Source organism: Gossypium hirsutum, chromosome A08, assembly GCF_007990345.1.
Source record: "Gossypium hirsutum isolate 1008001.06 chromosome A08, Gossypium_hirsutum_v2.1, whole genome shotgun sequence".
NCBI classification, from domain to species: Eukaryota; Viridiplantae; Streptophyta; class Magnoliopsida; order Malvales; family Malvaceae; genus Gossypium; species Gossypium hirsutum.
Window position 1 is genome coordinate 121,312,656 of NC_053431.1, and position 114,133 is coordinate 121,426,788.

Consider the following 114,133-nt stretch of genomic DNA (forward strand, 5'->3'; position numbering starts at 1 on the left):
TGAAAGCGCAATTAGCCCCTCCACTTAAAAACACGCGGATCCTGAGTGGGTATGGTCGGGTCGACCCGATCCAGCGGCCTAAACGGCGCCGTTTCGTTTAGTAAAAGGGGGGACCAAAACGGTGCGTTTTGGTCCCCTATATAAGTTAAAAACTTTGTAAAAATTTCATTTGGCAACAGCAGATAGAAAAAAAAAAGAAAGAGAAAGGAGAAAAGAGAGAAGGGAGGAAGGAGAGGGGGAGAAGAGGGAGCTCCGGCCATGGGCTGGTCACCGGACGGCCACCGGAGCCTCGCCGGCGCCGGCGCCGGCCACCGCACGCGGTGCCGAAAAGGTAAAAAATTTTTTTTTTTATATTTTTATATGTTTTATATTTTTGCACTATATATGTGTATAAATATGAGTAGAAAATGACAAAGAAAAGAAAATAGAAAAATATGAAGCCGATTCAATAAAAATTTAAAGTCACCTTCTTTTTTTGATTTTGATTTTCGATCTTGTAGTTCCTCTATTATTTTATCACTGCTTGTGTATTGAAGTTATTTCTCTCTTTTTTTTACTTAAAAATTCCCCCCCTTTACATCTGTTTTTCTTTGGGCTTTTATAGCCTTTATAAAATTTATTTAATATTGTTGTCCATCTTCTTTCTGGTCTTGTAGGGAATGGGCAAACGGCGGTGGCAAAGGCATGATGGTACAGAGGGGCAGGTGGCCGACATGGTGGCATGGAGAGCTGGGCGTGGCAGACGAGGAGGCCACGCGAGGCATACGGCGCTAGGGTTAGTGGGATTAGGGTTTCTGAATGCTAGTCTTGGGCTAGGGATTTGGTATTGGTTTGGGCTTGTTTTGTTTAATGGGCTTATTGGGTTAGGGGTTTTTGGATTAGGGCAGGTTAGTTTAGGGTATTGGGCTAATAGTATTTGGGTTTGTAAAAGTGTGAATGGGTTTGGGTTTTAAGGGGTTTAGTGTTTTGTAAATGGAGTTTTAATTTGTAAATGAGATTGGGCCGAAATTGGCCTAGTACATACATGTTTCATAGGAAGATTGATTGCAATTGATATAGTATGTTAGCAAGTCTCAATTTCTTGATATAGTATGTTAGCAAGTCTCAATTTCTTGTAAATTGAGAAGACTTGTATAGGTGATGTACTCGACAGAGAGCACTTATTCTTATTCAATGAGGAACGTTTCTTTTGAGTGCATTGAGTAAAAAATCAAGTGTGTTACTTGACTAGTGTCCTAAATTTTCAAGAGAGAAACTTGAGAATAATTGTCTAGATCTTAGGAACAAAAGTGAGGAATTTAATTTGGTGAGGAACAAAAGTGAGGAATTATCTCTCTAGGCAAGACGTTACCAACATAGAGAAATCGAACTGCATAAACATATCAAGTGTTTATTGTTTCTCTACCTTGTTCATACTCAGTATCAGAAACACTTGGCACTAGCCGCTAGCCCTGCTTGATTTCTGCTTGCAGATATTGATTTGAAACTAACAAATACCTAATAGGTCTTTTGATTAGAAGCCGAAGGGACGGAGATTGAAAACAAAAGTTGAGCTAACAAATCTAACGCATACAAAATAGTTTTAGTTGTATCAATACACTTGGTAACTTGCTAATTACACCACCTAAAACTAATTTAAGTGTTCATCATATTCTTGTCACGTTAGATTTTGAATCACTGCATGATTTTGTAATAAAAATGAAACGCTAATTTGGTGTCATGTTATATATCCATTGTTGTTTGTCGACCTTTAACATATATGAAAGGACAGGATTGCTCATTATTTATGGTTCAATAATTATTGCTTTTGCGGCCAAACGTCTAATCAGAATGAAATGCGTGCATTTCATGGCTACTGACATTTGAAATTTACACTGTGAGAATCCTGTAAAGATGGAATTTTTATTTAGACAGCTTATTGCAAACAACTGGTTTTGTTCTATTTAACTGCTGAATATTGTAATAGAAGAAGACAAAAAGCATGGAAGAAAAGAAAATCTTTGCATTCTCACAAGCTTTAGATTTTGCTCCTGTCTGGGCCAGCTGGGAACCATGGTAACGCCAGTTGAGGGAAGGGAGAGGACCCCAATATATGAGATCTTTATACTCATTTGTTTGTTTCCCAGTGAATTGGATTTGCCATTTGATTTTAAAACTTTGATGTTGATTTGCTCTTGCACGTGTGTACTTAAAGCATTTCATTAATTATTTATACATAAAAATATTTATTCTCGAATTCAATAATTATTAGCAAATTAATTACATGGATTTTTAATCTCTCAGAATGAGTTACAATGATAGTTTTTCAATATAAGATTTTAGACTTTTCAACCCTTAAATAAAAAGATAATGTGTTTAATCGCACTCGAACCCACGTCCACTTGTCAATACCAATTAAGTTAAGACTCTATCGACTAAAAGGTTGTTAATGTACCTCCTATGATACATCATCTCTATATAAAATAATATATAATACACATGATTAAAGTATCAAATATAAATCCAATTATTCTTCTTCTTTTTTTTTTTGTAACCAGCCGTTAAATTACTAATCAGAGATAACTTGGTAGCTTTTTAAATTGGCATAAGAGTAATTTTAACCTTCATAATTTACACATTGTATCAATTTAGTATTGATTCTAAAAATTTTAACCCTAAACATTTACATATCATGTAATTTGGCCTTTTCTAGAGTTTCACTTTTACTTGTGCCACTTTAACCTAAAAAGCTAAAAAGGATATCAGCTAATTATAGATATATATAGAAATTCCAAAAAATTCAAGATAATAATTTTCATCTTTTCTCATTCTTTTAAAATTAACCTTCAATAACATGAAGAAAAATAAAACTATAAAAAAGACCAAATTACACAATGTTGAGGATTAATTTTTTTAGAATCAAGACTAAATTGACAAAATATATACATTTTGAGGATTAAAATTACTATTAAGTGACCAAATTTTTTTTTTACTTATAATTGAATAACTAGCAATGTAGTTTACAATTAATTAATTTTAAGTATGATATCTAAAAGGGATCTCCCATCCATGGTTGGTGGCTTATTAGCCCACATAGAAATAGTGGGCTTTGGATTTTTCTTTGTCCATTTCTCTATGGAAGAATAAGTTTGACATTTGGAAAGAAATCATCCCATTATGAACTATGAATGGAAGTTGAACCAACCCCATATCCCAAATGCAATTAGTGAACGACAATTTATCAAATCTATCTTTTTAGATTTTATAACATCATCAAACAAGTTTTATATATATACCACTAATGATATATCGAATAAAAAGGAATGTATTATCAATTCAACTAGTTTGATAAAATTTATATTCTAATCTACATTTAACATTAATTTCGAGTTTAATTTTTAAATAATTTATACCTTCTATCTCTTAGAGAAAGAAAATAAAAAGGTTTGTATTTAGCACACTAACACTAAATTCATTAAAATACTAAATAATTAAATTAATAAAAAAATTCATGTTTTCTCTAATTTTCTACTATAAAGAATTAAGATGTTTGAGAAATTTGCATAAAAAGATTCAAAGAAAAAAAGGGAAAACAAGACATCCCAAAGCAAAATGCTTTTTGAAAAATGGTACTACTTGCACTACTAAAATTATTCCTAAGCAGGGACACTTAGTGGGCAGTTACCAAAATTTTGAAACAAGTCAAACAACACAGTCCTCTATGAACTTTTGATTACCAAATTCTTCCTTACAACTAAAACTTCTTACAATTATCACAAAACCGTGTGGGACAACCCTTTCTTAATCCCATCAACAACTAATTATAGGGTAAACTATATTATTAGTCATTAAATTATGGGTAAGTTTTCGTTTTGGTTATTTAACTATTTTAAAGTTTTCATTTAATTCACTAAGCTGTTAAAAATGATGCTATATGACTTTCTCTATTTGCACTGTCTGCACCAATTGAAAGCTCCATTTTTCCTTCTCTTCTATAGTTCAATTATTTTCTCATGAAACAGCTTTTGACATTACTAATCTGTGAATCAAAATTCATATAGTTTTTTTTCTTCAATCTTTGACATTAATCATCAAATCAACTTGGATCTAAGATATGTTTTTCTACTCATCGATGGGTACTAATCTATTATACCGATCATCAAATTGTCGTTTGGAACTTGCAGGCAGAACTTAAAAAAAAATTTAACAGCCCAGTTACTTAAATAAAAACTTTTGAATAGTTCAATGACTTAAATGAAAACTTTCGAATAATTTAGTAATCAAATTGTAACATTTTTAATTAAGTGATAAAAATAAAAATTTACCTATAATTTAATAACTAATGATATAATTTACCTTTAATTGTATAATATGCAATGAAAATTCTATTTTAGGAATGAAAAAAATTAAGTTTTGTTGAAGATTTATGTCCGCTCTTAATAATAATTGTAGTTAAATTATTTATTTTTATAAAAGATGGGATTGTCTAAAATTCAAATCATAAATTGTTAACTTATATTCAATTTTAAAATTATTGATTGTACGAACTAACTTATTTAAGATTATAAACCTGAATTCTTATACTACACATATATATAGATAATGAAATGGAACTTTAATCTTTAGATTAATGGCCAAATGTGTCCATTAAAAAGATATCAACAAAATAAATAATAATAATTGGATTTTAAGTCTCCCTCGTGAACTTTAACACATGAGTCAGCCTGCCCCATACATTGTTTTGGATGCTAGTTTCACTTTTCACTGTAAATCAATTTGTGAAAGTATAACCAATAATACAATGTGTTGAAAAAACTTATCAAGAATTTATTGATGAATGGAAAAAATTAACAGTACATTTAGTAAGATTAGTCTATCTTTAGTTATAAATTCATTAGTTTTATAGATTATCTACTAACTGACTAACAAACTAACTTATATTAACTGAGTCTAACTGCTCAGCTAACTGTTTACTTTATTCTCAACACTCCTCCTCAAGTTGAGGGGTGATACAAATCTTTAACCCCAACTTGGACACCAAATATTAATGCTGCTTGATTCCAAGAGCTTTAGTCATCAAATCTGCAAGCTGTTCAGTTGTCCCAATGTGCTGCATTTGAATCAAGCCTTCTCCAATTTTATCTCGTCAAAATGACAATCAATTTCTATATGTTTGGTGTGTTCATGAAAAACAGGGTTTGCTGCAATCTGTAGTGCTGCCCAGCTATCTGAAAAAAGTAAAGACTTGTCAAGCTGACTAAGATAGACCTCTTTCAACAAGCCATCTAACCAAATAATCTCTGCTACTACTATTGCCATGCTTCTATATTCAGCCTTTGCTGACGATCGAGAAACAATAGTTTGTTTTTTTTTTCCATGAAACGAGAGAATCTCCAAGCTTAACACAAAAACCAGTGACGGATCGTCTGGACATGGGACATGAAGCCCAACCGGAATTACAAAATGTAATAAGTTGTGGTTTACTAGATGCAGCCAACAGGATACCTTAACCAGGATTTTTTTTATATATCGAACCACTCGAAAAGCAGCCTCCAAATGAGATTTTTTCGGTTTGTGAATGAATTGGCTTAAGTGTTGGACTGCAAACATTATGTCTGGTCGTGTATTGGTCAAGTATAGCAACCTTTCCAGAAGTCATTGATATACTGCAACATCAGTAATCAATTCATTGCCATCAGCCCTCATTTGTACAGATTCATCATACTCAATCGAAGTGAGTTTCTGATTTTGTTTAAGAGACGTAGTCACTAGTTTTGCTTCTCCTAACCTCACATCAGTTATCAACTCCAACGCATACTTCCTTCAATTCAACACAATTCCTTCACTTGATCTCATAACCTCTATTCCAAGAAAATACTTCAATGCACCCAAGTCTTTTATCTTAAAATTTTGGTGCAGGACCTTTTTAAGCTCATTTATCAAACCAATGTCACTTTCTGTTATTAGAAAATCATCAACATAAACAAGTAGGATGATTATGTTACCCCATTGTCTTTTGGAAATCAAGGAATAGTCATATTTGCTTTGTGTGTAACCTCCTTGCAACAATGCATCAGTAAGCTTTAAATTCCATTGTCGAGAAGCTTGTTTCAAACCATACAATGATTTGAGCAGACGACACACCTTGTGCTCCCCCTGTGTGCGAAACCCATCTGGAATGTCCATATAAACCTTTTCACACAAATCTCATTGCAGGAAGGCATTGTAAACATCCATTTGGAAAAGGGGCCAGTCATGTATGGCAGCCATACTAACAACAGTCTGAACAGTGACATGCTTAACCACAGGGGAAAAAGTCACCTGAAAATCAATACCAGCCTGCTGATTGTACCCTTTCCCTACCACTGAGGCTTTAAACCGTTCAACAGAGCCATTAGAGTTATACTTGATCTTATAGACCCATTTGCACCCAATAGGAATAGCACCAGTAGGTAAAGAAACAACCTCCCACGTACCATTGTCTTCCAAAGCTCAAATTTCTTGTTGCATAGCATCGACCCATCTTGGATCCGAGATGGCCTCAACATATATTTGGGGTTCAGTTAATGAAGAAATATGGGCTGCAAACAACTGAATGTGAATAGGTAAATGCAACGAGGAATAAACATGAGAAATAGGATATGAACCTGTAATAAGGGAAGCGGAAGATTGGTTGGAACATACGTAATTTCTCATCCTGGCAGGTGGCTTGACAGACAGTGTGGTGCGTTGTAAGGGGTTTAACGGGAGAGAAATTGGTCCAGTATCAGTTGGTAAGGTTTGGGAAAAAGAAGGTGCTAGCAAAATAGGTGATGGGGAAAGAATAGGAATGGAAGATAAATGCTCTAGATTAAGAAAAGTAGAGCTATCAGTTATAGGAAAAAAGAGAAAAATATTTTGTAGAAAAAGTAAAATGAATCACGGTATCATGAAATACAACATCACGATTAAAAAAGAAATTTTTGGTTTCAAGATTGAATAACAAATAACCTTTCTGAACAGTAGAATATCCCATAAACACAGAAGGAATAGCCTTAGGAGAAAATTTTATTATGATAATTGGGTGTAGTAGCATAACAAAGACATCCAAACACTTTTAAACAAGAAAGATCAGGAGGTTTACGATATAAAAAAGTTCAAAAGGAATTTTCCAATGCAAGAGAGGAGTAGGTAGTCAATTTTTCAAAAAACATGCAGTTAATACACACTCACCCCAAAATTTACTAGGCATATGAGACTGAAATTTGAGAGACCTAGCAACGTCAAACAAATGTTTATGTTTACGCTTAGCAACTCTATTTTGCTGAGGAGTGTGAACACACGAGCTTTGATGTACAACGCCTAACATAGTAAAAAATTTGTTGCACTCAGTCTTAAAAAATTCATACCCATTATCACTACGAACAAATTTGATGCTAGTGGAAATTTGATTCTTAACCAAGGCAAAGAACTACTTGAGATTTACAAAAGCATCACTTTTATATCGTAACAAATACACCCATGTCATTCTTGAATAATCATCAACAATGGATAAAAAATACCTATGACCACTATGAGTATAAACTCGATAGGGCCCCCACAAATCTATATGATTAAGAGAAAAAATAGTATCGACACGATATGTACTTATAGGAAATGGAAGTTTAGTTTGTTTAGCAAGAGGACACACAAAACATTGTTGTATGCTATCATTATTCGAAAATGTGCAGGGAAGATTAAGTACCTTATTCAATCTTGAAACAGAAGCATGACCAAGTCTATGCCAAAGAAATGATGGTTCAACGGATGTAATAGATGCAACAGACGGAGTGACAACCACACTAATCTATCGAAAAGGTTCTAGGATGTAAAGACCACCTAGCTCCTTACCATTCCGCCTCATCTTTCCACTTGAGAGATCTAGTATGAGGCAAAAATGAGGATAAAACGAAACAACATTTTTGATATCATTAATAAGTTTAGAAATGGAAAGAATGTTATAATGGAAATTTGGAATATAGAGAACTTTGGTAAGCTGAAGATCAGGTTGAATAGTACATGTGCCAACATGAGTAATTGAAACAGAAGAGCCATTTGAGAGTCGAACATAGGGTGAATGCGATGCACATGAAATAGGAGATTCTAATAATTGAAAATCAGAAAGCATGTGGTCAGTAGCTCCAGTATCTATAATCCAATCTTGACCTACATCAACCATACTTGTTAGGTTTGCAACAGCTTCAACTACAGCTTCCTTGTTCAACAAACTCAAGAGTTGTTGATACTGTGCCTGAGTAAACACAGATGCTTGTAGGCTAGACATGCCAACATCATTAGTCAATTCACTGCCACTAGCAGGATCATTAACTGAAATATTGTTCAGTACGGATCCAGAAACATTGGTTGCCTTCTTCTTAATGAACTTAAAATCTGCAGTGTAACCAATTATCCTATAGCAACTTTCCCTTTTATGCCCTTTAATCTTGCAATGATCATATGTTACAGTAAAACATTTCTTTTGTACCATATGTGCTGAGTGAAAAGAGACTGGATCAAACCCAACAACACTAGAGCTATGTTGCCTCTATGATTCCTCTTGCACGATCATAGAGTACGCTTGATTGACAGATGGCAATGGTTTCATTAACAAAATTTGACTATGCACCGTATTATATGTTTCATTCAATCCCATTAGAAATTGGAATAGACGTTGTTGTAAAACATGCTCAACATTCTGTCTTGACTGAACACATCCACATGAAGAAAATGGCACAAAAGCATCATATTCATCCCAGGACAGTCGCAACTTAGTGAAATACACAGAGATAGAAGCAGTATCTTGAAGATGCGAGGTGATTTCACGATGCAAAAAATAAATTCTAGAACCATCAACTTTGTGGAACCGTTCACCAAGATCGTTCCACACCGCTGCTGCGCTAAATGCAAAAACATTCCCTTCCGAGAGCTCTCTGCTAACTATATTCAAAATCCAAGACAAGATAATGGCATTACACCACTTCCATTGATAGCCCATCTTATTTGGTAATGAATCATTAGAACAAGTACCGTCTACAAACCCTAATTTGTTTTTGGCCAACAACGTAATTTTCATGGTCCGGCTCCAAACTTTATAATTCTCAACTCTAAGCAACTGGTGAGACACCAACAAGGTACCTGAAGTATCAGATGGATGCAGGTAAAGGGGATTATTAAAATCAATAACCGATTCAGAAGGAGTCACCATGATTCAAAAAAACTCCAATGTTGAAAACAAAAAAACGTCGACGAGCAAGGACAGGAATAAACACGACAAATGAAAAGAACCCTAGATTAACAACCAGACTTTGCTCAACAATCGTATTTGGGCCAGTAGAAACCAACAGAAAATGGGCTTGTTTATCAACCAACCTATAGAACCCAAAACAAAATAAGACCAACCAGCAATACTGAGCAAACTGGAATGACCGAAAGTAGTACTGAACAATCGTGAACAACTGAAAAGACAACGATCACCAGAGCTTTGATATCATGTTGAAAAAACTAATCAAGAATTTATTGATGAATGGAAAAAACTAACAGTACATTTAATAAGAAAAACTATTAGTCTATCTTTAATTATAAACTCATTAGTTTTATAGATTATCTTGTAATTGACTAACAAACTAACTTATACTAATTGAGTTTAACTACCCAGCTAACTGTCTACTTTCTTCTCAACAATATGAATATATTTTCATATCCAAATCCATTTCCACTTCTAAAGTCAAAACTAACGTTATATAAAGAAAACACATTTGAAAATACTTTGTAATATAATTGTAAGTTTAGATTAGAAGTGTATATGGGTAAAGTCGGATTCACGCCGGGCCATATAAAATTTGAGATCTGTTTGTTAGGTTCGAGTCCGGTCCAGTTTGAAAAATTGGCCTAAAATTTGTTTAAGTTTATTTTTCGGGCCTATATTTTTACTCAAGTTCTCTTACATTTTGATCAGATTTTCACGTCGGGCCATGGATAGTCTAATTTAAATATAGCACACAAATAAAAATATGTAACCATGAAATTAAGCAAAAGGGTTAAAAGCATATTCTATAAAATATATAACCACATAAAGAGAAAAAAGGAACATATTTCTAAATTCAAAGGTAATGAGAAACTAAGAATATAAAATAGCAATGTTAAAGGAATGTTAGGAATAAAGAATCTGTTAGTTGTTAGGCAGTTGTTATTCGGTTATTCTGTTAATAACCACTGCTAGCTGATATATTACTGCTAACGTACTGCCTATAAATATCCTTGTATATTTTCTTGTTGATGAATGGAAATGAGTTTACACTCAACATGGTATCAAGAGCCATAGTGTTTCTGGTATAAATTTTTTTCTCTTCTACGTTGTTTGTATGCATGGCTACAGATGGTAATCCTGCAGATGGTACGCCGCATCATTCCAGCAACTATGGTGCAGAAATTCATCCGTCAGATTCTGGAGGTTCAAGTTTAACTTCTGTTCAGTACTTTGCCAAGCATGACACCATTAAACTCAGCAGTCAGAACTTCTTGCTATGGAAACATCAATTGTTATTGATCCTCGAAGGGTATGGCCTGGAAGGGTTTGTGCTAGGCACCACGATCCCTCCATCTGCGCTAATTTCGGATTCTGATGGTCAGCTTGTTGCAAATCCAGCGTTCATTGTTCATCACAAACAAGATAAGTTCTTGGCATCATGGCTTTTATCCACAGTTTCTGATGATATTTTAATACACTTAACCAAAGCTAAAACCAGTTTTGATATTTGGGCTACCATTGAAAGACGATTTGGTGCTAAGTCCAACATCAAGTTATCTAGTATGAGGCATGCCTTATATTCGATCAAGAAAGCCAGTCTTTCAGTCAAAGACTATCTTTCCAAAGTCAAGACTCTAAGTGATGATCTAACTACTGCTGGGATTCCAGTCTCTGAACAGGAACAGATCAGTGTTATCCTGGCCGGCCTTCCCGTTGAGTTTGAGTCTATTCGGGTTCTTGCTACTGCTACTTCCTTGAATCTTGATCTTGTCACTGAAATGCTACTCGATTGCGAAGAACGTCAGTTAAGTCAGTTATCTGATGCATCACTACAAGCAAATCTGGTATCCAGTAAGCAACAAAGTAATTTTGAAACTTTGAAACCAAGTTCAGATTCCAATCGTGACACCAAACGTGGACAAAGGGGTCCAGGCCGTGGGAGGTCTCGTGGTCGTGCTCGTGGTTCGGGTCGAGGGTGGTCTCAGTCTAAACCACAATGCCAGTTGTGTGGTAAAATAGGACATTTGGTGCAAACGTGTTACCATCGGTTTGATGAGAACTTTGCTGGTTCTGATTCAAGTTCGGTGATGGCTGTTAACTATCATCAATTTCATGGTGATCCTACAAACTGTTGTTCCTCTTAGAGTTGTTGTCATGCATGCCCCGTCTCCTCACCATCTTCAGTACCTGATCAGATGTGGTACCCAGATTCTGGCGCAACCAACCATATTACTCCAAATGTAAATGGTCTTCAGAATGTTTCGACTTATACAGGTACCAACAAAGTGTCCATGGGCAATGGTGAGTTAGTATCCATTGCTAATACTGGTTCTTCAACTTTTGTAGCTGGTTCTCGATTGTTGCATCTAAAGAACGTACTGCATGTTCCGTCTGTCTGTAAAAATTTACTTTCTGTAGGACAATTTGCAAGAGATAATGCAGTCTACTTTGAGTTTCATCCTTTTCTATGCTTTGTGAAGGACATACAGACAGGAATGATCTTACTGGAGGGCCACATGCATAATGGCTTGTATAGATTTGATGTTTCTCCTTCCAGTTCACAACGTCTCCTCTCTACCAAAAGAATCGAGTCTCCTAGTGTCTGCAATGTTCAGATGGCCTCATCTGTTGAAGTCTGGCATGACAGGCTTGGACATCCATGTCCCAGCACTCTTGCACGTGTTCTAAAGTCTTGCGATGTTCCATTCAAGCACGACAAGCTACATTCTGCCTGTACACCTTGTCAGATGGGCAAGGCTCACAAACTGCCGTTTAGCACCTCTCCAACAGTTTATTCAGCTCCGTTTGAGTTAGTAGTATCGGATGTATGGGGACCTTCCCATGTTACTTCGAATGGTTGTGCTTACTATGTGTCCTTTATAGATATGTACAGTAGATTTACTTGGTTGTACTTTCTCAAATCAAAGAATGAAGTTTTCCACTGTTTTCTTAATTTTCATAAAATGGTTCAAGTGCAATTTGGGGCAACCATCAAAATGTTGCAGACAGATGGAGGGGGTGAGTATCGATCCTTGACCAACACTCTGACTACTTTTGGAATTCAACATCGGGTAATATGCCCGCACACGTCAGAACAGAACGGAGTAGCTGAACGCAGGCACCGTCACATAGCTGATATGGGACTAGCGTTGCTAGCTCGTGCTTCAATGCCGTTAGAATATTGGTTGTCTGCCTTCTCGCATGCAGTCCATCTTATCAACAGGTTACCAACACCTATCTTGGAGCACAAAACTCCCTATGAAAGATTGTTTAAAGCTAGACCAGACTACTCTCAGCTGAAGGTTTTCGGGAGCGCTTGTTTTCCATACCTCCAACCTTTTCAGCAACATAAGCTCCAGTTTCGGTCACAACAGTGCGTATTTCTTGGATTAAGTTCTAACCAGAAGGGGTACAGATGTCTGGCTCCAGATGGCCGAATTTATGTCTCAAGACATGTGGTGTTTAATGAGACACTATTTCCGTTTCAGAATGGGTTTGTCTCGTCAAGGATTGACACGAGTGCCAGGTTCTGTCGTCACCAATCTGTTATCCCGATAGTTCGCTCGAGTGACCCGTTGGTCTCAATACCAGTGCATGCACCTGAAGCTCCCACACAGTCTTTACGGTGTCATCAGTCCCCCAGTTCTAGGTCTGTCCACAAGGGTTCAGATAATGTGGTCGACTCAACCATGTCTCCATCTGCTGTACAGGTATTCCCTACTACCAACAGACACCCCATGTGCACTCGGTCAAAGAATGGAATCTTCAAGCCCAAAGTCTTTTCCACTATTGTTGAAGAGAATGAACCAATCAGGACTGATGAGGCGTTCAAAAGCACTGCTTGGACTGCAGCAGCACATGCTGAGTATCAAGCATTGCTGGCAAACAAAACGTGGGACCTTGTCACGTTACCTGAAGGGCGTCAAGCAGTAGGGTGCAAATGGATCTTCAGAGTTAAACGTCATGCTGATGGGACAGTCGCTCGCTACAAAGGTCGGTTGGTGGTCAAAGGTTATTTACAGGAAGCAGGCGTTGATTTTTTCGAGACCTTCAGTCCAGTGATCAAGCCAACGACGATCAGAGTGATCTTGTCTCTCGCAGTATCTCGAGGGTGGCATCTCAGACAAATCGATGTGAACAATGCGTTTCTGAATGGAGACCTGGATGAAGAAATATATATGACTCAACCACCAGGGTTTGAGCAACACTCGGCTGATGGGAGACCTCTTGTTTGCAGGTTGCGAAAGGCACTCTATGGGTTAAAACAGGCCCCTCGTGCGTGGTTTCAGAAGCTACGAGACTTCCTGGTAGCTACTAATTTTATTGCATCTAAGGCTGATAGTTCCTTTTTCATTCGACAAGAAGGATCTCAAGTGCTTTATGTCCTCATATATGTTGATGATATAATAATTACAGGCACTAACTCTTCTGCTATAGACGAGTTTGTAAAAAGTCTTGATGTTCAATTTTCCTTGAAAGATTTGGGTCCTTTAAATTACTTTCTTGGGATCGAAGTAACATACACTTCGAGTGGCATTTTTCTCAGCCAGAAGAAGTACATTCTGGAGCTACTTCGACGAGCTTCCATGGACACATCCAATCCCTCTCCTACGCCAATGGTAACTACATGTAAATTGACGGTTAATGAAGGGGATCCAATAGAAAATGAGAGTATGTTCAGGAGTATTGTGGGAGCCCTACAGTATGTGGTCATAACAAGACCAGATATTGCGTTTTCAGTCAACAAGGTATGTCAATACATGCACAAGCCTCTCGATACACACTTCAAAGCTATAAAACGGATTCTGAGATACCTACGAGGGACACTAGATTATGGACTACAGTTCACTCGCAACTCCAAACTTCTTCTTGAGGGCTACTCTGATGCAAGTTAGGGTTCAGACATTGATGACAGACGATCAACATCGGGGTTTTGTGTTTTCTTCGGTGGGAATCCAATCTCTTGGAGCTCCAGGAAGCAAAAAGTAGTATCGAGATCCACAGCAGAGGCCGAATATCGCAGCTTAGCTCATGTTACTGCAGAAATAGCATGGATTCGATCGTTGCTGACAGAACTTGGTATTGAGGTTCGTAGCAAGACATTGGTTTGGTGTGACAGTTCTGTTGCCATTGCTGTAGCAAACAATCCGGTCATGCATTCTAAGTTCAAACACGTAGAGCTAGACTTATTTTTTGTAAGGGAAAAGGTGGTGAATGGCTTGCTGCAAGTTGGTCACGTCTCTGGCCAAGAGCAAGTGGCTGATGTTTTGACCAAACCATTATCAGCAGGGCAGTTTGAAAAATTCAGAAAGAAACTTCGAGTAATTCCCATGAAAAGTCGTGATATATAGCAGCAAGAACAAATCTCATACAGGAACGAAGGAAGTCAAGATGCATGGGCCATGTTAGGAATAAAGAATCTGTTAGTTGTTAGGCAGTTGTTATTCTGTTATTCTGTTAATAACCACTGCTAGCTGATATATTACTGCTAACGTACTGCCTATAAATATCCTTGTATATTTTCTTGTTGATGAATGGAAATGAGGTTACACTCAACAAGGAAGAATAGAAAATGGAAAGCACATTGATTACATTAGGCATAATAATTATATAACCCAAACTTAGGTTAGACTTGGAGGGGGCTTTAGCTTTTGCATAACGACCGCTTGGGATTCCAAAGATCCAAAAACAATATGATATGATTTGACGACCCACCTAAAGACTAAAGTTGTTAAATCCCTATTTTATTTTATTTTTAGTTTTTGTGATTGGACCCAATAAAAAAAGGGGTTGGCAACCATGATTTTCCCAACCGACAGGTATTAGCCATTGGGACCCCACTTTGGTACAACTTTGAACTTGGTTCTTCCATTACAAAAACTCAAATATCTAGGTATTTATAGGTATATTTCATCCTTTTGATGTAACCCTAAAGGAAAAAAGATTTGTTTGGGAAATTTTGTTTCGGTGCAAAATAATATTTTACGTAATTTTATATAGTAATGATATTATAAAATTATGTATTTCAAATGATATATAGAGTTGATTTGATAGTAAAAAATTCTATAGGTGATATGTTAAATCGGAGCTTTGCCGTCATATCTTCAAAAATTTTGTTTTCGTGTATATTTTTTAGGCAGGAACAAAATCTAGTGTCACATGCAGACAGCATAGTATCAACAAAGATACAGCAAAATGGATTTGGTAGTTGAAACCCTAACAGTTGGCATACATTAGTAGTACTTTAGTCTACTCACTTCATTAGTACCATTTTCATAAATCTAAAACCGCTTTATTAAAAAACTAATAATTAGGAAATATATTTTTAAAATATTAATATTTTTACTAATACGATATTCATAACCTTACTTATAAAATAAATTTTGAAGCTTAATCTATTTTGTTCGTACAATCAACTGTAAAATATGGTATATATTGTACTGTTGTCAAAATTGGTCCGATGGAAAAAAATTGATTCCATTACCATAAAAATCTAGGTTAGCATAGTAAAACTATAAGTACCACATTGTGGTTGTGGATGATGTGTAGTTGAGCAGTTACGCCACTCTCTTGAGTTTAGAGTTTTATCATTTCTAATTTTTAGAGTTTGTAGAGATTTGAATCTCATTACTTATTGAAGGAATAAAAACAGTAATGAAATAAGGGGATTTATAGGGACGAGAGGCTAAGAGCCGTAGAACTACACTTCTTCTATTTAATTTTGATTAGAACAGGGTTTTTTAACTTTTAAACAGATATAGTCGAAACTCCACTTATATCATTTGTTTTTTAACATTAGTGAATTTTTTTTCCTCTGCCTGTAATTTTTTTCTCGAAAGAATTTCTAAGTAAAATCTATATATTTTTATTTTTTTTTAATTTTGCAATTATTCTATTACCATGTAAAACTTACACCCAAAAGTGACAGTGAAAACAACATAAGTAACTTTTTGTTAATAGTCAAAGGAATAACGTATATTAACAAGTTGCTGTCCAACTTTTCATAGGATTGATTCCGTTAACCGTCTCAAAAGAAATTAGTTAACCCCTTTTTTTATTCAATTAAAAATCAATCTACCTTGTGTTAATTATAACTTTGTGGTCATCTTGATTAATTAGTAAAATGCACGTTTTGATTCCAACCAATTTATGTAATATTTAGTTACCACACCACAAATGGCGGTGAAATCACTTCACAAATAATTGCCCATGTCTTCACTAACCATTAACAATTCACCTTTTTCAACATAATTATATATAAATAATATTAGTAATATACAATTTTGTCGGAAGAATATTCGATGTATTATTAGTAAATAAATCTTGTGTACCATAAATTAATTATAAAATGGCACATCATTATTGGTATAAAATAAAAAATTTTAAAAATAAATATAAATAATTTTATTCAAAAAATAAACATTATTTGTATTTATTAAACATAAATAAATAAATAACATTAAATTTGAGATTCAAAACTCAAAATCCAAAGAAAATTCAAAACCCAAAAAAACCAAAATTCAAAACTTAAAACCCGAAAATGAAAGAGAAACAAAATAGTTACAATTACTATTTTATTTTATTTAAATAAAAGTAATTGTATTTATTTTCAAGTTCTTTGATATTTATTATTTTATATCAATAATGATGTATCATATTATTATATAGTTAATGGTGCATGAGACCTTTACATCCGTGGTATATCAAATATTAATCCTTATTTTATCATGATCAATAAACCACACATCACCTAAAAATTTTTAAATTAACCATGCATAAAATTATAATTAACAATAAATCAAATATAAATCATAAAAAAATACAATTGAGTATTACTCTAATTTTTAGCCGACCAAATATTTTGTAAAGCCGAAGCACACTAAATTATTAATTTCGAATGGATAAACCAAGGTTTGTTTTCTTTCCATAGTTTGGATTTAGGCAAGCAAATGGCGATGCCATATAATTTGTAGCCTTGTTTAGGGTCCAGACTCATTTCCTTAACCACTTCTTTCTCATTTAGAATTGTGCTGTGGCCAACCAGATCATGGTTTAGGCACTACAACAAAATACGATAATGTGGGGGGGGGGGGGCATGGTGTAAAAAATATGGGTGATGGGTCCCTCCAAAATTCCATCTATTTGATTATGTATATGTTACCTTTTTTTGGTATGAAAATTATTGGTTTAAAGCATGGTATTTTGTTGGTAAAGGTGATCCTATAATAATAAATCCTGTCTCCTCTTTGTTTAGTTGAGGATGGCCTTTTTCTACATATCCTAGAAGGATCATGTACATAGGGATCTAGGGTTTATATATACAAGGAATCTGCCTTTAAATTATATGTTGGGTTTATTAAAAAGACAATAATTACAATTGTTATGACCATCATGATTATTATTATCTCATAACAAAACACATGCCTTAGGCAAATGATCTTTGGAAGATATTCATTGCAATGGTGGGAGATGAAAGTATGTTTGGAGGCAGGTTTCTTTTCCATAATGAATCATCACAAGATCACCTCCAATTTCAACTCTACTTGATTATATTATCTTAAAAGCTAAATTCATCATCTGAAACCCACTAAACATTGTTGAGGTTCGCATGAAATTATACCAATGAAACCGCTTAGTGATATAAGAATTGACTCCAACACTAAATGTTTTGAATTCCATCACTATTGTACCGGTAGATGTATAATTTCTGTTGGTTTCAGTTTTATCTTTTAGTTACAATGTGAGTTACAATTTGAGGTATAACTGGAAATTACCCAAGCTCTATGAAGCTTTGTTTGATGGATATCGATAAGTGATTATGACCCATTTTTTATGGAGAGACGAATTAGAAAAGAATGAAGCAAGGTCATATTAAAATACTTTTAATATAATCCAGGTTTCCTTTACATAATTAAAAGATCGAATCATGATGAGTGTTTAATATCGAGGAGATCTCAGTTATTATGAAGATAATTGAAGACCTTTATATGTGGCTATTTATGTAGAAAAGCGATTGTAAATTGATTGTAACTTAATAAGTCATACAATTATTGTATATATGCTCAGCTTGTTTAGGTTAGTTTATGCATTGAGAGTGCACTTTATTTGTTCAAATAGGAATTATTATTTTGAGTGCATATTGTAAGTAAGCTAATGCGAGTCATTTAATTTACATCTAAGCTTTAAAGGGGAAAGTCTTATAGGGAGAATGATCTTGTTTAGAGTATAGGATTGAAGTTTCTATTTGGTGAATGAGTGTATTGGGAATTATCCATATTTATGGAAAATCAAAGATATGGGTATCAAATAATAGAAAGTCAAAGATATGGGTATCAAATATTGGAAAGTCAAAGATATGGGTATCGAGATATTGGCATAATAAAATCTGAATATTTGCAATATATGGTCCCTAATTGTAAAGTGACTTTGCAAGTTGATCCCTGAACCTCAACTATAAATAGGCATAACCATCTCTCATTCTGTATCTCAAACTTGCCATTCTCTACTTAAGGCATTGTTTTCTCTCTCTCTCTTTGTAAATTCTCACTTGTATTTTGGAGTGCAATATATTTGGTAGTGTCCGAGGACGTAGGAAAAATTTGCTAAACCTCGTTAAATTCTTGTGTTCTTTATTGTATTATTCTGCATGAATTGTGTGTGTGATTGTAGTGATTTATTGTGCTATTAAATTACGATTGAGGGATATTCTGGCTAGGAAAGACCTGGTACTTAAGCGATCCTTGCGATCCACCTCTCTTTCCTGGGAATTGAACTTAGTGTGATTTTTTAGTACAATAATTTTACTCTTTTACACGCTTCCGCACAACAATTGGTATCAGAGCTAGATTCGTACTTGGGGAATACGATCGTTCACGGCACTGTTCACGTACTGTAGTTGGGATTGAGGAGAAAAAAATGGAAAAGTCATCGTCAAAGACTACTGTGACCAATGCGAAATTTGAAGTAGAGAAATTTGATGGTACAAATAATTTTGGTATGTGGCAATGTGAGATCCTGGATGTCTTATGTCAGTAAGAGCTGGATATAGCCCTTGAAGAAAAACCTGACAAGATGGATGACAAGGAGTGGGCCAAGATCAATAGACAGGCATGTGGAACAATTCGCCTATGTTTGGCCAAAGAGCAGAAGTACTCTGTCATGAGGGAGACATCAGCGAAGAAGTTGTGGGATACACTGGAAGAAAAGTTTCTAACAAAAAGTCTTGAAAATAGGCTTTATATGAAAAAGAAACTTTATCGATTCACGTATGCACCCGGTATGTCGATGAATGACCATGTGAACTCATTCAATAAAATTTTAGCAGACTTGCTAAATTTGGATGAGAAATTTGAAGATGAAGACAAGGCATTACTGTTGTTGAATTCTCTTCCTGATGAATATGATCATCTTACCACCACATTGCTTCATGGGAAGGATACAATCACATTTGATGCAGTCTGTAGTGCGTTGTATAGATCTGAGACTCGAAAGAAAGATAAAAAAGATCACAGAGATACAACTGCAGAAGTCTTAACAGTAAGAAGTCGTTCGCGCAGCAACAAATCTGGTAGAAGGAGTAAGTCCAAAGGGAGACCTGCCAAAGATGAATGTGCTTTTTGTCGTGAGAAAGGGCATTGGAAAAAGAATTGTCCTAAGTTACAAAAGGGTAAAGCTATTTCTGATGCATGTGTAGCGGAGCATGATGAGGAGTCAGACTTTAGCTTGGTTGGCATGGCAATGGCATGTCATACAGATGAGTGGATTTTGGATTCGGGATGTACTTACCATATGTGTCCTAATAAGGACTGGTTTTCTAGTCTTAAAGAACTAGAAGGTGGAGTTGTTTTTATGGGCAATGATAGCGCTTGTAAGACAATGGGAGTAGGTACAATCCAATTGAAGAATCACGACGGCTCAATTCAAGTCTTGACAGATGTTCGCTACATACTTAGCTTGAAGAAAAATCTTATCTCATTAGGGGTCCTAGAATCTAAAGGGCTCACAATCACTTTGAGAGATGGATTACTAAAGGTAGTAGCTGGGGTATTGACGGTGATGAAAGGCACAAGAAGGAATAATCTGTACTATTTAAATGGAAGTACAGTTATTGGATCAACATCAACAGCTTTTACGAAAGATGCAGATTCAGAGGCTACCAGGTTATGGCATATGCGATTGGGACATGCTGGTGAAAAAGCTTTGCAGAGTTTGGCGAAGCAAGGCTTGTTGAAAGGTGAAAATTCTTGCAAATTGGAATTCTGTGAACATTGTGTTCTGGGCAAGCAGACGAGGATAAAATTTGGTTCAGCAATTTACAATACAAAAGAAATTCTGGACTACGTTCACAGTGATGTGTGGGGACCTACTAAAGTGGCTTCTTTGGGAGGTATGCACTATTTTGTTACATTTGTTGATGATTATTCAAGAAAAGTATGGGTGTATCTAATGAAAAGGAAAAATGAAGTTTTGGATGTATTTCTGAAATGGAAGAAGATGGTGGAGACCCAGGCTGGTCGAAAAGTCAAACGACTTCGATCAGACAATGGTACTGAGTACAAGAATGATCCATTTCTACAAGTATGTCACGATGAAGGTATTGTATGACACTTCACTGTTCGAGATACACCACAACAGAATGGGGTGGCAGAACGTATGAATCGGACTATACTGGAGAAAGTTCGATGTATGTTGTCCAATGCTGGATTGGGCAAATAATTTTGGGCTGAGGCAGTTACATATGCGTGCCATCTAATTAATCGGTTGCCATCAGCTGCAATAAATGGAAAAACTCCTATGGAGAGGTGGGCTGGTAAACCTCCTATTGATTATGATTCTTTACATATTTTTGGTTCCACTGCATATTATCATGTAAAAGAATCTAAGTTAGACCCAAGAGCAAAGAAAGCATTATTCATGGGTATAACTGGTGGAGTAAAAGGATACCGTCTCTGGTGTCCTGATACAAGGAAAATAATTTTCAGTAGAGATGTGACTTTTGATGAATCAACCATGATGAAGAACAATGATTCACAAAAGGATAACACAACCAGTGGCACTTTGCAGCAGGTGGAGCTTGAAAAGGTTAATGATGATCCAGCTAATATTGAAGGAACAAATGATGAAGAAGTTTCGACCCAAGAACTTCTACAACAACATGATTCAATTGCATATAGAAGGCCAAGAAGAGAGATTCGTATGCCTGCTCGCTTTGATGATATGGTGGCCTATGCACTTCCAATTGCAGATGTTGATGTTCCTTCTACTTACACAGAAGCAAGAAGTAACTCTGATAGTGTAAAGTGGAAGCAAGCTATGAATGAAGAAATGCAGTCTCTTCATAAAAATAGGACTTGGGAGTTGGTGACACTACCTAAAGGAAAGAAGGCAATTGGATGCAAATGGGTATATGCAAAGAAGGAAGGATTTCCTGATAAAAATGAAGTTCGATACAAGGCTAGATTGGTAGCAAAGGGTTACGCTCAGAAAGAAGGAATAGACTACAATGAAGTATTTTCTCCAGTTGTGAAGCATTCGTCTATTCGGATTTTGCTAGCCTTGGTTGCGCAATATGATCTTGAACTAGTTCAGCTCGATGTGAAGACCGCATTTTTACACGGTGATTTGGAAGAGGAAATCTATATGACTCAGCCAGATGGATTCAAGGTTGCTGATAAAGAAAATTGGGTTTGCAAACTGACAAAGTCGCTTTATGGATTGAAACAATCTCCAAGGCAGTGGTACAAGCGATTTGATCAGTTCATGAAAGGGCAAAGGTATACAAGAAGTAAATTTGATCATTGCGTGTATTTTCAGAAGCTACAAGAAGGATTTTTCGTATACTTGCTCTTATATGTTGATGATATGTTGATAGCATCTAAGAGTAAAGTTGAAATTGAGAGATTGAAGACTCAACTCAACCTTGAGTTTGAGATGAAAGATCTAGGTGAACCTAAGAAGATCCTTGGCATGGAAATATGTAGGGATAGAGCTCATGGCAGAGTTAGTTTATCTCAGAAGCAATATTTAAAGAAGATACTACAGAAGTTTGGCATGAACGAGCAGACTAAAGCTGTAAGTACCCCGTTGGCTTCTCATTTCAAGCTTTCTGCACAACTATCTCCTTCGACAAATACGGAACAAGAATACATGTTACAAGTTCCGTATTCTAATGCAGTAGGTAGCTTGATGTATGCAATGGTGTGTACAAGACCCGACATTTCACAGGCAGTTAGTATAGTGAGCAGGTATATGCATAATCCTGGAAAAGGACATTGGCAAGCTGTGAAATGGATTCTACGGAATATTCATAAGACCATGGATATTGGATTACTGTTCAAGCAGGATACTACACTTGGTAAAGGTGTTGTTGGGTACGTTGATTTTGATTATGCCGATGATTTGGACAAACGAAGATCAACCACTGGTTATGTGTTTACTCTTGCTGGAGGACCAATAAGTTGGAAGTCTACACTGCAGTCTACAGTTGCGTTGTCAACCACAGAAGCTGAATACATGGCTGTAACAGAGGCTGTAAAGGAAGCTATTTGGTTACAAGGTATGGTTAAAACCTTGGGATTGGTCCAGGAGCATATTAATGTGTATTGTGATAGTCAAAGTGCTATTCATTTAGCAAAGAATCAAGTCTATCATGCACGTACAAAGCATATCGATGTACGTTTCCACTTTGTGCGGGAAATTATTGATGAGGGGAAAATTCACCTTCAGAAGATTAAGACTGCAGATAATCCCGCAGATATGATGACCAAGGTGGTAACAACAATCAAGTTCGAACATTGTTTGAACTTGATCAATATTCTGCATGTTTAACAGTTGAAGAAGGCACTATCAAGTGTTGTTGACAAAGGCAGAGAGAATTGTGTGAAGATTAGATTACTCGAATCAAATCTTCAAGGTGGAGATTATTGGGAATTATCCATATTTATGGAAAATCAAAGATATGGGTATCAAATAATAGAAAGTCAAAGATATGGGTATCAAATATTGGAAAGTCAAATATATGAGTATCAAATATTGGAAAGTCAAAGATATGGGTATCGAGATATTGGCATAATAAAATCTGAATATTTGCAATATATGGTCCCTAATTGTAAAGTGACTTTGCAAGTTGATCCCTGAACCTCAACTATAAATAGGCATAACCATCTCTCATTCTGTATCTCAAACTTGCCATTCTCTACTTAAGGCATTGTTTTCTCTCTCTCTCTTTGTAAATTCTCACTTGTATTTTGGAGTGCAATATATTTGGTAGTGCCCGAGGACGTAGGAAAAATTTGCTGAACCTCGTTAAATTCTTGTGTTCTTTATTGTATTATTCTGCATGAATTGTGTGTGTGATTGTAGTGATTTATTGTGCTATTAAATTACGATTGAGGGATATTCTGGCTAGGAAAGACCTGGTACTTAAGCGATCCTTGCGATCCACCTCTCTTTCCTGGGAATTGAACTTAGTGTGATTTTTTAGTACAATAATTTTACTCTTTTACACGCTTCCGCACAACAGAGTGAGACTTAAAGCACAGTTTATACTTGTCAAAATATAGCAAATTAACCCTCTAAGACAAGGTCCAACAAACATAGGAAGTTCAAACTGCATGAACTATATTTTGGTATCTATATCTATTTTTCCTGCAATAGTCACTTAGTCCAATTATAGCTTATATCTTCTAAGCAAAAATCAATACTACCTTTTAATTGGTATCAGAGTTTTACACTTGATGCATAAAGTGATGATCCTACTATTGGTTTTTTCTTGAGATGGAAGGCCTTTTAGTGACTAGATCCCTCATGCTAGACAACTCCAACTATGCTTATTGGAAAGTTAGAATGAGGAGTCTCATTGAGTTCATAAATGAGAAGGCGTGGCACTCAATTTTGACAAGATGGGAACCTCCAACTACATGTGTTGTTGGTGTCAAGACACCTAAATTCCAACTCAACAATATTAATGGAAAAATAAACAAGGTTAGTGATTGGACTAACATTTTCAAAACCAAAAAAATATAGGGTTCAATGTTTCAAAATTAAAGTATAAAGATTGTTAGGATTTTGACCCGATTAAGCAACGAACAAGAAAATAGTGGAATAGATTGAGAAATTGAACACACAAATTTAATGTGAAAAAACCCCTTCAAAAAGGATAAAAAATCACGGGCAAAGATAATTTTACTATAATGGCAAAAGAACGAAGAGTACAGAAGATGGAGATAAAAACTAAACCCCGAAAACCCGAAACCAAAGAACCCACAAAACGTAAACACAAAATTCTTTAAATGTGTTATGAGTTCTAATATCTAATGGGTATATTTTTCTAAGGTTGTAAAAGAGCCTATTTATAGGCTAAATTCATAGGTCAAATAATAATAAAATAATCTAAACTAATCAGTGTTTGATTGAAACAAGTAAACAGAGTTTAACTGAAAGATTATTTCTCAAATTTGACTGAAAATAGAAGTCATATTTAAATTTAACAAAGATTAAATTTCAAATTTTAAAAGAGTACAGAGACATTGACCATATTTAAACTTAAAAGATATGACTGATAAGATTTTCAAAATGGCGTGAGAAAAAACAAGTTGTTTAAATCTTTTAAAAGATAATGAATTTTAATTATATTTTCACTGCCATTTTAATATCTAACATTTTTTTGTCGATAAGGCGTTGACACTATTAATAAAAGCTAAGGCTTCAAATTTTGAAGGCCTAAATTCGAGTCCCATTAACTACAATTATGATGTGTGAATTTTCCTCTCACCTTATAAATATGCTTTATATAAAGTTTATTCGATTCTTTTAAATTTTTATTTTATTCTTCTTCCATTATACATTACACTAATTGAATTATACATTCTTATTAGTCTCATATATATATATATATATATATATCTTACAACCGTATTATCTTTAAAGTAGTCAAACTTTTTTAAAACATAATTCATAATTATTTTAAGATTACCGGGAAATTTTCAAAGTTTAGAAATTGAGGTGGGGAAATTAGGAGGCAGTGGGGGATGAGTGAAATGAGTGAGTGTGACTCGATGCTTGAGATTGCCGTTTCCTAATCTACTAATACATAGGCGGGTTAGTTTTGATAAAAAGCTAAATCAAAGTAATGATTCAATAATGCCCATTCATCAGAATCACTCACCTTTGGATGGGACATAAAGCTTCCCTCAGCCCCCATTTCCCTTATACTCCTGCCTGCATTGGTAAAAAATACTACTACTCTAACCCTCAAAAATTAACCATTTTCTGCTTGCATTATTTTGGACTTTCTACCCAATACGTGTTCTAAATTAAGAGTGGTTTTTGTAACTCATAATTGAATTATTATATCCACTACATTAGTGATTTTTTTTTAAAATTTAACAAAGGTTGCCATAGTTTTGATAAAAATCTAATTATATAATTATTTTTAATATAAATTGAGTATTTAATTTAATTTATTTTTCTTACATTTTGGTGATTAAAATTATCTTAAATTTAAAAACATATTATTAAAAGTAGGCCCGAATATATATTTTATATAAATATCTCAACTCTTTACCAACAAATTTAATTTTGCCTTTTGCTTATAATTTTTAAACCTCTTTAGTGGAGTCAAAACTATTAGTGTACTAAACCCCTAATAACAATTAAATTCATTAAGCTTTGTTTTCAAGCAAAGGGTCTTAATTTAGTCTAATTGAAGCCTTTAACTTTCCTACATTGAGGACTTTATTTTTTATGTTTTTTCAAAATTGGGTCCATTAGCTTTCTTTGGGAAAAATATTGGTGGGAAAGTTTGGTTACCAGCTCCTTTTTTAGACCAATGAAACAATGAACCATTGACCCTCCCCCAACATATGAACATGATTGAGAGACAAAGACACACAAAGAAAACAGAGGGTTTTGGTGTGGGAATTGTTTACATTGTAGGGTTCTAAAATATTATAATCTATTCCCATGAAGAAATAATATTAATTTTGCACATGCAAACATTCCTTAAGTCAACAACGAGTTCCATTCAGTTGTAAATTTGATTGTGTTTGTTTCCGACAATTTTTTTTCTTTTGTTTGTCAAAAATGGCATGCTGGTTTTTCTTTCCTAAATTCAGAAAAAAAAATATTAAAAGAAAATCTTAAGACAAAAAAAAAAGTTTGTAGGACAAAGTAAAAACCAAACAAAATGCTTCAAGATAGTATTAAAAAGGGTTAATATCTAGTTGCCTGTTGAACTTATTTAAAAATATTTAATTGGTACTTGAATTTGTACTTTATCATTCAGGTTAATGTCTTCACATTAACACCGCTAATTTGTGCTGACATAATATTGATATTCAATCCTATAGTGACGTGACATTGAAGAGATAATTACAAATAAAGTTGATTGTATTTATATATGTAATGTATTACTATATTTTAAATTAAGAGTAATGTATTAAAAGTAAAAATAAATTCCTAAAATTATAATAAAATAATTCTTAGCTTATATTTTTTTTTACTTGTAACTATAAATATCAATCAATGGGATTCTTAAGAAAATTGTGCTAAAATTTATGATATTTCTTCCATTGAAATTATACTATTTATGTTCTCAATTATATTATTTATATTCATATTTTATTTATTATTGATTTAGGGAATAATTGGAGAAAAAAGAATTATTTTTGGCAAGTTTTTGCGTATTGGACTTTTAAGATAGTGCAACTTCAACATTTCGGTAACTTAAGCTACAGACTTCGATTTTGGGGCCATAATATATTGATTCGGAGGAAACTGAAAGATCTAACTAAAGTTATTTCACAAATCAAGTCCAAAAACATCAAGAAGGCACCCAAAATGGCCTAGAAGTTTGATGCGAAAATTGCCAAAATATATTAAAAATTCTACTTTATATGTAATTAATGGCACTTTTGTATTTTCTCTATTATATTATTTTTGCACTATAAATAGATATTATTAGGTTAATATTAATGGAGGAGACAAAGATATAGCCGCTCTTAGTTTTATTTTGTTTTGCATTTTATTTTCTTTATAAGTTTCTAAACTCCATTTTTTTAGTCAAAGCTTTTATTGAAGTTTGATTTAACAAATTCGTGTGAGACTTATTTATGTTTTAATTCTTCTTTGTTTATTGGTATTCATGCATCTTTAGTTTTAATTATAATTGTTCAAGTTTATTAAATATTCGACTGGTATTTGAAAGTTTAGAATGGTTGCCTTTTCAATTAGAATAATTAAATCTATAATTATTTAATTCATTTGAATGATAGTGATGAACTGTATAACTTATTTATGTTGTAGTTTGCGATTGTGTGGTGTGGATGTATGATCTAACTTAAATGAACCCTGTTAAGATGAGCTTGAGGTCTCTCTAGTTTTTAATGCTGTCAGTAAGTTAAATATTGAGCGTTGAGTTACAAAATTATTTATTGGTTAGGAAAGTAATTTCAAACAAGTTACCTATTGATTATTGAAGAAGGAGAAATTTGTTGTCTAGTGTTGAGTCAATAACTAGAACTAATTTATTAAAGGAATCCAGATTATATTTTTGTTGATTATCAAATCTATGAATCACATGGAGATTTTACTTTTGGTTAGAACTTTTCTTCATCAATTTTCTGACACTTTTAATTGTTGTTTTCTTTATTTTAATTTTTAATTTGAATTTAATTTTTACTTTTAAAAAAAATCTTTTTATTTATAAAATAAATTTATTATTAAAATATGTGGATACAATTCTACTTATTTTTATCTAATAATTAATAGTTTCAAATAAATTTTTATTTTTGTAAGTGTAGATTATTATTATTTTGGTAGCAAGTACCTCCACCTCAAAGGGAGGCCAAGGAATTATTCCACAAACAAAAGACAAGGTAATAAACATATGTAGAAGAGTTAGTGGGATGAAAAGCTAATGTTAGAGCCCCAATAAAACAAAAATTCCTTTCCAATTTCCAAGTGAAAGTTGAAGGATACTTTACATTTACTACGACTTAGGGCTACAATATGTATATAAAAAAACAACATATGATTGAAAACATTGTCTTGTTCGAGATTATTGAGCATTGACTGTTTAGACAGACAGAGCCCTTGCATTTGCTATATGATTGCAAAATATTGTTAAACAAAGGGCCATTGGCATCTTAATTACAATTCTTCTTCATCAGGTTTTTTTTTTTTTTTGGATTGATGCTTTAGCCATGCAGTTGTCTTGGGCTAGCATACAAAGTTGGAAAATCAAACTTTATGGTAAGAGAAAATGAGAGGGGAAAAAAAGACAACACGGTTTCAATTTATTCAGCAAGGCAGCTTAGCCATGGAAAAATATTGCTGATTACTGATGTTTTATGGACAAATTTCAAGAAGAAAATTTTGATTGAAGTGCTTGCTGGTTTGAAACCGCATTTATATTTGGTTGGTTTAATAAACCAGTCTCGAAATTTTATTTATGTTCATTATTTTAACTTGATAAATAAAAACTAAACAATTCTAATTTACAGTTATAAATACCCCAAGTAAAAAAATTGAACAGCAGTGGATAGCGGAAGGAAAACAGAAGTCTTTCACCAGTAAGACAAAACAGTGAATCTGCCATTGGCATGAAACTGATTTGTGAAAATCAAGGTCCAAATGTAACGATAGGTAAATAAACAAGTGTCGTTTTATTTTGCAGAGGTTGCTTTCTTTACATATTTTAAGGAAACATATTCATGTATATAGGTGTCTAAAAGATGCGAAAAGGAACATTACAAATGGCCATAGGACCAAAGAACTAGAAGATCAGTGGTATAAGGTTTCAGTAAAAAAATAAGAGAAAAGGACTGGTTGTTTCTAACTCCCGCTTTTTGCGCTGGTATCTGATTCTTCACACTGCTTGGTGTTGGCCATGGGCTCACTCAATCCAACCCTGGATATTATTAGATGTGCCCAATTGGCTAGGCTTTTGGCCTTTTGTGCTTTTGTCCAACCCCCAGCTTGAAAAAAAAAAAAGAAGGGGAAAATAGTAAGCTTCTGTAGCAGTGGCTGCCCCTTCTTATAAGACTCGGAAGAATCCACTCATAAACCCCACCTTTGTTTATCTTCTCTTTTTCTGTCTCTCATTTTCACATTTTAACAGGAAAAAGAAAAATTCACTTTCAAGTTCAGTTCAGTTTAGTTTAGTTCTTTTGAGTGTTGCAATTCTATGGATACTCAGAGAGGTCCTCTTTTAAGCTTGGCATACTTCTGTCAAGGAAAGGTAACACAACACACATTTTAATTGTTTCGTCTTTTGATTTGGTTTTAGTTTGAACTTTTTTTCTGAATTTTTGAGTGTTCTGATGAAGCAGACAATGGAAGAGTTAAGGCAGCATCTTTTGTATACTACTCTGGAGCTGGAGCAGACAAGAATGGCAGTTGAGGAGGAGCTGAGAAGGAGAGATGACCAATTGATTCAACTCAAATCCTTGCTGAGCAAGGCAATGAAGGAGAGGGATGAAGCACTGGAGAAATGTCAGAAGCTTTTCCTTGAGAAGCTTCTTCTTCACCAACAGCAACAGCAAGTTGCTGCTGCTGCTGCTGCTGCTCCCCTCTCCGGAGTTTCCAGCATTGAAGATGAACCAAGGAGAGGAATCGATTCCAACAATGGCTTCTCATCTTCTGATTGTGAGGAAAGCATCGTTTCATCCCCTATCCTTGACCCAATGCCACCACCACCACCACCAGCAACCATGGAGGTAGTGCCTGAAAAGCCATTACCTGAGAAAGGGAAGCTTTTACAAGCAGTAATGAAAGCTGGTCCACTCTTGCAAACCCTTCTCTTAGCAGGACCGCTGCCTCAATGGAGACACCCACCACCACCATTGGAGCCATTTGAGATCCCACCTGTAACCATCTCTTCAGCAGCACCACCACCACCGCAACTCCTCCACCAGGACTCCTTGATCAACATTAACACCTTAAACAACTGTGGGAAAGTTAACAGGAAAAGGGGTCTGAATGAATATGATGGCTGTGGTTCTCCTACAGAGACCAAGTACCAAAGATTACTTCTCCCCTGACCGCTGCTACTGTAACAAAAGAAGCGTAGCCTAAAAACTAGTATTGATTTTTACAAAACTTACCGGTTTTCAGTATTAAACTTATAGAGTAGTTTAGGGTGAAAATTTAGGATGGGAATCAGCCTATCAGGATATGGAGACTGATCAAGCATTCTTGTACAGGGGTTTGCTAGTGAGAGTAAGAAAGAGAGAGAGGTTTAATTTTGTTGGCATTTTGCCAATGTTTTTCGGTGAAGATTTTTTGTCCTTATTTCACCCTTTTCTTTTTCCTGCTATCTTTCTTTGCTCCATGATGTGAAAGGGGAGGTTTGATTTCTCCAAAATTTTGTTGTGGCTGCCATGCAAAATTAGTATCATCACTTAAGCTTTGTTTTTTTGTATGCAAGTCTTTTAGTTTATTAAGAGTGTTTGAAAAATGAGAAAATTACAATTAAAAAAAAGTAGAAAAAGAAGGGTAGGAAATTAGGAATGGGGGAGGGGGGTTGTTGAAAGGGTCAAGGCCAACAACAACCAACAAGATGGGTGTGTCGGATTAATGGATCCCACAAATCACAGCCAGGATTTGTTACTGAGAGAGAGACTGTGATGTATGATTATATTTTGGTTAAGGGAATTGGAGGGAACTATGATAATTATTAGTAATTTATAATTATTAGTAATTTATATATGTAAGTCGTCTTGTTTAATCTTTTGTGTTTCTGGAAATCAAGCTTTTCCCTCTTCTCAGTTTACTGTTAGTATTAATATCTGCTCCCACTTCAACTACAAAAGTAAACTAAAGCAAAAAGTAATGCTGGGATTTTCTTTCCTTTTACAATACAAGGGGATCTGGGAAAACATTTTCTATTTGCTTTTTATTACTAGACGATGTTAGAAGGGTGTTTTCTGCTGGGCCTTAAATTCAGGATTGGATATGAGCCTCAACCCAACTGAATCTGCAATCAACTTGTTATGATGTATCCTTTCATATTTATTCATAGTTTTTTAAATATTTCTCACATGCAAATATACTTATACACATTTAATTTGTTTGCCCCAAACTGTTTTTTCTGCAGTATAAATAGGGTTAGAGAATTGAGGCCCAACATGTTCCAAGCTAATAGGAACTCAAAGGAAGAATTTATAAGGCTGGCTAATACGTAGGTATGAACATTGTTACAAATTGAAGTCTAAAGCAATGAAAATTTTGACAGCTTTTAGCTTTAAGACAATTGATAACAAATTATACGTCCCCTTCACCCTTGAAAAACAGTCTGATATACGTAGTCGAATTCCTGGATCGTCCTCACAATCATCTTTCTTGGCAATTTCGTTGTTGTTCTGATCATTATACATCTCAGCAATCTGCAAATATTCAAGAAAACCAATTAAGAGAAAGGAAATTAAGCCATATGTGGATAGTTGCTCTTCCTTTTTTGATAATGTGAATAATTTGCATATATTCATTTTTCCGGTTTGCAGACAAATCATGGACGACCTCTAAATAAAACCTAAACAAATTTGCCGCGCATCCACTACGGTAATGTTTCTTCATAAAAATGTGAATGAATGAATTATCAGACAACTCAATTGTTCTTCACCTGCTCAGTTGATGTAGCTTGCTCCGGAGTCTTACCTTCTCGAATACGAACTATACGTGCAAATCGGTACCAAGCATGCAGAGGAATTAGATGAGTCATTTTCAATTTATAGAGAAACAACAGTTGCAGTATCCAAACTAAAGTCACCCATAGAACTGAGTCAGCACGCAATACTTTCGTGGAATAAAAGGGAACTGAAAATGGGAGAATTGAAGGGGAAAACAAAACAAAACAGAAAGAATTCAACATGAAAAAACTTGTCCCAGTGTATCAGGATCCATAACCCCAATTGCTGCATGGTACTTAGGGCTAATGGTCAAGCATGCACCTTTTACCTCCCAGATCTGCAAGAATTAAACAATATGTGTATATTCATAAATATACAAACTCCTGAAAACATTATTAGAAATAGCCTAAAGCTAAACTCATCGCATTATTGAATGCGAAGAGATGAGCTGCCCTAGGGCCTTCTAACCACAGCTATTACAACTCTAAACAGAAATTGGAATTCACAATCCTTTTAAGATCCAACAAATGGCTTATATTTTTTGTAGGATGCAACAACAAGTATATCCATTCAGTCCTAGGAACCATTTAAATGTTTGGTTGTGAGACGAAAACAGCTGATATACTTTATATAAAATTCGGCAACCCAGATTTCAACAAACAGTAGCAAGCACACAGTGAGAAGAGTATATAGACAATCACTATAATTTAGTTAATCCTCAAATGGATAAGGTAAGGGAAAAGGGGCACACTGTGTAAAATCCCATCAGAGTCAGACAGCGGACATAGACAGATAAGATTGTGATTCTGATCAAAAGAACTGAGAATTCATTATCACTTTTTGTATCATATCACCTGTAAAGGAACGGTGCTTTTCCCTATCATGATGGAGAGTAGGGGCGCATACATCCCAGCCCACCTTATTATGGAAGAAGCTCGATAGCCTTCTAACTAGAGTCATGGCAAGCTGACAACCAAACCATTCCTCACTTGATTACATGCACCACAGAAGTTTACTCTTTCAACTAAATAACGTTGTCCGCTTTGGAAACATAGACATCAAGAGACAAGCAATTAAAAAATTCACAATCACCCAAAGATAGATTTCTGAAAGCAGAGTAAAGGTTTTAGAAAGCAGTGTAATTTTACCTCGGCAGCCTCAAACCATACATCTGGCATTTCCCCTGTGTAGTGATAGTATGACTGCTATCAACAAGAACATTAGAATTTGTATGTTATAATGAATTGACCCTATTTGCACACAATTTTCTTTCCTCCTACAGAAGATAATATCAAGAGACAAACCTTTGGTTCAGGAATCACTTTAGACCGGAGACTGGCTGAACATTCTTCGCAAACTGCTTCAGTAAAACCTATACCTATTGAGCATCAAAGAGAGAAGGAAAAGGGACGGGAGGTCAGCAAATAGTAAACAGGAAAGACAAGCAATGTGTCGATCATTAGCAACTCAGATTTAACTAACCTATTTTACAGATACCCTGGTATTCTTCGTTGTTGTCATCATAACAAGCCAAGAGAAAGGAACCACATACTCCTAAGAATGAACATTATTGCAACATTGGCATATTTTAGGCATCAGTTAAGGACAGAATCCTGTAAGCACTAAGTTGAGAACTGGAACAAACAACACATAATAAACTCTACATGAACTCTTGTTATCTGATACGCTAAATAAACAGAAATGGTTCTTACCTGTCCGTTTCCCATGGAAAGCAGCAACAGGTACTAGATCTAATGTATCTTCAATCCGAGTATAACAAGGAACACAAGAAGTTACACATGAGAAAAATAGCAACTGACCGTAATTCGCACAGATAAGTATACATTTCTTAGACATTAACTTTCCAAGTAGTCTTTCTTCAATTTTAGCCAGTTAAGTGATAGCTTTGATGGCTCATATTTAGCATTTCTATCCAATGTCTTGATAATTAAGCCCCCGCAACTGAAAATTTAAGACGTATTATTATCATCACAGAAATCCGAAGCACTTTGTGCAAAGTTTAATTATTTCCCAGAATTTATTTCTGATCCTCTTTCGGCTCATTCTAGCTACCTGCAAAAGATTACTAGAAGAATTACCTTGAAGAAACAGAAGAATTAAGGAATGATTGTATTTCCTCAAGATCATTTGACGTTAAAGCTGTCGCAAACTGAAAAAACCCAGTTTCTTTTTCAAATGAGTCATAAAGCCTCTGCAAAGGCCAAGTCCCTAGTCAATTAAATAGGGCATATCATATGTCGCGCACAAGATAAACACTTACTCTCAACAGAAATAACTCTCCAAATCAATTAATTAACCATGCACACCAACAGCATCTCCTTATAATTAACATAACATAAATTTTCATTTTTTAATTCTATTACTACTGATAATAATTACATTTTGCATTTTACATTAAAAAAATAATGAAGCAAGCTGCATATCCAAGACGTACATTCTCAGACAAAACCACTTAATAATTCCTGATAAAAATAAAATTTATTACTAAAAATTCCAGAACAATGTGTCACAGAATTAGAGATACCTCTTTACGAATTCCCAGTTGTTCCTGAAGAAGTGCTTGCCCATTAAGATACGTCAAAAGCAAATATGCACACATCAACTTTGATGTTACTCAGCAAAACATTTTTTCGAGCTCTTGTACTAAGGATCTGCATAAATCAACTAAGAGAACATGTCATCAACAAGAGCAACTTAAGAAAGCTTGGACTCGTACTACTTCAGAATGAATATTCTCTAAAACCCAAAAAGGAATCAGTCAATTATTAACCATGACAAATATACGACCATTTTCATAATATAAAACAAATGCAAACATTTCAGAAATTTTATAATACTGAAATTCTTGATAGTATTGAATTCCTCTTGGTTTGTACAAGATATTTTTTTATTGTTAAGTGATCAGCCAACTAATACATAAAGAATGGTATTTTCAAAGATGAACAATTTTCTACATGAAATAGAACCTAGCATTGCACCGTAAATTGTAATGTAAAGCTGCAAAACGATACCTGAAAAGATAAAATTTTCTATTGAACCCGATCATAAGCTACAAGCTCACAATCCAAAACAAATGATTTTACAGAGGACTCCTTGAATCCGTATAAGAAAGAAAATTTTAGTAAAAAAATCAACAAATGCAGAAGCAGCAACCTGCCATGTTTAAAGAAATAATGGCTGAAGCTTGTAAAAGGTTGTAAGGGCTAGTTGTCCATAATTGTTACAGTTGAAAAGTGTATTTGGAAAGTGCGGTAAAAAAGTGTTGTGTAAAGGTGTGTTTGTTAGTTTTTAGTGTTCTTTATTACTGCTTAAAATTGTAGTTGGAAGTTAAAATATTTTTTTTTAGACATAATAGTAGAAAGTAAAAAAATTAGTTAAATTATATAATATTTAAATAATTTAAAATATATATATGAAACATAAATTTAAATACCTTTTAAATAATTAATATAAATTATTTGTAAAATTAATAATATAAAAAATATTGTTAAAATTTTAAATATAATAAATAATATTTAAATATTTAATATAATAATATATAAAATATAAATCAATCTAATTTTTTATGTACATTTTAAATAGTTAATATAAATAAGGATATTTTGATCAGTTTCACTTCCAAACACAAGAGCTAAAAGCACTTAAATTCCAACTTTTATATTTGGGTGTAAAAATACTTTTTCGCGCTTTTGACTTCAAAGCTTCAAGTGTTTTTTATTATTTTTGATATGGAAAAGCACTTTTTAACCCCAAAAGTGTTTTTAAACCACGTTTGAGAATGCACCCTAAAAATTTTAGCAACCAACAAATACCCTCAAGAGAGACTTCAAACGACTATAAACGTATGAGTGTTCTAAAATCTCCATTTCAAAGATCCAGCGCCTTAAACAAATACCCTATATATAAGTTTTCACATATAATTCAACACAAGTCATTTAAGTTTTCACGAGGCTTTCTCTAGATAACTAGCAGGCTATGATGTTTTGCAGAAAAGAAGGAATGGGACTTGGACTAGTAGATAACAAGGAAAACGTGAATCAATTAAAAGTTAAAACTAATACATGAATGTCGAAACGCCATCTAGCACTACCTTGACAATAACAGAGGGAACAAATGGCTACAACTTAACCATTACTACAACTTTTGACTTCCAACATGTATTGACCAGTTAAGCCCGGATATAAGATGAGGAAACAAACTTAATGGTGATTGCTACAATATTAAATGGATCTCGATTAACTACAAGTTTATTTGATGTGCATTGTAAGAAAACCCTCTGAAGAGAAAGTTTTACCAACATACTCTATTTGGTGGGGGAGATGAAGAATCGTTTATTCAACACGCACACATAGAATAAATAATTATACAGCACATCAACAAAACAAGTCAACATAGTAATTGAAGCCTACCTAGAAATTGCAGCAACAACATCCAGAAACTTTCCAGTGTTCCGCTCAGCATTTCGACTTTATATCTAGACTGAACCATTCTCCAAATAATGTATCTATATCATGCAAATGGATTTTTTTTGGTTTTGCATAATAAATTGCTAACAACAGGAACAAAAGAAACCAGAAAAAGCATAATATATTCTATAATTACCTGTGCACGCTCGCCATCATATTTATATTCACAAACAAAGTCGGCATCCTGGAATTTATTCACAATTTTGGCAACAGAATTGGTTGATTTTGCTTTCATAGGTTCAACAGGGACACCCACTGTAAAGCTACAAGTCTTTCGAAGATTCCATTTACCACTAGTCAAAAGAGCAGGAACCACTTTATCATAGACTGGAAGGACCGAAAAAACTTGCTTGACAATCTTAGCAGCCTACATGAGAGTTATCAAAAATCAATATCAGTATATTAGCTAAAGGTCAATGTGGGAGAGGAAAAGGTCATTTCTCGACATGCAATCATACAAGATATAAGCTATCAAGCAGCAATTTAAGGTAAAGACCAAAAAGAACAATTTCTGAGCAATGAAAACCCAAATTTCAAAATGTCAACCATTCAAAGGCCATTCTAGATGTTGGCTGTTGATCTCTTCAACATTCACTTTCCCTTGCTCCTTCACCATTATCCATCTACAAAGGTCTCTATTAGATGTTATCTGTAGATCTAGCAAGCCTCAACAAACAACAGCTCACATCCAAACAACAGTGATGAAATATCAGCTCACTACAAGCTGCCAAACTCTAGGTACCAATGGTATGTCATTCCATGCACATCTAAGGCACATGCTTTCAATGTCTTGTGGATTCTTAAAACGTGCTTCTGACGCGTAATCAAACCAGAAATTAAAGGTTAACAAAAATAAAACTACATATCACTAACTGACTCTTAATATGTGGTTCAATCCTCCCATATGCGTCTGCCAGGAACTTGATAATCGAGGCTTCTCCAATTCCCAGGTCTAACCCCTCATGTGTCGGAGCAAGCTTATTTGCTGCTAAGTAAGCCATGGCCAGCAAGTCATCCGGTTTGGTATAAATAACAGTCCTCAACATATTACAACCGATACCGGTTATTAGAATCTGACTTGTCTCGTTTGACAATAAATCAGATGCCAAACGAAGAAACAAAAACGGAACCCTCTCTCCTTTCTCCCAACACGCCACCGTTTTAGGATCAAAATCCGCCGGCTTCTTTTTCAAAAACCCAATTTTCGCCTTCAGTTCAGCAGTTCTCTCAGAGATACCAACCACCTTTGTTTTCTTCGAATCCGGGGGTTTCTGCGTCTCATTCGAATTGGGTTTTGGGGGAATCTTCAATGGAGTTTTCAAGTCCATCAATAGCGTTCCCTTGGTATTTGGCCGGCGGCGGCGAGGAGAGGAGGGACTTGCGTTTCTTGGTGGGAGAAGGAGCGGAAGGGTTGTTCTTGGCGGCTAAGAGGCGTGCATTTGACATGAGAGCATCGAAGGCGGAGGGCCGAGAAGTCATGTTGGACAAAGTTCCCGCCAAAGGATCGCTAGCGGTTGCAGTCGAACAAGTTATTTTTATATGAAAAAAAAATATGGTTAAATTCTACTGCTTTTTTTTTTAACTAAATTCTACTGTTAGTCTTTGTTTAACTTCTTTTTTTTTGTAAATATAATAAATATTGGGAAATTAAAATATTTAAATTAATTAATAAAATATAAATCTTAATTTTTTTAATGTAATTAATATAAATGGTAAATACTTTAACCATATATTCCAGCTTTTATTTTTCCTTTTCAAATTTCATAGTAGCATGATAATGCAACCGCCTTGCGAGTAATTACTAATTAAACGCAGAATCAACTAAGATTTCTAATTTTTCATTAAAGATCCACTATTTGATGGTCTAAGCATTGAAATCCAACACAATTGTACCAAAATAAATTAGATACCAACAATAAAATGAATTTCAAAAAAGGGAATCGAAATAATGCCCAAAACTTTTTTTGTGAAATAGAATTTTACAAAAAGGTCCTTCAATTTTTACAATTTTGTATTTTAGTCCTTAAAGCTCTTCACATGTTGATTAGTTTCAGTGTCACACATCCCCTACCTCTGCCATGGCCACTCCCTCACTGCCACCAGCCATCCTATGCCATCACCATCAACCCTCGTCTCTTTCACACGGCCCTTCCCATGAATCAAAAAACACACATAGGAGAGGTATGTTCTTCTCTTCTATAATTTATTTTTTTTAATGAAATGGGTTTAAACATCACGAATTTACGAATTAAAATATAAATAATTTTCTTCTTTGATCTCTGATATTGACCGTTAAATCAACTTGAATCTAAAATATATTTTTCTACTTGTTAATGGATACTAATTCACTACACTAATCATTGAATTGTTGCTTAGAGATCACTCCCCGGATTTTTTAAGAAAAAATTAATAGCCTAATGTCTTAAATAAAAACTTTCGAATAGTTTAATGATTTGAATTATAATTTTTGAATAGTTCAATAACCATTTTGTAACTTTTTGAAGTTAAGTGACTAAAATGTAAACTTATTAATAGTTTAGTGATCTTTGATGGAATTTACCCTTTTAGTCAATATGTTATAATTTGTAATTTCAATATTAGCGGGGTGCATTTTCGCTCCCTTTTTCTCTGGAACCAATCAGTACATTAGCTTTAGGCATTAATTAGCAGCATTCTCTTGTGTCGCTTTTTACCTCAGAAAAAGTAATAAAAAAAAAAAGAAAGAAAGAAAAAGTTTCCCTGGGTTCATTTTAAGAAAATAAACTCCACCCTTCATTATCCATGAACTCACGTTCTCTTTTCTCTCCGTTTTTCAGTTACCAACCGTTTGTCTTTCTCTCTTCCTTTGTTTTTTCCTTTGGAAGCTTCACAGATCTGATTTACTTCGTAAAAGAACAAACCTCCATGATATTCATTGATTTACGAGTTTTTCAGCTGTTTGGCTAGAGCTTTCAACTGATTTTTGGATCGGAAATGGAGATGAGAATGAAGAAATACAGCCAGGTGAGTCCTGAGAGAGCTAAAGTTTGGATCGAGAAATCTCCCAAGTATCATCAGCATAACCGGAGAGTTCCGGTTGTTTATTATCTCTGTAGAAATCGCCAGCTTGAACATCCTCATTTCATCGAAGTCCCTCTCTCTTCTCCTGATGGTCTCTATTTGAAAGGTATTATTTATTATTAATTACTCTTTATAAATCTTGTTCGATAAATTTTTTTATTGATTTTTTTAAAATTTTTCTTGTTGTGTAGATGTAATTGAGCGGCTTAATATTCTTAGAGGCAGAGGAATGGCTTCCTCGTATTCTTGGTCTTGCAAGAGGTAAAACATTTTCCTCTTTGTTTAATATTATTCTTAAGTGCTGTTTGGTAGCTGAGAAACTAACGGAAATTCGTTTTTTTTTTCCTTTTGTTGGCACCTTACTTTTCGGAGTATTAATTATTGCAGAAGCTATAGGAATGGATTTGTTTGGCATGATCTTTCTGAAGATGATTTAATTCTTCCCGCCCATGGAAATGAATACGTTCTCAAAGGCTCCGAATTATTTGAAGAATCCTCTCCAGGTTAATATTACTATATAATACACCAATAGTTCATTTCACAGGGGGAGAAAAAAAGGAAATATAGTACTAAAGTTTAATGATGGTATCCATTTTTTGTGTTCAGATCGTTTTAGTCCTGTTGGGACTAGCATTAGATTTCAAAATCTGAAGCAGTTACCTGAACCACCATCTTCCTCTAGAAGTCAAGATGATTCTTCTCAATCTTCCAGTTTAAATGGAAATAGAACAAAGCATTCTCAGGATGATGAACTCTCTTCTCCAGCTAATCGTCCGACTCCTGGCTCCTCTGGTGAGTCACCGGAGTCACTTAGTTTGACAGAGTATAAGGTTTATAACGGTGAAGGGTTGGCAGATGCTTCGACACAGACCGAAGAAAACAGAAGCCGACTGAAGACACGGGAAACTTGTACAAGGGGCGTTTCAACAGATGATGGGTCACTAGAACCGGAATGCAATGCTAATTTCCAAAACCAAGTCCCTAATGTGAAAGATTGTTCTGAGATATGCAGGAATTCAGGTTCTCCTCCGTCCACGTCTAGTGCATCATCTTCAGGAGGGAAAACTGAAACGTTGGAATCTCTGATTCGCGCTGATGCAAGTAAAATCAACAGTTTTAGGATTCTTGAAGAGGAAGAAATTCGAACACCAACCAATCCGAGGCTCAAGGCAACAAACATGTTGATGCAATTGATCTCGTGTGGATCAATATCTGTGAAAGGCCATAGTTTTGGCCTTGTTCCATCCTACAAGCCTAGGTTTTCACATTCAAAGAATTCAGTGCCATTGTTCTCTACTTCAATCATGCTGGGTGAGCTTGATTGCTTATCAGAGAATCCAAAACTGATTGGCCTGAGATTGGAAGACAAAGAATGTTTCAGTGGTAGCTTGATTGAGACAAAAATGCTCAAAGAAGGACATGGACATACCACTCTGAAACGTTCTTCTTCTTATAGTGCTGATAGGTAAGTTTGTTTTTTTGGATCTTTTTTCTTATTGGATTATTGGTATGCTCTTTGAATTAAACAAATAAACTGTCTTGATACTGAATAGAAAGGCATTTAACCGTCAAAAGTGCAGATTACACATTATTAGTTGCATAGCAAAGAATTCCAAAATGTGCTCGTATTTTGTTACACTTGTGACCAAACCAGGCGTAGAGTAGGGGAATGTGAACTTAGTTAAAAATAAATATGAGCAAATTCAAGCCATTGCTTCTGGTTAGATCCTTTTTTATATTGGAGAGTCTAGAATGCCCGAGTTTGGCAAAGATTCATTACTATAATTGTTTTTTTCTTTTAGTTATTTGGTGATATTTCTCATGGAAACAAGTTCTTCTTTGTGTTTTATATAGGATTCCTCATATATATAAAGAGCTTCCTTTATGTGATATTTGAAAGCATAAAGAACCTGCACATTCACCAACATCAAAAGCATTTCTTAGTGGAGGTCATAATGATGGCTAGAGTCGAGCCTCTTAGATTGATAGACTTCTTTTCAAAATGAAGCGTGTTATCTTTAGTTTTTAATATTTATCAGAGTAATGTAACTTCTTCAGCTGAATTTGTTTTGTATCTCATGCTAAATCTATGAAACTAAGTGGAATTGCAGGACTTGTAAGGAGCTGGCTTCAACTGAAGAGAAAGAAGAGTTGAATTCAGGACGTACAAAATGCATCCTCCGCTCTGTTAAGGCTTCACTAAGCAAACAACCAAGAAGTGAGTCTATGAGATCCCCTGTTTCTGAAAACCCAAGAAACTCCTCTGATGGGATCAATAACTTGGGCTCTGTATTGAGTAACATATCCAATGGTGATAGTAGAAGAACCACAGAGTCTATTTGTAGTAAAAAGGAATCAAAAACATTGGATTCATTAAGAGAAGACGAGAAGTTGATCAAAATTGAAGAAAGTTGAGTGTAAACTCCTGCATTAGCACTTTCAAGATAGATGGAAAAAATTATTGTTGCTTATGATATAATATTGTTTCATGTTCATTGACGAATTGATGTGGTTTCCCTCTGCAGGCTTGCTTCAGGAGCTCGGGTTATAATCCAATCCAAGGCACCTTGTGATACCATTGTGAGTTGCTCCTAGTTCTAGGGAAGCATGTTAAAGGTAAGCTCAGGCAAATGGATACCTTCTCGGATTCTTTTGGGAAAGTTTGTTCAATGTAAAACTTCTTGTTTTTCAAATCTGGTTTGAATTTCAAATGAATGTTTGGATCTACTGGCGGGTCCAAAGTGATGATTATGTAAATCTGGAAAGCTAAAAAGGGGAACAAAAAGAGAAAGATAGATATCACATTCACTCCTCCTGATGCTTGGAGTTGAGCATTTTTGGTTTCAGCTTTCTTATACATTGACATTCTGCTTTTCATGTAAACTACAGTTGCAATATCATCCTTTTTTGCTTTCTTTTTTATTTTGTACCCCTAAAACAGTTTCATGCTTCCTTGAAAAACAAGTCATCTACAATTGGCAATGTTAGCTAGGATTAGTAGGGCTAACTTAACTTTTTTAATTACTGTAATTAGTTTCAAAATTTTTATAATATGAATATGAGATAGAGATATGGTAAAAATTGTATTTGGATTGATAGTTTTATATGAACAATTAAAAATACAAAAAAAAAGCTGACATATACTATTAAAATTATAAAGTCATTATGTTTAAGCAAAATGTAACAGTTATAACAACATTCGTTGATGAAAATGTGCCACTATTGTAAGTGGGAGGAGACAGGCAAGACCCACATTGACACTAATTGTTCAAAGAAAAAAGAAACACTAGCTGACACTTTTCTTTTTTTACCTTTTTTTTTCTTTAAATTTTAAAATCCGACAGATTGGATTCTGTTTAGAACAAAGTGAGCATGGAAGGGGGGGGGGCCTGCCCCATGAGCACGAAGGTTAACCTCATATCATAGGGAGAGAGACAAGAAAGGAAAATGGGGGGTGGCCATTAATGAGTTGTCTCGAAAGCAAAAAGCTTTTTCCTTTCTTCTTCAGATGTTGTAGCTGTAATTACTTTACTCTTTCTCTTTTCTTTTTTTTTTTTTTTTTGATAGGAGTGAGGGAAAGAAAAAGCATTGGGACTGAGACTGTTGCTTCTTTTGTTTGGATATAATAATGCATGCATGCATTGAAATACAATCTGATTCTTTGTGCTTTACTCAAAGCCCTAAAAGACAAATACATACCTTAGACTACACTATTTCTACGAAGTGTTCTTCATAATGTGGGCATCACATTGTTATCGAGTATGGTACAGCTACTATTAATGGTCCAATTATTGTACTACCACCTGTAAAGTAAGCATTGGACTTTGAATTATTTAGACTTTAGAGGAAGCTGGCACTTAAAATCATAATACCAACATTTACAAACAAATCCCATTGCTAAAGAAATGGTGCTATAGTAAATTAAATTTTTTGACACTATATCTATAGTCATTGCGAGAATCAAGTAATTTTTTATATTTGATTGGATGCAATTTTTTTTAGTTTCATACTAGAGGTGACAAGATTGTTTACGGATAAATAAATAGCATCAACAAGGGTGATTAACAAGGGAAAGACTTTAGAAGCTTAGAAAAGGGAGGTGTCAGAGGTATGAGTTGCCTGATGACTCTAATCATTAATGCTTGTTGGAAAAATCTATCTGACAACATAAATAGTAACAATGTAAAATAAAATAGAAATCTCCAACCCAGAACGAAGACAGAGACACTTGATCGTCAATATTATTTGTAACAAAAGCTGGTCATAGTTTGTTTTGTATTGGTTCAATAATGCAAGAGAATTTGTTTGTTTGTTTGTTTCTTGCTTGCATTGTTTCCTTTGTTTTTGTATACTTTAATGGGTTGGAGTTGGAAGTTGAGTTGAGCAGAGGAGGCATAGGCTAGCGTGCCTTTCTTTTACTAGTTTCAGTAAAAAATAGTGACAAAAAACAGAAGGCAGGTCAAACAATATAAACAAACAAAACAATTCCCTTTGATTCTTCATAAATGGATAATTAATTAGTTAATTATTGAATGTTTAAAAACAAAATTTCTATGAAATCTATAGTCGGGTTGTAATAACATGATACTCGACTCGATTATCGGGTCCGAATTATAAGGTGTTATATTCATTGCTAGAGTAATTACGATTAACCATTAAATGATTAATTTCAACCCAATCATGCATATAATATAATATACAACTGTTTTCAGATTTTATACGAGCTTACGAAAGTTCTAAAGCTAACCCGAGGTCGAAATAGGAATAAATTGTAAAAATTTCAAAACTATCGAATTGATGTCGCGATGTTAGGGGGTTCCTCTGTCGCAATGCAACATATTGAGTAGGCCTCCTCACAACGTTCAATACTCGGGGTCACGTCGCGGCATAGCAACTTGGTCTCGTCACGACAACAAACGTTCAATGTCGCAATGTGACATACTATTTGTGCAAATTTTCTAAGTGAAACATCAACCTGCAATTTCCAATAAACTAATATACATATTTATACCATACTTATAGCCAAATTATGCAAATAATATGAATCATAATACTTTAATCAGCTATACACCAATGTCAAATTACTTATAAGTTCACTAACTAGTCCAATTCACAATATCTCAAACATACATAATTATCCACTAGAACCATAGGTAATTACATCTTTTATACATTTCTAAATTCTATAATAAACATCTATACATTATGCATCCATATGACTAAATCCATTTAGCAAACTTTCAATTCAATGTTCTAAAAAACATAGTATATACCAAAATTGACTTAACCTAGGTACATGTCGTATAACTAATAAATGAAACTATACAAACATTGTTGAGTCTAGATCTTTGTCTGGATGTTGAAGTTGATCTTCAAGACCTCGATATGAACTTAACTTGCACACGAAAAACAAATCGTATATTTTTTTTTGTAAAGATGAAGAAAGAAATAATGTTTCCTATTTACTTCGTTGACGAAGAATCAAATTATCACTATATTTATTCATTTTTCTACTTCTTCTTCCAAGTACAGGATAACCCCAAGGGGTTGTAGGTTTTTTTTTAACCAATTGGAGCCTTCCCTTCACCATCCCTTTCATAAAAATTCTCATCGAATCGAGAGTGAAGTTTTCATTCTGTACATGCCAGATCATGAATTAGTAACTGCATCCAATCTCCCAAAGAAATCCCAATTGTTTCGAACCTTCTATTTTTGGAATGGGAATATTTATAGAATCCCCATGAATAATATCAAACCTTATTCCATGGTTACATGAGATTCCTCTTTCTTATTCTTATGCAAGTCCCCGAGAGGGCTTAATTGATCCATGATTTATGTTTCAGCTTTCATTTTCTTTTTGTTTATTTTGAGCAATATATTGATCAATTCCAATTCTTTCTTTTTCTATTGATTATTTTCCAATTGAGATGTATGGATCCCTGAATCTATGTGTTTATATCGATCCTATTCATGGATTAACAAAAAATTGCAAAAGCTCTATTTGCCTCTGCCATTCTATGAGTCTCTTTCTTTTTGTATATTACATCGCCACTCTCTTTAACAGCATCCACTAATTCGGAACTTAATTTGAAAGTCATATTTCCACCCGGACGTTTTCGGGATGCCCCTAATAACCAATGAATGGCAACTGCCTTTCCTTGTATGGATCTTATTTCAACGGGAACTTGATGAGTCGATCCACCTACACATTTTGCTTTTACTGTTATATCGGGAGTTACTCCACGTATTGCTTGACGTAAAATAGATAGTGGATTTTTTTTTGTCTTTTGTTGAATCTTTTTAAGGCTCGATAGATAATTTGATAAGCCAATGATTTTTTTCCATGTTTTAGAATACGATTAACCAACATGTTAACTAATCGATTACGATAAATTGGATCGGAATTTGTAGTTTTTTCTTCTGCAGTACCTCGGTGTGACATGAGCATGAAAAGGATTCAAGAATCCATTTTCTTTTTATAAGCGCTAAAATCATTTATTTTGGTTTTTTGACCCCATATTGTAGGGTGGATCTCGAAAGATATGAAAGATCTTCCTCCAAGCAGTACATATGACTTTCATCGAATAAAGTTTTCCACAGAATTCTATATGTATCTATGAGATTGAGTATGGAATTCTGTTTACTCACTTTAAATTAAGTATTCATTTTCCTCCCTTTCCTACTAGGATTGGAAATCCTATATTTTACATATCCATACGATTGAGTCCTTGAGTTTTCGAAATAGTGTAAAAAGAAGTGCTTCGAATCATTACTATTTGACTCAGACCTGTTCTAAAAGAGTCAAGGCATTTCGAATTTTTTGTTGACATGGAAAAAGTCAGGGAAAACCTCTGAAATTATTTCAATATTAGACCTTAGACATATAATAGTTTCGAATCGAATCTCTTTAGAAAGAAGAGCTTTTGTCTCATGGTAGCCTGCTCCAGTCCCCTTACGAAACTTTCGTTATTAGGTTAGCCATATACTTCACATGTTTCTAGCTATTCACATGGCATCAGCAAATGATACAAGTCTTGGATAAAAATCTACAACGTACTAGAATGCCCTTGTTGATGATCCTTTACTCCGACAGCATCTAACGTTCCTCGAACAATGTGATATCTCGCACCGAGTAAAAACTCAATGGTACTTCCATTATTCAAATCAATATAAATCAATATAACATATGAAGTAATCAATTGCATGCAATTTCCATGTTTATAATGTCAACCAATACAAATACACCATATATCAAGTCTCATTCAACACATCTATATATGCGTATGTCACCATTATACCAATACTTTAAATGAATTACTTATACATTACTTGAACTGGTTATCTATATGAACATTTTATACCAATATTACAATGCCAATTATTATTTGCATATGTACTCAATTTGTAACATTTGATTCATTGTCAAATCAAACAATTCATTCCTTATCTTACCGAATCAACCTTTCAACTTGTTAATCGATTCGCATGATCTTTCACATGTTCTCGATAATCAAATATTGTATATAAATACATGTAGTACAATTTTGTTATATTTAATCATTTTCAAATATCATCAGTCAATTCACAAATTAGATTACATATTAACATGACTTTGATTTGAAAGGATACACGAATCCCAACCAACAAATCAATTTGGCACCCAGTGCCTCATTGAAACGTTAGCACCCAGTGCTTCACCGAAAAGTTCAAAGTAAATAGATTGTACCCGGCGCTCATTGGAACATCTGAAGGAAAATGCGTCCAACACTCATTGACATATAGCCGAAGTAACCTGTTCTCAATCTATTCTACGGCATGCCAACTATATTCGACTCTTCTCGAACAGTTAATAGAACATTCTATCAATCTCAACTCATCAAGTCATAAAACATATCTTAACATATTACAGGACCATCAATTATCCAATCAAGTGACTATAAAATCACACATTTATTCACCCTTCACCTTGGATATTATCAATTATTTTTTGGCTATGATCAAAATCATGTCCATCATCTAAATAGGTCAAATAGCATTCATATTTCTATTTTCATACTTACGAGATCTTTGATTCATGACTTCAATAATAAAACCGCGAGATTATAGATTATATCTAAGCCATATATGCATAATCGTAAATATGTAGAGTATGATCTCGATTTCAAATATATGATTATCGTATTATATATTCTCACTAGAAGATTTCATGTCAGAATAATGATCTTATTATATAAGCTAACGTTTTCCACTATTTTAGATTAACTAGAAAAATTAACTATTAATATGCATAATAAACCTTATAACATAGAATAAAAAAATGTGCAATCATATATAAAACCCATTTAGCTTATGATTATTTAACAAAAACAACAACCAAAATTATTTATATTATATAATCATCTACAAACTTTCATTTTTAGCAATGAAAATAAAGTTTTATCAATATCATCCAAATGCTAGCTACTAATATCATGATTTAAATAAACAAATAATTTCATATCTCAAATTAAATATATATCATAAAAAAAGAATATTTTTGTACTAAAAATTTCACTCACAAATTAGATGAAATGAACTAAATTTTAATTCTTCGAACTTATTATTTATTTATAATGCACTAATAAGTGACTCTTTAAAATGATTTTAACCCAACCTTTTAAAAGTAACTTAACACAACCTTTTAGCTTAAGAAGGTTTTTCCAAATGGTCAACTTATGTTTGAATCATGCCATTGCCATTCAAAACAAAAATATTGTTTCAATCCATTAATAGATCATTTTTCAACCATGCATTTCATCCATCTTTTTTATTATTGCTTATATAATTAAATATCAATCATAACTATGCATGTAAATATCATGTATATAATCAATTATTATTCGACTTTATCAAAAATTAATCTAGGACACTTATACATTTTGCATAATATAACTAATCTTAACAAAACATAACCATTATATTCAATTCATGTAACAATAATCAACAAAAAAATTGACATACCTCTTATTGTTACAAAGATTTCTTCTAAATCAATAGTTAGATCACTAACATCGATGTTATCCCATTACTAATAGTCATCCTTATATTACCATGATTGTAGTGACATGCGAATGCACGGTGAATAGACACACCTTCTTTAATTTCTCATAAATTGCGAAATTAGAACCTTAAAATTGTTGGTGCATAGGGATAAATTTAAACTTATGAGAAATAAACGAAGGCTTCAAGATGTGTGTCAATGCCATTTTCATTAAGGTTACCTACATTATGGTTTGTAAAAGATTTAGTGACAAATAAAACTTGAGAATACAATGAAACCCAATGACTATTAACATTTTGCACTGACAAAAACAGTTCACTGAACATTGAGCGAAGCATAGCAAGAATATCAATTTCAGTAATTTTTTATAGAATAATTTAGAAATATAAAAACTGGTAGGGGAAGAGAAAGAAACTTTGTTTCTACGGCGTTTTTTTTTTGTGTATCATACAAATAAAATTTCACTCCTATATATAGGAAATTTCATGTCTTTTCATAGGGATATAACTATCAAAATAGATATTCATATCTTTAGCAATAAACTTAATTATTCAATAAATATATCATTGAATAATCATGATTCATTATTAATAATCAATTAATACAACTTTTAATTATTTATAACTTAAACGAAAATGTTACAACATAAATTTCACTCCTTATTTTAACTTATATGAAAATTTCAAGATGAATTATTGGAGGTTAGATTCGATTACATCTTAATAAACAACTCTATTTTAATTCTTTAATCGATTAGTGGCCCAATGGCCAAATGGCCCATTTCCCTACACTTGTCAATCGAATCTGGGCTAGGCGATCAACCCAATAAATAAAAAAATCCATTCCATTGAGGTCAGTTTCGTAATTTCCCCTCCAAGTGTCGCAATTAGGGTTTCAACCCTGCTGCTCTATATATATTTCCATCATAACTTCTTCCTCTCAATCCAACTCACCGCACCCCTGCCTGTAGCCTTTCGATCTTTGGGTACTGTCTTTGTAAAGATTTAGGGTTTCAGATTCATTCAAACAAAAGGCAAAAGCTCTTTATGGTTTTTGATGAGCAAATATGTGTGTGTTTATTGGATAGAGATTGAAGCTTCGCAATCTGGTCAGTGCGGATAGAACCCGTTCCCACATGACTCGTTCCCTTGAAGCGACATTCATTGTGTTGCTTTGGTCTTCTCTCTCCCTAATCATTTTAGCTTTGATTCTTTCGGGAGAACACTTGGGCAACTATATTTTCTTTATTTCTTTCTTTTTTTATGAAGATCTGACTCTTTTTTGAGGAAGAACGGTGATGAGTTATTAACAGACCTGTAATGAATTGCGGATATGATCGCAGTTTATTATGAACATCTAAGGGACTGAGTTCTTCTATCATCCCCTCAATTTCTAGTTTCCATTTGTACTTATTTAAGTAATTCTTGTGGCTTCTTTAATTTATCTTTTTAAAATCCGAAAATTTTAATAAAATATTTTCGTGATGGAAAGAAGCCTAAACAGAATTGTTCTCCTCGCTATCCGGTGCTTCAAATTTTATGTGGCATTTGGACGTCGGGGAACCACATCTTTTCTTTTTCCTCTTAAAATGATTGGTTTTACCAATTTTGAAGGCCTAAATAAAAGAGAATCATGTAGGTGAAAAATCAAATCCTAGATACATTGTAGACTGGATAAGAACAGTCAGTACACTGACTAACAATACCATCTTCCATCTTATTTCAAATTTGAATTTATTTTTATTTTATAATTACTAGTGTTTATGGGTCGGTTTGGGTCTAAAAAATGAGCTCCAAATTTTGTTAATATTTTATCTGGATAAAAATGCTAAAATTTGAGTCCGGCCTGGTTAATCTGTATTAATTTTTTATATTATTTTTAAATATATAATATATTAAAAATATTAAAATAAATATTTTTTAATAAATTAAAAATAAATTTTAAAAAATATGTAGATTTAAATAACACTAAAATAGATGTAATTTAACAAGTAAATACTTTTAAAATAATAAAAAGTTAATAAATACTTTAAAAAACAAAATGAACAATAAAATGATATTTATACAATATTGAAACAATAAAATAATAATAATATAATATTAAAATGGTAATAAAATAGGAAGAAAATAATAAGAAAATAACATTTAAAAATAAAAAAATATAGATTTTTTTGTTTTTTAGTGAATTTAGGCTTGACTCGGCTATGCTTGGGCTAAAAATACCTTATTCAAGGCTCAGCTTATTTTTTTAAATGGGTTTTTTTTGTCCAAGCTTATTTTTTGACTTTATATTTTTGTCCAAACTCTCCCACATTTTGGACACATTCGGGCCGGGTTAGATACCTCAGCCCATAAACACATCTATGTAATCATAATTAATTTTAATTTTAAAAAAGTTTTATTTTTAAAGCTATTATTAACTAAGAGTTATATTCTATTTATTTTATTTATAAAAATCTTTATAAATCAAATTAAAATTTATCAAATTATGTATTAAAATGAGATAAATATTATTTAAATAAAATAAGTTTAAAATTCGTAATTCATACCGATTATGAACAATTTGAATATTTTTCAGAAAGGAAAGGTTGATTTATTTTTTTGATAACATTCATAATGGGTTTTATTAATATTCTTTGCCGTGGTTAAAATTCATATAAAAATTAATTGATTTAGAATTTATATGAAAAAATTTGGAGTTTAAGTTTCATTAGATTACTGTATAAAAAAATACTTAATTTAGAGTTTTAAATTTTAATTTTATAAATAAAATTTTTTATTTGATTAATGTTTTTAAATTATTAATATAATTATTGATATAATATTTATTTTATATGAATATTACATTCACATATAAAATTGTTAGGAGTTAATAGTCAACTAAAAGGATTAATTGATGAGTTTTGCAAGAGCTGAATTAGATACAAAAATATTTAAAGGCCCTAATAGATTTTTTAGGAACATTTTGAGGAATTTCTTATATCATTGAGTTGTATTACAAATTTTAACATTAAAATTTGTATTATGCTATTGTTGTTATATCATAGTATCCACAAGGTTTGTTTATGTAGTTTGATTTTTTTATGTTTGCAGAGCTTAACTCGGTGAATAATTTTATTATCTGTAATTCACAATATAATAAATAAATCACACTTTATTACTCTACAAGTATAGAGACCTTTGTACTTAAAAACTAGAACACTGTCTTCCAAATCCCCCTGAGAACTTGGATAATAGACATTAAATAATGTTTATAATTTAGTTTTATTCTCTCACAAAAGCAGTTACTCAATGAACATATTAGAATGCACCAATAAACTCCAATATATCACATAGATAAGCCTTAAAACATATATCAATTTTAGTTGCTAAGATAGAATCTAATTGAATACAAAGTAACTCGTTGAAAAAAGTTATTACAATCTCAATTATCAAAATACAATCAATCAAATATATGTTCTCCAAAATTAATAACAATATCTCTATAATCTCCACAGTTTAAGGACTTAATTGATCTATACGAATCTAATACAATCTTGAAATGTCAAAAGACTGATTTCCATAGATAGACCAAAGTATCTTCAATAACACAACGCATTAATAGTTATAAAGATTTTCTTCATTTCAGTGGCAATATGTAACAGTGCCGCTTAACAACTCTAAGTTCATCTTGTCTCAATAGTTACAATTATATAAAATCAAAATTAATTATTACATTGGAAATAAAAACATTTAAAATTGATAAAACATTGAAATTATTTAAATTTATCTAAACTCGATTGATCCGAATATGAGAAAATTCAAATTTAAAAAAAAAAAAATTCAAATTCAAGCTAAACCAAACCGAAATAATTCGATTTCGAAGACAAGCTAATTGAAACCCGTTGGAAGGAGCCCGTTTACCACCACTAATTATGATTTTGCTTGCATTTTATTTCTATTCTGTATTAATTAATTAAATTTGCATGTCTGGTTTCAAGTGATTATGATCTGTTTTGTAATTATTAATTGAGCTTATAATGATTTAAATGTTTGTAATTGTGAACAAAAAAATCCGTATGATTGTACGAATAAAGAAAAAAGATATGAATAAAAGTGGATTACAAAGAATAAATTGAGATAACCATGGTGGTAGAGAGCAAACAAAAGAATTAGATATAAAAATAAAAAATAAAAAAAATAAAAAAAGGTAATTTCTAAACCTAATATATGTTTTGATGTTTAATATATTAAAATTTTCTAAAATATCAAGAAGTAGAAGTAGATTTCATCATTGTTACATACAAAATATCCTCTATGCATTACTTTCGACAGGAGAGGAGAATAGTGGTGTTGAAGGAAACAAATCATATTCTCTTTGCCATGTCCTTCAAGGCTGAGGTTCATTCTGTTAAAACCATTCTACCAGGTTTGCTAATTTTGACAAATTGGAGCTTTTCGTCGAAAAAAACTTTTTTAGGACAAAAAAATAATCACAAAAGAACTTTTTTAGTAAAAATACAAAAAAAAAAGTGACCAATGTGAATAACAATAAATAGATCAAGCTAGGTCTCAGTAAGCATCAATCAATGGTTAAATGTCAAATCAAATGCTACATAAGGTTAAATCTGTGTAAGGAAATCAGTTTGAGGCAACCCAATTTTCAGATCTGTGCCAATCCTATTCACGACGAGAACGAGTATACATAATATGATTTTGTACAAGGCTTCGTGAAGGATGGGTCATGGAAGCCTGTGACTAGTTGTGGCCCTTAACACGGAGGACTAGGTGGCTCTGATTCTTTGTAGGCTAATGGAGGAGCCTTGGGATTATATTGTAGCGTTTGTAAAATGTATGGAATGCAAGTGGAGATCACGGAGAGCATGCATCATTCTTTACTTATCATTCCCTCGAACAATAGGGAACCACTCGCCATTGTGGGGCCATGAACAACTACTACTATTAGTGCAGAAACCAACTGATCGACTGTATTGGTTTAGATAGGGATGGAGTATGGTTCACGGATGGGGCGCAACTCCTATTTTGAGTACCTACAAACATCACTTTCTAAGTGGTACCATGATTGCAAGGTAAAGGCTACATATATTAGTTGGTGGTTTCAAAGAATGTTTAGTCTCTCTTTTTTAAGGATGAGATATTAGAAAAAGATATCTTGTTGTGTAATTTGGGATCATAAGCCTAATATTTACAACATTGGCATATTAGTTCTAATTCTTAATTAGCCCATCATTAACTAGAATTTGATTAAAACTCAATTATTAGAATATCTACACATATTTGACTCATATTTTATTTAATAATTAAAGTCAAATAAAATTTTAACCAGATTACTTTTAATTTGGGCTAACCTATCATGATGTGATCTATATTTTCCAACAGCAATTCCTCTGGTTGTTGCAGCTATTAACAAATGGGGAAGGATGTCGGATGTTGCGGAATGTAAGCTCTAAAATCCGCGATGTTTGTTTTGTGAAATCAAGTTGACCGCTTAATGGTGAGGTAAAATTCTTTTCTCTTCCACTAGAGGATTGGATTCCTACTAATTTGCAAACTCCATCGAGAATGTTACGGCATTGTAGATGGAATAAAGCGATGCAATGTTAGATCTGATGGGTGAGTGAGGGATGGGGGCATGGCATGGCAGTTGCTGGCGAGGATGAGGAGAGATGCAACGTGAGGCTTGGGCGATGTTTGAGGGCTTGAACGCATGATGGGATTTGGGATTATAAGAAAGTGGAAGCTGAAAGCCACAACTTGATGCTCATTAAGCTACCGCATAATCAGCATGAGAGAGGAATGCAGCACATTCATATGGTTTGCTCAAAACAATGGGAAGCTAGGTTGTAGCATTTCAATGGAGACCAGAGTCCAACAAACTTGAAGCTTTTATGGCAAGCATTATATTACTTGATACACCTGCTGTTCCACTATTCAAACATCCACCACAATTGATGCGGTTGAACAAGAGACTTTGCGATTCGTGGACAATCTTGTCGCGAAAAGAATAATGAAGGGGAAAAAAATAGAAAGAGGGAAAGTATTAATAAATTATAAATTATAAAAGAATTTATTTTCAAAATAGGAGCCAAGCCTTAAAAGATGAAAATTAAATTGTATTTTTTTACATTAATAAAAATATAATTATATTATTTTAATAATTTATATATTTGTAATTTTTAAAGGATTAAAATAAAATTTTATCATTTTTAAGGAAAGTAATTATACATTTAAATTTAAAGGGTCCTAACGAAAAAATTTTCATTTTAAGGGCGGGGCCCTGCGAGCTTCCCTGAATTTGACACTGTTTAGAAATATTAAATATTAATTTAATTACACCATATATTATGTTAGTTGTAGAAAGATGAGGTGAGCAGTTAGCAGTAGGAGAAGCAACGGTCGTTAGTGGACTGTCAATGCAACGGTAACCTTAGATAGATGGCTCCAAAGCAAAACAAAACGGTCACAGAGGGGGGAGTGGGACCCACCTTTTAATTCCAATCTTATCAACTACTTTTTGATTAAGTGGGAGACAAAGGAGTCAAACATAAACTTGTAGCTGTGCTCTAATAATGTACGTATGGTTACAGCTACTTACGTGTTTGACCTTTTTCTATTAACTTCATTCATAGGGCACTCTTTCCGTCGGCTACTCGGTTCTATATTCTCCACTCCTTTTCCTCCTTTTGCCTACTACCCCTACTTTCTCTTCCTTTCGTTGCAACCTATTAATTTTGCCTTCTTTACTAATCTGTTTCCCATTAATGTTATGTTAATAGATGAGAATGATTCAAACCTTTGAATTTATTTTCATATTTATTAGTATCCCAATCAATAATTCAAGTATGTTAATTCCTTTTTTAACATTTTGCCATTATTTTTTTTAAATTCTAATTTCACAAAATTAACTAAAAAAATAAATACCAATTTTGCGTAGAAGATGAAGATGAGGGGTAACTTTGACATTCCACCACACAAGGAGTGCCCCAAAAGCTAAAAGTCAGTGGTCAACATCTCTAAACTATAACCACTCCGCCATTAACACGCAAAGCAAAGACCAGCTTCCCTTCCGCTTTTATTTATATATATTCTCCTCTCTCTCTCTCTTACCCCAAGGAAGAAAACAAAGCAAACCCTAATTCGAACGTTGATAAAAAGAAAAAAACAAGCGAAGAACTAAAAATCAAGCGAAAATCTCAACAGAAAAATAAAGGAAAGAAGAAAGAGAGCGCGATGTCGTGTTCGGTCGCTGTATGTAACTCCCCTGTGTTTTCTCCGTCGTCGTCTCTTTTCTGTGGCAAAACTTCGATCATCTCTCAGTCGCCGGAAGCGTTGAACTTGTCTTTGACTCACCTCAAGCCTTCCTCTTCTTCTCCTGCTTCTCCGTCTCCTTCCTCGCCGTCTTCGCCTTTTCGGATTCGGCTACAAAAGCCCACGTCTGGGTCTCTTTTGTCAACGCCATCGTCTTCTTCGGTTTCAGGTTCGACTATATTGAAGAGGAAGAGGCCATCCAGGCTGGATATACCGGTGTCTACGTCGGCCTTGTGTTTTGGGGTTTCGGCGACTCCCTGTGAAGTGGCGAGAGAGGTAGAGAGAGAAGGAGATGGTTATTCTGTTTATTGTAAAAGAGGGAGGAGAGAAGCTATGGAAGATAGGTTTTCAGCTTCTGTTGAACTCCAAGGAGATTCAAAGCAGGTAATTATTTTTTCTTCCCTTATGATTGTGTTTGATAGCACGTTAATATAGGATTTTAGAAAGAATAAAAGTATGCTTTTGTAGAACTCTGAAATTCTGCAGAAAACTTAGTCTTCGACTAGAATTAGAGGGAAAAAGGGCATCTTTTGAAGGGGGGGGAATAGTGCTTTAAGAGGAAGAAGGAAAAGATTTGTCATGTTTGTTAATTCTTCTAGGTTCCATTAGAATTAGATGTTATTGAACTGAACAAGTAGTGGAGATAGATAGTTTAATTGATTTTGGATCAAGCAATGATTTGGCCTGGAATCATGAATTTTATGTTGGTGAGGCTCATGGTTTGACGTGATGATTGCAGGCATTTTTTGGGGTTTTTGATGGACATGGAGGTGCTAAAGCTGCAGAGTTTGCAGCACAAAAGTTGGAGAAGAACATCGTAGATGAAGTTGTTAGAAGAGGAGACAGGAGTGGAGTAAAGGAAGCTGTTAAAGATGGTTATTTGAAAACAGATGCTGAGTTTCTTAAGGAAGACGTCTCTGGCGGCACATGTTGTGTGACAGCTTTGATCCAGAATGGGAACCTTATTGTATCCAACGCGGGTGATTGTCGTGCTGTTATGAGCAGAGGTGGTGTTGCTGAACCTCTTACCTCTGATCACCGACCTTCAAGGGAGGATGAAAAGAGCAGAATCGAGACTTCGGTAAGCAGTTTCTCAATAAATCAACAACCTTTGCATTTGTTCACAATCAGTAATTCATGTGTGCATCTCGGAACAAACTTGATCTGATGTGTTGTGTGAAATTTGTTTTCTGCAGGGTGGCTATGTGGACTTATGCCGTGGTGTTTGGAGAATTCAGGGTTCTCTTGCTGTCTCCAAAGGGATTGGAGATCAGCATCTTAAACAGTGGGTAATATCCGAGCCGGAGACAAAGATAATTGGCATCAAACCTGAATGCGAGTTCTTGATATTAGCTTCAAATGGCTTATGGGATAAGGTATGGTATTGAAGATTTATTTATTTTCTTTCAAATTATTTCATATCTTTACTATCTTTACAGCATATGATTTTGCATATTAATCTCCTAGTTTGTTTGTTGTCCAGGTTTCTAACCAAGAAGCAGTTGACATTGCTCGTCCATCATGTCTAGGCATCAATAAAGTGAATCCATTGGGTGCCTGTAAAAAGCTTGTTGAGCTTTCAGTTTCGCGAGGCTCATCGGACGATGTTAGCGTGATGCTGATTCAACTGGGCCGCTATATTTAATTACCTAATTTATAAAAGAAAAAAAAAGTAGGCGGCCAATTAACTCATAGGGGAAGATAGAATCCTTTTACAATAAACCATTTAGAGAGCTAGTTGGTGGAAATTGGTTTGGTTTATTTTGGTAGGCAGCAGGATTTAGTATTTATTGACCATTCTTTGTGGGGAATTTTATACCCACGGCTGAACCAGAGACTCAGTTGTAAACTTGTTTATATATTTGACATTCATTCTTTAACCTTAAGAGCTGTAAATCAGGATATATTCTTTTTAGAGGCCATTTTCGGATCATTCTTTTCAATGAATAAGAACTAGTTCATGCATTAACCAGATTTATGGGAAATTTGAGCGTTTCAAAGAGATTCAAGCATTTATGAATCATGCACTCTGTTCTATATGCATTCCCTGATAAGTCGTGTATTTTGTTCATGCATGCTGTGGGGATACTATGCATATTGAAATTGGATATTCAGTTCAATGTCAAAGAGTTTCAGGAGCAGTGATTTTGGTTCTAAACCTTTGAAAGAGGTTAAAACAAGTACATTTTTTTTTTTTGGAAGTGGTCAAATAAGAACCAATTAGGACCAAGTTTTATTGTAATTATGTTGTATTTTTATCTACAATGGTGTCAAAAAATAAGCATGCCGTATGCATTGAGAACACACAAGCCTATTCAAGTCTGATAGCCGCCTGGCTAGAGACTTACTCCTTTCTAAGAGGCATATCAAAATTTCAAGCTTATAAGAAGATTGATGGTCAAGCTTGCTACCATTAAGGCAAGAAGACCCTACTTCCTAAGCCGGGACTCTACTTCTTGTCCTTGTTCATGCTTGTGATTTCATCTTCAATTATTATTATTATTATTATTATTAAAAGAGTCACATGTAAACACTGGGAGTACGGCGAAGTAGAGGGAACCATTGTCCCCAATGGATGACACGGTTCATCGATCCTTTTTCTTCAGCCCAATGGAAGTTTCAACACTTCGCAAACTCGTGTCGGAATGCCTTCGTAAGTGCTCAACATTTGAGCTATTGATTGCTTGTTTGTGGCGATGTTGAGCCATCGCAATTGAAGCTAATCTTTAGGAAGAGGTACATAGTATATGTATGGTAAACATAAATTTCAGGTTTAATCCTCCATTATCTTTAGCAAGCTCAAATGTTGTTTATAGGCATATAATAATCACTTCTCTATAACAGGTCAAATCTTGATAGATAAATAGAGCTATTATAGAGAGAATTAATTGTATAATGATGGAAATGTTAGCAATTGTAGAGAAATATTGAAAGAGAGAAAAATTTGTAGAGAAAACAAAAAAAGTTGTAAAATGACTTACTAACTTTTAACGCTTAAGTTATTTTACATAAAAATGTTACCATTTTCTATTGACCAACTCAACATTTTATATTGACCAAATTTATTTTCCTCAACCAAACATTAAAAAATAAAAACAAAAACATTTTCCATAGAATAAAAAATGTGAATCAAAATAGTCCCACCATTAAAAATGCACTCATTTAAAATAATAAATTTACTATTATTAGTAAAACCCAAATAAATCAATTTACAAATTAGAATAAATTGTTTAATAATGACGCATGTGATATTTTATATGTTTAAGTTGAAGGTAATATATTTTATATTTTTCTAACATTTGAGAAATTAAGATAATAAAAATCCATTAATTAAATATTAATTAAATATTAAACACTTAAAATCACATGCAACACATCTAATATTAGAAATTAGTATTAATACCTGATTCAATGTCTCAAAATTAAAATACTTATAATATTTTAAATTTCAAAAGAATAATTTTTTGTCTTTATAATGATTTATTTCAAGCCTAAAATTGTGATGTGTGTGCTTACCATCATGGTAATATCAGAGAAGGGTGAGAGATTGTAAAACTTAGTATAATTATAGGAAAGCCCTTTAACATGAAAACTTATCTAGAACATGGTTTGGTTTTAACAGAGAGTAATCGATATCCATGTTGAATAAAATGGAAGGTTCTTAATCAAGTTCAACAGCATAATGAGATTGCCACGACCGTTGACCCGAACACATGTGAAATGAAGTTATCGAGTCGTTTGGTCAGCTCATAATAACGGTGGTTGACAACAATGACCACCCAGTTGATTGTGGTGTGGGACAAGTAGCAGGCGCGCGCCCACAAATAAGCAGTAGAACAATATAAAACGTCATAGCTTACGAAGATTTGCGAGATGAATCTACATGGATATGGGTTCAGTGAACAATACCCTGTTTACCTGATGACAACTATGTATATTCATTTTGACAATTGCTTTTCCCTTCATTAATTAGCATTTAAGATTAAAGATGGAACTTTCAAATACAAACACGACAGCACCCACACTTGGCAAATTCCCCCAAATATTTCAACCACAAAGGCTGTCTTTCTTTGCGAGCCAAGTGGAAATGTTCTCTCCTTTCTCTTTTTCCATAAAAGCATTAAACACAATTTGCTTCCATTCCTTCGTTTTAGCCCATTCAAGGTTTAGTGGACAACAATATGTTTCGTTTCTTTTTCCCATCTTTCCCTTGTAGTAAGGAAATTGTTGTAGCTTATCCAATTCCAAGACCTTGTTAAGGTGATTATAGTGGGAATATTGCTTTGCTGCTCCCTTTGTATTTTAATAAGCAAAAGCATTGCATTCGGGCATATCCTTAGGCCCACTCACTTCCACCATCCTCATCCATGATTTGTAATAGTCTTTCAAATATAAATCAATTCATGCATGGCCTTTCAGTAACGTGGAAAAGTGAGCAAAACAAGATTAACATTTGGAAGGGACAGAAGTTATAATTGTACCATTCAAGTAGGGTGTGAAAGGGGCTATACCCCTGTATTTAGTCCTAAGAGACCATGTGTCTAACCATGATTAGCCTTCAGTTTTTGTTACAAATACTTGAAATTTAATGGGAAATCATAAAATCTTATCCTAATCCAACTTGAAACTTGATCAATCCAAGAAATAAAACCAAGTAGCTACGGTCCAAAAAGCTCTCATCGACTTCAAGGACCCCCTCTTATTAAAATGCTGCAATTTGTAATTTAAGGAAGTTAGGGAGTGTCAAACATCGGTACTCTTTGAGTACATGGAAGGGTGTCAACCAAAATACGTATCTTTCATAAGATTCGAATGGATGTTGCCTCCATACATAAAGTTGTCATTACAATCATTTTTTAAATTTATTTTTATAATTAATTGTTATTTAAAGGGAGGGTGGTGGTGCACGTCAACAAACTTTCAAACTCAAAAACTCTTCACTGCCAAGGCCAGACAAACACAGCACACAAGCAACGTGGAGTGAGAGATTTAGACAGCTGTAGATGGGATCGGATCTGCCTTGCCAAAACACAGCCTTAAGTTCTTCGGTGTTTGAGACGTGGACCTACCATTTCCCGCCAGGTAAGCTAATAATGGTTACGCCCCGGATTGAAACACCAGTCTCAAAACCGAACTCAACCCTCTTGTCCTTTTGTTTGACTCCATCTTAATTTAGTGGACTTTGCCTTTAGGCCACCAACTAGGCACCTCTTCACTATTTTTTAATCACCTACATCACAACCACGTGTTGCTTCATCCATCCTCTTTAATCATTTTGGGAGTAAGGTGATCATGGGATATCGTCAGCTTTGTGCTTACTAAACTATACCTTTTTTTTTTCAGACAATTTTCATTTTGGCTTTTTAATTTTTTTATCGCTTTGGTTTCAATTACTCTTTATTACTTTGGTTACCTACTTTAAATTTTAATCAAATTGGTTTTTTTAATAATTTATCAACATTAATCTAACAAACATTTTATATGTTCTTCATAAAAAAATACATAAAGATAAGATTATAAAAAAGTTTAAAATTTTCATAATTTTTTTTAAAAAAATTCATGTCTAGAGGTGAATCCAACGAGGGCAACACTCTTATATTCTACATTATAAAATTTTCTGTATTAACAATATTGGCAATTTTCTTTTGCCAAAACAATGTCGGCAATTTAATCACGTGAAATAAAATAAAACAAGATATGAATTAACAATGCATCAGATTTTGTATAAATATGAAATAATTCATAACATTATTTACCGTACCTTATTTCATATCATGTGATTAATCAAGTACAAAATTTTTAAACTAAGAAAATCCCTTTTAATTTAAGATACTCAATAACAGATGTCTAAACCTAATATTCTAGAAGTAAAGATAAGAGAGGAGAGGGAGGGAGGGAGGGAACTATTTGGGACACGTTCTAGTGAATGAGTGGTTTTGGAAATATTCTATTTAGCTCATCAAAATTTTTGCTTTTCCACGAACCCTCTACGCTATTACCATGACATGTCAACCACATGTTTCATAACACCAAACTAACATCAACCAATCAATGCCCAGAACAAACCTTGCAAGTAACATACCCTAAATCAACGGCTGCGATCTATTCCACATGGCCTCTCCCATATAAAATCACCCTCCCTCCTGCCTCCACCTTCCCACTCCCTTTTACGTCAATAAAAAAAATAAAAATAAAACTCGTGACATAATTATTAAACTGTTTTCCGTATTATCCATTTCTAAATTCCACGTCATATTAAATATAATTATTAAAATATATACCTTCTTACGCATCTTTAAATACTCATTTGGGCCCTCGAAAAACACACACCTAAAAACATACAGGAAAAAGAAAACAGTTTTTTTTTTTTTTTGTTTTAAGTTTCAGAGATGGAGAAACAGAGCAACTCCAAGAAACCTTCTTGGGTTAGGGGGAAGTGCTTAGGCAAAGGTGCCTTTGGTACTGTCAGCTTGGCGATCCACCAATCAGATGGTGCTGTTTTCGCTGTTAAGTCTGTGGATTTAGCAACGGGTGTTCCCAGCCAATTGGAGTCTTTGGAGAATGAAATTAGAATCCTCCGTTCCCTAACCTCTCCTTACGTTGTTGAGTATCTCGGCGATGATGTGACTAAGAATGAATCCTCGGCGGCGTCTTTTCGGAATCTTCACATGGAGTACATGCAAGGTGGCACCGTTTCTGACGTGGCGATCGTCAAACAACGGTTGGCTGACTTGGACGAGAGGATTTTGCGGTGGCACACGCGGTGCTTGTTATCGGCTCTGAAGTACATGCACGGCCAAGGCATTGTACACTGCGATGTGAAAGGGAAAAATGTTTTGGTTGGACAGGATTTCAGCTCCATAAAGCTCGCGGATTTCGGTTCGGCTATTGAAATTGTAAAGGAAAGCAGGGGTGACAGGTGTGGGACCGTGATCACGCCACGTGGAAGTCCTCTCTGGATGGCTCCGGAGGTTATTCGCGGCGAGTATCAAGGACCGGAGAGTGATGTTTGGTCCCTAGGCTGCACCGTCATCGAGATGGTAACCGGAAAGCCAGCTTGGGAGGATCAGGGTCTCAAGTCATTGACTCGAATCGCCAACTCGGACGAATTGCCTCGGTTACCGGCTGAATTATCTGAACTCGGTCAGGATTTCGTTGAGAAGTGTTTGATAAGGGATCGAACACAAAGATGGAGCTGCGATCAGCTGCTACAACATCCATTTGTAGCATCGGCTTCAGCACCGAGTGAAATCGGAGAATCATCTCCACGTTGCGTGCTCGATTTCAGCAGCTCGGATTTCGAAGAGGATGAAAATACGGGGAATTTCGAAACTTGGGCGAGGGAGAGGATAAGTAAATTAGCTACAGAAGAAGGGGTAGTTTGGGAATCGGATGGATGGGTGGCGGTAAGAAGTTACGCGCGTGAATCAGGCGTGAATTGTGAGGAAGGGACAAGTACGGAATATCCAGAGTTTATGAGAACAATGAAGGAAATGATTGAAGGGACAAATTTGGAAACTGCCGATTGCTCTGATGGCACTCATTCAGTGGAGTGGCAGTGTAGTAATTACAAGCAATCGAAAAGGTCAAAATGGTCGAGTGGTGAGTTACGGTGCGGTGGGTGGAGATGCGAGTGCTCGACTGGTTCGAGCTGTCTGTATGGGTCACAAAAGATGGAGTTAGCAGTGGGGAAAGGACAGTTGAGAATCTACATGTTTTATAATTTATTATTAAAACTAATTTTCTGTAATTTAAGAATATTCAAATATATTTTATTGGTGTTTTTCAATTACTCTTTTTTATTTACTATATTCTTTACCTTTTCTTCTCAGCCTCAAAATTTCCCCAGTCATCACAAGAATATACATGGTTATTAATGAAACATTCTGGAAATTAAAAAAAGTCATTAAGTTCAATTTTTTAACTAAAAATTTGTGTTAAAAAATAAATAAAGTTAAAATATAAGGATTTAGCTGTTTGCCACTAACGAGAATAATGGCACCAACTTTTTGAGCAATTTAAAGGGTGGCGCAAACAGTTGGTTTAATAGGGTGGAAAAATGCGCGGACTGGATAATAGAGTTGAACACACAAATTGCGTTGCGGGATGATCTTTCTATTTATCAAAGTGCAAAATCAGCTTAAATATCATTTCCATTTTACACGCTAAGATTTGGTTCACAGGAAACCATTCTAATAATATATGGTTGAAATTAACAAAAAGCAGAGGAAACAGCCAGAAGTAGTTGGAAATTGAACACGAGGGTGATGATTGTCTCGTAAATTCCAGGTGGATAGCTACCAAGTTATTGCAGCAGTTTCTGGAAGTCAAGATGTTTGGTCTCTTAGAACATCATGCTTTTGTCAACAAATGTAATGGAAAACTTCAAACAAGAAATGCCAACAAATTCATCTGTCTCCATTGTAAAGTACGATGTTAGATTTGGTTCGCTGTCCATTTTTGAAGCTTCCCACGAATTTGCTGCTCTGTGACTTTCCTTCGGCCGCGTGGTCCAGTATTGGAAGCTTCAGTGTGGTTGTAAAGTTAAAAAAGGGGCACATTCACATTACATGTTTGCTTACACGCATTTGGATGAAGAAAAATGGCAATAAGATGCTACAACTGTTTTCCATGTGAAGAAGAAAGTGGTAACATTTTGTGACAAATTAGTGTATGAACTAAGGAACCTTCTTAAATAGACGGATGTGGTTGTCTAAGTTTACCACATTCACGTTTAGACGTACATTACTTCCAATGACTATATGTTCTCCACAAACATTCAATGTGACCTTATTCTAGGGTTGAGTTCTATATTTTATATTTAATGGATGACAATTTGGGGTGGACAAAAGTCTAATCAAATTGACTTATTTGATTCATCAAATTAATTACGATAGTTATGAAATTAAGTCTTAATCATTTATATTGTATATTATTTTTAATTTCTTTAATTATATTTATAATATTTATATATAATATAAAATTAAAATAAAAACTTAAACCAACAAACATAGTCATAACTGAAATGACAAAATTATTATATATTCACAAAAAAGATCAAACGTTTTAAGTCCTAGTGACCCCTTTTTCAAATTTGTAATTGTAAAAAATATATGTATTTGTATTATATTTCTCATATTTAAAAGAAAAAATAAAATCGTATCTAGAAGAAAAAAAGGGATTAATGTAATTTTTTTATCTATAACTAAGAAAATTGTTAAATATATAAGCTCAAACGCCGAAGTATTAACATTGTGACAAGAAGAGAAAGTACATGAAACTAAGATACCAAGTTAGCTTGTATCTTTTACCAATCATTTAATGCCATTTCATCTTTTTTTTTTCATGTCATCGACATATCATTTTATTGAAATTTTTAATACAAAATTTGTATAATTAACAAATATTTTCCCGCCACATCCCTATCCTAATTGAAAATTGTGTATCTTATTCAACACTAATCACCAAGACTACAATTCACTCCAATGTTGGGATTCTCTAAATTTATTTTTCTAAAATTTTATCTTATCGTTAAGGTGTGTTAATGACATGAAAATAAAAAAAGATAAGACGGTATTAATAATTTGCAAGGGATACGGGCTGATTTGGTATCCTAATTTCATATAATCTAAAAAGTTGGTTTGTCACCCTCAACCAATTAGATATTAACACATTTTATATATAATGTGTATTTTTTCCCATATGGAAATATTGAAAATTATATTGCTTTTCTCAAATATCAAATGGATAAATATCAAAACTACACATGAACTTTGATTTGTTGTGTAACACTATATTTGAGTTTTTATTTTATGCAATTTTATACATAAAATTTTATTTTGAATTAATTTTTACAAACCTCTAGCAACATTATCTACGTAGCACTAGTTTATATTTATATATTACACACACAAACAATTATATTAATTTACTATGAAAATAAATAGATATATTTATTTCTTTAAATGTGTACAACTGAATCAAAATCAAAGTTTAATGTGTACATTTGAACCAAAAGTAAAGTTTCATGTGTATAATTACATCAAATCAAAGTTCATATATTGAATTGCACGTTGAAAACAAAATTCATTTGTAATTTTGGTATTCATCCCTCTAAAATATTAGCTTTAAAGATTTAAAAATTCTTCAATCTTTTTCAAAAAAAATCAATTTACCATTTTTTCACCTATTCTACCATTCACTTGGAAAATTACAATCAAATCCCTTTAACTATTAACGATAATAGTTGACTTTTTTGTAGGTTGTTTTTGTCATGTGTTATGTTTAGGTTGCACCACGTGGCATTATAACATTTTTCTCTTTAAATTCCTTGTTAAAAAAAAGTTATTAGAATGTTAAAAAATTATCAAACATTATGAAACATTAATAATTTTTATAACTCTGTAATATTATTTTACAATTCTTATAAAATTTTGTTGTTTTTAAAAAAAATTTAAAAGAAAAAAATATCATATATGTCACGTCGCATAATTCTAACCTAACACATGAAGAAAAAACCAACAAAAAATCAATGAAAAGATTAGTGAGGTGTATTTTCCATAGGTTAAAAAGGTGCAATTAAGCGTAAAATAGAGTAAGGACATAATTGAAATTTCGAAAACGTTTCAATCAAATGAATTATGCTAATTACGTTCCTACTAGAGTTTGTCCTTTCTTCTAATTTAAAAAAAAAAACAACATTTTAAGATGCATGTGTTCTACTAAATCGCTTGTGCGTACCAAAACAAAGAGAGAAATTTTGGTATAAGTTGTAAATGGAACTGTTTACGGGAATTCACAAATGTAGTTGGACCCAATTATTTTAATTCATCAGTCTAAAAATTGGGCTATTTGCAAGCCTTTAGACCCAGAGAAGACTTCATTGATAAGACTAAAAACTTGGGCCATTTGCCTTTGGGTTGAGATTTTCACTTTAAAAATTAGGGCTCCACCTGATTCAACCCAAGCCCAATTTCTCAAAAGAAACTAAAAACTAGCCTACACGTGACAGTTACTACTACTGTAAACCTTGACTCTCTGCTCTGCGTTAACCTCACGCCTCCTCCCTCATTGTATAAGAAAACCCTAAACCCCAACACATCTTCTCCTGCCGAACCATCCAAACGCCTCACTCTCCACAAATCAAATATGGCAAGCAAAGAGCCCGATCACGAGCACAGAGAAGACGATGACGCCCCCGCCGCCGATGATGAAGACACCGGTGCTCAAGTTGCCCCTATCGTCAGGCTTGAGGAAGTCGCCGTTACCACCGGCGAGGAAGAAGAAGATGCCATACTCGATCTGTATGTATACTTTTTATTGTTTATTTTCCCCATTCATTTTATTTTTCTATTTTGGAATAATCTTGGAATTCGAATGGTTTGAATTGTATATTATATTTTTATCAGGAAGTCGAAACTGTACCGATTTGATAAAGACGGGAATCAATGGAAAGAGAGAGGCGCTGGTACTGTGAAGCTGTTGAAGCACAAAAAGACCGGAAAAGTTCGCCTTGTTATGAGGCAATCTAAGACTCTCAAGATCTGCGCCAATCATTATGGTTCGTTATCTTCTTTCTTTTTCTCACCCTCAATTCTTTTTTTTTTTTTAGATTCGTGATTTTACGAAAGTAAACAATATTCTGCAGTGTTGGCAACGATGACGGTGCAGGAGCACGCAGGGAACGACAAATCGTGCCTATGGCACGCTTCTGACTTTGCTGATGATGAACTGAAAGATGAACTTTTCTGCATTCGTTTTGCATCAGTGGACAGTAAGTAAAAAAATTATTAATTAACTTTTCTGTCATGTATCTGCTAAATTGAAATTGGATCAATGTTGTTTCAATTCTTTATTTAGACTAAGATCTGGTCCTGCACATTAGGGTTTAATACTTCAATTAACATAATGGTATAGAGTTGAGCTTTGAGCTTTTCTACTAGCAGTTTCATTGTGACTTCTAATATTTTACCTAATTTTTGTTTTGTTCTTAACTGTGTTAATTCTTGATTGAACACAGTTCAAAGGTTTATGGTTTAATTCTAAGCTATTGGGATCAAAATTGTGATCATTCTACTTGACCTTGTATCGGTTTAAAATAAGCATTTACTGTAAAAAAAAGACTGCATTACGAATTTCTGGTAAGAATTGGCATACTGCTTTCACCTTTTATTAAGACAGTCAAAACATAGGAGGCGGATTGTTGTTGATTTTGCATCTAATAACACCATGCATCTGTGTTAGGAACTTATGATATTTAAAAGAAGCTATTGTATATGGTTTTTTTTGTGCTTATTAATGGCTGCAATAATTTATTGAAATTTACCTTTTGTTTCTTTATGGGCACTTCTCCGTCTTTAGTGGTTAGTGGAAAAAGTGCAGTTGATAGAATGTGCGGAGAAGTAAGAAATATCAGTAATAATAAGATAACTTGACACCTATATGTAGAGTATCTTATAGGTCTGTTTCTTAAAGTTTAAGTGAACTTCAGTTTTTCACCTTTTGCTGAGGTGGCTGAAGTTGACTTGAATTATACCTTAAAAGGAATTTTTGGATTGAGTCAGTAGTATCTGTGTGTGTGTATGGTATTTCTTTACTTGGAAACTAATAAGGTGGTGCGACATTGCATTCTTTTATAATGATTATAAGGTGCCATTTAAATAAGATAGGTTCCCTTGGATTTCCAGTTGATGAACTTCAAAATTAAGTGTTGATGCTTGTGTAAAAGAAATGTGCTCTAAGTATTTGTTGTTTTAATTTCTATTCCTGAATACTTTGTTTATTCATGAATATTTGTTTCCTTGAGCTGATCCGTAAGTAGACAGGTTATAGAAATGGTTACATGTATGATTTGAGATCTGGATATAATAGCCATACTTGAGAGTTTGATATGTGGTGATAAATGATTAGAGAAGCGTAGTTGGCTTTATTTTTTCTTCCCTTTTAGCAACAATAAAAATGTGTTTTACGAGAGTAACAGGAACAGTTAAACTTATAGATTGGTTTGGGTTGTAGTTGGCTGCATTTGTTTGTTATTTCCCTTTATTGACAATTCTTGTGTCTTTGGTAACAAGATCCTTTTGGTCCTTACTGAATGTTTTTGTTTTCATTCTTAAATTAGATTGCAAAAGCTTCATGGAAACGGTCCGAGAAGTTGCTGAATCACAAAAATCAACAGAGGAAAATAAAGAGGCATCTGCTGCAGCTGGTCTACTTGAGAAGTTGAGTGTTGAGGAAAAGGAAGCCAAGGATAAAGTGGAAGAGAAGGATGTTAAAGCAAAGGAAGAAACGGAAACAAAGGAGGATACAAAAAAAGTAGATGATAGTGAGAAGAAAGATGGGGAGCCAGAATCAACTTAAAAAAGGGGGTTGGGTTGTGTTTGTTTTCTGTGCCATATGCTTTTTGGGCTATATGGTGAGATTAGTCACCTCCCATGTCTTGCATATTCATCTCCTGCAGAGGAAACTAGATGGGTCAGTATGTTTATAAGCTGGAATGGTTTGAGGTCCTTTGCGTGTCATTAGGTATGAGTGTTTGTGAGTGTTGAGGTTTGTTCAAACACCGAGTCATGTTTACATACATTGCATGTTGAGAGTTTTTTTTCGCGGTTTTGAGTATTGTGAGGGAGGGTTGTCAACCGGGTTTTTCCCAGTATTATTATTATCTCCAAATTGTCTAAATTACTTATTATTGATAGACAAGTTTTTCTTTATTTTTTAAATTTAGATTTCTTTATATGAAATTCGTAACCTTGTTTGTGCGCAAGAAATTTGGATTGCCTGACCCAGAAAGAATTGGCTAAATGTCGGATGTAAGTTTAGGTGACCCGTATACTACGATGGGATCTTTTAAGCTGAGTGTGATCCTTCTGGCTCTATATCATGTCTACTGGGTGGTAGTAAGTATTAAGGCATAAATATTTTACATATGGACGGAGTGACAATAGATTATTCACTAGTTTTGAGTTCACCCTTCGGTTAATACTTTCTAACCCCACATCTAACGTATTTTGTGTAAATTGTAGATTTAATATTTATATTTTAATTTGATCCTTTTGTCTTTGTACTTTTCATATTTTAAAATTTTAGTGTTGACCTAATTCTAAAACTTAAATCATTTGATTAAATTATGTCATTAGTTATATATTATGCGTAAAGTTATAGATTTAGTCTAGAATCATTTTTAGTGGTTATATTTTTTTAATTTCAAAATTTTAGTCTTAATGTGAACGATAGTTGTTAAATTCATTAGTTGATTTTTTGTAAATAATATTTGAATAACAAATAGACATAGCATTACAGATGTGATAATATATTGACATATTAAATTTTCAATATCTAAAAATACAGGATTGAAAATAAACAAATCAAAGTATAGATACTAAATCCATTAACTTTATGAAAATTACATGGTCTAATACAAGAATTTGACCATATATATATGCCATCTGCCTTGTTTAGCACTTGAAGTTTGATTGTACAGGATTTTTGGTATGGGCATTGGCAATGGTCAGACCTAAACCCAATTTTTTTTATGGCAAAAAAAAAGGGTCCAAACCCATAATCATATTGGAAATTGGAAATGGCTTTGGAGTTCTCTTAAAGAAATGGTGGGGGGGGGGGACAAAAAATGAAAGAGCTAGGTCACATTAAATGAGTGATATGGATGTCAGACCTAACACATCTATTTCTATCCTCTCTCCCTCACATACCAACATCTCCTGCTATTCTACCTTATAAAATTCCAATTTCTCCTCCCCTCGTGCAATGTACTAAAACTGAACTTGACAATCATTCATTGTACGGCGGGTGCTGGACTTGGTCTTGGATAATATAATTTTATATTCTGTGCTGGATATGTAGCAATAGAATCGAAGGGTAGAATGATTTGGTTGTTAAGGTTGATAAACCATACATACAATATCTATCTTAGTCCTTTAATCATCCAATTTTCTAATTTTTCTTGTCTTTGTGCCTCAGTTACTATTTTCAAAACCAATCATTTTAATGTTTTAGTGTAAGCTAATGATTTTCATGAGAATGGACAGATGGGGGATTTGGTTGTTGTGATGGATGTATCTAATTTCTTAGTTCCTAACTAATAATGCAGCTGTTAGTGTGAATCATTATCCAATTATTTCGCCCATCATGGAAATGGAAACTTCAACAAAGCTATGACCTTTGGCTTTGGCACGAAAGAAAGAGAAAAATAAGTGTTATGATAAGTCCTATACATGGTCATCTTGTACTCAATCAGCAGCCTATGGTCTTATCAGTTTGCAACTTGTTTGAAACTTGCTCTCTCATAAAATCATAATTGAACCACCAAAACAGGGAGGTCGGCCATTGAATTCCCTCCTCCAACTCACCAACTTTTATACCATTTTCTCTTCAATCAACCCATGTGTTTTTTCTCTTCACATACAAAAAACACTCCACTTCGGGTTCACTCCCATCCCATTAGTTGATAAAGAATGTTTAAAATTAGTGGTGTTTTGGCATCTTGCAGAAAATGCAAAGGCTGCCCAAATAGCTTTTGTGTCAGTTTCAGATGGCTTTTCAATTTCTAATTACTAAATGAAGAAACTAAAGGAAAGAAAAAAAAAAGAAGACAAATTATCTAAGTTTTGAAGGGGAAAGGAAACATCGTGTTTGTGTCTAGAAAGATTCAAAGTAACCCAAGGGGAAGAGGGGACCCCATAAGCTAAAGCAAACAAACAAATACTCCAAATAGTCCTTTAACATTCGCTACACTTGATCAATTTAATAGATAGCAGCTCATATTTCCTCACCTACTTGATTACTTTTTTTTTAATGTTATCTTGTATCTGATAATTACATTAGGTCTTGATTAAATTCAGAGTTAAATCAAGTTAAATTTCTAAACAAAAGATAAAGTTACATTATTATTATTTTCTTTATCTACAATTTTGAACTTGAAACTTCAATAAAAGGATAACCAAATTTCTTACTATTTCACCTAATATTTGATTATCTCTTGAATACCCTGAATTTATTGAAAAAAATATCGCCTGCCCTGCTAGTCTGAATCAAATCAGCTGGCTATTTTGTCAATAAACATAGCCATAGGGGACAGTTTTGATGGTTACTTCACCATGTTTATAATCTTTGGATTCTGACATCTGATTAGCATTTGCACCTGCAATTCAGGTGCCCCTTTATTTTAATTACTATGTAAAACAAACAAAAAATTTCCCATTGGTCTATCTATTATTTTATTTATATGTACTTTTTTTGTCATTGGCCAAGTTGAGAAGACTGAAAAACAGTGTTATGGATAATAGGAATCAGCATTTTTTTCTGATCATGACACAATCAAGTTCTTTCCTTAGCCAACTTTTCCACTGTTGTGCAGTTTTCAGATTTTTGAACTTAAAATAATATTTGTTAAAATATTCACAAGTTTCTTAAGGTTTGACTTGAGTGACCTTTTAGTTTTAACATTTTTAACCTATTCTTAACCAAAATTAAATCCAGTAGCAAGCAATATGTTTGAGTCCATCGTTTTAGTTTAACTGGAGGCTAATATTTGATACATGAAAATTTCATGACAACTTGACTAGGTACTTTTTTAAGGTGTGTTCTCAATTGCTTTTGGGATGAATTTTTTTTTAAAAAGTACTTTTCTCTTAAAAGTAATGAATAACATATATCATTGGGGCAACTTTTTTACCTTTTGGGATGAACTTTTTTAGAGATGAAAAAGCAGTAAATTTTAGCTTTTTCAGCTAAAAAGTACTTTTGGCTGTTATTTTACCTTTTTAACCTTACTTTTTGACTTAAAATGTGTTTGATGCTATTATTTTGTGTTCTCTTTCTTGATTATTTAATATAATTTTTACAAATGTGTTAAAAGCATTAATTAAAAATAAAAAATATTTTTTAAAATAATATAATTGTGTCAATATCTAATTACAAATATTTAATTATTATATTTAAATATTTAAATATAGTTTATATATTCTAATTAAATTTAATAAATAATTAATATTAATTACTTAGAAATATTTAAAATTAATATTATATATTAAAATATTAACACTAAGTTATAATAAATTAATTTTTTATATTTTTACTAAAATATTATAATATTAACTAATTTGAACATTATTTAAATACATATTTGTTACTTTATAATATCATGTCTAAAATGGACATTTTACTTTTCAAAAACACTTTTTCACCGCACTTTTCAAAAGCAATGAAGAACTGGCCCTAAGATTTATGCTTATCTAAGGGTAATGCTATTCCAAAAAGATGCTGAAACTAAACATGTGAAAAAAAAAACAGATAAAAAAAGAATATCATGATTTTTTTTCCCTGGGAATTTGATTACTTAGTTTAAGCAATATATTATATCCCCATGAGCAAAGAGATGGTGTTAAACATGCTATTTAAGGTCTAATTATATTCTATCATTTATTGGTGGACCACAAAATTTAAAACCAAATTTGAGAGCAGTAAATTTTCACTTTTTTTCTCTCTAATGTTTCCTTTTAATTATGATTGGTTGGTGTTGGAGACAGCTTTGAAATAAATGAAGCCAGTTATCAGCATGAACAAAGAATCTTGTACTAAAAAAAATATTAGTTGTTTATTCTATAAATTTCATGTTGGGGGGTCATTTCTTGATTGTTTAAAAAGTTAAAACTATGCCAAAAAGAATTTAGCCAAACAGTAAATTGATGAGATAGTAAGGAAAAAACAATTGCAGGAAACTGTCAATGATTCCCTGTAAAAGATATAGGGAGTGTGATATTATATCTTAAGATTCTGGTATATAATTGTATATATTATATATTATTTTTTGTGATTATTATTAGTACAAATTTCAAAGCTTAGACTGCAACTAGTAGTCCTATAAAATAGTAAGTGAGATAAAAGAGCATTGAATGCATTTTGCAACTTCTTTGGACGCACACAGCACTTGCCTCTTTCATTACTTACTGCTTACTTCCTACATTCTCTCTAATTCTCTTCCCCTTTAAATTCTCTCTTTCTCAAAGGATTTGCTTGTCTTCCAATTCCCATTTTCTTCTCCTCTTCATTCACTTAATCTTACCATAGTCATGAATCCTTCAGAAGAGTTTTTAGAACAAGGAATATCTCAACAGGTAGAACCTTCTTTCTGTACACCATGGCTTACTGCCATTCATAGTTCACCCATAAGTCTTTTTTCTTATCCAAAATTGGATAAGAAAATGTGATGCAGTCATTTTCTATTCAGTTTCTTGTGCCTCTCTCCCTGTGTTCTGCTGTTAATTTCTAATGGATGAGATTTTTTAAAATTTCTTTTTATTGATGAGTAAAATGTTTATTATAAGATAAGTGTGGGTTTTGAAATTAGGACATGTAATGGAAGAGCAACAGTTATTTATCCATTAACAGGCTCTTTGAAATTAGGACATGTAATGGAAGAACAACAGTTATTTATCCATTAACAGGCTCTTTAATGGTTTCTGGTTAAAATTTGTCCCTAAGCTTTGAGTGAAATTTTGGTTTTCAAGCAGAGACTTGAGTAGCTCTCTGGGATGTTTTATGTCAGCCTTCCAATCAAATGAGAACAGGGAAGAGTGAACCTTGTCCTGAAATTTATGCATTTAGCATTCAGCTTCATAGATTGCATATGGCGGATACAAGGTAGAGAAACTTAACCTCAAAAAAGACTGCTATTGATTATTAAACTAAGCTGCGTAGGTAGAATAAAGTTTTGAACTTTATAGAGTCCCCCAGTTTCAATAACCCTGCTTATCTCACTTTATCTTTCCTACTCATTTTGGTGCGTTATTATCACACCATTGAATATGTTGAAACATTGATATATAGTTTTGGTTTTGTGGGTCAGAACTTGAGGAAGGCATCTTGCATGACGGTTGCAACTTTAGCTTATCAAAGTCTTGGGGTTGTATATGGTGACCTCAGCACCTCTCCTCTCTATGTTTACAAGACCACCTTCTCAGGGAAGCTGAGCCTTCATGAGAATGATGAAGAGATTTATGGCGTCTTTTCCTTCATCTTCTGGACTTTTACTCTCATTGCTCTCTTTAAATATACTTTGATTGTCATGTCTGCTGATGATAATGGTGAAGGTCAGCTTTCTTCTTTCTTACAATTTGAATAATTGATTACCAATGGAAATGATTGAGTTTTGTCCCTCAAGTTTCGCAAGTGATAATATAGATTCCATGTAGATTTTAATGCTACCTATAGAATGCTACAGATAAATTTTACTCCATTAGAAACAACAAAAGTAAGGCTGCTATCATATTTTCAAGGTTTCATTTGCTACTTAGGTGGTACATTTGCGTTGTATTCTCTGCTGTGCCGACATGCGAGGCTAAGCATTCTACCTAATCAACAAGCCACAGATGAAAAGTTGTCTGCATATGCAACACATGGATCCATGGAGACATGGCAGAGCTCTGCTCTCAAGTCGTTCTTTGAGAAACACCCTAGATTTCGTACTGGCTTGTTCATTTTGGTTCTTCTTGGGACCTGTATGGCAATAGGCGATGGAGTACTTACACCTACAATATCAGGTAGCCGAGGTGTTGTTTAGCCACTTTATCTCAACTATAAATCTACTTCATCAGTCTTGCACCTTCTAAAACCTGAATCTGTGATTCCAACTTCTGCAGCAGCATACTGTATTCTACCAAATTATTTGAATTTTCACTCTTATCATTTCTGACTTCTTATATGGATACTCTTACATGGATTTGTTTGCATTCCTTCTTTCAGTTCTTTCAGCAGTTTCAGGAGTCAGACTTAAGATCACAGCACTGCATGAGAGTACGTCCTGCCTCTTACTTTGTTTAAAAGTTTTTTATTTTGTAAAAACGATTACAATCTCTTAATGTTCATGTTATTCGCTTTTCTTCCAGATTATGTTGTTTTGATCTCATGCGTCATCATTGTGGGGCTGTTCTCACTTCAGCATCACGGAACGAACAGAGTTGCTTTCATGTTTGCTCCGATTGTCGCAGCATGGCTTCTGTGCATTAGCAGTATTGGTATATATAACATATTTAGATGGAATCCACACATATTTCGTGCACTTTCTCCAGTTTACATGTTGAAGTTCCTTAAGAGGACAGGCATAGAAGGATGGATCTCATTAGGAGGAGTGGTTCTCTCAATCACAGGTAATTACTATGGTTTACTTACTTCAAAACCGAATCCTTGAAAGCTGTAACAAACATCTATTCGAATTGGCTCAGGTGTGGAGACAATGTTTGCTGATTTGGGCCATTTCTCTTCACTGTCAATAAGGGTAAACTCTAAACTTTTAGTTGATAAACCAGGCTCTAACTGTTAGTTAATCAGCATGCCTTGTTCTAGCTTCCTTCAAAATTAATCTAATGAGATCTAGCACCTATATAATTAACATCCCAGGTAGCTTTCTCTTTTTTGGTATATCCCTGCCTGGTTCTTGCATATATGGGAGAGGCTGCTTTCCTCTCTAAACACCATGAAGATATCCAGAGAAGCTTTTATAAAGCCATACCAGGCAAGAGCTAAGACAAGTATGCAATTGAGACCATCATGCTTTGCTTGCCATAATAATGTCTTTTAATTCTATTTTCCATGCAGAAGCTGTTTTTTGGCCAGTGTTCATTGTGGCAACTTTTGCTGCTGTTGTTGGAAGTCAAGCTGTAATATCAGCTACGTTCTCCATTATAAACCAGTGTTGTGCATTGAATTGCTTCCCCTTTGTGAAAATCATTCATACTTCGAGTAAAATATATGGGCAGATTTATATCCCAGAGGTCAATTGGATATTAATGTGTCTTTGTTTAGCTGTGACAATAGGATTGAGAGACACCAACATGATGGGTCATGCATATGGTATTCACAGATTATATGCATACAATATTGTTCATTCATCTTAGATCATTGTGCACAAATGAACTTGGATTGTTTTGATCGGTGTGTAGGTCTGGCAGTCACTACAGTTATGTTTGTGACAACCTGCTTAATGGCATTGGTGATATTAATCGTTTGGAAGCAAAGGATAGCTATTGCAGTTGCATTCTTAGTGATTTTTGGATCGATGGAACTGCTTTACATCTCGGCATCTGTTTACAAGATCCCGGAAGGGGGTTGGATTCCTCTAGCACTTTCTTTCATTTTTATGGCTATAATGTATATATGGAACTATGGAACGACTAAGAAGCACGAATTTGATGTGGAGAACAAGGTATCGATGAATAGGATCGTGTGTTTAGGCCCTAGCCTTGGCATGGTAAGGGTCCCTGGGATCGGTCTTATTTACACTAATCTGGTATCCGGGGTCCCTGCAGTTTTTGGACACTTTGTCACAAACTTACCTGCATTCCATCAGGTGCTGGTTTTTGTTTGTGTCAAATCTGTACAAGTTCCATACATTAGCGAAAAAGACCGGTTGATGATTGGTAGGGTAGGTCCAAAGGAGTACTGCATGTTCCGGTGCATCGTCAGGTACGGTTACAAAGATCTGCAGCAAGAAAACTACGATTTTGAGAACCGATTGGTGTCGGGAATAGTACAGTTTGTGGAAGCAGAAGAAGATACTACTTTGAAAACAACTTTTATATCAGCATGTGGAAGAGAGGTAGGGAACATGGATATTGAAAAATTTGATGCACAAAACCAGGATCATAGTTTCACAAATTCAAAGTCAAGTGATATTTTGGAGACAAAAATCAGGAAGGGGCATGGAGGAGGGGCTCCCCTTAAAGATGAGTCACTGCAGATACTGAGAGCCAAAGAATCAGGGGTTGCATTTATACTAGGCCATTCATATGCAAAGGCAAAGAAATCATCTTCCATAGTGAAGAAATTTGCCATAAATGTGGTATACTCTTTTCTGAGCAAGAATTGCAGGGAACCTGATGTGGTATTGAATGTGCCTCATACTTCTTTGCTAGAAGTAGGTATGATCTATCATGTCTAACTCTAACTCCATTTATCTCAATCATAAGAGAAATGTAAATTATACAAAGGGAAATAGGGTCCCTTAAATTTACATATGATGTGTATACAAAGAGACGGGGCACAAAATAACTTCTAATTCTAACAGGAGGCTGTCCTACACGTTAAGAACCACTTGACATGAAAATCCCTTCAATGGTTTTTTATTTTCTTGCTATGTTAGCAATGATCTGATATCATCATATTCCAAATCAAAATCACAAGGTGAATATATATATATACATGTCTACTAGTTTCGGTGTGAAGTGTTTCTTGTTGGATTTTAATATAATATAAATATTAATAAATACTAAAAGACAATAAACAACAAAATACTAATAAAAAAATAAATGGATTATTGTCCCATACCCTATAAGTGGAATAAAAAAACCTAAGTGATATAATAAAATAATTAAAAAAGACATTTGATGTAATCTTAGACTTGGGATGGTGAAAGAGTGGAATATATCAGAATATTGTGGTTTGAATAAGGAAATTAAGAGCAAGGGATTCAAGCTGCTGCATTGGAGAGAAAAAGAGAATCTTATTTAACAAGTTGTGGAACCAAAAATCTAATTCAAGGGGATCAAATCAGGAAATAATTTATTTTTCGAGTTTCCGGCATTTTGCATTAGAAACTATCCAGAATGTAGGACAGGGACCGGAAAGACAAAAATATAAGTTGGTCCCGGCGAGGCTCGAACTCGCGACCTTCGGCTCATAAGACCAACGCTCTAACCAACTGAGCTACGGGACCACACGATTTAGCCATACATTTAATTCTATATGTAAAGTTAAATAAGTTTTTATAAAATGCGTAGAATGATGACGTTTAAGAAAATGAGAGTGGTTTCGCTGAAACTTCTAATGAAATGATAGATTTTAATAAAAAATTCCAATATTTATATAAAAAACATATATATCCTAAAATATGAAAAAAGAAAACAAGTGAATTGATTTAAAAATTATGAAATGTATGACATCATATTCTAAACTTGTAGGATTGAAATGGAATTTTATATTTGCATTACCTAGGAAAAAAGACAAATTATTAAAATTTGTTAAATGGTTAGAAAGTTGAAGAAATCTCTGTTCATGCATGAATTGAGTTGCACCCTCATCCATTTTCTCACCTATGACATCTTCACTTTACTTAATGGAATCATGGCTAAGCTCGCATATCAAACAAAGTTAGACAAATGTGCATTTTGGATTACATTTACACGTCTCTCCCCCCACCTTTTAATACCCATTCTCACCATCCATTTCATATGGAGTTTTAACTTTGAATTGATTGATATATATTTATATATACACACGCACACTGAGGTATTTACACGATTACAAATCGCACTGTCTCTCTCTCTCTCTATGATATATATTTATGGTTGCCGAAAACTTGTAACTTGATTATTAAGTAACAATATATATATGATATTTCAACTACTGATTAATCTACTCCATGCCATTGCCATATTTGATGAAATGAAATTTGTAATCGTTTTAATTTTCAAGCCCAAATTGCAAGGATAGACATAGAGGTGGAGCCAAGAGCAAGGGCAATGAATGAACCCTTTTTCAACCACGTATGTGAACCCATCAACTTGTTATGGAAGAAATCGGCAGCAATGAGATCGACCAAAGCCATATAGATGAGAATACCCGACGACAATGAACCCAATATACCTTCCATTATTAATGCATTAGGGCTACTGTCATCGTATCCCGTCACCGAAAACACCATCATTCCCAACAATATTCCCATCGGGGTCGTCGCCGAAAACATTAAGCACATGTACGCCACTGTCCCCATTCTGAAACCTGCCTGAAAAATCATTCACAAACCACATTCGTCATCACTTCATCCAATTCGAATTAATATTCATATACTTTGTAATCTTAAAAGAAAGGTAGGACAGAGAAACACATTAAGTACAAGTATCAGAAGCTGCATGATAAAGGGTTTTGTTAATTAATGCTTTAAAGTTTTAACTCATAACAATGTCATTTATAGGAGTAGTTATTGTACTCATAACAGTTGTTAGGCACAAAAGATCAGTATGAAATTAACACTTAACAGTTAGCTCTAAGGCCAGCAATCTACTGAAAATATTTGTCTTAAACATAAGTTTGAAGTAAATTTAAGTTGAAGACTTGGTATTGAAAAAAAATTAAGAATTAAATTGAATTTTATAAAACAGGAGAAAGGGATGGGTCTAAATCAAAACAGCTATATTTCTGGTCCACTGCATCAAAAATTAAAATCAAACATTAAATTAGTTGAACTGATACCTGTGCAATGCAGCCACCGAGGCCCATGCCTTCGAAGATCTGATGAAAGGCGAGAGCAGCGACCAGAGGTCGGATGGTACACTGATTTTGGGACATCCCCATCGTCACCCCGATTATCACCGAATGGAAAATTATCCCAATCTCCAAAACCTGGGAAACCAGTCTCTGCTTAAGCTTCACTAATTCCTCGTTCGACAAATCACTATGGGTGTTGCCCACTTTTTTTCCCACCGTTACATCATGCGTTCCCACCGGTAAATAGTCTCCACTGGGTTTATGACCATGCTCCACATGTGAGCTAGCCGTTAAGTCCACAAAAAGAGCGAGCAGAGCCCCGATTAGAGTGACAAGGCCGGCGAAGGGGAAATCTTTCCAGGGATGGCGAGAAGCGACCTGGCAGTCGGATAGGGCGGCGAAGGCGTCGGGGAGGACGTGGACCAAGGAGGTTGAAAGGATGACTCCGGCAGCGAAGCACTTGATTATTAGAATTGCCTTGTCGTACACGGGTTTTCCTTGGAAAAAACGGGCCAGGAGGACCGGGGTAGTTATGCCGATGACGCTGGTGAAGAAGATTACGAAAAGAGAGATGAACTTGAGGTGCGTGGCGGCTGCACCGTCCCTACAGCCGAGGGCTCGAGCCGTGTCGCTCACGCACGATGCCATGGTTGCACCCTCGAGGAAATTAAGAAGAAAGAGAGAGCAACGAGGAAAGGAAGGGAAGGGGGACTGATAGTGTCTGGCGGGGAATTCAATAATAAAAATTTGATAACTTAATTAGAGGGTGGAATTTAACGACGGACGTTTTCTTCTTGTTTCTTGTCAACTATGGACACTTACACTTTGGACTAATAATGGTTATGGAAAAGAGAAAGAGGTTTAAGAAAGGAAATTATTTCATATTATTATATTTAGCAAAATAAAGTTAATAGTTTTTTTATCTAATTAAACAGTGGAAATAAAAAAAAAGTTTGAATATACTATTTTTATTATAATTTTTTATAATATAATTATATAAAAGATGACTAGGGTAATAAATATATCTCATATAATTTTTCCTATTTTTAAAAAATTTTGCAGATAACAAGTGGGCTGAAAGCCTTAACCGTCATTTCTAATGGACTAAACTCGTGAATGACAAAAAGCTTGAGGTCTTAATCAACGAAAAAAACCCTTTAAAAATCAAAGTGGAGAAAACTTTAAAGAATAAATAAATGATGTATTACGGCTTTTTATCTTTTAATTTTCTTGTAGGAATTTCACCTATATCTATTAATTATAACTTAGATTTTAAATTCATCTCTAAACTTAAAAATTGTATTTATTAAGTCATTAAAATATCAACATCGTATTAATCAAATCATCCCATCAGTTTAGCTACTAGTTTTGGTTTTAAATGCCCCTCAAATATGATGTAGAGTATGTTCAAAGTGTGCAAATCAAGTGATAAACATGTATGTATCTATTACACGCAACTCCCTTTATAACAACACATTTATCTATCAAAATTTTGGATGTTACAAAAATGTGATTGTTATACACTTATATCAACATTTGAGATTTAGATTATATTTATATTTTAATTTTCAAATTAAATAATCATATTGTACAAGCCCAATATTGCCCGGGCCCATAAACAAATAAAATATAACAACCAAATAAAACAATTACAAAACTCAATTACAAGACAAACAGCAGGCCCAACTTCCACATCAAATGACCCAAACAATAAAAAAGCCTAAAGCCCACCTAGCCCAACAAACTAAACATTTTCAGCAGCAAAAAAACCCTAGCCACCAAGTTTTCAGCCGCCACTCCCCTCACCCTTGGCCATCACGCGCACCACCCACGCACGCCCCTCACCTCCTCGTGAGCCACCCACATCTGACACACCTACAACAGAGACAAAAACAACAGCAAGAGAAAGCATGCGAGGGATGGTGGAAGAAATAAAAAAAGAACGAAAACAAAAAAATAAAAGATGAATGTTTTGTAGATCGGCCTTAAAAAGCCAAAATCTATCATTTGTAAAGGGGGGATTTTACAAATATTGAAAAAGAGACAATCACAAAAATCCCTCTGAACTTCGAATACAAAGGAAAAATCAATAAAAAGGTTTGCATTTTTTTATTTTTCTCTCTTCTTTCGAATCTTTTTTTTTTGTTTTTTTTCCTTCTTTCTATATACATATACATATATATTATTAAAAAAAACAAAAAAGTTACATTTTGAACTTCCGGCCACCGTGTGCAATGGTCGGCGACGGCGGCGGCGCGACCAACAGCGGTGGCCCAGTGACCAGGATTCCACCGGAGAAGAAAAGGCTTGAGAGGATTTTAAGGGGGGTTTCAGTTTTTTTTGGAAGGAACGAAATGAAATTTTTTCAAAAAAACTTGACTTTTATAGCATGGAAAAACGGCACCGTTTTGTGCCTAGAGAATAGAAGCTTAAACGGCATCGTTTCATGCCCGTCCGACCCGATCCGACCCGACCCGCTAGAGGATCCGCGTGGTTTTAATTCGACGGCATATTTGCGCAATCGGTCCTTCCGAATTTTCATATTTCGCAATCAAATTATCTTTTGTTTATAAATTAGCCCTGAAATTTAACCCGATTTTTAAATTAGCCCTCCTACTGCGCATCGTTTAATAAGCTGAAATATTGCGCTTTTGATCCCCCATGGTTTTGTGCGTGTTCAAATAAGCCCCTCTTTTGTTTTATATTTTAAAATCTATCTCGAGCTTTCTATTTTGTTTTCGATTCAATCCTTTTTATCGTTTTGACATTTTAATAATTGATTTTGGCATTCATTTTTTATTATTACCATATCTATTGTTATTATTTTTATTTTTATGTATGTGATATTTATATTATTATTATTATAACTCCTTTATTATTTCTAATATACATATATTACGTGCATGTATATATATATAGTATTATCTTTTATTACTTTATTTTAATATCTTTATTATGTATATATATAGTATGATTTTCAATTACTTGATTATTTATTATTTTTTTTTGTATTTTAATATTATTACCATTATTATTATTATCATTGTTAATATAAGTCGATACTTTGTTATATGTATATATCTTTAGTATTATTAGTTATACATTTTATACTATTTCTTGTATATGTTCTTATCAATGTTAGTATGTGTTCTATCTTGTGTATATATCTTTAATATATATGTAAGTAGTTATGTAGTAATATTAAGAGTTGTCTTTTAGCATTATCTTTAATATGTATATACTATGTAGATAGTTTAACATTTTTATATATATTGTGTGTATGTATCTTTAAATATTGTATTTTTATATATGTTATGTATATACCTCTAATACCATATTATTTGTATATTATTATTTTTCATATCTTCTTGAATAATATTACATATATATATCTCTTTTAATACCACATCATAGATATTCTATTATTTTATTTATTTTTATTCCTAGTATATTTATTATTAATATTAGTATATGTATTTCATTATACGTATATATATATTTTTTATAAATAGTATTATTTTCATATATCCTTATATTTATCATTATACTTATTATTTTATCCTAATATTACTATGTATTTATTTTAAAATATATGTATATATTTGTGTAGTATTGTTAATGTATATAATTTTTTATGTCATTAGTATTTATAATGTATCTTGCATATGTTCATTTTATATAGGTATATATTGCGTACGTATTTTAATATTACTATGTATACACTTTTCACTCTTATCATTATACGTACTTTAATATATATATAGCACTATTAGTATTTTTAATATTATGTTTACGTTACTTCATCTGTTATTATTATATGTTTATATGTATATTTGTTCTGTTTATTTCGTGTTTGATACTATTATTACGTTTAATATATCGCATGCATTGTCATTGTTTTTAATATTATTGTCGTATTTATTATGTGCCTTGATGAATTTCTAATTCTTATTTTTCATTTCCCGCCATTTTATATCATCTCGCTGTTCACCGTTTTAAAATGTTTATTAATGTTTTTTTATTTATTTCAATAAGCAAGGCAATGTACTGATTTAACATTGAGTCATCGATTTCATCGCTATGTTGGGTGAACATCAATCGACTTGTGTTAAAACGGTATGTCCTTCTCAAAAATCAAAAAGATTAAAAAGTTCTCGTGTTTCAATCGGATCACGACTAAATGTTACATCAAACTCGTATTTTAAAAAAAATCAAAACAACGCGTGTTTTACAAGATACCAATTTTGGGCGTCGCGAGGATGCTAATACCTTCCTCGCGCGTAACCAACTCCCGAACCCTACTTTACTCTGATTTCTGCGTAGACCCACATTTGGCCTTCACTTTTGTTCGAGGATAAATTTTCTTTTCAAAAAAGATGATTTATTAGGTGTCCGATCACACCTAGAAAAAGGATCGGTGGCGACTCCCTTTTTAAATAAAATCGAAAGTCGGTTTTTAAATTTTCAAATAATCACCATAAATAGCGACCAAGCTAAAATTTTTACGTCGCTACACATGTATTAATAAGATTAATTAGTGAGGTTTAGATTATATTTGTAATAAAATTTGTAAATGTAATTTCATTTATTAAAAATTATTTATGCTTGATAAAATGCGATTAATAGATTTTTATATAAAATTATAACATTTAGGAATATAATTTATTCGTATTTCACTTCGGAATATAATTAATTTTGCTAAACTTCTAGATATCAATTATTATAGAGACCTAATTTAGTAAAAAGTATACTCCATAATTTATGATTGTTGTTGTTATAGATGAAAATCGTCATAAAGATTAAACAAAAAAACATAAAAAAATCATTTCTACAACAAACTTTGATTTAAGTTGATTGTATGCAAATGATTTGGATTTGATTTATTAAAACAATAACCATCTTAAAATTTTTTCGTAGTTTTTTTTTTTTAAACTTTAGATTAAGTCCTTCATCCAAATAAGCACACATAAGGGAGACAATAGGAGCAAGCGTGGGCTTTGTTCTTCTTTCTCAAAAGGTAAAATTTCACTTTTAGTTCCTTTAAAAATAATAAATTTATAGGTTAATACAATAGTAAAATTACACTTTGACCCTCCTAAAAGAATTATAATTCTATTCTAACTCCCTTGAAAACAATTTTTGGTTTTACCCTTAACCTCGCATGATTACAATTTAATTTACTTGTTTTAAATATACTCCTAAAAAAGAATTTTATTATATTTTACAAGACAGTTATTGTAAGGTAACTATAATTAATTTAATTACAGTAGTTTTGAGCATAAAAGTTTTATATATGAATAAAAACAATTTCTATAATTTCAAAAACTTATAATTAAAGAATCTCAATTTCCTCTAGAAATATAGGGCAAGTGTTTTCATGTTATTATGTAATACTTCTGTATAGAGCAAACATGTGTACTCTAATCCGAGGAAGAGGCCAATCAGCCGTTTTGAGCCCTTTGCTTCTTCAAATTCTCACATCTTTATACTAAGAAAATGTGTGTATATATATATATATCAATTTTAAAAAATTTAAAATTTGACGTGTTTTTCTTATTATGCTTGTATTTTGTTTTTACGACGTGCTTACCTTGCTCTCCTTTTGATGGAGCAAATATTGTGTTAAGGATTCTTTCACATTTTGTAAATTTATTAAGGGATAGACGTTGATCACAAGTTTTAAAATTGTTTCATACTTAAAATAAGAATCAAAGGTTTTAAAGATATTTTTTTTTATCTCAATTACTCATTATAAGTTTTTTGGATTAGTATGTATAAATTATTAATGAAGTTATTCCAAGAGGTCAATTAAATTAATAAAAAAACCCAAAAAAAATATAAAATTGAATAAAGATAATTATGGTGTTTACTTTTAAAAGAGTCTTTATATTCACAGAGTGTGTCCTTTAATGTTTTGGCTTATTGGTGAAAAGGAAAACTGGGTGTTTGATGAGTGTGATTTGCATATTGCAGTTATAAAAGATTTGTGAGAAAAGTTAGGTTGAAAGCATGCATTATTGTGGAAGTGGAGTCGTCTTTTCCCTTTTATTACATTGCCTCGACTCATAACACTTGCTTCAAACCATTATATTTGTCTACCAAACAATTACTTTTTTATACTTATATTAGAATTTTAAATATATATTCGTATAAAAAAATTTAAATTATATAATCAATAAAGCCATGAAACCACAAATAGAATGTGAAAGGACTTGTATTTAAATGAACCATAACATAATTTTTTTTTTTTAAAAAACCCAATAACATCCCTACTCCATGTCACCATCCTTCAATTACACAATGTATTAAAAAATTTAAAATCATATAACAAGTTAGTAACTTAATATTGTAGGATAATAAGTAACTGCAAAATAAATTTATTTGCATTGACAGGAAAATAAATAACAAAATATGAAATCAGAAATTTATTATGTCATAGTAAATTTATAGTCTTAAAAACGAATTCATCCTAATCGGTGTAATCGTGTAGTGGACGTTGTCCTTTAAGGTTAACATAGTGCTTTGATATTCGTCACTCGAATATGGAAGATGAAACTCGATTGGTGTTATTATTCTCAGGAAATCACAGTAGGATTAATTCTCAGAAAAGTTATGAGGGGTCACAGTTGATCCCACTTAAAATCCAAACTCCGAGACAATTTTTCACTAAAGTAATTTGAGAAAAATCGATAAAGTTTATAAGGAAAACGGAAAAAATATTTTTCGGAGAGAGTTGTATTTTTAGTTCTTTGTATACAATGCGGAAATCAATCTTCTATTTATACTAGTAATAAAATGACAAAAAAAAATAATTAGGCAGGGGCAAAAGAATAAAAAAACCACACTGAAATTGCCCCATTATTTTCGCACCCAATAGTAAAAAAATATTGGAATTTTTGAAACAGTAAACTGAAAAAAAGTAAAACTGCTAAAGATATTATTTTTTGAAAAACAATAAAACTTTTACCCAAAAAAGATATACACGTGGTCCATGTCGAAGATACATGTTAACATAGACACGGACCAGAAGCCTTCTATTTATACTAGTAACGAAAGGGTAAAATAATAATTAGGCAGGGGCAAAAGAGAAAAAAAATGCACTAGAACTGCCCCACTATTTTTGTGCCCAACAGTAAAAAAAATATTAGATTTTTCATAATAGTAAACTGGAAAAAATAAAACTATTAAAGATATTATTTTTTGAAAAATAATAAAACTTTTACCCAAAAAGCTATATACGCAATACGTGTTAACATGAACTAATATAAGTGGACAATGACGGTGCACACATGTGATAAGTCTATAACCCAATTATTCAATAAGAACACGAAGTAAAACTATATAAAAACTCTGTTGAAAACTTATACGATATACCCACAAACATTAACCATTTACGTTACCAACAAATATTATTTATGAAATTTAAAACTCCACTGATAAAATATATATTACAAATATTTTTATATACAAAATATATATTTAAAGTTTGAGGTTAAATTTGGTTCATCCACGTAACTGTTTTTAGAAAGCAAGATTCAGTATGGGCTAATAAGATGACATGGGCCACGCATGGTTTGCCATGAATAAGGAACAGAGGGTTTGATACAGTTGTTTTTTTTAGAACATGAGTAAAATTTCCAGGTTCATTTATTAAATCAATCGATTACAACTAATGTATGTCCAACTCATTTATATTCAATCACAATTTCGTTTATATTTGTTAAAAGCCTTTTTATTTTATATTACTATATAATTAAAAATATTATTATTTGTGTTTAATTTTATATGTAATATACTTATTAACAATTATGTTCATTATTTTATATTTAAAAACTAAAAAATATGTTTATTTATAGCTTATTTATTTATTATTCATGAATATTTTTATACTCTTGTTAATGTTTATATTTAAATCACCTAACGTTTACATTTAAAAATAAAATACCTTATTAATTCACTTATAACTCAATCTTAATTTTAACTCGTAAAACACCACATGACATATTGTGAGCCTAAACAATTTCCATATATGTCAGGTCCAATCAATATATCACCTCCCTCGATTTGATGACACTTCCTTTAATCATTTTACATCGACTCTAGTAATGCTACTAACCCTTTTCTTTTCAGTTTTTGTTCTTGAAAGATAAATTGTCAAATTCCAATCCCAATCGTTCTACTATAGTTATTATTGGGATTTAATCCTCATATTTAATTTCTTTTAATTTGTTCCTCTACTTTTACGATCTATATAACTATATAAAAGAACTTGTCTTTTGTTTACATGTGTACGATTATCTTTTCTTTCTTTCTTTTTTTGTTCTTTACATTATAAGAAAATGTTAAATTTCATTTTTAGTTCCTCTTTTATGCCTTAATTCAAAATTTAATCTTTATATTTTAATTTTTAACATAATTTAGTCTCTATATTTTTATAATATTATTAACTAATCCAAATAATTAATATCGTTAAAATTTTTCATTAAAATATTATATAGTTATATATAATTTGAATAGCTTTAGAGTCTTAGGGAGAGACTAACACACCTTTTAGGTTTGCTTTATAAAATGATGGTTAAATTTCAATTTCAGCCCCTATCTTATGTTGAAACTTGGATTGAATCCTTGTACTTTAATTTTTGACATAATTTGGTCCCTTTATTTTTGTAATCTCATTAGTTAATTTAAATAGATAATATTGTTAACTATTTCAATTACAATACTTATGTCATTTTTCTCTTTAAGAATATTATTCTAATAAAAAATTATTTTATCAAGTTTGAAGCGATGATTTTAAGGAAAAAAAATTCACATGAGCATTTTCAATGTAAATTTTTTGTTACATTTCTATCAAGTAATTTCTTTTTTTAATTTTAAAATGTTACACCCGTAAATTTAACAAAATAATTTTAACAGCGGTAACAATTGAACTCAAATTTTTTAATTTGAATAGTAGAGTGAGTAAAATTTCAAAATAAAAGTAGAAAGACTAGTACGAAGTGTACATAGACTTAGATTATACTTTAACCTTTCAATTTTTATTCTACAATTTAGCATAAACAAATAATTAACTCAATGCAAAAAAAAAATAGGAATCATACTAATTTTTATAAATCGAAAGCTAGGGAGTTGGAAAGAGGACTATATAAATTTAAAAATAATTAAATTTATATAAATTGAATAGCTATAACTAATTAATGGTTCAATTAAAGGAGGAAAATAGGGTTAATTTCCAAAAACTATAAAGATTGAGGTTAAACTTATGATTATGCTTAATTTTTAAACAGAGTTAACAAAAAATTTTACCCAAATAACTAAAAAATAGCAAATTAAAAAGTAAAAAAGACCAAATTTGAGCTAATAAAGTAGAGATTAAATCTTCACAAATCAATATGGACCATCTTTAGAATTTAACAAAAGATAAACAAAAGTTCGTTGGATTCATTTACTTCTATACTTCTATATATAATAGGAATGACCTAAGTCCTCTACGTGACACCTGTGAAAAGGCTTTCTTTGGTTATTATAATAAATGGTTAAATTGAAGTTTTGGTCCTTTACTATGCTTATATTGAGTGTTAGAGTTGTATGACCCAAATTCTAAGAGATTGCTTGCAAGTCAAAGTCAAACAAAAATATATTTTATTTCTAGAAGATTTAGTATTTATTAGTATAATATATTTAGCATTTATTAGCATAGTTTATTTGACTTGCTAATTTAGCCTTTAAATAGGCTCTTTTACAACATTAGAAAACACACCTATTAAAGATTAGAACTCATAACACATTTAGAGAATTTTGTGTTTATGTTTTGACGGTTCTTTGTTTTCAGGTTTCGGGGTTTAATTTTTATCTCCGTCTTTTGTACTCTTCGTTCTTTTTCTATTATAGTAAAATTATCTTTACCCGTGGTTTTTTTATCCTCTTTAGAGGAGTTTTTCCACGTTAAATTTATGTGTTCAATTTCTCAATTTATTCTGTTATTTTTACTTGTTCATTGCTTAAACCGAGTCGATTTCTAACATTGAGGATTTAGTTTTATATTTTAAATTTGACATAAATTGGTTCTCTACTTTTAAAATGACGTTAGCTAGTCCAAATAGTTAATATCCTTAACTATTCCTTTTAAAATGTTAACGTGAATTTTTCTTAAAAGCACTTTTCTAATACACAAAAATTTATTTTGGCATAATTTATAATGGATATTTCTAAGAAACGAATTTCCACCTTTGGACTAACTAATGATATTATAAAAGTGAAAAAACTAAAATATGTCAAATTAAAGTACGTATATATACTAAATCCAAAGTTTAAACGTAGTAGAGGGACCATTGCCAAAATTTAACCTAATTTTTTTAAATTGATTTAAAAAATATAATTTAATTAAATTTTATTAATTAGTAAAGAGATAATTTTAGAAATTATAATTATTCTACTTTATACTTAAAATTTTAATAAACATCTAATAATTCACACTATTTATAAAGGGAATGATTGAGTGACACTTAGTGATATTAATTCTTTAATGAAATTACTAAAAAAATATTATAATCCATCTATCAAATAAAAATGAAATATATCATTTATTTGTTTTTTAAAAGCTAAGCCATTAACATATATTCTTTTCATCTATAATAAATTTTGTAACATCCATTATGTGAGTGAAAGAAAATATTATATGTTAATTTTTTTAATTATTTAATAATGAATATAGGTAGAGTGGTAATGAATTTGTATTTTAATGCTATTGAAGATATGTTCAATTCTTGAGTTTGTAATTTTTATTTTTTTATTGAAATATGATATAAAAATATTAAAATACAAAAGTTCTATCATAATAATATTATTTAAAGAAGGGGTATTCTTATAATGTCATTATTGAGTTGGTGACTTGATTAAGGATGACACTAACTTAATAAATTCTCAATTATAGTACTAGAAATTCTATCACCACGTATTTAGAACACAAATATATGTTTGAAAATAAAATAAAATAAATAATAAAACGTATGGTTTGAAACTGATTAATAATTGCATGTGAAATATGTACAATATTAAAATGAAAAAAATAAATTGTGAGTAAAATGAAATTTAAAATAATAATGTAGATATATATATATACACAATTGAGGAAGGTAATAGAGTCAGCATCATACAACTAAGATGTAAATATTATATGAAAATCTCATCATATGCATATTTTTATTGGTTTAGTGGTAAAGCTAAAGTTTATTGATACCAATAATGTCAGTTCAAATCTCATCATATGCATATTTTTATTAGTTTTTGTAAAAATAAAAAAAAATACAGTACCCTCAAATAATAAAGCTTATTTTAATTATAGAAGAACATTTCTATAATATCTCTAATTGTGTTGGTCCCTAATTGACTCGTAACACCAACTCAGCCAAGAACTTAAATACTAGTATAGATATACAACTGATGAAGATAATAAATCATGCATATTAAAATAAAAAAAGTATACAAATATTAAAATGAAGCTTCGGTTGAGCTGTAATTTTAAGGTTTTACTAATTCAATTGGCGTGGATTCAAATTTTATTATATACATATCTTTATTAATTTTTGTTAAAATAAAAAGATTAAAGTACCTTAAAATAATATAACTTATTTTAATTACGAAAGAACATTTCCATAATTTCCTTAACTGAGTTAATATTTGGTTAACTCGTGACATCAATTCAACTAAATATATAAATAATAGTGTATATAAATAATAAATAACTAACATTAAATTTACTTGAGAGTAAAACTATGCTTTGTGTCAAAAAATACCATAAAATTTATCATTCACTTAAAATAAGTATTTTATTTTATTTTAAAATAAAAATTACTTTTAGTGAATACTGTTATTCGGAAAACTGTTTTTCACTCGCAGAATGGGAGGTAAAAAAATATAGTAGATATAATATAATTAAAATAATATAAAAATAATTGAAGTTTTTTTTTATAGTAGTTGATTGGATTTTAATTTAGTTGGTATTATTATTATTGTAGAAATTAAGAATACTTCTTTAATTTAAAGATTAAAATAAATTACAACAAAATATAGGCATTTAATCTCTACTATTTACCTGTTTGACCAGCAAATGGAATTTGATCACAACTATAAAAAATTGAAAGTGTAAGTTAAAAGAATTTTTTCATAATTTTATTATATGCTTTGATTATATATGTTTTTTTATATAATGTTTAGAATTATTTATAGCTCTCTAGCACATAATTAAGAGGATAATACGTTTTAACGTATTCAAATCTATGTCTTATTATATTGATAGCAATATCAATATTAATCGAATTAAAAGTTAATCGAGGACTCAAGAATAAAGTTGAACGGGCAATTTTCTTTAAATAATAATACATTATTATTATTATTATTATTATTATTAAGTCTTCTTCCTTGACTGACTGACTGTCGTATTGAAAAAGTAGAAACTGTGGAGCGGAGATGCCGGCTTTTTATGCTTCTTAATCTTCCAACACAGCACGTTCATCCGCTAAGGTTATCGGGAATTCTGGCTTTTTTAAATTGGGCCATTCAGTGAACAAATATATCCATACATTACCTATGCAATGTTTCAAATGATTTTTGGACCTGTTATCAATCTCATATGGCCCAAATTAAACCACATGCCCAAACAGTGAAACCCACTAAGTTTCTCTCCTTCAAATTTACAACAATGGCATCAACTTGAGGAAATTAATCTACATTTCTCATTGAAACAAAAATTTGCTAGTAATTAATTAAGCTACCTGAGAGGAAGAAGACCTTAAACAAAAAGAAAAATGGCTCTTTTTGTGTGTGTGTGTGTGTGTTTCGTTCATCTAAAACTACAGATTTTGGTAAAAAAAGAAAAAGGAAACAACACATACAAACTAGAAAAGGCATAGAAGATTAGGAAGGGAAAAAACAAATTATGGAGATGACCCAGATATATAGTGACAAATGCAGAGGAGTGGGTCACCCCGTTCATCTTCTTCAAACAACCAGATAATTAGCAAAAGCCCAAGGCTTCTTCCAATCAAACTAGATATGGACCACCTCAGGAACAAGATAATGACTAAGACCAACTCCCTATCGCTTTCCTTGCTTCTGTGTGGTGCACGGGCTGACTTCAATTCACTTCAGTCCACCTTTCATTCCTTTTTAATAATTCAATTCCATTTGAGATTTTATTTTAACCAAAATTGAGAATTGTTCTCAAGTAAATAAAACTAACTCTTATATATAATTTTTGAAAAATTTAAAATTAATTATAAACTAAATAAAAATATAATTAAGTTCAATTTAGGTAATCACCGTTTCTTAACTTATGAATTAACAATCATGATTTGGATCAATTTTTATTTTTAATTTTTGCTTAGCCCTAATAAATATGTCCAAGAGACATGCTATTAGTCCAATTCCAACGAATTAGTTGATAAAATAGACTTTGACAGAAAGAATTAACTTATTTAAATTATGAATCAAGCTTGAACTTAATATTCAAAGTCGAATCTTGATTTTACCATCCTCATTTTTCTTATTTTATGATATGTATTTATATATTATATCAGGATTGGGATTCACCAATAAAAAATAAGAGTAAAAGGTTAGAAGAGGATTGGAGACAAACCGGACTCGTGCAAATCCAAACCAAACTTTCTTTGTTGTACTAATAATTGCACACCCTTTTTACTTAAAAGCCATAAGTCTTTATTCATGCACGGCTCTATTTGGTGAACCAAATGATGAGACAAATTGAGGAAACATCGGCAAAGCAAAGCGACACCAAACAAAGTGCCCCTTATCTCTTTCGTTAATTTCACTGTTTTAGATTGCAACCCAACGCAGGCAAAGGACTCTATTAGTATTAGCTTACTTCGCCCTCGATGCCCCTATCGTATAAGTTCTCACCATGTATATCGTCTCACCTTTACGTCCTCTCTCTACTGTGAGATGGAACTGTTTAACTAATCATTTTCTTTTCTTTTCCTTTTCAATATCATTTATGGAATGAAATCTAAGTCAAGATTTGCATGTCTCTTAGTCCAATGCTAATTAAATCAGACCAGCAATCAACATTAGAAACAATTTCCTCTTCGGTTAAGCAGCTTCTATCAAACTTTTCATTTATGTGGGATAACTTATTTCCATTGTCAATGTCAAGTTTCTATGATGTTGTCTGGTCGTATAGTTATTAGCATATATAATTTACTAATTTCTAACTATATCCTTTTATCATATATACAGTTAATATATATTATGTTTACCTAAGTGTATCGAAACTTTTTTTTTTTAAAAAATAGTACAAGGCTTCAAAACTTTGATTTAATGTGCAATTTGATAATGAATTTTGATTTAGTATAATTTTAAGCATGAAACTTCAATTATAGTTTATATGTATACACCAAACTTTAATTTTGATTCATTTGTTCATATTTAAAGAAATAAATACATATATTTATTTTTTATATTGAATTAATATAATTATTTGTGTATACAATTAATATATGAACATAAACTAGTACTAATTCGATGATGCTGTTAATAATTTATAAAAATTAAATTAAATTAAAATTTCTTATATAAAATCACAAAAAATTAAAGTTTACAATATTATAAATTGGATCAAAATTTATTTATAATTTTATATGTTATTGCCATTCATGACTACGTCATGGCTTAAATATTTTGAAAACTTTAATATAGTATTATATCCGTCTAGATACTACGTAAGTAGTTCAATGATCGGCCAATATATATATATACTTTTATCAAATGAGGATCAAATCATCGTGGGAATGAAGACAGTAATGATATCACACTATTTGGCCTACTGTAAGATTACCGATAATGTTTGATTTGGATTCTTAATAAAAAACTTTGACTAATGTTTTGAACTTTGAACTTAACAGTGGGAATTGACAATAGGCTTCCATGTTTGGTAGGAAGGAATAGATGGGTAGCCTAGAATGCTGCTTTTGTCTAAATACGGTCTCATGGACCTGACAAGTGACCTAAAACCCTACCCAACCTTGTTCTTTGTGCATGTATAAAGTAGGGTTACTGAAAATGGAAGATATACCCGAATTGAAATGGTGAGCTTAACATCTTCTCGGCCAGCTCGAAAATGCTACGACATAAGCAAAGAAAAGAAATGGGCGCCGAAATCTTTGAGTAGGAAAGCTTTTGCTCGAAACGTGTATAGTATTTTTATTTTCTTTCATGATAATGGCGAATCCCTCGATATATTTTACCTAAGGAGGAACAAAGGTTTGGACCACTGAGGTGCAAAAGAAAAAAGAGTTACAACTTACAACACCGAGGGTGGCACCTAATTAAGGAAATCTTGTGAGATTTAGTGTGAGCGATGTGAAAGGAACAAGAGAAAGCCCCCACCATAGACATGGATTGGATTTGTCAAAGAATACATGAGGTGGGGTTTTGATTTTAGCTCTCACCTTGGTCAGGGTTTTTGCTTTTGTTTCAGACCTCTCTTGGATCAACAAAAAGAGCTCTTGTTGGTGGGGTTTTTGTCAATTCATGGAGGCTATTCTTCTTTTCATTTTTTAAGGCTTTTATGCACCACAAATCTTCTGGACATGACAGTGACTTCCAGTGCGGGATGTGAAGTCTCGATGAGTCGCTACCTCCTACTTCTGTAACGATAACCTTACAATCCTTGGACTTTGAAGCCATGTTATGCACGAATCGGCACAGGGTCCGCACCAACTTGCCTGACAATGGACCTTCACGGTACACTCCATATATGAAGTAGAACCCGAATGGACGAAAAAAATCGGGTATGCATGGTAGCTTAACGCAAGGTGCAAGCTTTTCGATCAACCGTGAGCTCTTGGTGTACATCAAACAAGATAAGGGTGCATTCCCTAACCTCAACTTGAAAAGCTCCCCACTGTTCCATACACTAAGCATTGCCCAACTACTAGGAACTCCACCCCATGATTCACCTCTAGGATATGCAGCCCAGGTTCCCAAGCTTAGCTTGTTCCTCAGTATGTTGCCTATATCAATCGGGAAGAATTCCGTCGACGACATGAATTTACGGTATATAGCTTCAGCTTCTTCAATCTTGAGCTTTGCTAATTCAACATTGGATGATATCCGGGACATCCGATGGCTGACAGGGTTTACGAGAATGGTTGGTGTCTGGAACTTGACATAACTAAGCCTCTCTACGAACAGCTTGACCGAGGCCTTGTTATCTTTCTCTGTCGCCATGTATCCGTAATCAACGTCATTTGCAATGAACCATTCTTCCAATTTGATAACCAGGCTCGAACCAATCCCTCGTCTACGATAAAGGGATGAAACCCTTAAACCCAAGATATAGCCCACCTTGGCTAGATCATTAGGAGGTTTATGAACTGTTACAAGCTTTATAGAACCCTGGATGACACCAACCAACTGGTTGCCCAGCTCGGCTACCTAGCATGAAAAAAAATGAAAATGATCAATCAATATGACAAGTAATAAGAAAGGAAAATAGTATGGTACGTACCAGCATTTTGTAAATGGGACTGTTTCGGATCCTACAAATGGGATCACCCAAAGTGTCAGTGAAGAGAAACACTCTCTTAGCTGGGCCTACCTCACATTTTCTCTCGAAATCTTCAACTCGAGTTCTATCATATTGGGGGTCGTAGCTTCGTATAATAAGCTCTTCATATCCCATTCTATATGATAAAGCTTCAATGAACACAACAGCTAGTGTTTCATATATATATAAGCAAGGAAAGGAGCAGGAAGAGAGACTAAAAACATGGGTGATGAGTTGAACTTGATTGGTCCATCACCTGACCTGATACCAATCAATAAACTCTAAAGTTACAAATCCAAAGGTTTATGATTGATATGGATAGGCAGCACCCGTAGTGGAAGTAGAAGGCTTTGCTTGGAAATTAATGCTCAAAGTGATGATTTTTATAAGGGGAGAGAGGGTGGGGAAATGTGGAATGTTTCTCTGTCATCAATATCAACATCACCCTAGGTCTTCAATATAATAATAATAATAATAATAAGTACTAGACAAAGATGAGTAATAACAATAATAATAATAATTAGTACTAGACAAAGATGAGTAATAATAGCTAGGAGATGTGTTTTTTGTCCTTTGTCTTTTGCCATTTTTATTTAAGCCACTCCACGTTTGGACTTGAGATCGTAAGCTCAGCCTCACGCCATTTTGCATTCTTAAGCTCTTATTTCTTGTCCAACCAAATTCATTCAATCACCTAATTATTATTTATCTTATACCTCAATTAATTTTCTTTTTAAAAGATAATTTATACCAAAAATTATAAAGGAAGTATTTCACTATTAACAATTAATATATTTTTTTTACAATTTATAAGAACATATCACTAACACAAATATTACAAGTAAATAATCTTTACGTCTCAAATTCATGATATAGATGGTGAGATGAACATTCATTATCAGTATGTCAAACATTTGCTTGACAATTGATAGTTCTTTATTAAAATAACATATTAGAAGTGTTTGGCTCAAGGAGAAGCACGCTCTCATCAATAACTTATATGACATAGGTAATGAGGTTGAGTGAAATCATGTGCAAATTCTTCAATTTTTGCATGATTTTCAGTTATTCAAGCACTTTGAGATTTTCGATAAAGTTGAAAGATATAATCCCGACAAAAAAAAATACTGAATTTATTCTTTTTCATACAAAATTTATTTTTACTTGTAAATCTCAAATTCTTAAATAAAAAAAAATACACAAATTAAATATTCTCAAACTAACATTTTTCTAATTATTACAACAGAAATAATACTGAAGTTACTGCCAAAATTATTAATGTACTAATATATCCTAAAATTTGTAAACCTGTAAAACTCTAGGCAAAAGCAAGAAATATCTGTATCAAACTACACCCTCCAAACTTACCAAGCTCATGAATATAAAAAAAAAAAACATTCCGTACAGTCGGCAGGGAAAAAAAATCTTAGAGTCCAATAATACAGTTCAAGGTTAGTAAACTATCATCATATTAGTAATTGCATTAAAAAAACATCATATTATTAATTAATTAAGTCCAATAAAAAACATATTTATTAATTAATGATGGGGGAAGATGCGGTTGTGCAGAATTTGTGGGGGGCTGTAAGGGTTACGTGTACGCCGTCTAGTGCATGGATATCAGACATCAACAAATAATTAAGTGTGAAAAAGTAGGTTAGACAAAATTAATAGGATTAAACTAAAAGGGTTTTGGCATTTATTAATTTGATAATATGGGACCTTTTTTTTCTTCTTCTTTTCACATAATATAATATTAAGGTGGAGGAGAGAAGTCGTTTTCTATTGACACTAAACTTTTTTGCAAGTGCAGTAATTGATGATATTTATGGGGAAAATGAGTGTGGGTTTTGGGTGGTCCATCTTCTCTTTAGGGCACTTGATCGAGATTCGAAAGTGAAAAGTAAATCTCTCCCCACTAAATTAATAATGCTTACCTTTCTGCTTATCAACTAATTATTATTTGTGGATTTATGATAATTATGCAGGCCGACGTGCCTTTAGCGCATTTGTATGCTTCAACCTATAGTTTTTAACATAAAAAGTGACAGAACTAATTACATTATCATCAAAATAGGAATATAATTGTCTTTTTAATTTTTTTTATATGCAATATCTTTATAAAGATCATTTATTTCTTGAAAAAAAATGCTATCAGCGCATGCACATTAGGATTAAACTATTAATCCCAAAAATATCTTAAAATTAACAATTTTTGAGTTTAATATTTAGGGTTTAGTGAATATAATTATCACAAAATAAAATAAAGTATGGCGAACTAAAGTTCTTTGTAATCGACTATGATAAAAAAAAAATATAAAATTTAAATTTGATATCTATAGACTTTTTTAGGAAAAAATTTAAACTATGGTTTTTGTGGGAATTATAACCAAATTTCTCTTATAAAAAGGGGCAAATAGAATTTACGGCAGGCAATGACTCATATCTCGTTACCTCTAAAGGGAAAGAGAAGAAAGATCAGTACCCACTTCTTTATGTCATATTATTCCTGCTGAAAACTTTGATAAAACAGCATTTGAGAATTCTATTTATTGGCAACAGTTGAGTCGAATGATCCATTAATAAAGTGTCGGACTATTAATTTCAATCTCAAATATATATTTGTAAAACAGTTGGGACCATGATACTATTATGCAAGTAATGGCAAATGAGAAAACTCCAAACAGTATGGGCCTTGTGTCCTTTTTTTTTCCTTCAATTTTTATCGCCCTACATATGTATAAATATGCACATGTGCTCTCCCCTCTTCCTATAATTCTGGTCTATAGGGAAATTAAATGAGTTGATTAATGTTAAAACACTTTACCATCTCCGCGAAACCTCTACGAAAAAATTAAAACAAGATTGCGGTTTTAATTATTGGATTCAATTGATGAAATAAAATACATCACCAACATCCTTTTTATTCTACTTTTAGGTGAATAATGATGATAATCATCAAACCCCCCATTATTAATAATGGAAAAGACAGGTAAAAACCAATTGCAAACTACACACGTGTAGAAAAGCTGATTCAGAGGAGCCAGTAAAATTGCAAAACAGGGGGGTTTTCCCCCACCCACTAAAAATACTAATACTATATTATCCCACCAAAAAGGCAGTGAGATGATCTTAGCCTAAAAACTAGAAGAAAAATAAATGGTCCCCTTTCCTAGCATTGCATTGGCCCTCAACTCATGATTTAACCCTCCACAAAGAAAGTGAACAATCTGTCTTCTTTGTGCTTTTCGTTGCATGAATTATTTTGTCTGCATCCTTTTTCTTTAATGGGTACTTTGGAGGAGCATTTACAAATGGGGGTCCTACTACCCTTAATTAACTTCACTTGGAAGTTTCCCATTGGCTTCTAATGGCTTGCATGCTTCCAAGATTTGGTGCTCTTCTTTCTTTTAACTACTTAATATAATTAAGAAGTTATGATAATTAATGTAGGTTCTCTTCATCGTGTCCTAAACCCTAATCTAAATCAGAGCCGAGCCAGCAGGTAAGAAGATAATAAAGCATGCATACCTATCTATCTGAGAATATATAGGACTAATTTGTTTTAAATTAATTGAGGACATCATTAATTAATTCATGGGCAACAAAAACAAAATATATAGCAAGTTTTATTAAGTTGAGTGGTAAAAAGTTCTTTACCTTATGCAAGTTATAGTGAATGGAAAAATAAGTTAAGAGTTCGGCCTTAACTCGACTCTGTATTTATTTAAAGTTCAATGTAACTGTTGAATACAAAAGAATCATATAAAAAAAATGAAATGGATACACAGCCTTGTATATGTATATGCATGTTATCATATTGAGAGAGAAAACAAAACAGATAATAAGGCCAAGTGCCCAAGTGGGGAGAGATCAGATCATCTAGAATCCTAGATGTTAATTTTTTCCTAATTGCCAAACAATCTTATCATGGAAACATCACATTCAATACTGCATAAATGGGGGCAATTGTGGTGTGGGTTTTCGCTGCACTAACGCAATCTTCTCTCTGCTCTCTGGATTTTGGTCTGTTTTTCCTTGTAACAGTATTCATATTTGTACATATGCTAGTAGTATTTTATAGGCTTGCAGCCTCAACTACATTATCTATTTGTATTGCTACCCTAATCCCCCATCCCTTGAACAGCATCTGAAACAAGTTACAAAAGAATGGAAAAAGAAAAATCAAACAATGACGCTAAAGTAGCTTTCGTTTATTTTAAAAGCAACAACAAAAGAAATCAATACCCAATATAAAATGACTATAAAAAGCATTAACAGAAACTATAAATATCTCAAAACTTCATGAAATTTTTTTCCATATACTACCAATGGAACTTCATGAAAACATATGTTATCTTTTTAGTTCTGCTGGTGGTGGAGTTCAAAACTTTTAAGCAAACTTTATGATGGTATGAAAAAAATGGTAACACGACGTCATAAATGGTATATAAAAAATTAGAATTATTAAATCTAAACCGCTCACGGAATATCATATTTACGCGTTATTTCCGAATACGATAACACCTTCCATTTATCTTCAAAACTCAAAGGATAAATGGTATGTCTCCCTAAACTGAATCCATTCAAGTTAAATCACAAGCAGCATTCTCAACAAACATATCTGCATTTGCAATCCTGCTTTATTTTTTTTAATCAAGAAATACCTTCACTTTACTGGTATTGAGACGAGATTAAATTTCCACATGCAGCGGCCTGAACTGGCAATGGAACTTTTGTATCCAACTAAACTCCAGTAAAACTCTTGTTTAAGCTTTGCAGCCGAGTTTGTTAGTATGCATCATTCGTAAGGATGACAAAATTTAAACCGTCCTATGAATTTTGAACCAATCCACTATAAATGAAGTGGGTATTTTTATTTGAAAAGTGGATGTAAGTGGGAAGGGTGGATTTTTTTTTTTTTGACTAGTAATTATAGGTAATTGTTTGCCCTGCTCCAATTCACTCCACTATATACACTTATAGTTTTATTCTTATATATATATAAACTATTAAAAGAGTAAAACTGTAATAACATAATATAAAAAAAAATCATATATTTTATTTTAAAATATTATTTTGAAGAATTATGTTTAAATATTTACTATTGAAAAAATTAAAAATAAGTAAAAATAAGTAGTAACAATTAAATTAAAGCAAAATGGGGTGGAGATGAATGCATCAAGTAAAGTAACAATAGTGAAGCAAAGTAACAATATCCATCCCATTACCATCCTAATCCTTCACTTCAAGCAAAACCTGAAAAAACAAGTAAAATTATTATTAATAAGAAAAAACTAAATCACCTAAATTAGCTTAAATATATTTAAGAAGTTATACCTAAACCCATTAAATATAAAATAAAATACAATATGATTTAGTCCTTCAACAAGCAAATATATTTGTCCACCCCGTCACATTGGCAAATGAAAATGATTACTATTTTGGGATATACATGTTCGCCTTCAAATGAGTTGATTGGAGATCGTGAGACTATGCAACTTCTTCTCCTTATCGGTAGAAACTAATCATAAGAAAAACGAATTTCCAGTGACTGCAAATCCCACCAGTATCATTTGAGTTTATAAATTATGGTTGTGCCCAAAAAATGAGTTTTCACTTTAGCATAAATAATCAAATTACTTTGTTGTTCCAATCAAATATTTAAATGAAATAATTTCAGATAAACTTCTGGGAAAAGAAAAAAGAAAAGACTATGTAGGTTATTCAAAATACCATCAGCAATTAAGGAAGAATGACTTCAACCCAATTTCAAGCCCTGCTCTGTTCAGAGAAGTGAGGTACTCGGTCAAATGGTATTATGAGATCCTTCAAACCTCATATTCCTCCATACTTATCTGGGCACCGTCAAGCACCTATGCAACCATCAAAAAGCAGTGAGCATCACAAAAATGAAGTTTTTACCATCAAACTTAGAGAATCAACTCTAGAATCTGTTTCCAGCTAATGAAAAGAAACGATCAACTCATTTTTTATGCTTTACAAAGTATTCACTCAATGGTCTATTGAATATATGCAGCAATAGCAGTTTGTTAAATCTATGAACTAAAGCATCAAAGGAGACACAAATAAGTTAGAGAAGACCATTTTCTGGCAACATATATATAGAATAATAAGAAGTTACACAAATACTTCAAGTTGATAAGTTTGCAAGCAAAGTGAGTCATGCCTGATACAAATGCAAAAGAACTGGCTGAAGATGCTAATCAGCATAAATGCAGATTACCACAGCAAACAAAGATTGTAAATCTAGAGAAGATTCCATATTTGTAATGGGAATTTACTTCTCATGTGTCAACACATAGCATAACATCGAGCTTTAGCTAACACCAGGCTGATTTTTTCAAGAATTCCACTTATAATTTTATACTCATTTACAATCTAAGCACCTCACCTTTGAAGAAGCATCCTCCCATTAGTCATGAGTGGAGTGAGAGAAGGTACTCTACATGCTGAAAGAGCACCAACAAACAGAAGCACAATTACTTGCCACTGTTTCATTTTGAATGCTGGAAGTGCTTACACAAAAGACATTGTATCTAGTAGGCGCCCCTGTAAAAAAGCACATTTAAAGAACATTGAGAATCAACTCAAGGCTATTGGAACTGCAAGCAATCTTTTGATAAAAAGAGCTTTTATATATAAGCATAAGCAGTAAGTTTTGGCCAACTACAATAAAACTCTCAAATAGAACAGTTTAGTGTCCTCAAGGTCCTAAACTGAATTATCATAAATTTCTCAATGTGATACAACCATTTCACAGTTACAGGTTCATAATTAGTACCATTCCTTGCTCCAAAGTAGATATTGGTATAGGCAGTCTGAGAGCAGTAACAATAGCAGTTAAAGCACGAGAAATACAACAGGCAAGAGTTTCTTTGATTTCAGAAGAACAACCATTTCGTAAGACAATCTTCTGCGGATACTCCCTCCCATTAACTGATAGGTGCTCTTCATGGAAGATTTCGTCTCTCCCATATATATAGCCAAAGAAGATGATGTTATCCATTCAAAAAGTGAATTCCACATTGTTGCAAAAGTTCACAGCTAATGGACGTCAAGAGAAGCAATCAACAAAAGTACAAAAAGCAGAAATCATATGGCACTCTTGTAAGGCCCATAAGACTTACAGTTAAACTGAAACCCTCTGGTGGAGTATCACACCAAGAGTCCTCTGGGTCGAAAATATCAGAACGTGGAATCCCAGGTTTTGTTGGCCACTTTACAGGGCCTTCTTCTTGTTCAGGTTATGCTTCTGGTTCAAGTGTATCAACATTCTTCACTTGCTCCTCTTTGTCCGCCTCAAGTGCATGTGGCAATATGATAAGCCCAGCTTCAGAAACTGTACACAAAGGGGCTCATGAACAAACTCCAAAAATTCTGAGCTGAAACTTTGAATCCACATTTAATTCAATGAATGTGCACAAAAATAAATACCAACATCATTGACATCAGAATCTCCAGATGCCACAGCTGCTGCTGCCTTTCTCAATGCCATAGCACAAACTTTTGCGGATGCAAATCGTAACATATTATCATCATCACCATCGTCTGTTCTGCCACATATTTCAGAATCTCCTTTCTGAGTATCGGTTTCTTTAACTTCACAAAGACTGCCTTTCCGTGCATTGTCAACATCCTTATTATCAGCCCAAGTAACCGAGCGATTAAGTTTCTTTGCTCTAGCAGATCTAAGTTCGGATTTAAGCACAACCTCACTTGATGCCACGGCCTTGTCAGCATGGGTTTCTTACTCTGCTTCAGCACTAACTGTATCCAAACCACTCTGATAGACATATTTAGTTGAAGGCAGTTCTACAATGCTAGAATCCTTTTCCCTCAAAGCAGATGACGATCCTGACATAAGACATTATTCTTCAAAGTCTTTACAAATTTCTTTTCCTTCTGCTTCTTTCAGTTCCGAACCAGAACAACCTTGAACTGACACTGGGGGTGTCTTGGAAACAGTATATTCATCATTCATGATTATTTCACTAGTAAAGTCCATCTCATTAATGACATTTTTCATACTACTGGGCTTCGCTCTTTGACTCTGTCTAAGACTACCGGGACTCTCAGAAATGGTATATTCATTATTCATAATTACAGCACTAGTAAAGTCTATCTTATTCTTAACAAAAGAATCTCCTTTGCTATTACCCAGCTTGGAACTACTAGAATCAAACGCTGCAAGTAAGAAAACAAATATCTGTTAAACTAAATAAGAACAAGTTTTTCTATAAATAATTTGAATAATTCGTTGGGGGGGGGGGAACTAACCTCCAGTTTTGCTGATCTTAGAAGGTGAAGGGGTGAAGGCTTAGAAACCAATCCTATTTGTGGAAAATAACCTTCAATAGCATTGGAAGGACCCACCAAAGATACTTCCCCCGGCTTTTATCTCCTCATTTTCTTTAATCCTCAAATTTGAAAACCGATAGATCAACGTTCTTCTCCAAACCCTCATTGGCCAAATCCACATCATCAAACAAACTCAAAATCACATTAAGTTTTGCATGATTCAAAAAGGAACACCGCCTCTTGTAAACTCCCAGCAAAAGCTTGGTTATTAATCAGGCAATCGGCAGAGCAGAACCTGTTGGTTTCTTGTAAATCATAAACTCTATGCTCTTTCAAAAAGCTCCGATAACGGCCTCTTCAACGTGGCTCAGAAGGTAAGGGGTTTCGGCATAGAGGGTAACTGCAAATGTTAGAAATCGACCTCTCAGTTACAACATCCTCGTAGCCGCTTTGAGAAATTAAGGAACCGGAGGAGAAAAGTTGTTTCTCATCTCGGATTCCGTCGAGGAGGTGAAGTTGAATCTTGTGTACGGCTTCTAAACCAGAGATTGACTGATCTTTCGCCATTGATAATGAACCTTGTTCTGTTTTAGAGAATTTTAAACTCCGTTTCCTTTATCCCCCTTGAAAAGTTATCTATAGTGAATAAAATGCTTCGGAGTGAGGTATTAGAGCTGCATTCGGTTTTCGCCTTCTCGTTGAACTTTGAGTGAACAAGGGCAAGGACTAATTGGTTTTAGTAATTGGCATGAGTGTGTAGAATAAGGGAAAGCATTTTCTAATTTATAGTATACTGAATATACAAGTAGGGGAGTAAAATTCGATTCGATTCGAAAAAATTAAAAAAAAATTGAATTTTGAATTATTCGAATCGAGTTAATCGAATCAACTTGAATTTTTTTTCGAATTTCAAGTTCTAGTTGAGTTGAATTTTCGAATTCAAATAATTCGAATAATTCAAATAAACCGAATATAAATTATATATTTTTTTAATTTTTTTAATAGACTTTTACTTAATTTAATTAAAGTCTTTTAACCCAATTACCAATTTCTCCAAAGCCCAAACATTTTATTTTTTCCTACTTCCCCAAGCCTGGCTGCCCAAGCCCCTAATACTTATTTGCCCAAACCCCCCCCCATCAAATTTCATCGTCCACCAAACCCCAATTTATTTTTCTTCTTCTCTCTATTTTTACTTTCCATTCCATTCAAAGTCAAAAAACCCTAAAATAAAACCTTCTTCCTTCTTCTTCTTCTTCTTAATTATTAGTTCATTCAAACATTCAAATCAAAACCCTTACCTCCAAACTGAGTTACTGTTCCTTCTGACCGAGGCAGTTTATTCTCTTCCATTGTAAGCTCGAATTTTTTTACATATTCGAAGTTTGTCTTGAAATATTTTTGAATTATTAAATGATTTTTAGCTCTATTTGCATCTGTTTCACCCTATTAAATAATTAAAATAATTATTTTATTTGAGACTTTGAGAATTGAATGCAGCTGCTGGAAATTGGAATCTCTAAAGCCATTTTTGGCTTTAAAATAATTAAAAATGAAACTTTTAATTGTTGTTTGTCTTTTTCTCATTTGGAAGATATAAATTTTATTATTATTATTAATAACTAAGCAGGGCCAGGAAGCACAACTTAATATAATATTGTAATAATGTAATATTAATTAATAGAGAAAAATGCCAATTAATTTCCCAAAGTAATAATGTAATATTAGTAATAATATAATATTATTAATACCGTAATATTAATAGAAAAAAATTGATAAAACGTACTTCTTTTTAAAGGATTTTGCAGCTTCCTAATACAATTTGATAAAATAACATTAAATGATGAATTAAAATATTGGATTATCATATTTAAATTATAAATAAAAATTAAAATATTAAATACCTGACCTTATAAATAAAATAACACTCAACCAGACTTATTAATTAATTTATGCTGTTGTATATTAATTTAGGCTTCAATTAACTAACTTTAAAGTTTAAACTATAGGTTAATATACTATTTTTTTTTGTTTAATTTATGCCGTTGTACTTGTACTATTATATTAATTTAGGCTTCAATTAACTAATTTTAAATTTTAAACGGTAGCTTAACAAACTTTTTTTTTTGTTTAATTTATGCTATTGTACTATTATATTAATTTAGGCTTCAATTAACTAATTTTAAAGTTTAAAATGTAGTTTAACATACTTTTTTTTGTTTAATTTATGCTGTTGTACCTGTACTATTATATTAATTAATTTTTAATTTAATTGATTTATTAAGTTTGATTTTAAATTAATTTTTGGTCATGGTTAGTGATTGCAACAAATGTTTACTTGTAGATGAGTGATCCAAAGCGAGATGGTTCAACTCAAAGTTCACAAAATTCTTCCCCAAGATAAGATGATCAAACAACAACCAAGAAAAATGTTCGAAAAAATATTACTCCAAGGGCAGCTTGACCATTTCACCAAATCAAACAAACTCTACTTATATCTTTTTCAAAACAATTCTTCATCACACTCTTCATGGAGTTAAATAAATCAAGACAGTCCCTTCTAATTATCCAACGAGATGGAAGACTAAACCGTGACATGCTATAGAAAGAAAGTATTTGAAACCCTCTCCCTTTACAATTTTAAAAGGTAGTTCATCCATAATTATCATACGAACCAATGCTTTTCTAACAGCATCTTTATCAAATACCCAAGTTGATAAATCCGTTGTTTCTTGGCCAACCTTTACAAATGTTAATTCTGATTGCTTCGGATTAGAAGTATTACCTCGAGGTCTTTTCAGGCATGCTTTCAAATGGTTATTCAAATTTGTTGTAGAACCCGAAGTTGATTCCATTGTGTAAGTAACATCACATGTATTGCACTTTGCTCTCTTCTCCCCCTCTTCAGTCACAAATTTGGTGAAATAGTTCCAACAAGTTGCCCTTGGAGTAATTTTTTTTCGAACATTTTCCTTGGTTGTTGTTTGATCATCTCTACTTGGGGAAGAATTTTGTGAACTTTGAGTTGAATCATCTCGCTTTGGATCACTCATCTACAAGTAAACATTTGTTGCAATCACTAACTATGACCAAAAATTAATTTAAAATCAAACTTAATAAATCAATTAAATTAAAAATTAATTAATATAATAGTACAAGTACAGCAGCATAAATTAAACAAAAAAAAGTATGTTAAACTACATTTTAAACTTTAAAGTTAGTTAATTGAAGCCTAAATTAATATAATAGTACAATAGTATAAATTAAACAAAAAAAAGTTTGTTAAGCTACCGTTTAAAATTTAAAGTTAGTTAATTGAAGCCTAAATTAATATAATAGTACAAGTACAACGGCATAAATTAAACAAAAAAAAAATAGTATGTTAAACTATAGTTAAAGTTTTAAAGTTAGTTAATTGAAGCCTAAATTAATGTACAACAGCATAAATTAATTAATAAAAGTCTGGTTGAGTGTTATTTTATTTATAAGGTCAGATATTTAATATTTTAATTTTTATTTATAATTTAAATATGATAATCCAATATTTTATTCATCATTTAATGTTATTTTATCAAATTGTATTAGCAAGCTGCAAAATCCTTTAAAAAATACATTTTGTCAATTTTTTCTCTATTAATATTACGTTATTACTAATATTATATTATTACTAATATTACATTATTACTTTGGGAAATTAATTGGCTAACATTTTTTCTCTATTAATTAATATTAATTATTACAATATTATATTAAGTTGTGCTTCCTGACCCTGCTTAGTTAATAATAATAATAATAATTTATATCTTCCAAATCAGAAAAAGACAAACAACAATTAAATGTTTCATTTTTAATTATTTTAAAGCCAAAAATGGCTTTATAGATTTCAATTTCCAGCAGCTGCGTTCAAGTCTCAAAGTCTCATAAAATAATTATTTTAATTATTCAATAGAGTGAAACAGATACAAATAGAGCTAAAATCATTTAATAATTCAAAAATATTTGAAGACAAATATTAAATATGAAAAAAATTCGAGCTTACAATGGAAGAGAATAGACTGCCTTGGTCAGAAGGAACAGCAACTCAATTTGGAGGTAAAAAATTTGATTTGAATGTTTGAATGAACTAATAATTAAGAAGAAGAAGAAGAAGGAGGAAGAAGGGTTTATTTTAAGGTTTTTTGAGAAAAATAAATTTTAAGGTTGGAACTTTGAAAGGAATGGAAAGTGGAAACAGAGAGAAGAAGAAAAATAAATAGGGGTTTGGTGGACGATGGAATTTGATGGGGGTGATTTGGATTTTGGGGGAGGAATTGGGATTTGGGTTTGGGCAAATAAGTATTTAGGGCCAGGCTTGGGAAAGTAGGAAAAAATAAAATGTTTGGGCTTGGGAGAAATTGGTAATTGGGTTAAAGACATTAAATTAAGTAAAAGTTTATTAAAAAAATTAAAAAAATATATAATTTATATTCGGTTTATTCGTATTATTCGAGTTATTCGAATTCGAAAATTCAACTTGACTCAAACTTGAAATTCGAAAAACAAATTGAGGTGATTCGATTAGCTCGACTCGAATAATTCGAAATTTGAATTTTTTTTAATTTTTTCGAATCGAATCGAATTTTGCTCAGTTCTGTGAAAGTTTTTTTTTTTTTGTTGGTACTCAATCCTCTTCAGTTTAGCCTTAGCCATTGCAGTTAGCTCAAACTCACACCTCTCTCTCAACCAACTTCACCTTTTTTTTTTCCTTCTTATGGTTACTGAGTATTTATTATCTGACCATGAAAAGATTCTCATCTTCAAAAAGGGCAGTAAACAATGTGGTTAAAGGGGAGATAAAGTGGGAGCTTAGGCCTGGTGGCATGCTTGTTCAAAAGAGGGACATGGGGGATGCTTCTTCTGGACCTATGATCAAGATCAAAGTCTCTCATGGCGCTTTTCACCATGATATTACTGTGCCTGCTCAATCCACTTTCGGTAATAAACCACTTCTTTGCTTTTGTTCCTCTCTTCTCTGTTGTGGCAGAATGTTGGTTTTCTTGGTTTTTACTTTGAAAAGGTTAGTAGTTTATACCAGCCAGTGCATGGTAGTACTTCAACTTGTCTCTTTTTACCAACTTTGTTTCCATTTTTGGGCGTTAGATTAAAGTTGATTATTGTCATCTCCATCTACTCCAGTGTGTCGGTTTCTCAAAACTTGTGTCCTTTGTTGTTAATTAGTCTATGAATTTGAGGAAAGTTTTACATGGCTTCAACTGGCTCTGCTGACATTGTTGTACGGTATGAGAGGCTAAGTTACTGAATTTGGCTCAAATTGAAGGGGATCTGAAAAAGGTTCTTGTACAAGAAACTGGTTTGGAACCCAAGGAGAGACTATTGTTCCAAGGAAAAGAAAAGGATGATGAGGAATGTTTGCATATGGTTGGAGTCAAAGACATGTCAAAGGTGGTACTTTTAGAGGACCCAGCTAGCAAAGAGAGGAAGCTTGAAGAGATGAAGAGAAATCAAAGCGTGTTAAAAGCTTGTGAAGAGGTTGCTAAAGTCAGAGCAGAAGTTGTTCAACTCTCTGACAAGGTTAACTAGCATATTTGTTTTTCATGTTACTTACAACATGGAAACTTTTTGAGGGTTTTTCTTTCTTTGTTTCTTCTAAAGGTTAATGCTTTGGAGGGAATTGTTCATGGGGGTACAAAGGTTAATGAAAAGGAACTCCTTGGCTTGACAGAGCTGCTTATGGTGCAATTGCTGCAACTAGATACAATTGAAGCTAATGGAGAAGCCAAAGTCCAGAGGCGGGCTGAGGTTAGTGACTAACTTCACCCACATATTGTACTTAATTGAGGTACTTAGAGTAATAAAGTTAGAAATTTTCTGTTGGCTAAAAAGAGGAAGGGGTTTGCATTGTCGGTACTTACAATAATAATCAAGTTAGCTACTGTAGTTTTCAAGTTCAATACCAACACAATGTTGCTGGAAAGTGAAAGGCTTTTTTGTTTGAAAAGGCTGAGAGTTCTACACGTAATATGAATTGGAGCCCACACCAGCAATCAGTGACTTGAAAAGTTCTCTCACCATACATGACATGAGGTCTTTGAATCTTGATCGGTTGTTCCTTGCTCTAATTATACCCCTCCAACTTTTTGGTACAAATAATTGTGCTTGTTGGTAATCACTATGGCAGCCATTTTTCTTTTTATATATTTAGCTAAGCTGTCCTCGGCATAAGTATTTGTTCATTTTGGAGTTAAAAATGAGAACCCATTTTGCAGCTTTTAGCATGCAGTTAGCACCACTTTGATTGAGAAACATTGGGTTTTGAAATTTGGTGCACAGGTTCGTCGAGCCCAACGACTTGTGGATACCTTGGACAATATGAAGGCTAGAAACTCTAATCCCTTCAGCAGTAGTGGCAAATCGGAGGCATTTGAATGTGCCTCACCCGCTTTTCCATCCTCAACAAGAATCACGCATGATTGGGAAGTTTTTGATTAATCACAAATTTTGTAATTTATCAATCAGTCCATAAACAAATTATGAAACAAAGCTTGTATCGTTTTGGTTGTGGTATGTGAGTAGCTGTTGATTAAAAGTACAAAAACAAACGGTAAGGCTTCTTATTGGCAAGTTTCCCATATTCTAGAATTAGTGAATTACCTGTGTGTGATGATGAGCTAATACATCACCAATTGTTTTGAAATACACAAGGAAATGCACACCACCATTGCAACATCGTTTAGCAGATTGAATGGAAAATTTAGGAACGGGTAGAATAGTCAAGAATCTTGTGAAGTAGGAGTAGGAGCCATTGCCAACAAGTACAAACTATAACTTTGGTTACTTGAGTAGCTGGGAAAAGATGGCTGAAGAGGTTACCTGCACCCTGAAAATTGTAGCAATTTGCTTTGGGTAAAGAACTGTAGAAGGACATTGTTACATGTATGCCTGTGAATATATTGAATTGAGACGCATTGTGAAATTTGGTTTTTCACGGGCTTATACCCATTTTCTCACACTATCATATCTTTCTTTCTTTTTTTCCAAATTTGGTATTAAATTAGGTTGAAGTTTTTTTACCCACTTGAGACCACTTGACATGTTGCAGTAAATACATGACATTCTTTTATAAAATATAACATTTTCTTTTATAAAAAATATATAAACCATTAAAAATTATAAATAAAATATAAAAAATTCAGCAAAGAATATAAATAATCTAATATATAGGTCACTTTCAAGAAATTATAAAAATATATAAATAATCTAAAAAACATATAAAATCTAAATACATTCTAAATATATAAAATAAAATCTAAAAAAATTATTACCCCTAAAATGATTAAAAAACATATACCAAACCAAAATCCATACCTTAGAAAATCAAGAAAAAAAAAACAGCTTTTTAACTTAGTGTTTCTTTTTCTTGTCTTGGTCTTCATCATCATCATCTTCTTCTTCTTCTTCATCACCAGCTTTGGAACTTTGCTCGTTAATATTCGCACCTTCTTTCGATAAGGACGAGATGGTAGACGAGTTCGGCGTTACCGGTGGGTTGTTTAAACACTTCGAAGATTTTGGCACAGCGGAATACGGCGGCGATTGGAGACCAGCTTAAGGCTTCTGCTCAGTGTCCAGCTGCAGTAATGCTTGAGACGATGTTGGTGAAAGGATCAAAAGAGACTGCTGCATAAAGGAATCGAAGAAATCTTGATAGATGCTGAGCAACTCCATGAAACCTAATGAATCTCAGTTATCTCCTCCGCCATCACCGCCACCTTCAGTCGCTGTCGTGTTTGCTGCCGTCGGATTCTCATTGCAAAATCTCATATTAGCAAAACGAAATATAATTTTAGAAAAAAAAAAAAACAAATCGAAGCCATAATTTTTTATCTTTGCATTGCATTCTAAAAAAATTATAATTTTTTTATTACATATATTCAGATTTTATATACTTTCTGAATTTTTATATATTTAATTATTTCACATATATTTTAAGATTATTTATATACTTTTTTATAATTTCTTTTCATTTTTATAATTCACATGCTTTTTAGATTATATATATTTCTGATTTTTTTTTCATAAATTTTAATGGTTTATATATTTTTTATAAAAAAATTATATATTTTATAAAAGAATGTCAAGCGGCACCTTTTTATTAGTTAAAACTATTCGTTTTTTTCTAACGTGTGTTAAATGAGTGACAAAAGAATAAAATATATTTTAAGAATAAAATCATAAATTAAATATTTTTATTTGAATATAGTAGAAAAAAATTAAGTATTAAATTAGATATCCGTAACATTTGAATTTTATTAAAAAATGTAGTAAAAACTTGGTTATGAAAAATATTTTTGAAAAAGTTGATTTAAATTTCAGTATTTAGTATTATCGTCAAAAAGTATTTTTGAGAACTAAAAATATTTATTTTAGACATAATATTGTAAAATAAAATATACATTTAAATAATATTTAAATTTGTTAATATTATTATATATTAGAAAGAATAATATTAAAAAATAATTTATCGTAACTCATTATTAATATTTTGATATATGAAATATAAATTTTAAATATTTTTAAATAATTAATATTAATTATTTGTAAATTTTAATTTGAATATATAAACTGTATTTTAAATATTAAAAATATAACTATTACAAATTTAAATATATAATGTTATATATTTGAAATAAATTTTAATAGGAAAATAATTATACACCCAATATAAATATTACATAAAATACATTGGATTATGAATAAAAGTTAAAATGTCATTTGACTCTGAACGTGCTTTTCCTAAACACAAAAATCCTTAAAAAGAATTTTGTTTAACATTGTTTATGGTTTTAAAAATACTTTCGACACTAAAAACACTTTTAGATCTTAAATTTAAAGTTTTTTTTTTGAATTATATGCAATTCTAAACATATGGCTTCTAAAGTCAAAAGTTCTTTTGAAGTTTTAAGCAATTATAAATAAATCGTTTTTGAAGTCAAATGTACTTTTAAAAAAAAACTTTTAAACCTAAAAGCAAAAGCAATTTTTTTAGCTTTTGCTTACATATATTTAAAATTTATATTTCATATATTAAAATATTAGTAATGAGTTATAATAAATTATTTTTTATATTTTTATTAAAATATCATAATATTAACAAATTTGAACATTATTTAAATGTATATTTTTACTTTACAACATCATGTCT

At 32.7% G+C, this 114,133-nt stretch overlaps 9 protein-coding genes, 1 long non-coding RNA gene, 3 other non-coding genes and 2 pseudogenes across 19 annotated transcripts; 9 read left to right on the top strand and 6 right to left on the bottom strand.

Annotated features, from left to right (window-relative positions):
• The first annotated feature begins 29,196 nt into the window (after window positions 1-29,196).
• LOC107893355 (protein enabled homolog) lies at window positions 29,197-30,540 on the top strand. The gene is made up of 2 exons (XM_016818321.2): window positions 29,197-29,483; window positions 29,575-30,540. The coding sequence occupies exons 1-2, from the start codon at window positions 29,430-29,432 to the stop codon at window positions 30,283-30,285; spliced, it is 765 nt and encodes a 254-aa protein (XP_016673810.2). The 5' UTR covers window positions 29,197-29,429; the 3' UTR covers window positions 30,286-30,540.
• Window positions 30,541-31,387: 847 nt separating this feature from the next.
• On the bottom strand, window positions 31,388-37,920 carry LOC107958000 (DNA ligase 1-like; annotated as a pseudogene).
• A 1,123-nt stretch (window positions 37,921-39,043) lies between these two features.
• LOC107893362 (protein SOSEKI 2) lies at window positions 39,044-42,341 on the top strand. 5 transcript variants are annotated; one of them, XM_016818334.2, is made up of 6 exons: window positions 39,044-39,525; window positions 39,611-39,680; window positions 39,807-39,922; window positions 40,026-40,884; window positions 41,531-41,830; window positions 41,945-42,341. In XM_016818334.2, exons 1-6 carry the CDS (start codon window positions 39,333-39,335, stop codon window positions 42,012-42,014), a joined length of 1,608 nt encoding a protein of 535 aa, XP_016673823.1. In that variant the 5' UTR covers window positions 39,044-39,332; the 3' UTR covers window positions 42,015-42,341. The 5 variants fall into 5 exon arrangements, with proteins under 5 accessions (XP_016673823.1, XP_040931016.1, XP_040931015.1 ...); XM_041075081.1 differs by having other exon boundaries at window positions 39,050-39,525; window positions 39,792-39,922; window positions 41,531-41,637; XM_041075079.1 differs by having other exon boundaries at window positions 39,054-39,525; window positions 39,792-39,922.
• A 7,405-nt stretch (window positions 42,342-49,746) lies between these two features.
• LOC121205562 (small nucleolar RNA SNORD25) lies at window positions 49,747-49,833 on the top strand. Its single transcript, XR_005900638.1, has one exon. It is a non-coding gene; the product is annotated as a small nucleolar RNA SNORD25 (small nucleolar RNA).
• Window positions 49,834-49,885: 52 nt separating this feature from the next.
• On the top strand, window positions 49,886-50,029 carry LOC121205497 (small nucleolar RNA snoR136). Its single transcript, XR_005900573.1, has one exon. It is a non-coding gene; the product is annotated as a small nucleolar RNA snoR136 (small nucleolar RNA).
• Window positions 50,030-55,012: 4,983 nt separating this feature from the next.
• Window positions 55,013-57,738, top strand: LOC107893381 (probable protein phosphatase 2C 25). The gene is made up of 4 exons (XM_016818359.2): window positions 55,013-56,150; window positions 56,506-56,847; window positions 56,963-57,142; window positions 57,250-57,738. The coding sequence occupies exons 1-4, from the start codon at window positions 55,689-55,691 to the stop codon at window positions 57,409-57,411; spliced, it is 1,146 nt and encodes a 381-aa protein (XP_016673848.1). The 5' UTR covers window positions 55,013-55,688; the 3' UTR covers window positions 57,412-57,738.
• A 4,337-nt stretch (window positions 57,739-62,075) lies between these two features.
• LOC107893392 (mitogen-activated protein kinase kinase kinase 18) lies at window positions 62,076-63,658 on the top strand. The gene has a single exon (XM_016818368.2). The coding sequence runs from the start codon at window positions 62,156-62,158 to the stop codon at window positions 63,641-63,643; it is 1,488 nt and encodes a 495-aa protein (XP_016673857.2). The 5' UTR covers window positions 62,076-62,155; the 3' UTR covers window positions 63,644-63,658.
• Window positions 63,659-66,776: 3,118 nt separating this feature from the next.
• On the top strand, window positions 66,777-69,487 carry LOC107893398 (ran-binding protein 1 homolog a). The gene is made up of 4 exons (XM_016818379.2): window positions 66,777-67,069; window positions 67,175-67,326; window positions 67,414-67,539; window positions 68,887-69,487. The coding sequence occupies exons 1-4, from the start codon at window positions 66,915-66,917 to the stop codon at window positions 69,123-69,125; spliced, it is 672 nt and encodes a 223-aa protein (XP_016673868.1). The 5' UTR covers window positions 66,777-66,914; the 3' UTR covers window positions 69,126-69,487.
• Window positions 69,488-73,681: 4,194 nt separating this feature from the next.
• Window positions 73,682-77,905, top strand: LOC107893406 (potassium transporter 1). Of its 3 annotated transcripts, XM_041075085.1 has the most exons (10): window positions 73,687-73,900; window positions 74,297-74,426; window positions 74,632-74,875; window positions 75,080-75,325; window positions 75,528-75,578; window positions 75,671-75,931; window positions 76,007-76,059; window positions 76,182-76,296; window positions 76,380-76,634; window positions 76,724-77,905. In XM_041075085.1, the coding sequence occupies exons 3-10, from the start codon at window positions 74,653-74,655 to the stop codon at window positions 77,719-77,721; spliced, it is 2,202 nt and encodes a 733-aa protein (XP_040931019.1). In that variant the 5' UTR covers window positions 73,687-73,900; window positions 74,297-74,426; window positions 74,632-74,652; the 3' UTR covers window positions 77,722-77,905. The 3 variants fall into 3 exon arrangements, with proteins under 3 accessions (XP_040931017.1, XP_016673879.2, XP_040931019.1); XM_041075083.1 differs by lacking the exon at window positions 74,297-74,426 and having other exon boundaries at window positions 73,682-73,900; window positions 75,062-75,325; XM_016818390.2 differs by lacking the exon at window positions 74,297-74,426 and having other exon boundaries at window positions 73,682-73,900.
• A 516-nt stretch (window positions 77,906-78,421) lies between these two features.
• On the bottom strand, window positions 78,422-78,495 carry TRNAI-UAU (transfer RNA isoleucine (anticodon UAU)). The gene has a single exon. It is a non-coding gene; the product is annotated as a tRNA-Ile (tRNA).
• A 649-nt stretch (window positions 78,496-79,144) lies between these two features.
• On the bottom strand, window positions 79,145-80,911 carry LOC107893419 (zinc transporter 6, chloroplastic). The gene is made up of 2 exons (XM_016818405.2): window positions 80,031-80,911; window positions 79,145-79,563 (listed from the first exon to the last, which is right to left on the bottom strand). Exons 1-2 carry the CDS (start codon window positions 80,691-80,693, stop codon window positions 79,249-79,251), a joined length of 978 nt encoding a protein of 325 aa, XP_016673894.2. The 5' UTR covers window positions 80,694-80,911; the 3' UTR covers window positions 79,145-79,248.
• A 736-nt stretch (window positions 80,912-81,647) lies between these two features.
• Window positions 81,648-82,439, bottom strand: LOC121204709 (uncharacterized). The gene is made up of 2 exons (XR_005899903.1): window positions 82,253-82,439; window positions 81,648-81,920 (listed from the first exon to the last, which is right to left on the bottom strand). It is a non-coding gene; the product is annotated as an uncharacterized lncRNA (long non-coding RNA).
• Window positions 82,440-94,892: 12,453 nt separating this feature from the next.
• LOC107893429 (probable N-acetyltransferase HLS1) lies at window positions 94,893-96,964 on the bottom strand. The gene is made up of 2 exons (XM_016818416.2): window positions 96,571-96,964; window positions 94,893-96,497 (listed from the first exon to the last, which is right to left on the bottom strand). The coding sequence occupies exons 1-2, from the start codon at window positions 96,742-96,744 to the stop codon at window positions 95,535-95,537; spliced, it is 1,137 nt and encodes a 378-aa protein (XP_016673905.2). The 5' UTR covers window positions 96,745-96,964; the 3' UTR covers window positions 94,893-95,534.
• A 3,344-nt stretch (window positions 96,965-100,308) lies between these two features.
• On the bottom strand, window positions 100,309-105,849 carry LOC107958008 (putative RNA polymerase II subunit B1 CTD phosphatase RPAP2 homolog; annotated as a pseudogene).
• Window positions 105,850-109,509: 3,660 nt separating this feature from the next.
• Window positions 109,510-111,922, top strand: LOC107893438 (BAG family molecular chaperone regulator 4). Its single transcript, XM_016818427.2, has 4 exons — window positions 109,510-109,905; window positions 110,249-110,502; window positions 110,584-110,730; window positions 111,262-111,922. The coding sequence occupies exons 1-4, from the start codon at window positions 109,710-109,712 to the stop codon at window positions 111,418-111,420; spliced, it is 756 nt and encodes a 251-aa protein (XP_016673916.1). The 5' UTR covers window positions 109,510-109,709; the 3' UTR covers window positions 111,421-111,922.
• The last annotated feature ends 2,211 nt before the right edge of the window (window positions 111,923-114,133 follow it).

What these genes read in the sequence shown, in the direction of transcription:
- LOC107893406 (XM_041075083.1), top strand. Translation starts at nt 73,856, where the DNA reads ATGAATCCTTCAGAAGAGTTTTTAGAACAAGGAATATCTCAACAG. An exon ending in CTTTTATAAAGCCATACCAG is followed by an intron (nt 76,297 to 76,379) that starts GCAAGAGCTAAG and finishes TTTTCCATGCAG; the next exon opens with AAGCTGTTTTTTGGCCAGTG. An exon ending in CATGATGGGTCATGCATATG is followed by an intron (nt 76,635 to 76,723) that starts GTATTCACAGAT and finishes ATCGGTGTGTAG; the next exon opens with GTCTGGCAGTCACTACAGTT.
- LOC107893355 (XM_016818321.2), top strand. Translation starts at nt 29,430, where the DNA reads ATGGATACTCAGAGAGGTCCTCTTTTAAGCTTGGCATACTTCTGTCAA. An exon ending in CATACTTCTGTCAAGGAAAG is followed by an intron (nt 29,484 to 29,574) that starts GTAACACAACAC and finishes CTGATGAAGCAG; the next exon opens with ACAATGGAAGAGTTAAGGCA.
- LOC107893362 (XM_041075079.1), top strand. Translation starts at nt 39,333, where the DNA reads ATGGAGATGAGAATGAAGAAATACAGCCAGGTGAGTCCTGAGAGAGCT. An exon ending in ATTTGAAGAATCCTCTCCAG is followed by an intron (nt 39,923 to 40,025) that starts GTTAATATTACT and finishes TTTTGTGTTCAG; the next exon opens with ATCGTTTTAGTCCTGTTGGG. An exon ending in TCTTCTTATAGTGCTGATAG is followed by an intron (nt 40,885 to 41,530) that starts GTAAGTTTGTTT and finishes GTGGAATTGCAG; the next exon opens with GACTTGTAAGGAGCTGGCTT.
- LOC107893398 (XM_016818379.2), top strand. Translation starts at nt 66,915, where the DNA reads ATGGCAAGCAAAGAGCCCGATCACGAGCACAGAGAAGACGATGACGCC. An exon ending in GAAGATGCCATACTCGATCT is followed by an intron (nt 67,070 to 67,174) that starts GTATGTATACTT and finishes TATTTTTATCAG; the next exon opens with GAAGTCGAAACTGTACCGAT. An exon ending in GATCTGCGCCAATCATTATG is followed by an intron (nt 67,327 to 67,413) that starts GTTCGTTATCTT and finishes AATATTCTGCAG; the next exon opens with TGTTGGCAACGATGACGGTG.
- LOC107893381 (XM_016818359.2), top strand. Translation starts at nt 55,689, where the DNA reads ATGTCGTGTTCGGTCGCTGTATGTAACTCCCCTGTGTTTTCTCCGTCG. An exon ending in TCCAAGGAGATTCAAAGCAG is followed by an intron (nt 56,151 to 56,505) that starts GTAATTATTTTT and finishes TGATGATTGCAG; the next exon opens with GCATTTTTTGGGGTTTTTGA. An exon ending in CAAATGGCTTATGGGATAAG is followed by an intron (nt 57,143 to 57,249) that starts GTATGGTATTGA and finishes TTTGTTGTCCAG; the next exon opens with GTTTCTAACCAAGAAGCAGT.
- LOC107893438 (XM_016818427.2), top strand. Translation starts at nt 109,710, where the DNA reads ATGAAAAGATTCTCATCTTCAAAAAGGGCAGTAAACAATGTGGTTAAA. An exon ending in GCCTGCTCAATCCACTTTCG is followed by an intron (nt 109,906 to 110,248) that starts GTAATAAACCAC and finishes CTCAAATTGAAG; the next exon opens with GGGATCTGAAAAAGGTTCTT. An exon ending in TTGTTCAACTCTCTGACAAG is followed by an intron (nt 110,503 to 110,583) that starts GTTAACTAGCAT and finishes TTTCTTCTAAAG; the next exon opens with GTTAATGCTTTGGAGGGAAT.
- LOC107893392 (XM_016818368.2), top strand. Translation starts at nt 62,156, where the DNA reads ATGGAGAAACAGAGCAACTCCAAGAAACCTTCTTGGGTTAGGGGGAAG.
- LOC107893419 (XM_016818405.2), bottom strand. Translation starts at nt 80,693, where the DNA reads ATGGCATCGTGCGTGAGCGACACGGCTCGAGCCCTCGGCTGTAGGGAC. An exon ending in TCGGTGGCTGCATTGCACAG is followed by an intron (nt 79,564 to 80,030) that starts GTATCAGTTCAA and finishes ATGATTTTTCAG; the next exon opens with GCAGGTTTCAGAATGGGGAC.
- LOC107893429 (XM_016818416.2), bottom strand. Translation starts at nt 96,744, where the DNA reads ATGGGATATGAAGAGCTTATTATACGAAGCTACGACCCCCAATATGAT. An exon ending in GTCCCATTTACAAAATGCTG is followed by an intron (nt 96,498 to 96,570) that starts GTACGTACCATA and finishes TTTTCATGCTAG; the next exon opens with GTAGCCGAGCTGGGCAACCA.